This window comes from Lactuca sativa, chromosome 8 (genome assembly GCF_002870075.4).
Source record: "Lactuca sativa cultivar Salinas chromosome 8, Lsat_Salinas_v11, whole genome shotgun sequence".
NCBI classification, from domain to species: domain Eukaryota; kingdom Viridiplantae; phylum Streptophyta; class Magnoliopsida; order Asterales; family Asteraceae; genus Lactuca; species Lactuca sativa.
The window spans coordinates 67,082,743-67,226,921 of NC_056630.2; the positions used below are offsets into that span (position 1 = coordinate 67,082,743).

At 36.0% G+C, this 144,179-nt stretch overlaps 6 protein-coding genes and 1 long non-coding RNA gene across 10 annotated transcripts; 5 read left to right on the forward strand and 2 right to left on the reverse strand.

The window, feature by feature from the left end:
• Positions 1-38,434: 38,434 nt before the first annotated feature.
• Positions 38,435-40,321, forward strand: LOC111886711 (protein PLANT CADMIUM RESISTANCE 3). 2 transcript variants are annotated; one of them, XM_042897131.2, is made up of 5 exons: positions 38,435-38,676; positions 38,757-38,828; positions 38,954-39,166; positions 39,265-39,382; positions 39,580-40,321. In XM_042897131.2, the coding sequence occupies exons 1-4, from the start codon at positions 38,469-38,471 to the stop codon at positions 39,336-39,338; spliced, it is 567 nt and encodes a 188-aa protein (XP_042753065.1). In that variant the 5' UTR covers positions 38,435-38,468; the 3' UTR covers positions 39,339-39,382; positions 39,580-40,321. The 2 variants fall into 2 exon arrangements, with proteins under 2 accessions (XP_042753065.1, XP_023738721.1); XM_023882953.3 differs by lacking the exon at positions 39,580-40,321 and having other exon boundaries at positions 39,265-39,523.
• An 11,071-nt stretch (positions 40,322-51,392) lies between these two features.
• Positions 51,393-52,405, forward strand: LOC111886712 (protein PLANT CADMIUM RESISTANCE 7). Its single transcript, XM_023882954.3, has 4 exons — positions 51,393-51,564; positions 51,688-51,759; positions 51,829-52,041; positions 52,139-52,405. The coding sequence occupies exons 1-4, from the start codon at positions 51,426-51,428 to the stop codon at positions 52,213-52,215; spliced, it is 501 nt and encodes a 166-aa protein (XP_023738722.1). The 5' UTR covers positions 51,393-51,425; the 3' UTR covers positions 52,216-52,405.
• A 1,469-nt stretch (positions 52,406-53,874) lies between these two features.
• On the forward strand, positions 53,875-56,810 carry LOC111886716 (protein PLANT CADMIUM RESISTANCE 3). Its single transcript, XM_023882958.3, has 4 exons — positions 53,875-54,172; positions 54,269-54,340; positions 54,685-54,897; positions 55,011-56,810. The coding sequence occupies exons 1-4, from the start codon at positions 53,965-53,967 to the stop codon at positions 55,085-55,087; spliced, it is 570 nt and encodes a 189-aa protein (XP_023738726.1). The 5' UTR covers positions 53,875-53,964; the 3' UTR covers positions 55,088-56,810.
• Positions 56,811-74,754: 17,944 nt separating this feature from the next.
• On the reverse strand, positions 74,755-75,942 carry LOC128127627 (uncharacterized). Of its 2 annotated transcripts, none has more exons than XR_008225527.1 (2): positions 75,489-75,942; positions 74,755-75,141 (listed from the first exon to the last, which is right to left on the reverse strand). It is a non-coding gene; the product is annotated as an uncharacterized LOC128127627 (long non-coding RNA). The 2 variants fall into 2 exon arrangements; XR_008225528.1 differs by having other exon boundaries at positions 74,755-75,268.
• A 1,106-nt stretch (positions 75,943-77,048) lies between these two features.
• LOC111886705 (protein PLANT CADMIUM RESISTANCE 3) lies at positions 77,049-78,346 on the reverse strand. The gene is made up of 4 exons (XM_023882947.3): positions 78,113-78,346; positions 77,942-78,013; positions 77,457-77,669; positions 77,049-77,340 (listed from the first exon to the last, which is right to left on the reverse strand). The coding sequence occupies exons 1-4, from the start codon at positions 78,294-78,296 to the stop codon at positions 77,264-77,266; spliced, it is 546 nt and encodes a 181-aa protein (XP_023738715.1). The 5' UTR covers positions 78,297-78,346; the 3' UTR covers positions 77,049-77,263.
• A 1,787-nt stretch (positions 78,347-80,133) lies between these two features.
• LOC111886707 (protein PLANT CADMIUM RESISTANCE 2) lies at positions 80,134-88,260 on the forward strand. Of its 2 annotated transcripts, none has more exons than XM_023882950.3 (4): positions 80,134-80,357; positions 80,506-80,577; positions 80,650-80,862; positions 88,120-88,260. In XM_023882950.3, exons 1-4 carry the CDS (start codon positions 80,198-80,200, stop codon positions 88,128-88,130), a joined length of 456 nt encoding a protein of 151 aa, XP_023738718.1. In that variant the 5' UTR covers positions 80,134-80,197; the 3' UTR covers positions 88,131-88,260. The 2 variants fall into 2 exon arrangements, with proteins under 2 accessions (XP_023738718.1, XP_023738717.1); XM_023882949.3 differs by lacking the exon at positions 88,120-88,260 and adding an exon at positions 81,034-81,301 and having other exon boundaries at positions 80,139-80,357.
• A 54,296-nt stretch (positions 88,261-142,556) lies between these two features.
• LOC111886713 (protein PLANT CADMIUM RESISTANCE 2) lies at positions 142,557-143,737 on the forward strand. Its single transcript, XM_023882956.3, has 4 exons — positions 142,557-142,853; positions 142,942-143,013; positions 143,120-143,332; positions 143,440-143,737. The coding sequence occupies exons 1-4, from the start codon at positions 142,637-142,639 to the stop codon at positions 143,526-143,528; spliced, it is 591 nt and encodes a 196-aa protein (XP_023738724.1). The 5' UTR covers positions 142,557-142,636; the 3' UTR covers positions 143,529-143,737.
• The last annotated feature ends 442 nt before the right edge of the window (positions 143,738-144,179 follow it).

Below are 144,179 nucleotides of genomic sequence, written 5' to 3' on the forward strand. Positions count from 1 at the left end.
CGAATATCATTACATATCACTAAGACCAGATAATTCTTCGAATGAGAGCTCCTACCCTACAACAGTTGGACTTAGACAAGAGCTACGAAATAGAGCTGAACCTAACCTTCTGAAATTATTTAGTCCTCATAATATGTAACTTAACATATTAATTTACTAGTTAGTGAAAGATATCTAGAACTCCTAAAAGCACAAAGCAAACATCATTCGAGCATTAAGTAAACATAATAAAGCATATTCTACTCAGGCTATCATATCACTGACTAATCAGTACTAGCATGCAATTCATAAAACTAATACACATATAACAGGCACATAAGGCATCCTTCTTAGATCCTTAGCCCTAATTTAGCATGCATTTCTCATAAGCATATCCTAACATTTTTGGGAGTACTTACTTGAGCTTGGATGATTGCATACACCACATCCTTTTTCACTTTTCGAAATCCTTTTTGTAAAAATGAATTTTATTTTAAAAATTTTATACCAAGTCCTCAGTTTGAGTTTAGATACACCCGAGAGTGTACCCGAATCCCTCAAACCAACGCTCTGATACCAACTTGAAACATCCCAAAAACATGGTCCAAAAATTTCATTTTTAAATCATTAATGAAACTAGAATTACTAAAAATCATTTATCAAAACATGAACCATAATATCTCCAGTATCAAAATAGTATTATCCATATCAATCACATGTCAAATAAATCCAAGTAAAACATCCCAGGCTAAACATAAATGGTGAATTTCATGCAATCATCCCGAGCTCCTCTCCTTGCTACTAGAAGTACCTGAAGCCAAAACTGAAAACCATAAGAAGGGAGCTTAGTGAGCTCCCCAAACTACCACATACCATACATATATCACATAATTACATAACAATATATTGTGGGCCCCACCCTGCTACATCGGGCAGCGCCCGACATCGGCCTTGCCCGGAATCGGTGCCCAGCCCGACATCAGACCGCATCCGACATCGGGCCCCGCCCGGCATCGAGCAAATCTCGGCATATGTATGAGCATATCTACTAATACACATAAACATAAGCATAATCACCTAATCATAGACAAACAAACGTTCCTCAGGCCCCGACCGGCATCAGACCGAGATCCGGAAAGCATACAAACATTCCTCAGGAATCGCGCCGGCATCGGAACGTACTCCGGAAACATACAGATACAAACACATGCAAGAATCATAAAGACATCAAGCATACAAACATTCATTGGGTACCGCCCTAGCATCGGATCAAAACCCAGAAAAACATATAAACCTACATCGGGCCCCTCCCGGCATCGGACCTTAGTCTAGAAGATACTAACATACATAAACGGGTTGGCATTGGTCCCTTTGACCCATTCCTACAGAAGAAACATCACCTCAAATGTCGGGTGCAATAGTTGTACATCTCTGCTCCTGCAACCGGCTCTATGGATGCCCTATACAGAAACATCCCCTTATATACCGTTCCTTTCTCAAGACCCCTTCACGGGTCAACCTTGGTCAAAGTCATGGTCAAAGTCAAATTCAACGCTCGGTCAAAGTCAAAGTAACACTCCAAGCTGACTCAACTCGTCGAGTCATCCCCCTGACTCGCCGAGTTCCATTGCTACTCATAGTCGTGATAAACCGAATCAACTCATCAAGTCCTTCCTCAGACTCGTCGAGTTCTACCCTTTATAGGATCAGAATAAATCGACTCAACTCGTCGAGTTCCTCTATGAACTCGCCGAGTTCTTCAGTCTGTTGCTTCATATCAATGTATTAAGCTCCTAATCTTCAGATCCGAGCTTCATACTTCACATACATACTGGAAATGTCCTTTTAAGGGTAAAGTTTCCAACTTTACCCATTAATACCCTCACTTAATGCGTTTAGCTCAAACCCTAACTCTATAAGACCTAAATCTTGGTCCACATGCCATCAATACTCCAAACTAGAGCATACAAACTAAGATTTGGACCCTAGACACTACATGAACAGGTAAAACTTCCAACTTTCTCTCTATGCATGGCCTTTTGGATCTTAAAATGCCAAAATGACATCCTATATCATGCATGGGGCTTCAATGGCCATGAAGTTTGCACATTTATGCCATGAAATCCCTCCATGGTTCCAGATCTGATGGTATACTCACTTGGGACGTCCATTTCCCAAAGGTCATGATTCGTGGACCAAAAACCCAATAAAATGATAATAAGAAGATCTAAGAAGTTACTAAGCAAGTTTGACAACGGCTTACCATGAAATGATGAGAATGAAATGGAGTCTCTAGATTTGCTAGGTTCTTCTTGAAGCCCCATGCTTCTCCTTCGTTCACAAGCTTCAACACACACAAAACTTCTCTCAAAATGGCTCACAAGCTAACAAATGCATTAGGGTTTCTGGATATAGGGTTTGGGACTTAGAGGCTGGAAATGAGGCCAGCATGTGGGGATTAAGATGCTTAAATAGGGTGCAAAACCCCGAAATTAGGGTTTCACCCTTGCCAGGCTACATGGTGAGTCGAGGGCTCCTAACTTTTCGAGTAGGTTACTTAAAACCCGTGTCTGTTCTGATCTCTACTCGACGAGTTTGGAGCTCCCAACTCGTCGATTTGCTCTGACAAAACGAATAACTTATAATTTAAATGCGTACCTGGAACTACGCTTTACAATTCTCCCCCACTTATTTTAGACTTCATCCTTGAAGTCTGCCGTCTCGAATAACTCTAGGTAATGCTCCCTCGTCTCTTCCTCTGGCTCTTAAGTCCATTCCAAGCCCTTGCGGTGCTGCCACTACACCTTCACCAGCACTACCCTCTTGTTCCTCAGCTCCTTCGTCTTCCTGTCGAGAATGGCTACTAGTCTCTCGATGTAGTTTAGGCTGTCATCAACCTGAATATCCTCTAAAGACACAATCGTGGAGTCATCCACTAAGCACTTTTGCAGCTGGGAAACATGAAATGTGTTGTGGATCTGGCTGAGCTCTGCTAGAAGATCCAATCGATACGCCACCTTGGTCAAATCTTTACGAAGATGAAGAAGATGAACAAAATGGGAGGTTGTGATGTTGGATTTATGAAACGGATACGAAGGAGACTGAGAAAGAGGACTGAGGTTATTGATACATTAATGGCGACTGCTGGTGGAAGACCGGCAGTGCATAGGGTACCTGACATTTTCTTGGTCGGATTGAATGGGGACACTTGCCGACGGCTTATAGAGAATGTGGGGGAGTAATTTAGCTCAATGTTTTGGTTGTTGGGTAGGGTTTTAAATACACAAATTAATTTTCCTAAAAGTAAAAGGATTAATGATATAGTTATTAGTTACCAAAATTAATTATTAGATATAATTACCATTTACCCCTTATTTAGGTTTTTAAAATGATTCACTCACAATCGATCCTACATCCATACAATAATTTGTTAGAATACTTGAACCTAACTATATATATATATATATATATATATATGTATGTATGTATATATATGTATGTATGTATGTATGTATGTATATATATATATATATATATATATATATATATATATATATATATGAATTACGATCATATATAATCTATAATTATTGTGTGAATATATGACTAAATGTGGTCCAATCATTTGAACAAGGGTAGTATAGTAAATTGGTTATTTAAATTAATTATTATATATGTTAAATCCCTATAATCTTGAAAACGAATTTAATATATTTAATTTAAAACAACAATTTAGGGATTAATTCTCAAAGCTGTCTCCATTCAGAAACGGTCGTACTTTTCTTCATCACCATTGTCCCTATCACCACTGTAATCAACATCGAATGTTCTTCATCAAGCGATGATCTCCTAGATTCCAAACCTTGGTGTTGATTGTTCAGAGCAGATGATATATATTCTTCTTCATGATCCCGCTTAGTCATCAACATATTCTCCTTAGGGAAGACACGTTTGAGGTTGATACAATCCGGTCTCAGCTTGCTTTTTCTCAATTTCCTGTACATTAATTTTGGTTCTCTATCCCTCTAAAAAATGATTCAATAAGTTTTATGTCGAACTGTTGGTATGCTCAATCTGCCATATCTTTATATCTTGTATCAGGTAAATCATTAATGCCTATCGAATTTCTTTCTCTTTTGTTGTATAGAATTGGGGTTTCCCTCAAATTCTCAAATCGTAGGCTCGTTACTTTATAAATCATATAGTTTATTTTGTTATGTGATTTGTATAGGTTTAATCATATCCACTACAATATGGATGTTTCTATCTTTAAATACTTTTTACTATGATTGATTTTAATTTTCATATGCCCTGTATGTGTTGATGAAATGTCAGAGAAATATGGTTACATACTTACATACTCAACTATTACAAGTTATCATACTGTAATTTAGTAGTATTGGGTATTTCTAGCAACCCACCCTTTTCTTCATACGAGATTTATTTTATTATTATAGAAAAACAAAATTGAAAATATGTGTAGTGAAGCTTATTGGTATCCAGACTTTAATTAGTTCATACACATATAAATATTGGAGTTTTACATTGAATGTTTAGTGTTTCATTATATTTGTCCTTTTGTTTCATTCTTTGTAATCTGAATGATACTTTATCTAGTTGTTAGTAACCTCTTGTTTACTGATTTTTGCATGTCTTGGTTTTATGGATGTTTGTATATACAGATGCCATAATGTCAAAGTATGATGGAATGATGTGAAATTGAAACAAGTAAAAACACAGAAATCAATGAAGTCATAGAATTCTGGGAAGAAGAAGATATAGAATGAAATGATGAACAATACCTAATTCGACGAATCTCCCTCTCTCACTAGTACATAACAGGAGTCAATTACAAAGCAAACAAAAATAATGTAACATGCACAATAACGAGATCTTCCTTCCCTTTTATTCTTCTCTTTCATCGGGTCGCCTTTTAGCCATTTTCTTTGTTTTCCCTTTTTACCCTCTAGGAGTAAACATGCTAAACTCATCGCTTAACCACATTTGGTCCCGATATTTATGTACCTGTATTAGTAATACTAAATCAATGGAGAAAGATACCTCCCCTACTTGAGTCCTATGATTAACCAATACCTCTAGTTTAAGAAGGTCGTGGAGAGAAACATCATTGACTAAATAAACAAAAAAAAATCCATCATATAATTCTCGTACATCTGAATGCATTGAGAGCTTGGCATCACCTAGACCTTTTTCAATCGAGAAGAAACCAGATAAAATTGAGGAACAAATATGGTCAAGTCCTTTGAGCAAGTCTCATACTAGTAAGAAGTAACTACAAGGGGATTGAATTCTTAAAAAATTGTACTATTCAACTATTCTTCAAGAATTCTTCGGTTTGTATAAAAAATTTATGGTGTTACGGACCTGGAAATCATTTTTTATTCTTCAGTTATTCAGTAATACTTGACTTTTTCAAGAGCATTCTTTAAGACTTCTTGATTTTTTCAAGAATTGTAAATTGTCTTCGGTTGAATTTTCTTATACCCGTTATATATTTTATTCACAAAGAATGTAGTATTTGTAATTGATGTAAAATTTTGAGTAGCGTGTAATTTTTTTTTTGTATATTCTTAAAATATTTCATAATATATTCATATATTCTTAAAGATTTATATGCTAAATAAATTATTTGTGTAATTGAAATCAATTAAACTCAAATTAAAATTGAATGTTGCAGATTCTTTAAAAGCACTACATTTTCTTTAAAAAAACTGCATTTTATAAGAATGTTTTGTGTAATTGAAATTCATTAAAATCATAATAGAATTGAAATTGAAAAAGATTAAAACGTGATAGGCAAAATCAGTCAAACATATGTCCTTAAAATCCTCCATTTCTAATTTGTTTATCATCAAAATGTCTAATTTCCCCTTCTAATAGTTTCAATATAGAAAATAATTAATTTTTTTTTTCATTTAATTTCAATCATGCAATTGTTGATCCTGACCTTCCATTCTTTCAATCTGATGGATATAATTTGGTCATACATTCACACTAAGTTACAATTCATATTTAGTCCTAAACCATACACACACACACACACACGTATATATATATATATACATATATATATATATATATATATATATATATATATATATATATATATATATATATATATATATATATATATATATATATATATATATAATAGAGAACCATTATTAATTGATGAACCAATTTCAAACGTCAAAATTTAAAGCGATCAACACCAATAAGAAGGGTTGTACACTTTTACAATGTACGTACATGCATCAGATTATAAAAAACTCCACTTCCTTTTTTCGTTTAATGTTTTTTAGGCCATGTTTTTTTTTCAAAAAAATAACCGAATATACCTTTGTTCATCATTTTTCGTCCTTTTTCCATAGAGATCTATATTGATATAGAAAAAAATGAATTTTTTTAAAAAAAACCCACTTCATTTCTTTGTTTTTTGAAAAATTTAGACCTATTTTTTATCGAAAAATCTTAATAAATATATCAAAATTCATATTTTTTGGTACTCTTTAACCATAGATTCATATTAATGTAAAAAAATAAAAAAAAACAAAAAAAAATAGTATTTCAGTATAGATTCACATTGTGACTCTGCCTAGTCACAATGTGAATAATAGTAAGTCGAATTCACATTGTGAATATTAAAATTGAAATATTTACAGTTCAGATTTACACTGTGAATCTGAACTGATCGATGTTTTTTTAATCAATGTTGATGTAAATTGATAGATTACAAGAAGTTGGAATTTTTGGTATAATTAGTTTTTTTGGATAAAAATAAACTTAAATATTGAAAAAAAAACAAAAGGAAGCGTTTTTTTTTTTAAAAAAAATTGTTTTTTATATATCAACATGGAACTCTATGGAAAGATGATGAAAAATCGTGAACAACGGTATATTCAAAATTTTCTTCCGATAAAAAACTTGGCTTAAAAAATTTTAACGAAAAAAGAGGTGTTTTTTGGTAAATAGGTGGGTTATATGATATAATCTGGTGTATGTGCATCTAATATACAACTATACATCCATTCCATTGGCCGTTGATCGTTTTAAATTAGGACGCTCACTGTTGGTTCCTTAGTTCCTTTTTAATAATGTTTCTCTATAGATTTTGTAAGAATATGTATAAGTATACTATTAAGGTGAAAATTAAAGTCCATTTCTTATATTGATTTATGATAAACCATAAATAATGTATAAAAACACTTCCAAAGATGTTATGTCAAACACAAAAAGTAACATTTCCATATTGTAATTTTCTTCCTACAAGCATTAAAAACTAGTTCATATGTATTTATGGGAAAAGTATATTGATATTATGGTTAATGAAATGAAACTATATTGCTATTTGGACAATAGGATTTGCAACTTATAAATGAACAATTTTTTTTTCTCTAAAAAAAACTACAAAACATGGGTCAAAACTAAGAGGTAATTTACATGAATTTGGGTAATATCAATGGTCTTGGTTACATTAAACTCTCTCTTCGCTTCATTCCAAAGTTTTGGGTTTGCTATAAATAACGCAAGTTTTCCTATATGAGACTTTGTTGTTTGATGTATGAATCCACAAGAATTAAAGATTATAAGGGTTTTTTAGCTATACAATCAAGGGTTACTTAGAAGTAATAAGACCAAAACAAGAAAGGAGTGGTTTTATCTAGATAAGAATAGCCATAAAACTCAGGATTTTGACCTCACCATCATATGGACCCTTGACCCTTCTAGTATAATCTTACAATTTGAATATGATTTAATGCAAGATCTTTTATATATATATATATATATATATATATATAAATATAATAACTAGTCTTTATTTGGAAAATCCCCACAATGGTAAATTATAGTCCTCAATTTCATGGATCTCCTTATATAGGCATCTCACCTTTCATGTTCAAAATTTGTCACTTTTAAAGAACAGTTGGCATTTGCTTTGAAATTCACGAAATAGGTAAATGCCATATACCTTATCTTCTGACAAGTTATATTACTGAGTGTGACTCTATATATGAATTTCACTTAGAGTTTGTCATCCTCTGAGAAGCTCTAGACACATAATACCACATTAGCAAACACACTAAGTTAATAACGATAGGCACTCAAAATGTTCATTCCAACAATTAAAAATATGTGCAAGTCAAATTGGATGTTAATGGAATGACTCGACAACAACAGCCATGATTTGCAAAAAATAACCTCCAGTTTTAATTGTTGCAAGAACTTTTATTTTCAGATTACCCCATATTTTATGAGAACCTTCCACTGAGGGAGGGTAAAAATAAGAAGAAAGAGGGATAAAAATGGAATAATCATTAGGTCAAATATTTCAAAGCCAGTCTTGAAAACTAATCCAAGTTATTACCGAGAATCCAAGATCGCCTTATTTTGTTCGATCCCTTAGAAAACCCACTATTAACAAACTAAATAAAATGTAGAAACATTTCAAACCATCATATCTATTTTTACAGAACAAACACTTGTACATATAAACCATAAGCTATATACATTTTCTCTAGTTTGGATCCATAGCTTCCGAATTCTACGTTATAAAATGTTTCATCAGTAAGAAGCTGCTTTCGAATTCCAACTTCACAACTAAAATTAAAGAATAAAAAACATGTCAACCAATGGTGAGGGCTAGAGAAAGTGTATCCAATACAAAATATTGAACTGTAAGAAAGTAAAGTCAGGTACAATAACAAATACCTAGCATTGTAATCTAGATTAACTATTTTAATCACAAATTATTTAGCAAATTATAACATACTAAGAAAACATGGAAAAATTGAAAATAATTTTCACTTCATAATCAAGTCTTTTACATAATATCAAAGAAGAGACAGATAATGACAGTGTTAATTATAAATTACTTTCATCATTCTATATGAGTCGAACCTAACGTAGTGAAAGGAAATGGTAGTTCTTTGTCAATGAAGGGTAGTGAACATTGATTTGGCAAAAACATAGTAGTATGTTTCGGCAACAACCCCAACTTCAACTAAAATGTATTCGTAAAGAAAATGAAATAAGGGTAAAGCTGTAAGTTATAAAAGATTCAACTTTAGCAAAAATCTCCCTATTTTAATAAAAGAATAGGTTTATTCTTCTTTTGTCATCTGCTATCCGATTACGCCTCCTAATTAATATCATGTCAGTTGTCAATCTATTATTCTTCACTTCAAATATTGAATTTTAAAATTTTCATTTTAATTATATTAAATTAATAACATTAGAATAAATATTAAAATAATTGATTAATAACTTTGAGTTTTTACTATGAAAGTTTAATTAATTTTTGTAACCATGTTTCCTACAGGTTATAAACTAGTAAATAATAAATAAAGAGTAAGATAAACTGAGAATTCCTTACACAGAGTTACTTTCAATGGGGAAATGTAAGACACATTCCTTCAAGACAAAGTAGGAGAAGGGTGACCTAGCCGCAATCAAGCATAGGTGGAGGTAAAGTGGTATAAATAGGTCTCAAAATCACGTGTTCTGAGAGAAATCAAGAGAAATGGAAATTAGTTCACCTGAGCTGAAATATTGAAATATTTATTTAATTCGCTGTCAACTTCGTCTCCAGGAATGGTAGGTATGATCCGATTTATTTTTGATTTTCTCATCATCGTTTTCAATTTCACGATAAAAAGCTTCCTATTCCATTTGGTACATTTGGTGAGATAGATAGATAGATAGATAGATAGATAGATAGATAGATAGATAGATAGAGAGAGAGAGAGAGAGAAAGAAAGAAAGAGAGAGAATAAGAAAATTGGTCAGTGGTGAAGGTGTAAAATAGAGGTGTCGATGAGGGTAAAGGGAAAGAAGTGTGTTAGAAAAGCCAGAAGAATGAAAAGGGTTGTCAAATACATGTGACCCAAAGGTAGATGGAAGCAGTGGCAAGCCTATGAAACTCGCTCCTTCTTTCCCTCTATCGACGACGATAAAGCTCTCTCAAGACATGAAGGATTGTAAATCGATCATCGCAAAGTCTTCATTTTGTTAGTGATTTGTAATTCAAATCTAAGTGGAAGCAAGCTTCTTAATGATCATCGATGACCTAGAATCAATCATCACAACTGCTTGATTGCTTCTACAATCTGAAATTCTGACTCTGACTCGGCGATGGACATCTTCCTCTCCAAGGAGGCTAGGGTTTCTTCATCCATGATTTATTTTCTGGTGATTAAAATCGTATTATCAATAGCGGTCGTAATATATCTATATAATTCCTAAATATGATTCATCCATCTACTGGAATCGGTTTCTCCTAGTTCGCGTTAGAAGTAATCACATAAATCCCTTCGACTCGCAACAACTACAAATATTTCCCATCGAGGGTTTGCATCTCTGTCTTCATTGGATCGATCTTCGCAGGTAATTTCAATTAGATTCCCAAAATTTATAACACGAATGCATGTAAATTTTGGAATATGTTTATGTTATGCCAAAATCTATATCAAATCAGAGTATTCGGTGATTTATAGAGTCCTGCACAAACACTTTGCGATTATGTTAAGCCATGGTTTCTACTAAACTGTTATTTTAGGGCTTTATTTGGCTAAATTCCGAGAATAACTACTGCCGATGTATTCATAAGACTTAAAGATTATGTTTCATCGTTGCTTATAGTGAAATTATGGAAGCAACCATTTTCTAAGTTGCATATGATACCGGTAATTTATTGGATTTTTTTGTACTTCATTATCTTATCCAAGTAAACATGGATTGTTTCTAAAAGTTGAGTGAATCTCATAGCCTCCTTAGGATATGAGTTCTTTGGTTCCTTTTTGTTTAAGAGACTTAGAGTAAGTGAGTATTTAAGTTTCTTGGTTATAACATCTGTTCCCAAGTCTTATGCACTGCAGAGTGTTATGTAATGTCTACTTATTGATTTGAATGTTCTTATATTTGGTATAATTGCATAGATATGGCTTTATGATCTAATAAGAGAACAAAATATGAACTTTGTTGTAAAGAAACTTCAAACAATGTCTCTATTCTTTCTTCCATATCTAAAAATACATTTTTTTTGAAGTTTTATGTTCTTTTTCAACATCTGCGCTAACACATAAGACAAAAATATGACTGGGGAAAGAGCATATTGCAGAAATTCTTCAAACCAATACCATTAATGTAGTGTATTTTGCTACAAAGTTATCATTGAAGCCAAGAAAGTTTCTAATATAAGTCAACTAGGTTAGCAATTTTCTCTAACTATATTTTCTTTTTACTGTTTAAAGGCTCAATTGTTCTCAACAATTCTTAACTAATTGTTATGAATGAAATCAACTAGCTTGCAAGTTTCTCAACCAGCATTTACTGACTAATTGGTTTTACCATGTTTATATGCATACATTATGTATAAAGAGCAAGAGAGGGCAAACCGATTTTTACAAGTGTTATACATACAAGGAACATGATACTCACCAAAATTGGCTACACTAAGAACAAGAGAGGGCAAACCGATTTTTACAAGTGTTATACATACTCTAAAGTTATTCCAAAGCATTTGGTGTTGTGTGAAACATTTGAGGCATCACACTTGGGGTGCTAGGCTCTCAAGGTTTTCAAGGAATCAAATCAACTACAAGGTATGTAATTCTAGCCATCTTTTAGATTAAAAGTTCCCCATGTGTGCTAGATAGGATTATGAACCTTGGAAATCATATTTTGCATGTATTTTAGACAAACATAGATCCAAGGTTTTCTAGGGTTGCATGTACACTTAGGGGTGTTAGAATGCTCAAAACCCTTTAGCAACATCATCCTCTTGTACATAGAATGATTTAGTAATGAATGAAACATATCTAAAACCGAACTCCTTTAACTTGGGCCGCAGACCCGTTCACTTTCCCATTGGCTCCACTGTTTCCAAAACCATTGTTGCCTAAATTCACACGACAATCACGCTTGCAATGCCCAACCTGATTGTACCTCCAACAAACCAATTCCTTTCTCTTTTTGTTGGAGTTGCTTGGGACATGTTCCTGCTTACGTTTTCCATGTCTTTGTGGTTCACGTTCCTTGGTTTGTTTTCAACCATATGAATTGAGGGTTGTCCAGATTCAACTTTTCCTTTGGGTTTTTCAGATTTGTCACTTTCCTTCACATGAAGAGATTCTTCAATACGAATGTGACTAGCAAGTTGAACCAAAGACAAATCTTCGTTTTGATGTTTCAAGTTGTGTTTGAAGTCTTTCCAGGATGGAGACAGTTTATCAATGATGGTTGACACACCAATGGATTCATCCATATTCATACGGTGCAGTTTAAACTGACCATATATGACAAGGAGTTCATTGTATTGTTCAGTGATAGACCTTGAATCGTCCATTTTATAATTGTTAAAGTCACCGACCAAAAACTTCTTACTAGAAGCATCCTCAGTAATATATTTCAATTCACGGGTGTCCCACAACTCTGTGGCACACAAGGCTTCACTATGAATATCAAAAAAGCATCAAACATACCGTTCAAAATGTGACCTTTGCAGATGTAGTCATCGTTGTCCCACTTTTGTCTCCTTTTTATCTCTTTAATTGTCTCAACAACACATTCCCCAGGCTCCATTGGTCTTGGAGTAGTCAGCACGTGTGCTGCTTTTCGAGTAGTCAGCATGAAGTGCATCTTCTTCTTCCGACACCTGAAGTCGACGCCTTCGAACTTCTCCATCTTTGCAAAGTTAATGGTCATCTCGCGGATTGAGTCTCCCATCTCCAGGAACAGAAGATATCAGTTCGATTGTTAGAAATTACAGGATTTAAAGTGGAGATTTGAATACCACTTGGATCGTGCGAACACTTCCCAAACTGATATTTCTACCCTATGCCTAGGTTGCAAGAAATTTAGCCTAGGATAATCCAGGTGGACACTTACGATTCTAGGCACATAAATCGTAAGCCAAATTGATAAAAGAATTATGTGAGTGTTTGAAGAAAAGCAAGAGTTAATTTTTGTATATCTCTTCTAAAAAGGAAGAGTCGTTTATATATAATAAAGGAGATTAGAGTTTCAATAGGGTTGGGCCGTCATGAGTTGCTTTGGAGACAAATCAAGGTAATCCGGATTTTAAAGAGGATTTAGGGTTTCCAAAACTGATGAATTTCATCAGTTTACCATAATAACCCCACCCCAGCTAGAGGCTCTGCCCTTTGGACCCCGCTAGGGGCGCTACCCCTAAACCTTGCTAAAGGGGCGCTGCCCCTTTGGAAACCCCGAACCCAGGGGCGCTGCACCTGGACCGCCGACTTTGCGTCGAACCGGCTTCTAATTCGATCTTATACATGTCTGCACTCCGCACAAACCCGTACATTTATTAAAGTACAAATTATGGAGCTCCTTAGCTCACATGTTAGCTCCAGTTACATAAAATTGCATGGTGACACTAAAATCACCAACAATAATTATTTTTTCCATCTCCAACACCAACCAGAATTATGCTTAAGTTCTAGATAGGGATGAGCATGTGAAGGAAACCATTCCCTATTTCCTGAAAATTGTATTTGGTTGAATGTTAATCCCGAGTACTAGATCGATTTAGAGAGAGTATGATATCGGTACCGATACCGGTATTCGGTACTAGTATCGAACCAAGGGGCAAAATGGTCAAGTTGATTGTTAAGGGGCAAATATGTTATATGTATAATAAATGGAAAATTAGTTGAAAATGTTAAAATAAATGAAAATAGGAAATAAGCATATTTGATAGCTTGTGTGATTTTGCTTACGTTATTTTGGTTTGCGAACTATAGAGTATTTGTATTGTATTAAAATGAGACTATTACTTATTGGAGCTCAATTTATTGATGAATTTTTTAAATGGTTAATTTATGTTAAAAAACAAGAGACTTATTGAAGATCTAATGAGATACCCTTTTGGGTTTTATATCAAACTTAAAACTGTTTTCTCAATACAAATTTCTTTTCAATTTTATTCTTATTTTTATCTTTTTGGTTTTAGAAATAAGACTATGGCATGGAAAATAGTGGAAAATATGATGCATGGGGAACATCGGTTCATAAAACTTATTTTGACTTTGACCAAGCAGAGTCAACTAATTAAACGAAAGGAATATCTTATGATTGATACGTATACGAATTTAAGAAATATATCTCTGTTTATAAGTTGTAGGAATTTGTGATAGCTAAGCTGGATCCAAAGTAAACTCATTAGGCATGTATGTTTGGAATATCATATTTAGATTAGAATTAGAAAATAATTCATTTAATTGAGGGATAATAACTAGATAACAAAGCGTAACTTCATTCCCATGTGTTTGTGTGTAGTCGGTATCCATCCCAGTTTCCCCCCCGTAGCGCATGAATCTGGTTTTTTCCTGTATTGTATAAATTCCTTCGTTTCAGTACTGGTATGAGATCGGGAATTAGTACTCATCCCTAGTATTGTGTCCTAGAAACATATTACCTTAATTACATTTAACTCTACATATTTAACCCCAAAAGACGCTTTTTTGGTTTACCAACTTTAATGCAAGATGATTTTTGTCGTTCATTTATTTTTCGTGTTGTGGATATTTGATGAGCCCTCCTAACATATAGAAAAGATCTATTTTACCAGTATTATACTTTTTAAAAATCTATCAACTAATGATGCCAATGATCAGATTTTCATGTGCATGTTTCAACGACCTTCGGTCAATTGGTTTGGAGCAATTTTTGTAGAGCGAGACAATGAAAATGTAAGTTGATGGTGATTTTTCTGATCTTCAAGAAAAAAAGGTTATTCTTGGAATACACAATAATTACTATATTTAAAAGTAATGTACGTACTTACACTTCTCTTTTCACATGGTTGACGACTTTGTTGATATTACTAATGATGATAAGAAAATGATGCATTTCAGGAACTCCTTTATGTGAAAGCATTGGTAATTTTCCATGCATAAGTGTATATACATTTCAGGAACTACTTTATGTGAAAGCATTGGTAATTTTCCATGCATAAGTGTATATACAAATAAAGATGACTACATTGTACTCAGGTTATTGTTCAAAATTGATCAGTCCTGTACAATATACATTTTTTCCTTTAAGTTTTCATTTAATGTTGTATTGGTAATTTTTGTTTTGTTATTGTTTATGGTGCCAGGATGCTGACAGTGGTGGTGGGCATGTAAGGCATTTTCACTAGTGCGTGGTTAAGACTTTATCCAGATTCTATTATTAGTTTGGTGCTCGGGTTCAAAACTGTTAATATTTGCGTACAATGTTAATATCTTCATACATCAAAATGTGGTAGAAAAAGTTGGATCTAGCTAGATATCTTGCTTTGGGATTGCTTTATGTTTTTTCCGTATGTAAATGATATTTTTGTATTTAATGTTAAGATATTGTACGTCTTTGTAATCGATACGATATATAAAATAATTTCATATATATTGTATAAACCTCTTATTAGTATTTAAAATTTATTGTTTTTAAGTAAAATCCATTTTGTATATATAATTTTATAAATGAGATTTTATTGCGAAGGGTTTTCCGTCGTTAAAAGTTCATTTCTAATGTCACAAAGTGTTGTGGTAGACAATGAAAGTGTTTAGGGATGAGCAAAAGAACCGATCTAGTTGGAACCGGCCGGTGAACCGAACTTGGTGGAAAATAGGAACCGAACCGGACCGTCGGTTCTACCGGTTCTTGCCGTGTCTTCAATGTTGGAACCGACCCTCGAGAAATAGCAAAATAAGGTTCCGGTTTTTGCCAGTTTTACCGGTTCTCGGTTCTAAAAATCCACAAGAATATCATCCCGGTCCCGGTCCGACCGGTTCCATCGGGTACCAGTTCCGATACCAGTTCCGGCCGGATCCCCGGTCCATATGCTCATCCCTAAAAGTGTTGCACTTAAAAAGAAAGGTGATGCATTTGATAGTTGAAAGTGATGCCATTACTTGAGAATAATATTTACAAGTGCTGCATTTGATGTCAAAGGTGTTGCAATTTTAAAGTGTTGCAATTGTTGATATAAATGTTGCATTAGGTCTAAGGCGACATTGCCTAAGGCAGCACCGCGTACAGTGTTGCATTATGCATAATGCAACACTTTTAGGCCCTAATGCAACACTTTACACATGCTGAATTAGCTTCATTTTGTTGTAGTGAATATACGTATTCATATATGAATACACTTATACTTATATATTCGTATATGAATAGACATATTGATATATGAATACACACACACACACACACACACACATATATATATATATATATATATATATATATATATACATATATATATATATATATATATATATATATATATATATATAAAGTTATATTGTTCAATTATATTTAGTATATTTTTTATTGGTCCGGTTGAGATTTATGTCCGTGACTTCGTGTATCAATCTCTATATTAGGTTAGAATGACTCTGGTCTATTGGATCTCAATATGGGTGGGAGGAAGTTTACCTATCTCTATGACAACGGGTGCAAGCTAAGTAAGCTTGATCATTTTTTGGTGAGTCCTAATTAGTGGCACTTTTCCCCTCCCTTTTCGTTTTTGGTTTTACCTCGGGAATTTTCCGATAATTTGCCCATCGTTCTGATGTCCGACTTCCTGTATTTTGGTCCTCCATCGTTCAAAAATTTCAATTCTTGGTTATGTCGTGATGATTGTGACAAGGTGGTTATAGAGGCTTGGGATAGTTTCTCGGGGGTGGCACCCTGGACCGATACCTCTCCAACAATTTAGAACATGTCAAGGAGGCACTTAAGGTGTGACGTCGGGTGGAATTCAGAAAGGAAGGCAAGGCCATTCATGATTTGAAGGCCAAGGTGGAGAATCTTGAGTTAACGGTTGAATCGAGGTCGCTTTCTTGTTCTGATCTAGCTATTTGAAAGGTGTGGAAGCCTTAGATTATGCACCTGGAAAACATGTCTAAATTCGATTTGGCCCAGAAGGCCCGTGTTAAGTGGTTGAAAGACAGTGATTATAACACTCGATTTTTTTCAGCATTCACTTAAGGTGAAAAACAATAGAAAAAAATATAAACGACCTCTTGGTGAACGACACATATTAAGCTCGAAGCGTGGAGGCTCTTTGGCTCTAAATTTCAGGAAAGTTGTATGAATCGTCCCCCTCTCATCAATAACAGTTTCAAGACATTTTCCGACCACGACATGAACTTTCTTCAGGCCCCGTTTGACATCAATGAAATTAAGGAGGCTATTTGGAATTACAAGGGATGCAGAGCCTCGGGCCCGGATGGTATAACTTTTAAATTTCTAAACACTTTGAAGAATATGTTAGTTTCTCATGGGGCAACAATTTTTCATTCATCTCTCTTCTGCCTAAGGTTAAAGATCCCTACCTTGTCGAATTATCGCCCTATTAGCCTCATTGGATGTCTTTACAAGATTATTGCCAAGACTCTTGCCTTTAGAATCAAGCTAGTTCTTGGATCAGTTAACGATGATTCACAAACAGATTTTATTCATGGGCGGAATATTCTAGATGGTCCGATGATCATTAATGAGATTTGCAGTTGGGCTAAGAAGTTAATGAAGGGTTTTGAGCATTCTAACACTCATAAGGTGTACATGCAACCCTAGAAACCTTGGATCTATGTTTTACTAAGATACATGCAAAATTGTTTTCTAAGGTTCTTAACCTATCTAGCATAGCATGGGGAACTTTTAAACATAAATTCTAGAAGAAGAACATACCTTTTTGTTGTTTGGATTCCTTGAGAACCTTGTGAGCCTAGCACCTCAAGTTTGATGCCTCAAATATCTCACACGACACCACAACACTTGGAAAAACCTTGAGAGAAGTTCACTAACACCTCAAAATCAGCTAGCCCTCTTTCTTGTTTATACAACTCCGATTTTTGCTAGTCTAGGGGTCTTTATATAGTTGTGGCACAAGTAGGGTTACACCATGTAAACTCTCATTGCCATGGCTTTCCATATTCCATGATCATGGGTTTGTAACCTCCATGGACCATCCATGGAGCACCTTATGGGTTTTAACCCAATCCATACAAACCATGGATCATTAGCCCACTATACAAAAATAGATGATTTATACAATCAACCCTATATATTTAATTAGTCTCTTTTTGATCACCTAATTAATTCCAAATTAATTCTTTGATCAATACTAACTAAATAATATTATTAATATATTAGAACTTATAATATATTAATAATCCATAAGTGTCCTTTCTCTCATTTAGTCTATCCAAATGTTGCAATGCCATGCAACCCAAATGGACCATGCTAACTGTGTCAAGTACATTCCAGGAATAGTTATGAACTTAGACACCTAATCCAACAGTCTCCCACTTAGATAAGTCTAATAACTATAACTGTAAGAAATGACTTCAGGAAACGATCAGCAATCGTAGCTCTTTCAAGGTCTCGCGGAATTGAGATGATGATGATACACCATTTAAGATAAGTGATCATATAATCCTCTGTTCTAGATATTCAGCCGGACAAATACATGGAACAATGCCTTAATTATTGTCCAACAGTTTGTTTCCCGATTTCCGATTTGTTTGACATAGAACTTAATTGAACACATCAACTTAGTTTTGACCGGGTCCGGTACATGGGTCAACACAAAATCATTAAGGGGCCTAAATATCACTTCTAATCCAAGAAGGAACAGATAAACTTCAAATCATATGTTTGTTCTACTACTTGTTGAATCATACACAAAGGCACGTTTTATAACATCGAGTTACCAATGAGTTTTCGTACAATCAATGTATAACGAACTCATAGGTAGCAAGTCATATGTCTAGGTTCGAAGACTTATATGATATTATAGTCTCACGATCACTCGAGATAAATTCCATGAAGTGATACCGGTGAGCGTGGGTTGAATCCAATACTTAGAACTTATGAGCACTCATGAGTGTTGTAGCAACACTTTGCAATGTCCAACATCTTAGACATCTACAAGACAACCAATGACAGTCTTGATTCATATCTACTTCTAACATATGACCGAATGTGGAGAGTTTGAATAATATGAAATACAATAACATAATTATTATGCAAGTCAAAACATGCAAAAATGAAACGATAGTAAATGATTGACAAAAGATAGCAACACTTTACTCGTAAATAAACACAACTTTTATTCATCATCAAATGTCAATTACACTTTACACATTTCAAAGTTATCTAACTACTAAAACTAATATCATCCTTCAGCCCTATGTGCCTCGCATGCTGGAGATGCTTAACCATACCCAGTCCCTTCGTGAGGGGATCTACTGGGTTCTCATCCGATGATACCCCCTTTGCCACGAGGAGTCCTTATTCTATTCGATTTCTGATGAAATGGTATTTTCTATCGATGTGTATGGATATCCCGTGATCCCTTGGTTCCTTGGCTAAGGCAACTGCACTTTCACTATCACAGAAAATCTATATAGGCTTCTTTATAGCTGGTACAACTCCAAGGTCTCCAATGAAGTTCTTTAGCCATATAGTCCCCTTTGCTGCCTCGCTTGCCGCTATATACTCTGATTTGCAAGTTGAATCAGCTACTGTCTCCTGCTTGGAACTTTTCCAAGTGATTGCTCCTCCGTTTAAGGTAATGACCCAGCCTGACTGAGAGCAGAAATTATCCCTATCAGTCTGAAAGCTAGCATCACTGTACCCTAATACTCTCAAGTCGTCACTCCCACCGAGGGTAAGGACCCAGTCCTTAGTCCTCCGCAGGTACTTGAGAATGTTCTTTACCGCAGTCCAGTGAGCCTTGCTAGGTTTCCCCTGATATCTGCTAACCATGCTCAATGCAAAGGCCACATCAGGACGAGTACAACTCGTAGCATACATGATTGAGACTACAATGGAAGCATACGATACTCGACTCATCTTTGCTATCTCATCCTCTGTACTCGGGCTCTAAGTTTTACACAGTCTGGCATAACTCTGGATCAGTAACTCTCCTTTCTTAGAATTTTGCATGATAAATCTATTTAATGACTTCTCCAAGTAGGCAATCTGACTATGTCCAATTAGTCTTTTACTCCTGTATTTCAAAATCCTTATCCCTAGGATATAGGCAGCTTCTCTAAGGTCCTTCATAGCAAAGCACTTCCCAAGCCAATACTTCACTTCCTGCAGAGTTGGGATGCCATTTCCGATAAGTAGTATGTCATCCACATATAGTACCAAAAAGCTAACTATACTCCCACTAGCCTTGACATATACACAAGATTCATCTTCGCTCCTCGAAAAGCCAAACTATTTGACTTTCTCATCGAAACAGAGATTCCATCTACGAGGTGCTTGTTTCAATCCATAGATCAATTTCTCAAGCTTAAACACTTTATTAGGGTACTCTATACTGACAAAACCCTATGGTTGAATCATGTAAACATCCTCATCCAACCTTCCATTAAGGAAAGCGGTTTTGACATCCATTTGCCATATTTGATACTCATGAAATCCGACAATGGCTAACATAACCTTAATAGACTTAATCTTCGCTACTGGTGAAAAGGTCTTATCATAATCAACTCCCAGAGTTTGAGAAAAGCCCTTTGCAACTAGTCGTGCCTTATAAGTGTGTACATTACCATCCATGTCGGTCTTCTTCTTGAAGATCCATTTGCACCCGACGGTCTTACGACCTGGTACATTGTCAACCAAGTTTCACACTTTATTGTCATACATGGATTGTATCTCGTTGTCCATAGCCTCTTTCCATTTAGCAGCCTCAGGGCCTACCATGGCATCCATGTAGCTGTTAGGTTCATCCAGACTTACTAGTGTGCTATCACTGATAAGTGTATCACTTTCCACAGCAGTATGGAAACCATAGTAATGATCAGGTGCATTCGTAACTCTTGTGGAACACCTCAGATGTATAGACTCTTCTTTTGGATCAACAGGAGTTTCCTCCTCAAGTTGATTGCTAGGGTTTGAGGTTCCTTCACCACTTGACTCTTGAATTTCTTCAAGGTCAATTTGCCTCCCACTGTTTCCTTGGCTTATGAATTCTCTCTCGTGAAAGACTCCTCTCCTGTCTACAAAGTCCACATTATCACTAGGTCTGTTGAAGAGGTAACCGAAGGATCTCTGTGGGTAGCCGATGAAAATACACCTCTCACTTCGAGGTTCGAGCTTACCGCGAGTCTCGTGCCTCACGAAAGCCTCGCAACCCCAAATCTTGATGTGGTCCAGATTGGGAACTTTTCCGGTCCACATCTCATGAGGTGTTTTGGGAACCTTTTTGGTAGGGGCTAGATTAAGGATATGGGCGGCAGTCTCTAAGGCATACCCCCAAAATGAGATTAGTAGCGAAGCTCGACTCATCATGGAACGAACCACATCCAACAAGGTTCGATTGCGCCTCTCAGCGACACCATTAAGTTGTGGTGTCTTGGGAGATGTCAATTATGAGACAATCCCACATTCCTTAAGATAGTCAAGGAACAAGGTACTAAGATACTCACCACCTCGTTCGGATCAAAGTATCTTAATGTTCCTGCCCAACTGATTCTCCACTTACTGCTTAAACACTTTGAATCTATCAAAGGTCTCTGACTTATGCTTCATTAATTAGACATATCCATATCTACTAAAATCATCAGTAAAGTCATATAGAAGCGGTTATCATCTCTTGTGGTGGTTCTGAAGGGTCCACACACATCAGTATGTATGAGATCCAACAAACCCTCACCCCTTGCACAAGAACCAGTGAAGGGTGACTTTTTCATTTTCCCAAGCAAACAAGATTCACAACTATCATCTGATTTTAGGTCAAATGAGTCTAAGACTCCATCCTTTTGGAGTTGGCCTATGCGTTTCTTGCTTACATGTCCAAGACGACAATGCCATAATGATGCTTTATCCAAACTAGTGGAAGAATTGATACACAACACATTATTTCCTAGGTTATCTACAACCAACACAGTTTCATACACACCATCACAAGGTAATGCTTTAAAATAAAGAACATTATTAAAGAAAGCATTAATACCACCACTTTCATTATTAAATGAAAAGGTAAAACCTTGTTTGTACAACCCATGAAAGGAAATAATATTTCTCACCATTTCAGACGAGTAATAACACTTATTCAAATCTAACACTAATCCACTACATAGTAACAAAGAATAAACTCCAATCTTGGTGACATGCGAAGCTTTCCTATTCCCCATGATCAAGTTTTATCTTCCCATGCTCCACATTCTCAGTTCTTCTTAGTCCCTACAAATCAGTACATATGTGAATACCACAACCTGTATCAAGGACCGAAGAATTAGAATGGGGTGATTATTAGACAATATAATGTATATACCTGCATGGTTGGGTTTCACTTTCCCATCCTTCACATCTTGCTGGTATTTTGGGTTGTTTCGCTTCGAGTGTGACTTTTCATGGAAATAGAGGCATTCAGCCTCTTTAGGGTTGGCAGAAGGAGCGATGAAACGTTTCTTGGTTCCACTTGAAGAGGAGCCATCAAGGGACTTTCCCTTGGTACCCTTCGAAGGCCTCTTCCTCTTCTTTCCTTTGCCTTGCCCGATTGCCAAGGCAGGGGTCGCGGTAGGAGTAGGAGTGGTAACAGCCGACTCACCTTTAAGACCACTTTCCGCAGTCTTCAAAAGTCCTTGAAGTTTGCTGAGTGTAACTTCCTCCTTGTTCATGTGGTATGTCATACAGAATTGACAATAACACGAAGGTAAGGAGTGCAAAATGATTTCAATTGCCAACTTCTCAGGGAAGTTCACATTTAGCTTCAGCAAACGGTCCACATACCTTTGCATTTTCTGCATGTGGCCCGTGATGGGTTCACCATCCTTCATTCGGGTTGTTATCATTGAGGAGATTATTTCATACTGCTCTTGACGAGCACTCTGATGGTAGCGGTCCATCAAGTCCCGGTGCATCTCAAAAGGGTAATAGTCCTCATAGGACTTTTGGAGGTCTGCTGTCATGGTGACCAACATGATACATGCCACTTTGGTAGCATCTCTCTCATGTGCCTGATATTCAACGATCTCCTCAGGTTTAGCAGATGACTCTAGTTTCTTAAGCTCCTTGTCTAGGACATATTCCTTGTCTTCATACCGAGTGACCATCCTGATGTTTCTGATCCAATCCATAAAGTTGGATCCACCAAATATGACTCTCCCACAAAGGTTCATGAGAGAGAAGGAGCCGGTAGGGTTCGAGCCAGAAGTAGCATTGTTTGAAGACATCTGAAAAGAAAGAAGGACAATTTTAGATTAGATAAAGATATTCCTTAATAAAACACCCAGATGTAATATTAAGGCTAAGACCCAACGTAATATTTTATAACTTAGAAGAAGTATGCCGTAATCCAAGCTATAAAATATTTGAAGGTAGGTGAATGACAATTCACCAATTTCCACCATGAAAAATGAAATAAATTATTAGGTTGTAATTGGTTATGAAACTCCTAGATTCTTTGAGATTCATTGAACTTTTCAATGGCATGTTTCAATCTCGAGTGTGCCCTTCATGTTTTGTGATTGGGATGTCGAGGATCACAAAACAAGGTGTAAAGTAACCATGCAAATTACTTGGTACCCTTAATGTTTATCACTCAATCGATGTGCCGGTTAACCACACCCGCTCCACTAGGGGTGCAAACGAGCTGAGCCGAGCCCGAGCCTGGTCAGGCTCGGCTCGGGCTCGTTTAAGTTATACGAGGCTCGAGCTCGAGCTCGGCTCGATTCGAGCTTCTTGTACTGAGCTCGGCTCGAGCTCGTAAATAATTATACAAGCTCGACTCGGGCTCAGGCTCGGCTCGTTTTTTGTCTGACGTGTCTAAATAAGCTTAAGCTCGGCTTGAGCTCGTTAAGAAGCTCGTTTACTAATACCCTAAATCCCTAATCCCGAAATATGTTTTTATTTTAATATATAAAAAATAATAATAAATTATATTATATTAAGGCTCGTTTAGGCTCGTGAGCCTAATCGAGCTTAGTGACATGGGCTCGAGCTCAAGCTCGTTTAATAAACGAGCTTAATATTAAGCTCGAGCTCGGCTCGGGCTCGGTTAAAATCGATTTCGAGTCGAGCTTTTAACAATCCGATCTCGAGTAGCTCACGAGTAGCTTGGCTCGTTTGCACCCCTACGCTCCACCGACATATATGATAAACCTTAAGCCACCCTTTTTCTACCTTGTTAAGTCTAGGTTAGTGTGCCGGTTAACCACACACGCTCCACTAACGACTTAATTAAAGTGCAAAGTGTAATTTCATTGATTAGCACCTTATTCACATTTTCCTAAAGTAACTAAGATTGAGAATTTATAAAAAAAACATTTAGTTACTTTACATTCATCAGACTTTAATGAAGATTTAAATTCCTTTGTCCTACCCATTCGGCAAACGACCCTCCACCGGTCAAGGAAGCGGTGGTGAGAGTGGACACCCATTAAGCTGCCATTTTATAGGTAGCAACCTTATACCCCCTTATAGACCGGCTTTGTGAATGAGGCCTACTAACGGTAAGACGACTTGTTCAAATACATATATAATTATTATTAACTTATAATATTATAAAGTATAAGGGTTTAATTTTAACATTTAAAATTCTAGGGGTTGGAACTAAAGTTTTTAAGTTGACTTTACATGTTCGAAAACTTGAGGGCAAGTTTTGTAACTTTCAAAACTTTTCATCTTTCATAACTTATGAGTTAAATGGTTTATTAAAATGAGAGACTTTTCATTTTATGTAACCTACATGTTTCATAATGGACTTTAAAAGAGTGACTTTTGGTAATCCATAACTTGAGGACAAATTATGGATTCCACTAAAACACATAATGATCAAGAATTAAACTAACAAGCAAGTTACAAATAATTCCTATGATCTTCTAAACTCATAAGTTCATAAACATGTATATCAATAATTTCAAGAATCATAAATAAACCATATGAAACTTGAAATGTTGATAATAGCCATTGAAAATGGATAAGCATAACCATTAAACCCTCTAAAATAAGTTTTATAAGGCCAAAACAGTTTAGGGTAATGATTCTAGTCCATTTCCAGCAGCAAAACTCCAAAATCTGCATTCTGGGGCTCCTACTCGTCGAGTGCACCAACCTACTCGACGAGTAGGATGAATTAAGTCATGGAATCGTCGAGTCCCCCCATAGACTCGGCGAGTTAATGTTGTAGAATGCAGAAAACTTGAGTTTTTTCAACAATTTGCATCAAGTATCAAATAAACAAGCCTAGTGTAATGCCCCGATTCTCAGGTATTGTTTAAATAAGACTTATTGGGTTAAGCTCTACACGACGAATTGGTTGACCTACTCGTCGAGTAGCAGCGGGGTGGGATCGTGTGTTAAGTGACCTACTCGACGAGTCCATATTGGGACTCGGCGAGTAGGAGCTGGCAGATGAAACCCTAAATCTCGGGGTTTGCACCTCTATTTAAAGGAGCCTCAGCCTCCTTTGGCCTCTTTTCAGTCTTTGAGAGCTCCTTAAAACCCTAATTCGTGTGGTATTCCATTTTGGTGTGTCTTAAGCTTGGAAAGAAGGTTGGCTAGAAGAGAAAAGCTAGAAGTGCAAAGGAATTGAAGCAAGGAAGGTGTCGGAAGCAGAAATTACCTCAGTTGGCATCCCTTGGAGGTATCAAGTTGCCATCCTTACTTCCCTTTTTCCTTTTTGTTAAGTTTTGGGGTTTTCATTGATTTTGAGGTTGATAAGGTGGGCTATGGGCTAGATCTGAAGTTGTAACTTCAGATCTGGACCCTCCTTAAGTTTTAGAATCATAAAGTTGTTGTATTGGTCGTGAGTGAGGTCCTTCTTGGGCATGAAGCCCCATTAAGAGCTTAGATTTGGCATTTAGAACCTTTCTAGGTATGCATGCACGTAAAGTTTTCAACTTTACATGAAAAGCATGCCCTAGAAGCTTGGATCTGTGATTTGGAGCCGCTGCATGGCTCAAAATAGGCCTGTATGGAAAAAGGACTGAATGGACTCGGCGAGTCGCAAGGTTGACTCGGCGAGTCCCATGAAGACGACCGTGAACTCAACGAGTTGGATGAACAACTCGGCGAGTCCGATGAAGATTACCATAAGACTCGACGAGTTGAAGAACAACTAGGTGAGTCGGATGAGTTTTCCTTAGGATATGTATGCGTGTGTATCCGTCAAGTTGCAAGGAGGGAACTCGAAGGGTGGCCTTAAAGTTTGAACGAGAATCGAAGGAACTCGACGAGTCACCCCGATGACTCGGCGAGTTGGAATGTGCTTCAAGGAACTCGGCGAGTAGCCGAGGGTACGCGGCGAGTTGGGGTCAACATGGACTGTTGACCTTGACTGAGGATTTTGACTCTGATTAGGGTTTCACTAGTGGGTTATGGAGTACCTTATAAGGTTAAGGACTTATGAGTATAGTGTACTTTGATCATATGTGGTGGAGCCTGTGTCAAGTGATCCGAGAGTTGGAGTTTATATTCCGAGTCGACATCTGCAAGGTGAGTTATCCTCACTATATCAGGGTCTACGACACCAAGGCCGGCCCTTTAGTTATTATTGTTATGGTATGCTACATGTGGTTATGATCTGTTAGATTGGAATCAGGGTAGACAGTATGTTATGCTCTTATGATCCGTAAGGATTGGTATGTTGGTGACCTGCTTGGTCGGTACTCTAGTTACGAGAGAATTATGTGATTGTTACTGATATGGCATTGTCAGTGTGGTATTGGTATTTTGGGGGTAGCTCATTAAGCCCTCGGGCTTACAGTTTCCTTTTTATTGTTTCAGGTACTTCAGGAGATCATGGCAAGGCGAAGGCATGAGCGTACCGCTCCTCATCCTTATGTTATGATTCTGGGACACTCTGATGGATATTGATTTGAAAACATTTTTGTAAATGATGCTATTTGATTTTTATTTATGATTGAAAAAGTTTAAATTTGGCGTAAAATTTATGGATGTTAAAAGTTGGTATCAGAGCGTTGGTTTTAGTGAATTGGAGGAACACTCATGTGAATCCAGTCTCAAATCTAGGAGATTTTCGGAAAGTAAGTTTTAAAAAGGGTTTTCAAAATAAAGGATGGAGGATGTAGAGGGTACGATCAGCCAGAGCCTGTAAGTAAACCTCAAAATACCATACAGTTGTTTGATATTCTGATATGTTAGAATAGCATGCTAGTGCTAGGCTAGGGATCTTTAGGAATCGCATGATAGATTTTCCTGATTATATGATACCTATTAGCCTAGGGTTTCTTGTATATGGAATTGACATCATAAATGTAGATGTTTAGTATATGTATCACGGTTGTGTATAGTCAAGATCTTATAGCCTGAGAATGTCTGATTCGACCTTAAGTCAGGATTGGATATTCGAAAGTCTATCGGGTCCAGCGTTATGTGCGGCTACCATACACTACCGCTGCAGGGGCTGATGCAAGTTCCATGGAGGTGTGAGTTGTGCAGAGCTGTGGGATCAGTTGTGAGATAGGCGATGTCCACTAGTAGTGAGGTTTAAGCGCACATTATGTTGAGTATAGTATTAGGGCGTTGTGGTGATACTTGAGACAAATATGGGTGGGTGTGTAAGGTAGTATGGGTCCGTACTACTGGAAGCACAGGACCCATACACATAGCAAGGAAGTCACAACTCCTAGGATTTGTGGGTTTTGGTCTCCCGATAGTATGTTGTTTATCTGATTTCTTGAGTGTACCTTTCAGTATGGTGGTGACGAGACATTTTGCTGTTGGGTCCGGATCAGGATCCGGATCCGGATCAGGGTCAGGGTCGGGAGACGGAGGGTCAGAGGTGCCGGTAGCACCTGAGCCCGTGGTTCAGATAGAGACTGAGGAGCTGGATGCCAGGATCCGGGAGATTCTGCACGATGAGGTCGTTGCGGCTTTCCGGGCGAAACTACCAAAGATGTTTGGGTCGATCAAGACCACGATAGTTGAGTATTTTGATGAGCGATATGCAACTCTGGCAGAGACAGCAGCCGCTGCAGCCACTTCGGCTGTAACTGCGGCAGGGGATGGAGGACAAGCCGGCAGGGCTTTCCAGTACCGGGACTTCGATAATACGAAGCCCCCGAAATTTGATGGTACACAGGATGCGATCAGAGCTATGCGATGGTTGTCTGACGTGGAGGGCTGTTTCTTCACGTACTCATGTCCTGCTGACCAGAAGGTCAGGTGTGTTCTGAACCTACTTAGGCTCAGGGCAAAGGACTGGTGGAGATTGATGACAGGTTCATATTCTGATGATCAGCGAGCTGCTACTACTTGGGAGCAGTTCTGGGATATGTTTCGCACCCGCTACGTTCCGCGCGTAGAACGGGAGCAGCTTGCTCAGGAGTTTTTGACATTGAGACAGGATGGAGAGTCTGTGATGGAGATTACCTAGATGTTCACTGAGAGGGCTATATTTTGCCCGGAGTTTGTGTCAGAGCAGTCTCAGATGACTCGTTATCTGAGTATGCTCAAGAAGGATATACGACAGTTTGTGGCTACACATCATTGTGATACCCTCCTGGATCTACAGGAAGCCACGAGGCGGCGTGAGTTGGAGATAGAGGTGCAGCTAAAGGAGCAGCGTTAGGCACCGGCACAGTCTCAACTGGCGCCTAAGCGGTCTAAGACCGTTGATACACGGTTTGGGGGTCAGCAGAGCCGCACTCGTGGAAAGTGTGGCAGGGTTCATTCGGGAGTTTGTAGAGTAGATGGTGGGTGCCACCAATGTGGCAAGGAGGGGCACTATCCAAGGGACTGCCATCAGTCCGCCCCTCCTACAGATATGAGGATTTGTTACCATTGTCATCAGGTTGGTCATGTGAAGACCAATTGTCCGCAGCTCGCCGCCAAGTCGGCGCAGGGTTCCGTGTCAGCTACTGTGAGGATTGGAGATGGGAGGCCAGTCAAGGTGGAGCCTCCGAAGGCTCAGGGTTGCACCTTCCAGCTCATGGCCGAGGAGGCCAAGGCATCACCGGATGTGGTTGCTGGTACGTTTCTATTCTCTGTATCAATTATTGTATTTATGTTATTCTTACGGATTGTACCTGTGATTAGGTACATTTCTAGTAAATTCTTTTCCTGCTTTGGTTTTATTTGACTCGGGGGCGAGTCGGTCGTTCGTATCTTAGACTTTCAGTAGAGGGTTTAGTGTGCCGATAGATGATCATGAGTGTCCATTGCGAGTTTCGGTCGCCAACGAGCACAACGTTTCTGCTTCTTCGGTCTCTCGGGGATGCGAGTTGGAGATTTTCGGGGTGCTCTTCCCGATAGATTTGATTCCTATCTCCATGGGGGATGTATGCCTGATTGTAGGGATGGATTGGCATAGCCGTTTTGGCGCCATGATCGACTGTGAGGGACAGCGAGTGATGGTTCGAACTCCAAGTGGGGGAGAACTGGTAGTATATGGTGAGGGCACCAGGTTGGGATCAGGGTTTTGTTCGGCAGCCATGGCTCGACAGTATATTCAGCACGGGTGTGCCGGTTATTTGGCGCATATGGTAGATACGCAGGTTAGAGAGCATCTCTCAGTTTCAGAGGTCCCGATGGTTAGGGAGTTTGCTGATGTGTTTTCGAAGGAGTTACCCGGAGTGCCTCCGATGAGGCAGGTTGAGTTCAGGACTGATCTAGTGCTAGATGCGACCCCTATCGCCAAGGCACTATACCGTTTGGCACCGCCTGAGATGCAGGAGCTATCATCTCAGTTGCAGGAGCTGCTGGGTAAGCAGTTTATTCGTTCTAGTAGTTCACCCTGGGGAGAACCGATCCTTTTCGTCAGGAAGAAGGACGATTCGCACAGGGTGTGCATTGACTATAGGAAGCTTAACAAGTTAACGGTGAAGAACCGTTATCCGCTCTCGATGATAGATAATCTTTTCGATCAGCTGCAGGGTGCATCTTCGTTTTCCAAGATTGATTTGAGATCAAGATACCACCAGGTCAGGGTGAGGGAGGACGACGTGGAGAAGACCGTGTTTCAGACTCGTTATGGTCATTACGAGTTCGTGGTGATGTCGTTTGGGCTCACCAACGCGCCGATAGTGGTCATGGATCTGATGAACTGAGTCTGTAGACCGATGCTCGATCGCTCATTCATTGTGTTCATAGATGGTATCTTGGTATATTCCAAGACCTGAGAGCAGCATGAGGAGCATCTCAGGGAGCTGTTGAAGGTTCTGCGGCGAGAACGGCTGTACGCCAAGTTCTCGAAGTGTGAGTTTTTGTTGCGAGAGATCCAGTCCTCGGACATCTCGTTAACCAGGAGGGGATTTTGGTCGATCCGGCCAAGGTAGAGGCAGTTGTGCAGTGGGAGATTCCGAAATCCCCCACAGACATCAGGAGTTTCTTGGGTTTAGCAGGGTATTATCGGAGATTTATTCGTGATTTCTCCAAGATTTCCGTATCTCTCACTCGTCTAACGAGGAAGGGGTGGATTTCTGGTGGGGCCCTGAGCAGCAGAGGGCATTTGAGACCCTTCGTCGATGTTTATGCGAGGCGCCGGTGTTGACACTCCCCTAGGGAGTTGAGGATTTTGTGGTATTTTGTGAAGCGTCCATCACAGGCTTAGGGGAAGTCCTCATGTAGATGGGACAAGTGATAGCCTATGCGTCGAGGCAGTTGAAGCCGCATGAGACGAGATACCCCATGCACAATCTTGAGTTGGGAGCGGTGGTCTTTGCTCTCAAGATTTGGAGGCACTATCTGTACGGGGTCCGTTGCACTATATACACGGATCACAAGAGTTTGAGACACATCATGGATCAGCCGGACCTGAACATGAGGCAGCGCAGGTGGCTGGATGTGGCCAAGGACTATGATTGCGAGATCCTTTACCATCCTGGTAAAGCAAACATTGTTGCGGATGCTCTGAGCCGCAAGTCAGCTGGGTCCTCGACCACAGCCAGGTATATGAGGATAGCGGTGGATTCCCCGCTAGTGGGTTTGGTCAGGGATGCTCAGATTGAGGGTATGAGACCAGAGAACTAGAAGTTGGAGAGGATTAAGGGCGAAAGTGCCCGGTTTGTTTAGGATAGCTGCGGATTGTTGACCCGTTACGGATGGGTTTGGGTTCTGATGTCCGGAGGGGTCCGCCAGACAGTGATGGAGGAGGCTCATAAGTCTCGTTTTTCTATTTACCTGGGAGCCACCAAGATGTACCGTGATTTGAGTTCGAGTTATTGGTAGCCTGGCATGAAGCGAGATATCACTTGGTTTGTTGAGAGGTGCTTGACCTGTATGATGGTCAAGGCCGAGCATCAGAGGCCACATGGTAAGATGCAACCTCTGGAGATTCCCATATGGAAATGGGAACAGATCGCGAGGGATTTCATTACAAAGTTGCCAAAGACGACAAAGGGGTTCGATGCTATATGGGTCATCTTGGATCGATTGACCAAGAGTGCCAATTTCCTAGCCATACGGGAGAGTTCGTCGACAGAGAAGTTGGCCGACCTGTACGTCCGCAAGATTGTCTCTCGCCATGGGGTTCCAGTTTCCATTGTTTCCGATTGTGATGTCCGATTTACTTCTCGTTTTTGGCAGAATTTCCACAAGGAAATGGGTACGAGACCGCATTTTAGTACGGCATTCCATCCGCAGACTGATGGGCAGAGTGATAGGACCATCCAGACCCTCGAGGATATGTTGAGGGCGTGCGTCATTGCTTACGGTGGGAGTTGGGATTCCCACCTACCATTTGTAGAGTTCACGTACAACAACAACTATCATTCCAGTATTGGCGCCCCTCCTTTCGAGCTGTTGTATGGGCGGAAGTGTAGGACCCCATTCTGCTGGGGAGAGGTTGGGCACAGGGTGATGGGTCTGATAGAGGTAGTTCTGCAAACTACCGAGATGATACAACAGCTTAGACAGCGACTGCAAACCGCTCAGAGTCGGTAGAAAAGTTATGCCGACCGACGCCGATCTAAGCTGGAATTTCAGGTGGGTGACATGGTTCTCCTACAGGTCTCACCCTGGAAGGGAGTGATCCGCTTCAGGAAGAGGGGAAAATTGGGTCCCTGTTACATTGGGTCGTTCAGGATTGTTGCCAGGGTTGGCAGGGTGGCTTATAGGCTAGAGCTTCCGGAGGAGCTTAGCCAGATCCACAGCACATTTCATGTTTCGCAATTCCGAAAATGCATTATGGACCCGGAGGCAGTGGTATCGTTGGATGACATTCAGGTTGATGAGCGCCTAAACTATGTGGAGAGGCCTGTGGCTATTTCGGAAAGGAAGAAGAAGATTCTACGGAACAAGGAAATACCTTTAGTAAAGGTACAGTGGGAACATCGGAGGGGATCCGAGTGGACATGGGAGCCGGAGGCGGAGATGCGCGAGCATTACCCGAAATTGTTTATTCCATCGGACTTCGAAGGCGAAGTCTAGTTCAAGTGGGGGAGAGTTGTAACACCCCGATTCTCAGGTATTGTTTAAATAAGATTTATTGAGTTAAGCTCTACTCGACGAGTTGGTTGACCTACTCGTCGAGTAGCAGCGGGGTGGGATCGCGTGTTAAGTAACATACTCGACTAGTACATATTGGGACTCGACGAGTAGGAGTTGGCAGATGAAACCCTAAATCTCGGGGTTTGCACCTCTATTTAAAGGAGCCTCAGCCTCCTTTAGCCTCTTTGCAGTCTTTGAGAGCTCCTTAAAAACCTAATTCGTGTGGTATTCCAATTTGGTGTGTCTTAAGCTTGGAAAGAAGGTTGGCTAGAAGAGAAAAGCTAGAAGTGCAAAGGAATTGAAGCAAGGAAGGTGTCGGAAGCAGAAATTACCTCAGTTGGCATCCCTTGGAGGTATCAAGTTGCCATCCTTACTTCCCTTTTTCCTTTTTGTTGAGTTTTGGGGTTTTCATTGATTTTGAGGTTGATAAGGTGGGCTATGGGCTAGATCTGAAGTTGTAACTTCAGATCTGGACCCTCCTTAAGTTTTAGAATCATAAAGTTGTTGTATTGGTCGTGATTGAGGTCCCTCTTAGGCATGAAGCCCCATTAAGAGCTTAGATTTGGCATTTAGAACCTTTGTAGCTATGCATGCACGTAAAGTTTGCAACATTACGCGAAAAGCATGCCCTAGAAGCTTGGATCTGTGATTTGGAGCCGCTGCATGGCTCAAAATAGGCATGTATGGAAAAAGGACTGAATGGCATCGGCGAGTCACATGACGATGACCGTGAACTCGACGAGTTGGATGAACAAATCGGCGAGTCCGATCAAGATTACCATAAGACTCGACGATTTGAAGAATATCTCGGCGAGTCGGATGTGTTTTCCCTAGGATATGTATGCGTGTGTATCCGTCGAGTTGCAAGAAGGGAACTCGACGGGTGGCCTTAAAGTTTGAACGAGAATCGAAGGAACTCGACGAGTCACCCCGATGACTCGGCGAGTTGGGGTTATCATGGACTGTTGACCTTGACTGAGGACTTTGACTCTGATCAAGGGTTGACTAGTGGGTTATGGAGTACCTTATAAGGTTAAGGACTTATGAGTATATTGTACTATGATCATAGGTGGTGGATCCTGTGTCAAGTGATCCGAGAGTTGGAGTTTATCTTCCGAGTCGACATCTGCAAGGTGAGTTATCCTCACTATATCGATAGGGTCTACGGCACCAAGGCCGGCCCTTTAGTTATTATTTTTATGGTATGTTACATGTGGTTATGATCTCTTAGATCGAAATCAGGGTAGACAGTATGCTATGCTCTTATGATCCGTAAGGATTGGTATGTTAGTGACCTGCTAGGTCGGTACTCTAGTTACGAGAGAATTCTATGATTGATGATCAGTGAGATAGATATGTTTGATGTTTGTATATGCCAGTATATGATAGTTATGTGCACATGGTTATTTGCTTGTTGATTGGGTTGAGGCGGTCCTGCTTTGTGCTGAAGGCCAACATACCCTATGAGCGTTCCGGGGAGACTGCAGGCCCACGTGGCGGACCAGTCATGCCGAAGGCTCGAGATAGATTCAGATAGACTGTAGGCCCAATAGGGCAGTCCATTCAGGCACATGGCCTAGTATGCATGTTGATTGGTTGATTGTTACTGATATGGCATTGTCAGTGTGGTATTGGTATTTTGGGGGTAGCTCACTAAGCCCTCGGGCTTACAGTTTCCAGTTTATTGTTTCAGGTACTTCAGGAGATCATGGCAAGGCGAAGGCGTGTCCGTACTGCTCCTCATCCTTATGTTATGATTTTGGGACACTCTGATGGATATTGATTTGAAAACATTTTTGTAAACGATGCTATTTGATTTTTATTTATGATTGAAAAAGTTTAAATTTGGCGTAAAATTTATGGATGTTACACCTAGGCTCTGATACTATTGAAGGGTTTTGAGCATTCTAACACTCCTAAGAGGTACATGGAACCCTAGAAACCTTGGATCTATGTTTTACTAAGATACATGCAAAATTGTTTTCCATGGTTCTTAACCTATCTAGCATAGCATGGGGAACTTTTAAACATAAATGCTAGAAGAAGAACATACCTTTTTGTTGTTTGGATTCCTTGAGAACCTTGTGAGCGTAGCACCTCAAGTTTGATGCCTCAAATATCTCACACGACACCACAACACTTGGAATAACCTTGAGAGAAGTTCACTAACACCTCAAAATCATCTAGCCCTTTTTCTTGTTTATACAAGTCCGATTTTTTCTAGTCTAGGGGTCTTTATATAGTTGTGGCACAAGTATGGTTACACCATGTAAACCCTAATTTCCATGGCTTTCCATATTCCATGATCCATGGGTTTGTAACCTCCACGGACCATCCATGGAGCACCTTATGGGTTTTAACTTAATCCATACAAACCATGGATCATTAGCCCACTATACAAGGACATATTATTTACACAATCAACCCTATATATTTAATTAGTCTCTTTTTGATCACTTAATTAATTCCAAATTCATTCTTTGATCAATACTAATTAAATAATATTAGAACTTATAATATATTAATAATCCTTAAGTGTCCTTTCTCTCATTTAGTTTATCCAAATGTTGAAATGCCATGCAAGCCAAATAGACCATGCTAATCGGGTCAAGTACATTCTAGGAATAGTTATGAACTTAGACACCTAATCCAACAGTTAAAATGCAAGACCTTTCTCTTCATAGTTCATTTCGATAAGGCTTAATTTCGATTCGACCAACATGAATTATTTGGATTCTATCATGGGATAGATGGGGTTTGGTGATAAATGGTAGTTTTGGATTCAGGGATGTCTCAGCTCTTCTAGGGCATCGATGATCATTAACAGTTCCACCACCAACGAGTTCCTACTTTAACCTTTTCTCTTCATTATCGCCATGGAGGGATTGAATGTGGCTATGAGGAATGCTTGTCAGTTATCGTTATTTTCGGGTTTTGTCACCCCTAATAGCGGACCCTCAATTTCTCATATTTTTTATGTGGACGACACGATGTTAATTGGGGATTAAATCAACTCCAAATTCGTTAATCTTGCTTGTATTCTACGGTGTTTCCAAGCGACATCGAGATCTAAGGTGAATTTCCATAAATCCTAGGTTTATGGAATTTTGGGTGCTTGATTCTGTGATTGCTCACTATGCTCGTATTCTTGGGTGTAAGGCCGATTCTTTTCCTTTCACCTATCTTGGCATCCTCGTCAGCCCTAAGATGGCTCTTAAAAGAAATTGGCAGCCCATTGTTGACCATGTTTAACGTAAACTTTCGGATTGGAAGGAAAAGACTCTATCTTTTGGGGGCCGTTTGACTTTGATTAAATCTGTTTTGGGAAGCCTTCCCTTGTTCTACATCTCTATTTTTAAAGTGCCTTGCTCAATCATTTAACTTATCGAAAAGTTAAGACGTAAATTCCTTTGGGAGGGGAGCAGGGTAGCAAGGAGAAGAACAAAATAAATTGGGTTGCGTGGAAGGTGCCGCTCGGGTCTAAGGATAAAGGACACCTTGGTGTTTGGTCCCTTTTATCCCTTAGCTCAACTCACTTGATCAAATGGCTTTGGATATTCAATCGTAAGCCTTTTTCCCTCTGGAGATGCGTTATCGGAGGCTTACATAAGTGTGATAGAACTTTCATGACTTTGTTGGCCAAGAAATCTTTTCTTGGTGTTTGGTTCTGTATTTTGCAGGTTATTGGCAAGCTTAGCAATTTAGGCATTAATCTTTCTGACATCTTTAGCATATATGTTGGAGACAGTTTTGATACCTTGTTTAAGGGCGAGGATTGGCTTATTGGGGTACTCTTAAGCATCAATTCCTTCTTCTTTTTGATCTTGATAAACGGAGCTTGGGTTCTGGTTTCGGAAAGGTTTGATCAGGGTTCAGTTTCCTGGGCTTTGAATCGGTTGCCTAGGAGTCCGTCTGAAATCTTAAAGCTGGTTCGTGTTACTGATTTGCTCAGGCAGGTCTCGATCTTAGGGGCTGGGGACGTCTGGAACCATGTTTTGAAAACTGGACCGGACCGGCCGGTTCGATCGGTTCAACCGGGAACCGGTCCCGGATCCGGTTCTTAAAGGCCAAAAAATCGGTAATCGTTTGAACCGATGAAAACCGGTAAAAACCGGTAAAACCGGTCAAAACCGGAAATTTTAAAAAATATTTATTTTTTTCATTTTTTGTATTTTTTATATAATTAAATATAATTATGACATCATCCAGTTTTTGAGACCGGTCCGACCGGTTGGACCACCTGAACCATCGAACCAGTAAGACGAACGGTTCGGTCTCCGGTCCGGTTTTCAAAACCTTGGTCTGGAAGTCGAGCCTCTCTAAGAATGGGAGCTATTATGTCAATAACCTCAGACAGCTTATCAACAGAAAAATCGCTACTCAGGTGCTAAATCCCACTGTTTGGGTCTCAATTGTTCCTCTTAAAATCAATTGTTTCGTGTGGCGGGCGTGCATGGATAGGATCCCTTCAGCTGATGCGCTGGCTCGTAGTGGCATTAACACAAGCAATAGCTTTTGTATGTTGTGTAAGGAGGAGATGGAGGTGACATATCATTTAGTCAACCGAGGGTTTTCTAAGAAAATTTTATTGTGGATTTTGAATTGGTGTCACATTCCCCCAAGACAGTTTGAAAAGGTTTCTGATTTCGTTGAGTTTGCAACGAACTGGGGCGTTGTCCTAAGGAGAAAAAAGTTTCTATTGCCATTTGTTATAGGTTCTTGTGATGTGTTTGGAAGGCGAGAAACAACATGGTTTTTAAAAAGATCAGGATTACCCTGCTTTTATTGGCCGATATCATTGTCACTTTCATGTTGCATAGAGGTAATTTTGATAATTATAATTAGACGAATTGGATTTATTAACCGTTTAACATTTTATATTATGTTTTGGTTTTTGTCCCTGCCATTTATCTTTTTAGGTAGTGGTTATTTACGTCAGTTAAAAAAAAAAAAAAAAAAAAAAAAAGAATAGGTTAGAATTGATGCGTGAGTATAGTGTATATCCATAGTAATGCCAAATATGCTTTCAAAAATGGTCCAAATACCAAATAAAGATAAAGTAGGGATTGGGCTTTGATTTTAATGACTCATTTATTTAGGATTTGTCCACACTCCACATTTGTAAATTTCATGCCGACATTAGTTTTAAATTTTCGAGTTTTCGTTCTAATGTAACATTTTAAGCTACACAATGACATCGATGTTTTGATCGGAAAGGATTTTTTTTTTTTTTTATTTTTTTTTTTATATTACGTTTCATGTTCATGTACACGTTTCATATTACAAAATATTTTATTTTATATATGTAATCCATGTTTTATATGTTATCATTATTCGAATTTAATATATATATATATATATATATATATATATATATATATATATATATATATATATATATATATATATATATATATATATATATATAATCAGATTATATTAATATAATATAATGATTAATACAAAAATTAATGAGTTAATTTGAAGAAAATTATGAGGTTTAATGTCAAAAACCGTCACCTAGACGAGAGAGTAAATTCGAGCAAATGAGAGGACTTCATCCGTTTTTGACCTAGGCATTATATATAGCCTGAGAAATCGAGTGAGAACCCCACTGGAGTTGCGAAAAAAGGCGAAGAAACGAGGAAGAAATCAGAGGTAGAAGGTTGTGAAGATTTTCAAAGTTTTTCTATAAACTAAGAAATTAATGCATGCTCATTCGGTTTAAGCTTGAAATAGTCCTATAGATAGATTTATATGCTAATGAAACGTATTTTGGTTCAACCTCTTGTCTCCATTCAATTCAATGTATGTAGTGTTGTGTTATATTTCGTTTATAAATTGGATTATAGAAAAGCTCATACATTGTAGAAAGTTGAAAGTTTTTTATCGATAAGAACAAGGTCTTCGTCAACCTTATTTAAACCTCCAAGTTGGCGCTTAAGTAATAGTTAGGTGTGTTTAAACATTAAATATTCCTCAAAATACTTAATTTCAATCAAATACTGACAATATTCGTCCACCATAAAAAAAAAACTCATTTGTGCATCATGTACCCTTCTCTCCCACTAGAGTATTCATTAACATCACCACCACCATCAGCTCCTCCACCATTATATCACCAACAAGCACCACCACCACAACAACCACCTCCTCAGCCGCATGCCACTGGTGTTCCAGCTCAATACGTAACTCCTCCTCCCCTTAACGTCAACTGGTCCAGCAGCCTTTGTGCCTGCTGCTCCGATGTCCCCAACTGTAAGTCCATGGCTAATCACCTTCTTTTTCTTCTCTTTTACAAGATAGAACGAAATATAAATCTAGTTTCTGAACCACAGGTTGCTTAACATGTTTGTGTCCTTGCATTACCTTCGGACAAATAGCTGAGATCATTGACAAAGGGAACACCTGTAAGTAACTTATTATACTAAATGTATTGGTACCATGTTGTCAAAAATGGGTTTTTGCCGATGGTGTATAAGTGTTCATTGTTTTAGATATTTGAGATAAACATATTAGCCAATGTGTTATACAGCTTGCGGAGAACATGGGGCCCTCTATGCCCTAATCCACGCTCTCACATGCTGTGGATGCATGTATTCTTGTACTTATCGGACTAAGATGAGGAGTCAACACGGGTTGCGTGAAAATCCATGTCCTGATTGCCTTGTTCATTTTTTCTGTGAACCATGTGCCTTGTGTCAAGAGTATCGTGAACTTAAGCATCGTGGATTTGACATATCTATTGGTAAACCGATCTCACTTAAGTAACATGTGATATGTTTACAATATACTATTGTATTATTATATATTATAGTTTGGTTTTGAGGTTTATTTGAAATCCAGGATGGGAAGGTAACATGGAGAGACAGAATGATGTACATATGCCACCGGTGGCTCCTGGAGGAATGTATCGTTAAAACCATACACATAGCTCATTGCGAGAAATTGAATTTTTAAAGATGTACGTATAAATTATCTCATAAAGTACCTTTGTATTATTTGTGTATTGGTATATTGAATTTGTGCTAAGCTGTAGTATATTTGTGCTTGAGTGGGCGTTGTAAGCAAATTTTATTATACCATTATTTTGTGCTTGCCACCATTTCTGATGTCACTAGCCAAGTCCATAATTTAGAACTTCTACTCTTGTTATTGAAGGCAATCTCATTGCGATAATGCCACACGATACAAGCTAGAGCAAAGAGCACAACCTCGACACACCTTTAGGGACGGTTTTAATGCGTTTCGGTGTGGCACTGGCAACCCCTAACTTTTCTGATCGTAGTGGAAAACTTTTTGATTTTTCGATTTTTTTACTTATTTTTCATGTATCGGCAACACATGCTATGTATTCCTGCGTCCGTTCCTACACACCTTTGAAGTTTGTGATTAGCTCTCGAACCTTCATATCAATAGATCCTATGGTGACTGGGATATGCCTCCACCAAAGAGAAACGTCAACTTTAATCTCTTTTACAAAAATACAATCCAAAATAAGATGAAACTCAGTTTCACTGCAACTGTGACATGACAGAATGGGCAAAGAGAAGTAATCAAATTGAAACCAATTCTACTAAGATTATACCGTGTCAGAAGTTTACCAAGTCTGGCTTTACAAACAAGAATGGTAGCTTTACCCGGAACTATTGAATTCCAAGTCGCTTCAATAGGATTACGGTCCAAAATAACCCAATAATTAGTTTATCGCATAGATGACACCGTGTAATTAACAAACATCATCAGTCCTGCCCAAATCCGTTTGGTGTTGTGTAGTGGTGTTCAAAACCGGATATCCGAAATTTCGTATCCAAATCTATATCCGAAATTCCGAATATCCAAATTTTCAAACACGGAGTCGGATATCAAAACAGATATCCGAAAATTCTAAAATTTTGTAATTACTAAATATTAAGTTTTATATCAATATTAATCTCTTACATTTAAGTGTCCACACCACACGTAAAGTTTTAAAGTGTTGGTTTTCGGTTAACAAAAGTCATTAACTTTTATTTTGTACTCGAAAAAAAAGGTGTTGCTTTGTGTCTTCAATCATATATATTATCAACGTATAGTCATATTTGTATGTAATATTATATGATAATATTAACTTGTGAATATTACTCCAAATTAAAGTAAAACAAATATATGAATGCTTTGGTTCTTCATATTCCCGTGACTAGCTATGCATCACTACAAAGACAAATGTATTGATGAAGGGGCTTTTATGGATATTTTTAGTTATTAATAGTGATATTATAAGATATGAGTCTTTTAAAATAAAAAGTAAAGATAAAATCAAAATCATATTTTTAGGATTTCGGATATCCGAAATATCTGAATTTTACAAAACTGATATCCGTATCTTTATCTGAAACCCGAATAGCCAAATTTCGGATATCCGAAAATCCGGATATCCGAAATTTCGGATAATTTATGAAACACCCATAAAATTCATGAACAATTTAAACTTTCTAAACCAATTAGAAACCATATTTATTTACAACATAGTTTTCAAAATATGTTTAATATCAAATTTTTCTCAAAATCATAACACAAAACACGAGGAGGTGCATCCTCGTCCATCGTTTCCTCCATTTGATTGGTTTCTTCTAACTACTCTTGGCTCGAAGTGGTTAACAGTTCGGCTGTAGTTTCCCTCCTCAGACTATTCTTCATTCAACTTTAAGTTTCATAATAAGTGCAGTGGATTCATCCTTAGTATCATGTAATATTCGTCCCATCTCCTTCCTTTTTCGGTCATCATCGCCATAATCATTTCTTAGGCTCCTTCTATCGTGATTGGTTCAACTACTGACACGACCTTAGGTGCATGCTCAATCACACGAAGCTCAGGTTGTTGGTTTCCATTACCATTTCTAAGTCTGTTGCGTGTTCTTACCATGACATTCTATACACCAAAGTAGACGTTCACTGTATAGTGGTGAGAATTAAGATAGGGAAAGATTTATTTACGATAGACGTATAAATCTCCTTATCACTCTGAAAAGTTATATGTCAGTGCTAATACCGTAATTAAATGTTTAGAAACCTGGATACATATAATTTCTAGATCCGATCGGCAATAGACCATAAATCCAACCAAACAATAACATCCTAAAGCATATAAGGCATCTTATAACTATAGCATAAATCATTTAGCACATAAAACCAATTTACGCATCATTCCTAAAATAAGCTAGTGCTCGTGTCTATTTAGGCATATTTCCTAAATATAACACACTAATTCTATTTCGCTTAAACTAATGATTAAATACCAATTGTAACATCCCCAATTTCACGGTCAGAAAAGTCTAATTTGTATATGCTTATTCAAAACCAAAGTATCCTTTTTGAGGAATAATATTACAGAACTTGTTCCCAAAAACGTGATAATGATACTATCAAAGCATTTTCGAAGAAATGTATTTTATTTAAATTAAAACGTTGTGATGTCATCGTCAATACAGAAACATAAGCATAACGGAATATTACAAGCCTTATAGTAATTAAACTGGTAGCCTAATACTCATCAAATCTCTCAGCTGAATGTACTTTTAAATCGCTATTTGTGATACGATAAACTGAGTGAGTTAGGTTGGGAAACCCGGTGAGTACGTAGGGTTTTCAACTCACAATATTATAATCAGTTTGTTGTAATCCGATTATCCATTCCCATTATTCTCACTCTGTAATCCTAGATTGATGATCTTAGGGGAGTTTCCCCCAAAATACCACCACACAAAAAAAAAGCATAAACACAAACACTCATGTCTGGCCCAATCAGCCTCGGGCTGGAATACCAGGCATGTCCACGATGGGTCCAGTCATCCTCGGTATGGAATATCCTCGTATCATAAGCATATTGGCCCAATCAACCTCAGGCTGGAATACCAACACGTCGGGTCCAATCAACCATCGGGTTGGAATACCCAAGGTTTGTTGGCCTACAGCCTCAACCCTACCGCTCCTCCCGAACCTCCGTGCCTATGGCTTACAGTCGACCTGCACCAAGAATCTTGGCGTACCTCACAAAGCAGGAACGCCTCAACCCATCCACACACAAAATGTCGACATATAAATAATTAGGATCAAGTAGTCACATAATACAGACAAACAACAATCATACAGCTCACTACTACCTACTAATACTCTCATAACATACAGTCCCAATACCAGCTAACCCCCATAGAATGCATAACCATAAGTCACCAAAGGTGAGTTAACCACCCGAATAAATGGTCCTACTCTAGAGCAACAACCAAATAGGGAACATGCAAGAGATCCTAGACCAAGAGTTCTCAGGCTATCCTACATGACCGCCGACAGTCCCTAAGGGCACTCCATAGATGTTAAACAACAAGCATAGATAACATACAGTTCTATAGGTTATTACCACAAAGCAACACACTCAATATTAGGAGACAGATCTAACTGATCATTACAGCATAACAGCATACTCGATACCAGAACATAGATCTAACATATCACTATAACATAACAGCATACTCAATACCATAACACAGATCTATTAGATTACTACAACATAGCAGCATACTCAATACCAGAACACATATCTAATAGATCACTACAGCATATCCGTATGCTAAATATCAACAATCCAACGAATACATGGCCGTATATACTCAGAGGTGAGATAATCAGCCGGACAGGTGATCCTACTCTAGAACCACAACCAAACAAGGAACATGTAAGAGAGCTCAGATCAAGAGTCCTCAGTCTATCCTACATGACTATATACAGTCCCTAGGGCATCTAACTACTAATAGATAACCAAAAATAGTGGGCCGACATTGGTGCCTTCGACCCACGGGTGCAGTGAGGCGAAACCCACCTCAATATGGGCGTAGATAATCACCATAGCAACGAAGAACTCTACCAACTTCAACTCACTTCCAATCACCTATAGAAAGATGCTTGAGTCAATACCCGATCGCAGGTCATAGTCACTTGTACAATGACCTCCTCACATGAAATGGCGATTAGGGTTTCACATAAAATGATAACTAGGGTTAGTGTTCCACACTAACCCCCCCCCCCCCCCCCTTTTAAGGACTTAGTCCATTAATTCCAATATTATTGCATTAAGTTAGTTGCAAAGGTTTATTAATTATTATTTTAAGTTTAATTAATAGTTTTACTCTGGGTCCCGACCAACTCCAAAATTAGGGTTTCTTGATGTTAGGGTTTCCTACTCCTAAAATTAGATTATTAGTTAATATTATATATATATATATATATATATATATATATATATATATATATATATATATATATATATATATAAATCAGACACCACCCACTGCCACCTCGGGCAATGGTGGTCAGCGGTGGTCCACGGCGGCTGGAGGCGGCAACCACCACTTCATGGTGGCGATGGTAGGGTTTCCTTGATTTTTTAGGCCGAGAAACGCTTATACAACATCACACCATCAAAACACACGCATTCACACCATAATACATACACACAACCACCTCTCACGGTGGTTGTTGGCGGCAGAAGATAGTAGCATGGTAGCAGCCACCATGGTTGGCTAGCATAGTGGTTCTTCGGTGGCGACAAAGAGGTGACGTCTAGAGATGAGGGGGTATAAGGATGGCGGCTGATATATTGATAGGGTTAGGGCTTATATGAATAAGCAGGAGTAGGGTGACGGGTTTTAACCCGTCTAAATTCAAACTTCATATCGTTTTCACACTTCCAGCCCCTCCCTCCTCAATTCTTTTCAATCCAAGTCCATATTTTACACTTTAGCTCTTTCTTCAAAAAATCTATTCATTTTCAATCCAATAACTACCAAATAGCCCTTGCTTCACTAAATTCTTTACATTTCAAGTCCTATTGTTACAATATAGACTCCAAATTCCTGAAATTATAACATTTAATTCCCCGGGATAACACTGATCAGTTATTACGACTTTAGGGCTAAAATAAAATAAAATACAAAATACATCTCGGGGTTTTAGGGCTATTATTTAATATTTAATTTATTTAATTGTATTTATTATTGTTATTATTATTATTATTATTATTATCATCATCATCATCATCATCATCATCATCATTATTATTATTATTATTATTATTATTATTATTATTATTATTATTATTATTATTATCCTTATTTATTTATTTACTTATTTTATTTTATTTATTTCTTTTTATTAAACAGAATACTACAATTTAAGATCGGATTTTCAGGTTTTTCGCATTGGATTTTCGGATGCGGATATTTTTGAACACCTCTAGTGTTGTGTTGGGTGTAAAGGTTGTTAAAGTCTATAATAAAATGACTAATAAAGATGTGAAAAATGCCCAAGTACCCCATGATACACAAGTGCTCTAGTTCTTATGAGAGCTCCGTACGGGCTGTGTAAAGATTAAATCACCATTTTCCATATCGAACCATTTTAATTTCTAAAATTCCACAGCCATTTCCCTAACTTAGCAAGGTTGAAGGATCGTAGGCTTCGAATGTACGAACCCCCTTTTTCTATGCAATTTACAGTTTTATTCCAGGCAATTGACGTATCTTTTTTATTGTTATTATAGCCACACCAAAAAAAATTCATGCGTATGCATTCTAGATGATTTATAACAGCTTATAGTGCTTTGATGATGAAGAACAAGTATAATACAAGACTTTCAAGAACAACTTTCGAAAGGATAAGTCTACCACCATATTATAACTTTCTCGCCTTCCAAGTGGATAATCTAGCTTGGAATTTGTCAATGAGAGGTTACCACATGCTAATTTTATACATCTTTCCACCTACCAGAACTCTAAGATAAGTGAAGGGAAATGAACTGACACCCCACCCAAGCCTCCTCGACATACTACTAACTTTCAAATCATTCACCCCCAACCCAATTACGTTGCTTTTGTGAAGGTTAATCTTAATACCATACGCATGGTAGAAGCATCTAGGAAAACGAATAAGCTTTAGTGTGTTCTCTTTAGACCATTCTCCTAAAAATGGCATTTTCCGCGTATTGCATGATACATGCAAGGTTTGTTATTTGGGAGACACATACCTTTATAAATCCCTTTATTAATGGCTTCTATAACGACCTCTTGAAGATCTTCCATGAAAATTATGAAGAGGAAAATAGAAAGCGGATCACCTTATTGGACACCTCTTTCTGCCTAAACGCCTTAGTAGGATTGGCATTAACAAGGATAGAAATTTTTATAAATGTGATACAAGAAACCTTTTCTGGAGTACCATTGTTGCCATTATCAATGTCCATGGAAATTTTGGAGACAGATCCTTTAAACACTTTTGCTAGACTTGTGCTCTTAAGCATTTATGCTTTAGCAACAATCAACATATGTGTCAGGTCAATTAGGGTCACGTCATGGTCCCTCATATATTAGTCTTTAGTAAACTAACTATATAACTCAGGAAGCGAAAGTAGAACCAAGTTAATGGCCAGCTCCCTTGGGAAAATGACACCCAACATACCAATCATGTCAATATGTGATTTCATTTTCAGAACATGCGCACACACAGAGTTTCCATCTTGATGTTGACATGCCAACAGGGCTTGAGTAACTTCGTACTTTTCAATTTGAGGAAAGCATGACTTAGGGAGAGTCACTTGAGGAGGAGGAGGAGGAGGAAGAGTTGAAGAAGCATGATCTCGAGTTCCACCATTGCTCGAAGAATGGGAACATTCTGTCACCTTAATCAACATGTGGAAGATCATCTTCAGATAGAGGAAAAACATTTCCAGGAGAACGAGGAAGACCATTGTTGTCTGAACTTTACATCTATAATAGGAGAAAAGAGAATTCAAGTTAGTTGATTTTAATCCTTAATTATTAACCCATAATTTAAATTAAGGCTAGGATCCAATTAAGGATAAAATCCATATTTTGGATTCGAACTTTGAAGAGGGATGCCATAATCAAATTCGAATTTATTTTTGGTAGGTAATAATTTACAAATTCCAATCTCATGAAACTTCTAGATCATTTGAGATTCAATGGCATGTTTAATCTCGATAATTCTCTCACTTTTGTGACTGGGATGCCGATGATCACAAACGAGATGTGAATAACCATGCAAATTAGCTTGACACTCTCGATGTCATTTATCATATCGTTTTAATGTGTCGGTTAGCCACATGTGCTCTACTAACAACAATAATTTTCGAGACGCCAATTACCACCCTTTATTAGTCCCTCATTAGTGTGTCGGTTAACCACACAAGCTCCACTAACGACTTACAAAGTGTAATGTGCAATTTCATGGATTAGAATACAAACTCACATTTTCCTAAAGTACTAAGAGTGGGATATTAAAATACTTTAGTTACTTTATATCATTATAATTTTAATCAGATTATGTCCTATCAAACCCGTTCGGCTAATGACTCCCCACCAATCAAGGGAGCTGTAAAAGTGGATACCCAATGACGATCATTTTATAGGTCGCTTCCTTAAACTCCCCTCATAAGTATAAGTTGAATTTTAAAACATTGTAAAATTGCAAGGGTTTAATCTTTTAATAAATTAAACTTTTAATTTAATTAAATTTAAACCATTTTATGGATTTATTAATTGTCCTTTAATTAATTACTTAATTAAATTAATAATAAGATCCATAAGAGGATGTATTTTAAACTTTTTGAAATACCAATTATTATTTGACATTAATTATTTAATTCAATTAATATTTAGATTTATTTATACACTTAAAATAATCATATTAATCAACAAAAACAATTAGTTAAGTCAAATACTTATCTCCTAACTTCTAGACTTTTAAGTTATCATCATAGATATACAAAAAGCGTATTTGGAGGATAAGTATAGCAAGTAATTATCATATAAAAGTAGAGTCGACAAATAAGGCACAAAATCTCGGATCTGACAGCTCAACAGGTCGTGTTTGAAGATCACCACTCCATGTTGCAGGCCAACATGCCATGTTGGAAGAACACCACGACATGTTTGAAGAACAGAATGAATATTATGTTTTCTCTTCCTTGTTCAAGTTCACCATTGTATCAATTCAATAGAAAACTAAACTTACGCTCTGATACCACTAATGAGTGTTGAGCATAACAAACAATCATATGTGTGCATGCAACCCTAAATAAATTGATCTATGTATTCTCTAATTGAACATACAAATTGAACAACAAAGTGGCAACCCTAGTACGCTAGTATATAATGAAAATACATAATTAAGGTTAAGAAAATCGTACCTCAATTGTTATGTAGTAATAACAATGAAAACCTTGTGTTGTTGAAGCCTTAAGAACAAGCACCACAAATGTCGTGCCTCTAATGGTTCACACCCAACACTAGCAAAGGAAGTTAAATAAGGAGGTGAGAGGATGAAATTTTCGGCCTAACACTCTAGGGAATCGGTTGGAAAAAAATCATAGGCTTATACCTTATTTATAGTACAGTCAGGAAACCCTAGATAAACCCAAATCCAAGATTATCTTAAATCTGGTAATTATCCAATTTCCTGATTATCCATTTAGGTATTATTATAGAACCCTTAAGCCCTAAGAAACCGCCCATAGCTCTATGGAGGGTTCTACATTGCCTCTTGTTTAACTATTAAACAATTACAATTCAGTCATTATATTATTAAATAATTCATTTAATCCTAAAATTAATTACAATTCATTTCTGATTAAATATTAATTAAATATTACTATTTCAAATTAATATATTATTCTCATAATATATTAACAAATATTTTATTTCAATTTATTAATCAAATAATAAATTCAACCTCTCTCACCAAAAAATCATCATGTTTAGTTGCTAGTTTTGAGGGCAACCCGAAAGGATTGTGCTATTATCAATTTAATTATATACCAATTATAGTTATGGGCTTGGACACCTAATCTAACAAGAGTGGTGCTACTCGTGTGTGTAACTGGAATACTAGATCCATTAGCGACTAAAACTGAATAATTAATTCACTTCTCACTAAAAGAGTTGAGTATATCTGAGTCAACATGAAGATGTGTGTAGTTCATGTGTCCATGTACCAATCGACATTTACTGAGTCATGGAGAGTCATTGATCTAAAACCTTGTGGGAGATTGGTTGCTTGATTGGTTGAATTTAGAAAATTATACCATTTCTAGGAATTAGGTTTTCCAGAAATAAAAGCCTACTATTGTTGGGATGGATGACTAGCATAGGGTTGTTGGGCCGCTGAAGCAGGAAATTGCTAAGCCTCTTAAGGTTGTCGTTGTTGCTGAGTGGAGAAATTGGGCCACTGGGCTGTCTCATTTGGGAATGGAAGAAGTCCTTTATGTAGTGAGCCACCGGGACGTCCTTGAAGACATTGTTGCTGCTATCGCATGGAAAAAAACAAGAGCTAAATTAGGAGCAGCCAAGTGGTAGTACCAGCCCCCTCCAATGTTGACAATATTTGATGGGTGATGATCATCATTATGCTGCTCTTGGCTACCACGCTAGCCATTAGATTGACCACTTATGACGCCACCCCTACCACCAACATGCCCACTGTTTTGATGATAATTTTCACGAGCGTAGTTCTATCCCTGGTTGTTGTAGTTAACATTGAGAATAATGGGGGAAGAAGAGTTGTTGGAATGAGTCATATTAACTAACGATTTTGATTTTGGAGCATGTGTTGTTCCTCAAGAGTAAGGATAGATTTCATCTCGATAAACATCTAGAATGAACTTTGGCGGTGGATGGTGGTTGCGATAACGTCATAATTTTGTGACAACCCATTGATGACAATAATGACAAGATTTATTATGATGACGTGGGTGCCAATGTTTGTAAGAAGATTGAAAATAGCCTTGATACGTGAACAATATGCCATTATATTGGAGCCACCGATCACAAGGTTTCAAATTTTGTTATGAAGTTCCTATCCTTTTGCTTCATTGTTTTATCGAAAGAGGTCCTTGATGGTTTGCCAAACATCATGAGCGGTAGAATCATACTTCAAAATAGTTTGAAGAAAGATTTGAGAGAGTGTATCATATATCAATTGCTTGACAATGGAGTGAACCCAACACCATTCTTTATATGTTGGTTTTGAGATTCGAGCCATCAAGATGTTTATAAACAAGTATCTGTGCAGTTGTTTTTTAAAAACTCCTCCACAAATCATAGTTCAATCTATCCAAATAAAAAATAAGCGAGACATATGATTTAATGTTCATGATGCCACAGATCTTGTCATTGGGTGTAGTAGAAGGATACATGGAAGAAAAAGAGGTAGAAGACAAGAATTAAAGTATGTACAAAGGAAGAAAATGTCGACAAGAAGAAAGAGAGGTTGTCAACAAGGAGGAAAACAGAAGGATAGGCTAATATGGTTTAGAAAAGTCTGATACCATGTTATTAATGTATTTTCCTATAATGAGAAATTTTTATTGCACTACATTTCTAGAACAATACATGGAAAACAGGCCAAACAATAAGTATGCTACACAAGCAATGGGTCACACAACCAAAATACAAAATATAAAACATACACAACTAGCACACATATATACAACTAACACTTTCTAGATTTTTACTCTTCAAAGCTACATAACTTCAATGAAATCTTCTCAATGTTCATATTTTTTATTAAACGGTTGAACTTTTATACATCAAAAGTTACCAGAGAACTAACAAAACAATACAATGGAATAGACAATATTTGGTTTAGAAACAACACACCCCTACTAACATTTATGTTTCTTATTCTGATTCACAAACCCATTATAAGAATAGAAAGACCAATCTGTCAATTATTTTTGAAACATTTGAATTCGATTAAACTAGCAAAAAGCTAGAAACGAAAGATTACAAAAAGTGCATGCTAAAACTGTGTTTTGCAGCCAAATAAGGTAGTTAAGCTTAGCTTTTTCTACACCTATTAGAAATCCAAAAATACCCTATCAACAACATCATAAAAAATATCATACTTTCTAAGAATAACCGAACCAAAACTAATAGAATTCTGAAACCTCCAAAGAGTCCAAAAGGAAGTCAACACCACTACATCAAAAGCCTTTTGTTGGCCACCTATGAACCAAGCTGTGTCCGCATAAATTTATCGATTAATGAATTCCTTCCAATAATGTGAACAATAAACAAAACATCGTTATAAAAGTTCCAAATAAGTCACTGCATCATCATTACTATCGTCTCCAAAATCCACCGCTTACCAAAAGCAGAGGAACTAAATCGATCCAAAGCATCATATCTTCCACCACAAAGAAACCACCAGGAATTCTAATATTATTACCATCATTTCAATTTATTGAAATATTGATATAAAATAATTGTTTTTATCTGTAATTAATCTGACCCTTTTTTGGTGGTTGACACGACATCTATTACCAAATAATGAACAATAACATAATTTATATCATGTTTTAAAGGACAAATCAAATCTACTACTGCAAATCACCCCTAATACAACTTATGTTTCAAGTGAGACTTGAATTTTCGACCTCGTATTAACACACTACATACTAAAAGGTAAAACTTTTATTAACCCTAAACCCACCCCGAAGCTTGAATCTTTAAAGGATAGGATACTTAGATTTTTGGAATTGAATTTCAACATTATTTGATGGTAAATCCATCTTCAAGATAATTTCAACCTCTTAAATATATGTAAATCGCACTTTAACGCACTCTATACGGTCCTAGAACATTTGGATAAGAATGTCCTATGCTAAGCACATTAAACTCAAAGTCAAAACTGATCCAAGCTTATATTAAAGAAAACGTCATCATATCATGAGTACATGATATATCTATATGTACGTCGTCTTTTATTTTAGTACCTTACACATCAATTAACGGACTTGTTCATAGATTAGAGTGAAATATTATAAGAAATTTCCAAGTTGATGCATAAAATTATTATTATTTCCCCTGTTGATTCAAGTAAAATATCCATGGGATCCATAAATATGTGCTTTATAGTAGCTGTCTCAAAGCAACTCTTGACTATTGGTTTGAATAATCATGTATTCTCCTAAGCCTCCACATCTCTTAGCCCCTCCACAAGGATATGGTCAACCACCATATACCACCGGCGTTTCAGCATCAGCTCAGACGTCCTGGTCAAGTGGACTGTGTGACTGTTGTGTTGATATCCCAAATTGTAAGTCACGAGAAGTATGCAATCTTTTTTATACACAATAACCATCATTCGTCAATGGTGATTACCCTCTTTTTATTTTTCTTTTATTCAGCTAATTTCTTTACTTAACTTCTTAAATGATAGGTTGCTTAACATGTTGGTGCCCTTGTATTATTTTCGGACAAATAGCTGAGATTATAGACAAAGGAACAACTTGTAAGTAGTTACATGATTATCAAACAAAAACTGGTTTTCATCCACTAATAAATTTTGAACATAACACAGCTTGTGGAGTACATGGTGTTCGGTATGCACTGATCAATGTCTTAACGGGTTGTGGATGCCTTTATTCTTGTATGTATCGAACTAAGTTGAGGCGTCAACAAGGATTGCCTGAAGCTCCAACCAATGATTGTTGTGTTCACTTCTGTTGTGGGCCATGCGCTTTGTGTCAAGAGTATCGTGAGCTCCAATGCCGTGGATATGACATGTCTATTGGTAATCAATCATTGTCATTAAATCGATATCATATTTACTGTATATCTTTTTGATCATGGGATGCTAATTGGCTTTTGTTGATTATGTAACTATTCAGGATGGAAAGAAGGTATGAATAGGCAGATGCATGGAGTTCAAATTCCACCTGCGGCTATTGGGGGAATGAATCGTTAAGTTTGGGACCAAAACTTCAAGTGTACTTAAAGTTTTCAATACTCATAGAGCAAAATATACGTTTGTGGGCACATTCGGTAATGTTTAAACTAGTCAAGAAAAAGTGTAAATCAATTGGAGGTGCTAAAGATCCCAAATTTCATGATCTCTATCTTTCGGATTAATAAAAAAAGTGTGTTTTTTATTTTTATTTTTATATGGGTATTGTACGGTGGTTTGTTGTAAACCGTAGGGTTTTCTTTCTTTTTTTTTTTTTTTCTTTTTTTCTTTTTTAATTTTTAATCTTCAATGAATATATTGCAAACTATTGATATTTGTAAAATAATATAACACATAAAAGTACATATCTTCGAATGGCAAATTTAAGTAATTTTTGGATTGCTAGTCTTTTTTTTTAAAGTAAAAAACTTAGAAACAAGTATTCTTCTAAAAAAAAGTAAACAACTAAAAGTTTCCAAATACTTATTGAGCAACATTTTCTTTTGCTGTAAGAGGGGGGCTACAATTAATGTTCCAAAAATCAGTTTTTTAGTTGAATCAGTACTGTGACATGTTTGACTTTCGGATTAATAGGTTTTTATAATTTTCATTATTTTTTTTATATTTCTACACACATAGAAATATTAAGAATTTATATGCTTTTTCATGTATATGGACTTTTATATATATATATATATATATATATATATATATATATATATATATATATATATATATATATATATATATATATATATAGTTTTAGATAAATATAACGTATTAAAAATCCTCATAACATTATCATTTGTTTTTATTTAAAGAAATCTAAATAGATTAATGTTTATTATGAAAAATCCTTCATTTTCATATGTTTTTATTCAATTTATTGGTTCAATACGTATAATTTAACTGGTTCAATCAGATTTGGGTAAAAACCGATAATCTTATTAGATCCGATTAAAAAATAAATATAAAACCATTGCTAATATCGACAAAATAAATAGTTGACTAAATTTTGTTTTTGTAACGGGCATAGCTATTTTCTGGGTGTTTTCAATTGTAATTAATATGGTCATTGTTAATTTACCTTACGATTTTGGTCTTGATCAGTCATCTCAAGTTAATACATTTTTTTTTAATTTTTTTGCAAAAGATCACTTTGTCGTTGGAGTAGAACTCGAAAAAAGATACACCACAAAGGCCAACTTTTTAATTTTCACTATCTTTTTCTTTTCTTTTTTTCATAAAATTACAAAATAGATATAAGCACTTAAAAAATATGATAAAATTACAAATTTGATCCCTCGGTATATGATATTTCAATTACATATATTCCAAGATCAAAAACGGTCATTTTAATTTTTATTACCGCTTAGACTATTAACTTAGATGAAACAAGAACCAAAACCCTTATGAAATAAGAACCAAATTTGATAGAGAAAACTTTCTTTAACCAATTAAGGTTACAAACCCACCTATACTCATGGATCAAAATTGTTATTTACTCAAAATATTTTGTCATGGAATCTTCTGAAATAAACCGTACCCAAGAAGCAACGTAAACTATGCATTGAAATGGTAAGAGTTAGGTAAGAGTGTTTAAAAAACGTTATCGTTAGAAACAAGAAGGTCTTGGTCAACATTCAGCCATTGTTGAAACTTCCAAGTTGATGCATATAGATATTTCAATCTTTTGTTTGAACATTAAATATTCTTTCATCTGTCCTCAATAAAATATCGCCATTTCCAAGTTGGCCACCAGTAAACATCATGTATTCTTCTCATTCCCAAGACTATCCCCCAAAACAACCATCGCCACCACCATCAGCTCCTCCACAATCATATTACCAACCACCGGCACCACCACAATCCAATTACCAACCACCGGAGTATGCCACAGGTATTCCGGTGGCTCATAAACCCATCAACGAGAAATGGTCCAGCAGCCTTTGTGCCTGTTGCTCCGATGTCCCCAACTGTAAGTCCATGGCTAATCATCTTCTTTTTCTTCTCTATACAACTATCAATTCACAAAGTATATATAATCAAGTTTCTTTGTTTTTATAACACACAGGTTGCTTAACATGTTGGTGTCCATGCATTACTTTCGGACAAATAGCTGAGATCATTGACAAAGGGAACACTTGTAAGTGCATAAAGTCAGGGTTTTCTGATTTGAATGTTTAAATAATCAGATCATTTCTATTTATTGCTTCCGGATTAACTTCAGTTGTTTAATTACATCATTTTTTTTGTAAACATAAATCACATAATTCTTGATTTTCTTATAGCCGTGTTTGATATATTCAAATCTTAAACTTCTTTTTACCAAATTATTGCAACACAACATGAATCATGTTGATTACCACACACACCAATCCATATGTAAAAAGTATACGCGATAAACAAAAGAAAACCATAGATTTTAGTTTTAATGTATTTTATTAAGTGTATGAGATAAAAATAATAATTGGTATGTAATTCATACAGCCTGTGGAGTACAAGGGGCTCTCTATGCAATAATCTCAACATTCACATGTTGTGGATGTTTGTATTCTTGTGTATTTCGGAGCAAGATGAGGAGCCAATATGGACTACGTGAGACTCCTTGCAACGATTGTCTTGTTCATTGGTGTTGTGAACCCTGTGCCTTGTGTCAAGAGTATCGTGAGCTTAAACATCGTGGATTTGACATATCTATTGGTAAATGATCATCTCACTTAATTGCCAACATGTGTCCAAACATGTTATACATTAGAAATATATTGCATTATTATTTATCAAAGTCTGATTTGGATGATTATGACTGAATACAGGATGGCAAGGTAACATGGAGAGGCAAAATCATGGAGTACAAATGCCACCTATGGCTCTAGGTGGAATGTACCGTTAAGATACCTATTCATTACTTCATTATGGAGAAACCGAATATTAATTTAAAGATAAACAACATAATTGTTTTTTTTTATAGAAGATCACCAAATCGTTGGTAAATATTTTTTGCTTTGCGTATTGAATTTTATCATGTTGTAGTAATGTGTAACTTAATCGTTAGTTGTATTCAAATTTATTTGTTATATAAGTATTGGTTTCATATTTACACATGGGACTTGTGGTCAGTTTGGTATCTATCACTTGTTGGTATTACAAAGGAGCCTTAAGGAGGTACCTAGGTTTTATGAATTAAAACAAAACAGGGGATAGGATAACAAAATGGGCAGCTTTAGCTGCATGTTTATTCACTTTCACAATTAAACAAGATGGGACAATACCACCAAAGTACACTTTCTCACATCTCTTTATGTTTCACTTTTCCCATCACTTTTGTAAGAATATTTGTCCTTTGTTCCTTGCTGCAAACGAGTCACCTTCACTTCTCCATTTTCCACACATTCTCTAATGAAATGGAATCTTGGGTCGATATGCTTACTCCTCCTGTGAAATATCGGGCTTTTTCATAAGATCTAAGGCTGACTTATTATCAATATGTTGGACTGCAGTCGGTGAGTAGGCGTCATATCCAAATAACATGACATGTTGCCATGGTGGCTGCCATAAACTCTGCTTCACATGAGGATAAAGCAACACTCCGCTGTTTATAAGACGCCCATGTAACTAGGTTCTCATTAATGTAGAATGTCATACCACTAGCAGGGGCGGAACACGGACATTATAATTAGGGGGGCCAAAATTAAAATTTCAAACGCTAACCTTATAAACAAAAACAAAAAAAAAATTGGTGTAAAATTTCGACATACAAAAAATATTTGGGAAAAAACTAATATGAAATATTGTTACATTGTATATCCAAATAGAAATCGTTGTTATTGTGTGTTTTGAAAATCCTAATTTTTTTTCTACAACTAATATTTTTTATCAAATTCCTTTTCAATATACAAAATAAAGAAAAAATAAAAACAAAGAGTCCATCATAAAATCATTTCCGCTTTTATTGCGTAAAATACCTTCATTTTCTAATTCATGCTAATTAAATATTATATTTTTCCAGTGATTCTAATTTACAGTATATAAAGAATAACTAATTTATTCATAAATAAGTATAGACTATTAAAATTCATAGATGTTACTTGTCACCTTTCATAGACTTACTTTTTCATATTTACAATTCATACCTCACACATTACAATGTCTGATTATTTGATATAACGAAGTCTTAATGGGAGAAAATAAAGCAGAAAATAAAAAGCCAAAGAAGATAGAGACATATATATTACCATTTTATCTTTTAGTACTCCTATGGAGAGGAGACCGAAGAGCCGGAGAAGGTAAGGCGGAGAGTGACAGCAGACAGTGCGTCCGGCGAGGCAGAGCGGCCTGTGGAAAGTGAGAATGACAACAGTGCAAAGTCCGACGACCGGTGGAGAGGAGAGAGATGGTGCACGGAGAACGCGACAGTCCGGCGTCGGATACCGCCATACCGGTGGTTGAGATGCTGTCGAACGGAATCTTTGTTTTCCAGCGGAAGGAATAAGTTTTTAGGGTTTTTTTCTCAAACTCTAAGCTCGAGTTAAGATTTTTGCAAATATGAATAAATTTTCATTATTTTTGTAATGTTTAAGATCTATTTAACAAATCTGTTGTGATTTGTTGAGTGATGTTCGGATGCTTCTTTGCTTATTTGGTTTTAGATTCTTTAGCAAATAACAAAATCTTATAAAAACAAAGGGCCCAATTAATCAGTTTGATGAATGTTGGGTAAAATTAGATAAGTAATCTTATTAGAATGCTCAAAACCGGGGAGGCCATGGCCCCCCCGGCCTCTATTACCGTCCGCCACTGACCACTAGTACTTCTCCTATCATCTACATCCATTGCCAAATCATTGTCTAAATAACCATCAATCTTGATTTCTTTCTCCCCTTTTGAATAGACCAATCCATAATCCAAGGTTCCCTTTACATACCTAAGGATACTTTTCACCAACCGGAGGTGTTTTTCAGTTGGTTTCTCCATGAACCGAATAGAAACACCCACTTCAAAGGATAGATCAGGACGAGTATGTGTTAAATAGCGTAAGCTTCCCACGATGCTTCTTTACTTAGTCGGGTTAATCAACTCCGCCTCGACCTAGTGAGCTACTACATCCTCCACGGTTTCCTTTATGCAAGTTCTTGGAGTCCTCTTCGTTTTTCTTCTTATTTCAGTCGGTCCACTCTTGATGAGTGAGAATGAGTTTTCTTTCTTCATTTTCAAAGTGACCCTTCATGCGTTCTTCATGTGCTTTTAACATCCCTACTACTTCCTCAACTTCCATCACATTCAAGTCTCCAAAATGCTCAAGAGTTGAAGCAATATGTAGAAACTTGGATGGAACGACTCTTAGTAGCTTCTTCACTACATATGATTCTTATACTATATCTCCCAAGGCACGCATAGTGCTGACAATGTTGCTCACTTTCAAAACGAACTCGTCGACAACCTCCAACTTTTTCATGTTCAAAGCCACAAATTCCACTTTCATGGTTTGAATTCTTTCTATCTTCACTCTATCCGCCCGCGTGAACATGACTTTTAAGGCTTCACATGTTTCCTTGGCTGATTTCTTCTCTGCTAAAGCTAAAAACAGATCTTCTGCTATACCTTGATAGATCGCCGCCAATGCCATTTTGTCTTTCTTGACTTCTATAACAATATTTTCTCTTCTGGGTTCAATTGCATCCCGAACCCCTTGAGCTTGCATGAACACTCTCATTTTTAAAGTCCAAGCAACATAATTCTTTCTTGATAACATGGGGTAATAAAGTGTAACTTGCCAATATTTCTCATTGTTGTTGTTCCCTGTTGTTTCTTTCACTCGTGGCTGATACTGTGGCATGCACTAGGTTATACTCTGAAACCAAATGTTGGTATTACAGAGGAGGCTTAAGGAGGTATGAAGGTTTTACGAATTAAAAAAAGGGGATAGGAGAAAAAAATGGGCAAAAGATGCACCTTTATTCACTTTCAAAGTTAAACAAAATGGGAAATTACCACCAACGTACACTTTGCTATTTTAAACTAAAAGAAATGCAGGAACTTAAGGAAATTGACTCCACACTATCCTTTAGACTCGGTACTATAGCCAACATGGCATATGACTTATTCAAAGCTCTAAAAAAACTTTATGCATTAATAATTAAATAACAAATCAAATATTTGGATTAAGTCAACATCATCAAGTTAAGAACTTCCCAATCAATGGAAGAATATTAGACAATTTAGTAACATGCAGTCTCATGATATTAATATTTACTCATATTGGGCTCAAAAGATGGGAAATATAGAAAATAGGTCCTCTATGGTGGATGAATGTTTTGGTTATATTGATGGTCATGAAGCTGTCTAAGTGGTGATTACTTAAGAATTGCAATTTAAACCTCCAAAACGCAGTGGTCTTAGTTTTGTAACTCATACGCTCGCCCCATACAATTTTAAATCAATTCATCTTATACAGGATACATAATCATTATTCCCAAACGACAAGTAACTAACAATGTATTTCTCAACTACCTTGGTGATCAAGGGCTTTAGGTCTTACTTCTTCCTTTAGTTCTTCAATGACAATATGTCAAGAGAAGTTCATGAATGCTAATTTTGGTCACCATATATTTATTTTGACCTTTTCTTATGTCCATTTATTACCCTATTTTTTACATCGGTTTATCCTTATTATTTCCCATATATAATATCATTTTCTTTATTATATGTTTTGCGGATAGAATTTTGGGTACTAGTTTTGTAGATCGTGTTGATCACAACTCTACAACATAATGATCAAAACATCACACAACAATCCCAAGAAATAATCACATAAAGTAAAACACAACATATTTGGTTTGAATCCGTTTTTTGAAGGATTGGACCATGATGATGATGACATAATGATATGTTGTCCGATTCTTTAAGGATAAACCCACTTATGATGGAGAAACAGTCGATGGAATCAATTGTTAATCTTTGGTGTTGTAGTGAAAAAAAGAGAAGTAAGACAACAAAGAGAGCAAGAACATTTGTGCTAGGATTCGTAATGAAAAATTGTATGAGTTTAGATGATAATTTGTGTTTGGTTTTAGGATGTAACTGTTTCACTTGTATTGGAAACTGTTGTTATGTTCGTATTTTCTATAGTTAGGTTTCACAACTTTTGTTGGTTTATTTTGACAGTTGTGTTATGCCTAGTTGTCCGGACCTTATTGGTTGAAAGTAGAACCTACTACCTTATGTGTCATAAATAAGGTTTTTAGCAGCGGAGAGTAGCTTTGAGAGGATTCTTATGTATCTATAATAGCATTCCTTTTAATCTTTAATGAAAAACCGGATTCTATTTACATTCGTGTGATTAATTCTTCGTTACGTCTTTATATGATTACATCCTAAAGGAATATTATGGTCTAACAAGTGGTATCAAAGCAGGAATTTTTCTGAGTTCATTTTCAAATCTCAAGATTTGATTCTTGTTCTTAAAGTGTTCTTTATATTTTCTGATTTTAGTAGATATATTCTGCATTTTAAAATTGTTTGCAATTTGATCTAAAATTCTCTGTTAAAATTACAAGATTTGATTTGAATTTTGTTTGTACTCATTGAATTGATTCTTTCTTAAATTTTTCTTCAAATCCTGTTGAAATTCTATTCGTTGAACATCAGTTTACCTAACAGTAGACATGCTAATGCTGTCATTCCAATTATTTTTCCGAAGTCTTATGAAGTCCAGGCTATACATTTTGAGGACTATATCACTGGAATTGAAGATATAAGACTTTAATTGTGGGAGCCAATCACAGTCGAACCATATAAATATACTATAACATGGAATTATGTTACTCATCATAGTGATTTTGAAAAAGTTATTAAAAAGAATGAACTCCTACAGGATGAAAAAGATATGCTTCTTAATGATCTCAAAGCAAAGAGGGATTTAATATATTCACTCACACTAGATACTTTCAGACTGCTCAATTCACTTCAAACTTCAAATCAAATTTGGAAATGATTGAAGGAGTTATACTTAGGCGATGAAGATCCACTCCATTTAATTCAGACAATTTTGCTTTTGAATTTGGCTCATTTATGAAAAAAGATGATGAAACTTTGGATCAAGATGTTGATCGATTCAATTATCTTCTAAGTAAAACGTTGAAACATTAGTTAGAGAGGACATAAATTAAACATAAGGTTACATTTCTAAATGGATTAAGTTCAAATTGGAGATCAATTGCATCTACAGTGAAAGCATACGAGCAATTCAAGATTTATAATGTAATTGAAGTGATTGGATTCCTAACGATCCATGAAATAGAAGTCATGGAAAATATGAAGTCAAATCCAAAAGCTAGTCCTCTTTATTTGGTTGTGAAAGGTGAAAATGTCAATGAAAAGATGTCAAAAGTTATTACTAAGTCAGATTCTAATGAAACCGATGAAGAATTCATAAGTGAAATAAAGTACTAATGGTCAGTAACCCTAAAAAGTTCTTCAAAAAGATCTATTCAAAATTCAAGGGAAATACTTCACCATGCTCGGAAAATGGATGAAGTTGATTCAAAGGAAATAGTTCTAATTCAGCTCAAAATAAAAGTGAAGATGCGAAGGGATGTCAAAAAGATAATGAGAAGAAGGAGAAAAAGTTGATTGATGACTCTGGATTTGATTGAAATTATTGTAATGGTCAAAATCATTATGCCAAGAAGATTGAAGTGTTTAAATTGTCAAAATCACAAGGAAAAGCCTTAATTGACAAGGAAGAGAACAATGATGCCAGAAATATTGAGTTTGGTCCTTTGATTCTAAAGATGAAGAATTATGATGCCCTTAAGAAAGAAATTAGGTCAAGGCAAGATTCCCGATTCATTACGAGATCCACTAAAGAAATTATCTCTAACAGTTAGGCCAACCACTAGGAACCACAATACCTTTGCGCTTGTTAAGATCCTCAAAAGGCCATCCAATCCTCCTAGTTTGGTCACTCAAAACAAGGTTGTCAGTCCAAATTCGAAAAAGGTTTTTGTTGAAACTCATTCTATAAAAAACTAAATCTCCTCCGATATTTTCTTCTTTATTTATTGCTAAATTTTATGGTACTATTTTCAAACCACAACAATTTCCAAAACCAAATGTGCCATCAAAAGTAGCAAGCAAACGAAAAAGTTAGTAAGAACACTGTTGTTAAAAAATTCTCAAAAGATTCAAAATAAAATTTTGAGTGGAAAGTAAAAAGAATGTTGAAATAGATATGTAACTTCTGTCAACACAATGTTTCCCACATCTTTGAAAATTGCTGGTCAGAGAAATACAATATCCAAACAACCTATGGTTGAATACAATTTATGGATTAAAAAAAGACTATGACATTCTGCTTCTTTCCAAAAGTTTCTCGAAACAAACCCTTCCAGACACCACTTGTTCTAAGGTTACAGTCTAAGTCCAAAGCCCATGCCCAAATCCCTAAACCTAACTTGGAGCCTAAAAAATCCAAAACTCACTGCTTTTGTAGGCACTTTATGCTTCAGAATAAGATAGAATATTGATAGTGCTTGTTTCATGCACGTGACGGGGCAGAAAGGTGACGTACGACAACAACTCAAATTCACAGATACGAGGTTATGACATCCTCACCAACGACAAATTCTCTGTCTCCAAAAGCATAGCTGCGTCATGAAAGATGATCAAAAAGAATGTATAATCAAATCCAATCACAAGAAAAACATGTATCCATTAGACATCAACATGATCATTGGCAAGCTACAACTATGCCTTCTCTCAAATGCCGTTCCTGACGTTAGTTGGTTATGACATCGGCGGCTTGCTCATCTGGACGAATCGGACGGTGACGCGTGTCAGACACGAGGCATGATCTCGCGAGGGTGATGTGGTCGGCTCCAATCTATGCGAATTTCTCGGAAATTGCACCCAAACCTTCTAAAATCCGTAACTTTCTCATACGGGCTCCGTTTTTGACGTTCTTTATATACACGCATAGGCGGGAATATATTCTACAACTTTCATTTAGACTTCGTCGGCTAATTTTGAATTTATTTTTAATATTATTATTTTTAAGAGACCGAGACAAGAAAATCCGTTAAAAATTCATAACTTCTTCATCCGACGTCCGTTTTTATCAGTCTTTTTACCGTTGTACTACTATTGACGAGACCTTCGATTCTCGTTTAGGTTGTGTCGGCTAAAAATCACTCGATCTAAATTTCAAGTTTTTAGCTGTCTACTGTTAAGTTGAAACTTAGAAAAATCATAACTTTCTGATATGAAGTCAGATTTGAGCATTCTTTTTATACACGCTCTCGGTTTAACGAACACTACGAATTTCGTTTAGATTGCTAAGGCTAAAAAACATTTTATCATAAATTCACTTTTTACGCTTCCTGATGTCGTGCCGGTTCCGTCGTGAAACTTCGACAGGTCATAACTTCTTCGTTATAACTCGGATTTCGGTATTCTTTATATCTCCGAAATCCTTTTTTCGGCTACTACAACTTTCTTAAAGTATATCGGCTTTATTTAATATTTATTTTGAACGCTTATTTATTATTATTAATTAATTAAATCATAATAATTAAGCAAATAAGCACATAATTTAGATAATATTCACATAATTCCTTTTTATTACTCCAAAATGAGTTACAAAGGTTGACCTAGACTATTACACCATTATTAATGATTTAGCCCAGAAACACGGGCGTTGCATATATCCCCCCTATTCCGAGAATAAATCATTCACGATCTCAACATTATCCATTTCATGTATTTCGATCTTCCCACTCAAGACTTCGACCAAATCGATCTTCCAATCTCTCCACAAGGAAAATTCTACATCAAATTCGCTCCTCTTCATCCAATGATGATCCTCAAACTATTATCACGACTGAGCGATCGAGATTGAGAATGTCTAATCCGTTAACACACGTCCACAAAAAGAAGTGTTGTATCGGAAGTGGATCACAATGATTGTTGGTTTTAGAAACAAGGTTTAGAGCAAATTTGACCTTAACTGAATGTTGTACAAATAGTACATCTCTTAGAACAAGGAAGCTACAATCACTATCATAGATGTTGACTTTCCATCTATCAATCCTAATGAAATTCTCATAATTGATGCTCACCTCCGAGATCTCCAATACAATCATTCTAGCATTGGATCTTATAATGTTGTCGTGAAGTTCCTGAAGGACTATGTAGCTAAATTTTCAGGTGCGATGCCGAGTTCACATACTTTTTCAAAACACAAAATATATCGGCGAAGATAACTTATGAACTGCGTAAAGTTCAAATCTTGGCAAATCCTACTAAATAACCTAAGCTCGGATATGTCTATCTGAAGAAAAAGACCAACCGAAAAGAACTCTTCCGAGTTCTTGATAAACATTTCGTTCCTTCAACAATCCTTCAAAATTTTAGCACCAATGCATCTAAAAGTGATGCTCCTGAGCTTGTGAAGAAGTTCATTGATAACCTTAAATGGTATTTGAAAGTCTGAACTTGGCTCCATTTTCATATCTGAAGATGTCAACTGAGTTTACTGATTGCTAAGTATACTTAGGGGGAGATTATTAATACAAAAGAAGTGAACCTCTAGCAATCCAAAATCAAAGCTAATCAGAAGCCACTCGATTTCTAGATGTGAAGATGTTCTGAAGTTCCTTTTCTATCTGAGATGAAGAGATTCCGAAGTTAGAGTTTGTACAAGAATTTATTGCTTTTTGTCTTTAGTTAATGTAACAGTTCTAAGTACTAATTCAGCAAATTTTTGAAGTGTCAAATTTGTCAAACTCTTTGTATTAGCTATTCCTTAGAATGCATCTCGGTTTTGTTGTAACAACCTAAAAATACGACCCAAATTTTTTTTTGTTTTAATATTACTAAAAATCTCATCATCAAATGTCATACATACTAAGAACCATAAAATGGGTAACTCAAAAGTCAAGTAACTGTATCAAAACAAATATGTATCAATTATATCAAAATGTCTGAATAAAATCCCCAGGATAAAACTGAAGTTGTGTTGTGTGCAATGGCATCATCCCGAGACTTCCCCTTGCTAGCGGAAGTACCTGAAACCAAAACTGAAACTGTAAACACGAAGCTTAGTGAGCTCCCCCAAACTACCACATACCATACCATAACATACAAACAACTATTGGGCCTTGCCCTCTACATCAGACCGAAGTCCGAAAACTGCATCAAACCGAAGTCCGGAACTAACCAAGGCATTGCCCTCTATATCGGACTGAAGTCCGGAAACTGCATCGGACCGAAGTACGGAACTGACTGGGACCTTGTCCCCTGCATCGGACCGAAGTCCGGAACTAACTGCATCAGACCGAAATTCGGAACTGACTAGGACCTTGTCCCCTGCATCGGACCGAAGTCCGGAAACTGACTGGACATAGCATAGCATAAACATATCAACTGGCATGAACACATAACCAAAACTTGCTTGAATCACAAAGACATCAAGCACTCTAACAACTGCATCGGACCAAGGTCCAGAACTACTGCTAACTAAACGAGCCAGCATATTGGCCGTAGACCCGTTCCTACTGCAGCTACGTAGACGACTCCTGCATCTCTGGAGGAGCCAACTGATACGGTGCCTAGGCTATCGTAGCCACACCAGGAACCAGATCAATCCTGAACTCAACCTATCTCTCCGTAGGTATCCCAGGCAAATCCTCCGGGAATACATCCGGGTATTCTCGCACTACCGGTACATTGTCGCCTGTCGCCTTACCCTTCTCCCGGGCTTCCAAAACATAGGCAACGAACCCTGCGCAACCCTGATGAAAGGAGCGCCTCGCTCTCGCTGTTGAGCAAAGAGTCAGTCTGCGTTGTGGCGTCTCGCCCTGAATCACTAACTCTCCTCCACTAGGTTTACGGACCCTTACTAGCTATAGCTCACAATCAATCACCGCCCCATTGGGGCTCAGCCAATCCATACCCACTATAACCTTATTCCCTCACAGGGGAATAGGAACCAGATCTACCGAAAACTGCTCATCAAATAACCGAAGAGAACACCCCTTATGCAATCTCGCGACCCTGACGGTCCTGTCATCAGCTATCTCAACCTCAAGTGGACAATCCAGCTCACTCGGAGCTCTGCTAAACCTCTTGCTAAGCGCAAGTGAAACTAATGATCGGGTTGCCCCCGAATCAAATAACCCAGTAGTTGATATGCCGTTCACTAAGAACGAGCCTATCTAAAAACATATAAGTATAAGAAACAATCAACAATAATAAAGAGATGAAGGGAAGATACATACCCGTCACCACATCAGGAGTAGCTCGCACCTCCTCTGCTGTCATCTGAAAAGCTCTACTCTTCATCACTGGCACCTCACTCCGGCCCTGACGGTCATCTGTAATCCTCAAAGTTGCAGGAGCAGGTGCTACAACCTTCCCTGCGGCTGACAAACTCTGGCACTGGGAATTTTTATGTCCCCTCTGATTGCAATGGAAGCAAATCAGATCAGATGTTGTGGTAACGGTGGGAGTAGCTATACAATCTCTGCTCATATGCCTGGTCCGGCTGCACTTGTAGCAACCGGGAACTCCCTGCCTTGCACGCCCCATCGTGCAATCTCCCACACTTGCCACATCGACTGTGGCTCTGCTGTCCTCTAGATCTTTGATTTGATACCTTGGGCTTTTTGCCCGAACCCCCTGTGCTAGATGCCGCCTCTGGCTTCCTCTTCTTCTCCATCTCTATATCAATCTCTCTCTCTCTCTCACGAGCCCTAGCAATCATGCCATCCAGCGTTTTACAGCTGGACCGGCTCATAAACTGGCAAATATCACTCTGCAACATCTCGTGATAACGGGCCTTCTTCATTTCCTCACCAGCTGCGTACTGAGGAAAGAGAAGAGCCCTCTCCCTGAACTTGGCGATAATCTCTGCCACTGTCTTTGTAGTTTGGGTGAGATCCTGAAACTCCCTGGCTAACTGTTGCAGCTCGATAACCGGTGCAAACTTGGCTCTGAACCTGGTAGTAAAATCAGCCCAAGTCATAGTATCAAGTGTTATGTCATCCCCGATCTCCTCCCACCAATCTCGTTCCCTATCCTTTAGAAGACAGGATGGTAGTCTGACCTTATCCCCCTCGGGACATCTGCTAGTGCGGAAAGCATTGGCGACATCCGCCAACCACCTGGTGCTCGCTATGGGGTCCCGAGCCCCATGATAGTTAGGAGCTCCACAGGCCCTAAAATCCCTGAAGGTGAGCGTGTGCAACCCCATCATGGTCGCCACCTCAATACGAAAGGTGCTCAACCTCTCATCCATCAGCTCCAAAATACCCTCCTTGATCGAACCAAAGATCACAGGAGTCTGCTCGAGTATGATGCGAGTAATCTCTGAAGAAAGAAACTCCCTAGTCTGATCATCCAAATGCTCTACTCCCAAGCCTGGTCCTGATCCCTCACCGGCACCTGAACTGCCGACTGCTGGCCTTGGGCGTAAAACCACCATTCTGAAAACACCTCATGATAAACGTCAGAAACACTGATACGTCTTGAGGGGTCACTATTAATACGAGTTTCTTGGTCTCATCTCAGCCTTTCTTGTTTCAAGTACGGATCCTCTGATTTCAGTAGTACGGGCCCATACTACCTTCCACATATATCAGTACTTTCCTCAAGAACTGCATCGACTCCATCAAGTCACTACTACTGCTACTGATCTTAGCTACTCTCATCCTAGGCTTGCCCTAGGGAATCTCTGACTCAACCAAAACCAGTCCTCAACTGCTGAAAGCCTCCTTGTAATGCCAATTAGTCATCACCTGAATACCATCACATGTGACGAGGCTCAGATAATCCTTCGAGTAAAAGACTCGTTACTACAACGGTTGGACTCAAACAAGAGCTGCACAGTAGGGCCAAATCCAGCACTCTGAGATTATTCAACCTTGATCACATGTGATGTGACGTATTCACCTAATGCTAACTCCCACCACTCGGAGTCCCGCAAAGCACAAAGCAAGCAGCATTCAGACATAGGAAACTACTCAAGCAATTCTATCCTCATAACAAGAAACTGTACTAGCATACAATGCTAAGCTCATAATATCAGGCATAACATAAACAAGCTATCGTATTGCTGTCTACTCAATAGTAGCATGCAATTCTCATAAAGTTGAAACACATATAGCAGGCACATAAGGCGTCCTCCTAGATCCTTAGTCCTATTCTAGCATGTTGTTCTACTGAAACTGAAACAGATAATCATAATATAAACTTGTATGGGTAATTTGGGAGTACTTACTTGAGCTCGACTGATCGCATGCACCACACCCCTTTTTAAGAAAACTCTTTTCTTTCTAAGTTCTTTTCAAAATTTCTCTTCAAAAACGTTTCTCTTTAAAAAAAATCTTTCACCAATTCCTTAGTTTGAGTTCAGACACACTCAAAAATATGCCTGAATCCCTCAAACCAAAGCTCTGATACCAACTTGTAACGACCCAAATTTTTTTTGTTTTAATGTTACTAAAAATCTCATCATCAAATTCCATACATACTAAGAACCATAAAATACGTAACTCCAAAGTCAAGTAACTGTATCAAAACAAATATGTATCAATCATATCAAAATTTCTGAATAAAATCCCCAGGATAAAACTGGAGTTTTGGTGTGTGCGATGCCATCATCTCGAGCCCTTCCCCTTGCTAGCGGAAGTACTTGAAACCAAAACTGAAACCGTAAGCACGAAGCTTAGTGAGCTCCACCAAACTACCACATACCATAAAATAACATACAAACAACTATTGGGCCTTGCCCACTACATCAGACCGAATTCCAGAAACTACATCGGACCGAAGTCCGGAACTAACCAGGGCCTTGCCCTCTGCATCGGACCGAAGTCTGGAACTGACTGGGACCTTGTCCCATGCGTCGGACCGAAGTCCATAACTAACTGCATCGGACCGAAATCCGGAACTAACTGGGACCTTTTCCCCTGTATCGGACCGAAGTCCGGAAACTGACTGGACATAGCATAGCATAAACATATCAACTAGCATGAACACATATAGTGCATACTGCATCGGACCAGGGTCCGGAACACATAACACAAAACATGCTTGAATCATAAAGACATCAAGAACTCTAACTACTGCATCGGACCAAGGTCCGAAACTACTGCTAACTAAACGGGCCGACATTGTGGTCGTAGACTCGTTCCTACTGGAAGGAAACTCACCTCGTAATGTTGACTGCTGAGATGCTAGATCTGGAATTGTCTAACTGCTGCTCCAGAACTCTTCGACTGAATGAGAAACAGATGGAAGCTAAGTCTTGGATCTCCTTTCTCTTCTATGCACCTTCTTTCCTTCCTTCTCTTCCAAAACATCCAAACTAGCACAAACACACTCAAGCTCAACAATGGGGGCTAGGGTTTATAGGGGAAACGCTCTAAAGGTGTTGGAGGCTGGGGTGGGAGGCTATAATGACTTTTAAATATGGTACAAACCCTTGAAATTAGGGCTTCATCCAGACAGGCAGACTCGCCAAGTCCCAACATATGGACTTGCTGAGTAGCCAACTTAAATCGCAAACTCATCCCGCTTCTACTCGACGAGTCGGGCAACAGAGTCGTCGAGTACCCTTTAAGAAATTAAGATACTTTAATTACATTTACGTACCATAAATGGGGTGTTACATTTGTACTATGTCTCTCCCTTACTATTTAAGGAGTAGCTATTTTCATGAATATACACCAAAAATAGAAGTAATCTATATTCTATTCACATGATTTCAAAATCTCTTGCAAGTCAATTTCTTTCACTTACATTCTAAGTGTTCTAAATTATATTTACTTTGATTATTCTCAATCATTTGAATACTTTGTTGTATATTATCTTCAAGTCATGAATGATTTACCAGACTTGAGTGGAAAAACTAATTAGAAGCAGAGATTATCTTTAAGGTTAATTCTAGAATTGAGTTTTCAAACCATATCCGTACATTGAATCTTGTTCTTAAAGAATTTTTAGGCAATTTTTTCCGAGTGTGAGTTTTGGTTGCACGAGGTGCAATTTATGGGACACTTTGTCAACTAGAAGGGTATATTGATCTATTAGACCAAGATCGAGGTGGTGATGTAGTGGGAGGTTCTGAGGTCTCCATATGAGATTTGGAGTTTCCTCAATTTGGTGGTTTATTATTGGAGGTTCATTTAGGATTTCAACTAGATAGCAGTTCCTTTGACCTAATTAATAAAGATTATTGTCGCATTTCGTTAGGGTCCTGAGCAGTAGGCGACTTTTAAGACTTTGAAGCAGAATTTGTGAGATGGGACTATTCTGACCCTGCGAGAGGGTGTTGATGATTTCATAGTTTGTTATGATGTGTCAATAATGGGTTTGGGTAGGTATTAATGTAGCAGGGCCTTGTTACAGCATACGCTGTGGGGCAGTTGAAGCCTCATGAGGCGAACTACCCTATGCACAATTTGGACTTGGAGGTTGTGGTTTCCGCACTCAATATTTGGTGACATTAATTGTATGGGGTCCGTTGTAATATCTATATGGATCACAAGAGTCTAAGGCATTTGATGGAACAGCCGTATATGAATATGAGGTAGCATAGGTGGCTTAATGTGGTGAAGGATTATGTTTGTGATATCCATTATTACCCAGGAAAGGCCAATATGGTGTATGATGCTCTTTGCCGCAAGATGGCTAACACTACGATCAGATACTTGTGTTTGAGGATGACTGTGATTACCCTACTTTTAGAGAATATTCTTGTGGCTCAAGTCAAGGCGATGAAACAAGAGCACCATAAGAGTGAGCATATAGATGGTTAGGTGTCTTTTTTCGATTATGACAGTCGAGGTTTGTTGACCTTGCATCGGAGAGTTTGTGTTCCATATTTGGGAGGTACCCATCAGATTTTGATGGAGGAGATGCTCAAGTCGAGGTTCCCTATTCATCCTGGTAAGAAAAAAATGCATATCGACCTCCGACTTGATTATTGGTGGGCCTGCATGAAGCGGGATATGGCTTGGTATGTGGAGAGGTGTTTTACTTGCAAGAAAGTCAAGGTCAAGCATCAGCGAGCTCATGGCAAGATGGAGAGGTGGGTGTTCCCATTTGGAAATAGGAAGTGATTACAATCGATTTTATCACAAATTTACTATGAACCGCACAAAGGGTAGATTTGATTTAGGTCATTGTCGATCGATTGACCAAGAGTGTGCATTTCAATTCATATCCAGGAGTGCATCTCTATAGAGCATCTGGGGGATATCTACATCAAGGAGATCGTGGCACACCATGAGGTTTTAGTATCGATGGTTTTAGATCGGGATGTACGGTTCACTTCCAGGTTCTGGAAGAAATTTCACTAGCAGTTGGGTACTCGTGTGCACTTCAGCATAGTTTTTCATCCATATACTGATGGTAAGAGTGAGTGGACTATCCAGACCTTGGAGGATATGCTTCGAGTATATGTAATAGAAACTGGCGGGAGCTGGGATACATATCTCCTAATGGTTGGGTTTTCTTACAACAACAACTACCACACCAGTATTGATCAAACTCTGTTTGAGATACTCTACGAGAGGAAGTTTTGGATGTTGATTTGTTAGGTTGAGGTCAACCAGCAAGTCATGGGTAGCACAGAGGTGGTGTTCTAGACTACCGAGTTGATCCAACAGGTACATGGGAGATTGCACACCATAGAGAGCCAACAGAAGAGTTATGCTAATAGACGTCAGTTAGACTTGGAGTTCCATGTTGGGGATATGGTACTCTTGAAGGTGTGAATTTAGAAAGGTGTCATCCAGTTCAGGAAGCGGGGCAAGTTGGTCCCGCAATATATTGGTCCTTTCAGGGTTGTTTGCTAGGTAGGCAACATTGCTTATCATTTGGATTTACCCTAGGAGCTCAGTCAGAATCACAGTACTTTTTCCATCTCTCAACTGTTGTAGTGTTTGCTTGATGATTCTACAGTGGTTCTTTTGGAGGACATTCAGGTGGATGAGTACTTGAATTATATAGAGATACTGATTTCTATTCTAGATAGGAAGACGAAGACTTTGTGTAACAAGGTGGTGAGATTGGTGAAGGTGTAATGGGAGCATCAGAAAGGGTTAGACTGGACATGGGAGCCTAAGGTGGAGATGAAGGAGCGTTATCATGAGTTATTTTTATCAACGAACTTCGAGGAAAAAGTCTGATTTAAGTGGGGGAGAATTATAAGAGTCGTTTCTACGTACTTTGCATTTTATGGCTTAAATTCAAAATATTTTCATTTCAGTCCTTACGCATGGCGTAAGTTGGAGCTACACCTTGCGTAGCTCATTTAAAATGGACGCGGGCCTTGGTGAGTATGTTGAGTGTACATGAGGGTATGTATGGCATAATTTTGTAAAATTGAAACCCTAACTTTTAGGGTTCAACCCTAGTTAAAGGATATTATGTCCTTGAGGCCTCCCTCATCACTAGCCCATACTATCCTAAAGCTTCAATTCGAAACTCTAATCCCTTGTGAGATAGCTTGACCCCATTTTTATGTGTTTGGTGCATAATGAAGAAGAAAGAGTCCTTTAAAGAGGTGTCTACATATCATCTGGAGATATAAAGCTTCAACCTTTATGACTCCTTAGCTTAGATCTAGGTTTAGGTCATGTTTTGTATGATTTTGGTCCTTTAGTTGGGTTCTTGTGAGTAAAAGCTACTCTAGAGCTTGTTAAGGTCATTTCTTGACATTTATAAGGTTTTAGGATCATAAAAACAGGAACTCGGTTGTGGTATATCATCAATGCCATATTTGTAGTCCATTATAGTTTTATTTAAAGTTAGAGTTTGGTTGTGGGCTTCATTAAGCCATGTATAGGCATAAAGTTAAGAACTTTATGATTTTAAATATTACTTAGAGTTAGATCTGAATATTGGACATTTTTTCTTAAAGGACTAAGTTCTTAAAATTGAGTTTTGAAGCCCTTGTGAGTACGCCCAACATAAGTTGAAGTACGCAACACATAGGGCACTATGGTCTCGTTTTCTGGTTAGCTGCTATATGCATGGAGTAGAGGAAGGGTATGCATGGTGTAGCCCCAAAAGTCAACTTTGGGCAACTTTTATATTTTAGGGTGTGTTGGATAGGTTAAGCTACGGAAGTGTAAAATGGTCATTTTACCCTAGAGAGTGAAAGTATGTATTGGAGCGTTAAACTTGGATTATTATCTCCTTAATTGTTAATGGAAGTTTTTTTGGATATATATATATTGTGAGGAGCTTTTGTTAGCAGCAGTTCAGGTGTGGGATTTATTATCTTGAGTTTGAGGTGAGTCTCTTCACTGTACCCGTGGGTCAAAGGTACCAATGTCAGGCCACCAGAGTATGTTTGTATGATGCTAGTTGCATGTAGGATACTTACATGTTCTTTATGTTAGGGTAGTGCTCGTTATTCGAGTTAGGATAAGGCACATTATACTCATTGGGTGGGGCCCGATATCCGAGTTAGCACGATGTCCGTTATACTCATCAGGCGAGGCCCGTTGCTTGTATGATATGTGGTATTTTGGGAACTCACTAAGCTTGTGCTTATGTTTATGTTTAAATGTTTTCATGTACTCCCAGTTCGAAATGGAAGGGCTCTACATTTATGATTTTGGGATTGTACTATGATAATTATTTTCTGTTGTGACATAGTTGGCGGTTTTTAAAATATATGAGCGATGCTTTGGTTGATTTAAAACAAAATTTTTGCTTAGTATTTTTGTGATATTACAAAAATGAAGAGCTTAAGGAAATAATGAAGGACCAAGAAAACCAACACAACAAAAGAGTCTAGTAGCTTGATAAACAACTAAAATCAGCAAAGACTCTTATTAATGCTCTTAGAGAACAAAAAAACTAGCAGCTCATAATTTTTTGATATGTCTATTGCAATGTATTGATTTTAGAATAGCCACTTTCCATTTTCAATGTAATAATTAATTATTGTTTTACTTTATGCTACTAATATTATCTGAATTTTTTCTTATTTTTGTTTTTATTTATTATAACAAAATACTTTGGATTTAATTTATAAATTAATTATCCATCTGTGCCTATGGAATCGTTGTTACTGAAGCATGCCTATGTAGTTTGCTATGGAATCCACTAGAATATATACACCACATAATTTGCTAAAGATTCATCACCATGAAATTCGCTAGGGATTCATCAACCACAAAATTTGCTAGGGATTCACCACCATAGAATTTGCTAGGGATTCCCCACCATGGAATTTGATAGGGATTCATCACCACAAAATTTCCTATGGTTTCACCACCATAGAATTTGCTAGGGATTCATCACCATGTATTTTACTAGGGATTTATCACCACGGATGTTGCTAGGGATTCATCACCTCAGAATTCGCAACAGAATCCTTCAACGGAATACACGACGGAATAACATCTACAACTGATTTCATTTCGTTGTCACGTTTGCAACGAAATTATTGCTTCCCATGCAAACCCTCGCTTACGGTTTTTTGGGACGAAAATTGATCGTCACAAATTCCATTGCTATACGTCTTTTGCAACTAAATTTCAGCTTTTCGCAATAAATTTCTTCCCTAGCAAAATCACGTTTTTTTTGTACCGAAAGAGTGACGAAGATTACAAAGTGCTACATTGGATGACAACAATTTGGTTAATCAACATCCAAGTAGGAGCTTGTTGAGATGTGGAGCGTAATTCACCATTTGTGGGCTAGTTCATTTATTAGATTTGACATCAAAATGAGACATGTGTCATAATTGTTAGATTTTTTAGGTTTGCTCTAGTTGCCAGAAGGCACGGAGGCAGAGGTCATCAAGGAGGAGGCATAAGCAAGCGAGGCAATACAAAAAGCCAATGGAAAAGCTCCGGTTTGGTGCCGGTGTTTGTTTTATTATTTAGGAGAGAAATAAGAAAAGGAAAATACGAAGCATAATGAATGCACCTTGGACGACTATGAGAGAATGTCGTCAGAGGTGGATGGTCGCGCATGCGGATTAATTGGTAATAAAATACGGTTTTAATAGATGATAGGATACTGTAGGACAGTACTCTAAGGGGGGAGTTTCCTATTTGAAGAATAAATAAAGTGCGGTTATACAGCAGTATTTATAGAGTATAGTCCCTTCTAAGCAACCGTACTCCATAACTAATAAAAAATTTAAAAAGAAAAAATAGATTGCAAATCAATGGCTAAAATACTGTTATTGAATACAGTTGTTTTAGCCACCACCTGTTGCTTCTGAGCCACCACAATTGAATCCAATTTATGTTTCTTTCTTTGTTTTACTCTTCAACTTAGTCGAATAGTTTCATTAAATATACCAAATTACATTTTCATATAGCATAGAAAGCCAAATATCTTATACTAAGAAATTTATAGACTGCAACATCAAAACAGTGTCATCATGAAGTTTCTTTTTGGTACAATTGTGTAACATATTCAGCATTCCAACCCCGCAAAATCTGAAACAATGTTAATATGGGGTATGTCGAAATCTAAATTTGTGCATTAAGGATTGCAATGGAAGATAACAAATGAAAGGGTGCTGCATATTGAAGAATCAAGATCTTGATATTTGTAATTACATTCAACATTACATGTTACATATTTCGGTAGTGTCTAGTAATCATGACAAATAACTCTATCAAAGGACATGGATTATGGAAAAGGAGCACATCATGTTAGTTATGTTAATACTGACCTTTCCAAGATAAACTGAGATTAGACCTTGTGATAGGAGTGCGCAATACTTTCTTTGAAAGCATGGTCATCCAGTTTACAAGTACTGGGAAAAAATAATAGTATTATGTAAGCAAACATACACTATTATGATATTGATAGGAACCATTTATCCACCATGTTTTTTGTTTTCCAAGTAAAACACTTTACAAATGTTTATAAAATACGATAAACGTCAAATCATCCCGGTGGGCAAACCTGTTCAGGAAGCATATTCCCTGAAGTATTGAACTATAGTTATAAAATTACCCCGATGAAGTATGTAGTCACATAAATATCCAATGTGTGAAACTCTTCACCAAGCAAACATGTTTTCTTTGTCGGTCTATACGAAAACAAGTGTTCATAAAGTACTAAAAATGATTAAATCAAATAATTTGTCGCATTTAATTGATCACCCACACCCACTTGTTTCTGAAAAATCTCTATTACTTTACGTTCCTTTATGTATTTAAGAAGATACTTATAAAAATCGTGAAGCATATAAGTAATAAGGAATCATGTAGAGAAGAGATCATGTAAAGTGGGAAGAGAGCAAAACTTACCAACTTATGTGGTTTAGAAAAGTTGTGTGTTAGATAAATTCCAGCTAACCCATCCAGACTTTTTATTGCAATAACATCCTGTAATATAAAGATGTAAAAAACATTTTATTGTAATATATACTTACCAGCTTCAAATACAATCGCATTCAATCAGTGTAGTTTTAATTTGTATGCAAAAACAACCCATTGAAATAAAATATATAAACTTATCAGCTCTTGGTCTCTTGGATGGAAGCGATGCTAGAGAGGGAGTGATGATCCGTTGGTGGTGGGGTTCTGATCGATATCGCCATACATGGTCTCAGATACCAGAGGGGTTTCACGAAAAAAAGTGGACTACGTGGTGCGCATCTGAGATCGTCGAGGGTTTTTCTCCAAAAAAATCGAGATTTGCAGCAAATTTGCCGCCTGTTTTTTATAATAAATATAAATACACCTTTTTAATAGGAACTGTAGTCTATATGACATGTGACTAAGCATATACGGTTGATTATATAAAAGATGTATTATATATATTTTTTAAAAGGCGCATCTGATAATGAAATGCCGAATTCATTAAAACCGTATTATATATAGAATATTCTATTTGCCACTTTGTATGATATGTTGTTGAATAAATTACTTTGATATTATTGTTTTATGCTCAAATGAAAATACAAATATATATAGATAAACTCTAAATCCTAACCCTTTGGGGTTTTACTAATAAGAGATCGCCACTATGACCACTACTAGAATATTTGGTTTTAGCTACAAAATATTTCCTATCAAAGTGTTTCGTAGAAAATATCCATTGAATTTCCTATAAACTTACGACAAAAGCAAAATCTAACAAAATTCCTACATATTTCCACGGAAGTAGATATCCAAAACATTTTGTAGGAAAAGCGTTGGAAGTTTCCTACAAAATATTAATTGATATATAAAATTACAATTCTATTGGAATTTCGTTGGAAATATAATGGCAGGAACTGAAAATTGTTTCCCACTTTTTTTTTTTTTTTGCTTTTTCCCTCCTTTTGTTTTGCATTTCCCCCTTTCTTTAAATATTATTATTATTTTTATTTTATATTATTATTATAATAATTATAATTTCATATTATTATTAATATAAATATAATTATATGATAATATTATTAATGTAAATATAATAGTAATTATTAATATTATTTTGATTATTATTGTTATCTTATTTGATTTATTTTAATTAGTTTTTTAGTATATAAATATATGTTTTCATTAATATTAGGTTTATTATAATTATTATGTTATATTATTAGACATTTTCATTAATATTAGTATTAGGTTTACTATAATTATATTATATTATTAGACAAAACTGCAAGATTGATCTTTGTTTAATAACCCGAAACCTAATCGATCAATGAGGGCCTATTAGCTCCATTTCACACGTTTATAAGAATAAGTTAATATCAATGTCATGAGCCTCCATGCTATAACTAGTCCGCACAATATTTTTCCAATGAGTGGAAAACTTCTTAACGTGACAATAGGTTCCAAACCGACCACAATTCCCATATATCAATATGAAACCAATACTTATAAAATAAAAATTAAATACAACTCACGATTAAGCTACACGCACGTTATTACAATATGATAACATTCAAAATACCAAGGAAAATATATTTACCAATAATTTGGCGAGCGTTTTTTACGAAACAATTATGCTGTCGAATCATTTTTACCAACATAAAATTCAATGCACCATGGAAAATATCTTTAATTCGTGAATGAAGTGATGAATGTGTAGTTTAACGGTACATTCCTCCCGGAGTCATAGGTGGCATTTGTACTCCATAATTCTGTCTCTCCATGTTACCTTGCCATCCTGCAATCAGTCATAAATCTCTAAATCGGGCTTTGGTAAATAATAATATGTAATACACTTTTAAAATTTAAAATGTTTTATTGGACATATATATGTTCGCAAGTGAGAATGCATACCTATAGATATGTCAAATCCATTATGTTTAAGCTCACGATACTCTTGACACAACGCACAGGGTTCGCAACAGACATGAACAAGGCAATCGTTGCAAGGAGTCTCATGCAGTCCATATTGGCTCCTCATCTTGCTCCGAAATATACAAGAATACAAACATCCACAACATGTGAATGCTGCAATTATTGCATAAAGAGCTCCATGTACTCCACAGGCTGTAGTACATACCAATTATTATGTTTAACACTCAAATATATTTTGTTCTGTTGATCCAATCATGACAATGTAATCATATACTTTCATCCTAGGTTTCGTATGTGGGGTAGTTATCACAAGATTCTTGTATATCAAATACAGCTATAAGAATATCGAGAATTATGTTGCTAATATATACCAAAAAAAAAAAGTAAACAGTTGAAGTTAAAATGGAATCAATAGAATTTAAATTCAACATTTAAATCAGAAAACCCTGCCTTAATCCACTTACAAGTATTCCCCTTATCAACAATCTCAGCAATTTGTCCAAAAGTAATGCATGGACACCAACATGTTAAGCAACCTGTGTTTACAAAAACAAAGAAACATAATTGTTTGTACATTGTGATATACGTACACTTGTACTAGAGCAGAAAAGAAAGGTGACCAACCACGGACTTACAGTTGGGTACATCCGAGCAGCAGGCACAAAGGCTGCTGGACCATTTCCCGTTAATGGGCTGAGGAACCACGTATTGACCTGGAATACCTGTGGCATACTGCGGTGGTTGGTAATTCGATTCTGGTGGTGCCGGTGGTTGGTAATATGATTGTGGAGGATAGTCTTGTGGATGAGAAGGGTACATGATATTTGCTGGTGGCGAATCTTGGAAATGGTGATATTTGGTTTTATGGCTAGATGAAAGAATATTTATTAATGTTCAAACATGATTGGAATTTCGAAGCATCAACTTGGAAGTTTCAACATTGACCAAGACGTAACGATAACGTTTTTCTAAGGCTCTTATTAAGTTTTATTTAGAAGATTCAATGTCAAAATAATTTTGAGAAAATTAATTTTTGGGTCTGCAGAATCTTATAAGCTTTGAAGCGTATTAGCTTCGAAAAACAGACGTGGGAGTGGTAAAATCGTAAAAACACATAAATAAAATATCAAAGAAATTTATGAAGCCTACTAAAGGTCTAATATAAAAAACGCACTCGAAATACATAGATATAGGGGAAGAATTATGAAATTAGAAATAATATGAGCTCAAAATAAATAGGAAGAAGCTAAAAATGAAAAAAAAAATTATGTTTTATTAATCAAAATAAAGTCAATTTGATGGTGTTATACTTAATATAACATACATGACAACCACATATTCACTTTTCTCTCTCTCTCTCTCTCTCTCTCTATATATATATATATATATATATATATATATATATATATATATATATATATATATATATATATATATATATATATATATAACATTGTGGGATTGAAATTCATATGTATTCATCAACCTGACCCACTCAGTTTCTTTATATCACATGTTGCGATACAAAGTTACATACATGATGAGAGATTCAATGAAATATAAACCATTAGTATGTTGAGACATTATAAGTGTCCGTTTATATTTATATTTCTTCTATTAGTTATGACATCCGCAGCCTTAATAAATCAATAGAAACATTTTTTCGGAAATACTATTAGGTTACCAAATTTCATATTAATGAATAACCATAAAAAAAAAGTTATAATGTGACGGTAAAAATAGAGATGTCACTCTAGTTGTCTGGATATTTTAAGTGGACCTGTTATTAATTTCCTCTTAATGGGAAATCGACCAAAAAACAACCTACTAGTGAGTTCTTTGTTCCTTTTCAATGCAAATAGGATCGTTGAATTATGCTTTTTCCGGGCAACTTACTTACAGACCGGTCTTCCATGTGTTGATTCGATTCTTGTTATTGTTATCGGGTGTGGTCATGTAGTGTATTATGTTTTCTTTAGGCTACAGGCATCCCCACTTTTAAATTTCAAACTTATATGTCACATTCATTCAATTAACATCCCTAGTGTAGTTTGTGGTTGATATATTTTCTTTGCTATACCAAAAAAAAAAATCATACAACTAATATTTCTCATTTTCGATCAGTTTTTTAAAATTAATTTATCCTCAACCTTCGACAGATTGAGATTGGTGGGAATCCACTTTGAATATTCTACAAGAAGACAAGCCACGGAACGCCTAGTTAGATAAGCAGACTACCTTCATATTTTCGAAAGAAAAAAATATGCAAATTCTATGAAATTATGCGCTTATTTTCATATAATTAGCCTTTAAGTACTTTTGCTCTTGTGGACCTAACTAATTAAAAAGACATCCATGGCTCCATGCGCAATTTCTGCCCAGCTTCTACGTTTGTATATAAAGTTTTGTATCATAACAAGGGTTATGAAAAAAAAAAACACAAGGGTTATAATATCATTTACGCGTCATGTATCTGCATGTACGCGGTTTGGTATCGTAAATAACATAAGTGATGAGAATGATATTTTCTTACTGAAATAGACTTGGTCAAAATTTTATTAATATTTAGTTCCAATTTGACTGATAAAATATATTTATTTGCTATGTCAATTCACACTTTAAATGTTCCTGTACTCCATAAGTATATAATATGTAAATAGACTCATTCTCATAATCAAATCCCAAACAAACTGTACCATTAACTATTGGACTGAATAGTCATGTATTCCCAAAAGTCTACACCGTCGTCAGTCCCATCACCAGTATATGGTCAACCACCACCAGGACCATCATATGTCGCCGGCGTTTCAGCTTCATCTCTGGTGTCCCAAACCTCCTGGTCAAGTGGACTTTGTGACTGTTGCCTTGATATCCCTAACTGTAAATCACTGATTCGAATCTACGCAATATTCATAAACATATAAACACTATGTTTCAGTAATTAAGGGTCATTCTCCTCTTTGATCCAATTTTAGTAAGTATATTTTTTTCATCGAATAATTACTTTACTTTAGTTCTCAAACCACAGGTTGTATAACATGTTGGTGCCCTTGTGTTACTTTCGGACAAATAGCTGAGATTGTAGACAACGGCAAAACGTGTAAGTTGTCTAACAAGAATTATTGTGGATGATTCTTGATGGAGTTTGATAGTTTATTTTTTTCATACACAGCTTGTGGATTTCATGGAACCCTCTATGCACTGATCAATGTTCTAAGCGGTTGTGGATGCATGTATGCTTGCTTTAATCGTACCAAGATGAGGCGCCAATATGGATTGCCTGAAGTTCCTAGTAATGATTGTTGCGTTCATTTCTGCTGTGGACCATGTGCCTTGTGTCAAGAGTATCGCGAGCTTCAACATCAAGGATTCGACTTGTCTATTGGTAATCATCTTTTATAATACTTAAATACTGATATATGTGGCTGTTATTCCAACCACTTTGTTTTATACTTGATTTACATTTTATATGGGATTGTGTGAGCGAGCTTAGTGTTGCTATAAAAACAACTCTTTAGCAAAAATGAATGATCCCATTGATTTTGTAAAATATTAGGTTGGGAAGGAAATATCCATAGGTCGACGATGACTAACATTGGAGTCCAAATTCCACCCACTGCTCTTGGAGGAATGAGTCGTTAGTTACATGGAGATTAGTTACTAATTTGTTATTTTACACACATTAATTCCTTATTTTACACAGATTATGTAAATCATCTATTTCTACTTATATTTATATCTATATTTATCTGTTCTATATCTTTATATACTTATAAAAGATATTATTTTACTTGTTTCACATATATTTGAAACTCCCGTTATTTTTCAATTTCTTTCCAATTATTATTATAAAATGGTTAGTAATGTTAAATTAATATAAGGGAAAATGAAATAAATGCCCTACAAACTTTCTAAGGTTTATCGATTTAGTCTTTAAAGTTTTTGACAGGCTTTATGGACCCCTAAACTAGGAGACGACATGCTCTTTTAGTCTTTATCAACCTATAATAGCCGGTTCAGTAATATTTTAGAACAAAAATGGTTAGTAATGTTAAATTAATATAAGGGAAAATGAAATAAATGCCCTACAAACTTTCTAAGGTTTATCGATTTAGTCTTTAAAGTTTTTGTCGGACTTTATGGACCCCTAAACTAGGAGACATGCTCTTTTAGTCTCTATCAACCTATAATAGCTGGTTCAGTGATATTTTAGAACAAAAAACTCACATTGTGTCTGTATAAAGCCAAAAAAATAAGTTTGGGGATCAATTCGTAACAAATAATGATTTAGCGACGACATGTACATGCGATCTTCATAAATCTTCCCATTGCTAATTTGTTCTCTTAATCCTTCGAGCAAATATTAAAAAGGTTTTCGATTTATTTTGTGGTACCAAATTTTGATATGGAGGATATGAGGAAGGAAGAAATGCTTCAAAATAACTTATAGCAAATGAGTTCGAGTTAATTGAAGCGAATCAACAAATAATTGGGAGTGCATTTATTGCAAAAATTTTATCGTTATCTTCAAACTTTGATAAATAAAGCTAAACACAAGTGAAAGAGATTTGAATTAGAAATTCAAATGATGTGTCAATTATTTAATATTTAGAATTAAAAATCGCAATGATAGTCCAAAACCATTTGAGGCATCACACTTAACGTGCTAAGTTCTTAAAGACCAAATACAACAAGCTACAACAAAAGGTAATATTTTAACTAGTTTTTTATGATTCATATATCAAGTTGTATGCTAATTAGGCTTCATGCTTTGGAAAATGAAATTTACATGTATAACTAGAGAAAACTTAGATTCAAAGCATTAGGGTTGTATGTGAACCATACGGATGTTATAGTGCTCAAAACCCTTCAATAGTCTTAATGGCTATGGCTCCCAATGAATCACTGACTGCCTCCTACCAGTCTCTAGCTCTGTCCCTCAAACACCCTGAGGCATACCGGACCTTCGACCCCTCAGGGCAGAAGCTCGTCAACTAGGCAGACTCCATGTCTACAATCCACCTCCTGGCCATAATGGAGTCCTTCACCCCATGAAAGTTTGGCGCACCACATCCCTTGAAATCCTTGAAGGAGTGTGTGTGTGTGTGTGTGTGTGTGTGTGTTCTGGTCTGGCCAGATGCCATGTCACTCTTAAACGCCCTGAGGTGATCCTCCATCAGCTCAATGATCCTTTTCTTGATCGACCCGAAAATCATTGGTGTAACGACGTAAATTTCAAAACAATTTTTCACATTTTAAAAACACACTTTCATTCTTAATTGTTATAAAAATGTCATTGTATCACATAACAACTCATAACATCACATCCCAAGATCATAATATATAAACTCCTCATGTGTGTGTACTGATCAAGCCGCCGCCTTCTCGCGATCCTCACTGGTACCTGAAACACATAACACAACACTGTAAGCATAAATGCTTAGTTAGTTCCTCAATATCCCACATACAACACATACACCTTTCCAGGCCATAACTCTGTGGAACCTTCCGGTCCAAGTGTCTCAGGGGACTTCCATCCTGAATCCCGGTAGACCTTCCGGTCCTACCCGCATCGACCTTCCGGTCCATAACCTCCTGACCTTCCAGTTCATGTCATCTTGACCTTCCGGTCCTTATCATACATAGCATACATAACACATACATATCACATATCAGCAGGTAGCACATCTATCTCATAGCATATCAGACCTTTCAGTCACACATAGGTACCCTTCCAGGTACAATATAGTGAGAAGAGTCACATCGGTATCTCGGATAGTCTCGCACTCGAACGCACTGGTCTAGCCCCCGCCTAAACACATAACAATACACTCAAATAAATAATGGCTCTCAAAGGCTAGATTAAATCCATTCTACAATTTCCACGGAAGGGTAAAAGACCATTTTACCCCTCCCTGACCCAAAAGTCCAAAGGTTGACCAAAACCCTAAAAGTCAATGAAAGTCAACAGGAGGCAGTACGCGGCGCGTACCTTCTCTGTACGCGGGGCGTACATCGGCGAACCACAATCGGGGTCTCAACCACTTACGCTACGCATACTGAGAGTTACGCCCAGCGTAAGTCTCAGTTTCAGCCATTCCATGGATTTTGGTCTTAAACGGTTAAGACACTCCTTCAACTTTCAGATCTGACTCTACTTCAGCCTCTTATCCCCTAAAGTCGGAACCTTTAAGCCTTTGCATGGTTGTAAAGGTCCCTACACCCTCTAATACCTTTCCTTTTTCCTCCAAAGGTCTAGATCTCATGCATGGCTCAATATTTACGTCCAAGATTGCATTTTTATAAACATACAACTCATATAGTCCTGAAATATGATAGATCTACGCCAATGGAGACCATTTGCTCATAAAGTCTCCATCTTGGGACCAAAAACCCTAGAAATTGGTCCAAAAAGCACACAACACAAAAGAAAAGGCAAGCTTTGAGCTTTTTACCTCAGGAAGAAGCTCCAACCTCTGAAAAGCTCAGATCTACTCTTTCCCACAAACTTCTAGCTTCCAAAATGGCCTCTTCTTCTCTTCCACCACCTTGAAATGACACTTAGAAGCTTAGAACACCAACACACTAGATAGAAACGAAGGAGGACTCTCTATTAGGGTTTCACTCTCTGGAATGCAGGCTGAGGTCAAGGCCATAGCATTCCTTTTATAGTGCACAAGCCCCAAATCAGGGTTTACACCTGGGCTCGCTACGCCCAGCGTAACCCTGGGTACGCCCAGCTTACCCAGGAGAGTCTTCGTCCAAATTAAGCGCGCGAGTACGCGCAGCGTACTCCTCAGTACGCCCAGCGTACTCACAAGCCTAACATTTACTTAAGGGACTTAACTTGACAACTTGGGAAAAGGAGAAGGTTAAATAGCTTTACCTGAATTTTGAGATGTTACAATTGGGGTCGCCTCAAGGATGCCTCTCGTAATCTCTGATGTGATAAACTCGTGTAACCCATCATCAACCAACTTGGAACCCGCACCAGAACCTGAACCTGATCTGGACCCTGAACCTCCTGCTCTGTGACGTATCACGACCATTCTGAAACAAAACACATAATATTCAGGGTTATACATAATCTCGAGAGTTCTTACACACTCTACAAGTTCCCTAGTTCTATCTCATCCCTCCTTGACTTGAGTACGGATCCTCTGCTTTCTATAATACGGGTCAATACTACCTTCCACATCTATCCGTACTTTCCTTAGGGATTTCCTAGACTTCACCAAGTCCCTTTCACTACTACCGCTCTCTGTGCTAATCTCATCCTAGGTTTACCCTAGGGTAATCTACGACCCACTTTCCGCCATCAGCTTGTGACAACCCAAATATTTCATATATATAATTTCTACAGTCAAACGCTTCATTTGGAAGTCAAATTCATTTCCACCATCCTTTAGCAAATTTAAAATCCATTTTAGTATTTCGAGCTTTTCACACTTAACGATCAAGTCTTAGAAAATAACCACTAAAGCCCTAACACCAAAAATCATCCCATAAACCTCATAAGACGGTAAACTCGGGCGGTAAACTCGGGCGGTAAACTCCGGGCGGTAAACTCGGGGCGGTAAACTCCGGGCGGTAAACTTGGGAGGTAAAATCCAGGCGGTAAACTCGAGCGGTAAAATCAGGCGGTAAACTCCGGGGCAGTAAACTCACCCTATATAAGGGTGAGTAAACCTCATTTACACCTTTCCCTCTCTCTCTCTCTCTCTACTCTCTCTCTCTCTCTACTCTCTCTCTCTCTCTCTACAAGTCAATTTTGATCCAAAAATATCCCTTTCGAGCTCCAAAATCGTAAGTAATCCTCCCTAGCTTATTGTTTAACTTGGTATGCATGTAAATTCGTGTTTAAATCATCCAAAAGCCTCAAAATCATGTGTTTATGGCCCAAGAACACTCTTGGACCGCAAACACCCACAAATGGGGTTTTGAAGCCCCAAAACCCTCCCAAATCACTCCTAGTGCTTAGCTATGACTTAGGGACTTGCATGTACGAGTTTGGAACACGAAAAACTTGTCATTTGGGGAGTAAACATGAGTTTACAGCCCAAGAACATTCTTGGACCGTAAACCTTCCTTCATAGGCCGTAAACTCCCTTAAGGAGGTCAAATGGTGCCCTAACTTCCCCCTTATGGCTTGGATTAATTCCTAGAACTTTGTATTCTTTCATTTGAGGCCTTAAATCATGCAAGTTTGGAACAAGCATGAGTTTACGGCTGTAAACCCATGTGTTTACGGCAATAAACTCCCCAAGTGTCCTTCAAGAGCAGCAAACTCCATTTCCAAGGTCATTTCAAATCCCGATCACTTCCTAAGCCATTGAATCAACCCTAGAACCTTCCCTTGGGCAATGTAAGACCTTTAAACATCCAAAAACACACCACCCATGAGTTTACGGACGTAAACTCATGGGTATATGGTCATTTGGCCGAAATCAATTCTAAGAGTTTACTCTTGAAGAGTAAACTCCCTAACTAGGCCATACACTCCCTTATTGTAACCCAATAGCCTCCTAGCACTTGACCAAAGTGTTTTCCACACACTAGGATGTTTATACATGTTTAATTAGTGTTAAAATCACTAATTATATGTAAACATATGTCTTCATATGTTACTAGGTCATTAAGTGTGTTTAAGTCTTCACTTGACACCAAGCACTCAACCGACACTTCCATCCGGTCTACTCGCTACAAGTGAGTTCATACCCCTGAAATAACCTTTTAAATGATTTTAACTGCTTTTATAGGGGGGAATACAAGTTGAACTGTACAATTATTAGATAAATCACATGTGATAAATAACTGTATAGCAAAATAGATTTTTGCATGTGAAATTGTTTTATCCAGCTTAAGCTTTCCAAATCCTGTTTTCGAATCTTGTTAAAGTATGAATATCCTTTTTTTTAGATTATTAAAGATTATCCAAAGTTTTTCAAAGTTTGTTTACTAAAGAGACATCCAGTCGTAATTTCTTATTAAAGGTTTTCTTCACTTAAACTATATATATATATATATATATATATATATATATATATATATATATATATAGGGAAGGGTTATATGGAAAATAAACAATTAGGGCAACACATGTTGAAACCAATGAAAGCATGACAACACATCATTTTGGAATAACTACATAAATAACTTCCATAGTAGATTGCTTATGAATAAAGAAATGGACACGTGTCACTTGATCATTGGTTCCAGCATATGTTGTCCTAATTGTTCATTTTCCATTGAACCTAACCCTATATATATACATATATATATATATACATATATATATATATATATATATATATATATAAGTCATTTTCAAAGCTATTTATGAAAGGTTTTCAAAGCTTGGTTTACAAAATTACATCAAGTCGTAAATTTCTTAAGTGTAAAGATTTTCCAAAGGTTTTACCAAAGTTTTCTTCTATGCTTTTATTTCGTTAAATGCATGCCTATATTTGTATAGTTATATAAATAATGTTTAAAGGACTTAGGAAGGTTAGTTCGCCCAATTTCCTTTTCCTCATTGGGATGTGGTCTGGTGGGTATCGGGTATCCGTCCGAAGGTCGTTTAAACATTAATTATATATCATGTATACATATATGAACATAAAAGTTCTCTTTCTCTCAGCCAATTCATCGCCTTGAGTAGTACAGGCATCCTTCTATTATTCATGTTTCTGGAACCGTAGTAACTATTATAGGAATAGTTAGGAGACTCTATATCTCTCTCTCTATCTCTCTTTCTATATCTCTCTCTATCTCTCTCTCTTTTACTTTAGAATGTGACACACTATATCCCTCTACGACGCCTCATAGCGCCATCGCCGTGTAACCAGAGTCTCTGGGAAGGAGAGCGAACATCATGTGTATAGATCTATACGGCACTGACACTCCCACACCCAGACTACTAGCTACAGTCCGCGCTGGTAAGGCCCATGGGTGACATAAGTCCACTACCTCTACGCGTGACCTGGAGGGTCATCGGATACTCTATTTTCGATCAGCATGGTTACATACGAGTCCACATTCACCCTTTGTTTTAGACTTTGCTAGCTGTATCGTTCACTCGATACTGTCTGGAGTCTATATTTTCTTGTTTTAGACTTTGCTAGCTGTATCGTTCACTCGATACTGTCTGGAGTCTATATTTTCTTGTTTTAGACTTTGCTAGCTATATCGTTCATCTGATACTGTCTGGAGTCTATGCTTCCTTTTGTTAGACGGAGCCAGGCGTATCATTCATTCGATACTCTCCTGGAGTCTATGATTTCTTTTGCTTTAGTCAGCAGTATTACTGTTGAGGTATATGTTATTTTCCCCTAGTATTTTCACTTGTGATTTTCTCATTATTCTTTTAAAGTCAATTCTGTATTTTTGGTAATGATATTATTTTGAGGAAAATTACTCCTTAAAACATAAATTTGTCGGGTCTTGGTAGAAGACTTCTTTTATTTAGAAAATATAGGATTTTCTGGAAAGAACGCTAATACACCGTAGATTCTAGATTACTATCTTTCATAAAGTTATTTTGAATAAAAATGCGTATTTATACAAATGACACTAAATACTTATGGACTCACCAGCATTATAAAATGTTGATACTCACTTTCAAAATAACTTGTATTCTCAGGTCTTCGATAGACAGGTACATCCCGGGAGCTTTGCAAAGTCAGCCTAGAACCGAGTTGCATCTGTATTATTCTTTGTATTACTTTGATGTTGCTATGATATGTAACCTATGTACAATTATTACTATTAATGCAATGGTTGTTGTACTCTGATTACTATACTGCGTATGTTGTGATACTTTACATGACGTCACCCACCCCAGAAAGTTTCCGTCGTTCTGGTTTTGGGGTGTGACACAGCTGCATAAGAACTCCCTACTATCTCCCTTAACTAGCTCGTGAATACCATTATATATCACTAAGACCAGATATTCTTCGAATGAGAGACCCTGCCCTACAACGTTTGGACTCAGACAAGAGTTGCGCAATACGGATAGACCTAACCTTCTAAAATTATTTAGTCCTCATAATATGTAACTTAACATATTCGTTTACTAGTTAGTTAAAGATAACTAGGATTCCTAAAAGCATAAAGCAAGCATCATTCGGTCCTTCAACAACCCAAACCAAACATATCCTATCCAGGCTATTATATCACCGACTAGTCAGTACTATCATGCAACTTAGTAAGCACATACAGTAGGCATATAAGGCATCTTCCTAGATTCTTAGCCTTAGTCTAGCATGCATTTCTCATATAATAGGCAAATAAAGCATCCTTCCAAGATCCTTAGCCCTAATCTAGCATGTAATTCTCGTAACCATACCATATGTCATAGCAAATGTAACACCCCCAAACCGGAACGGCGAAAACGTTCGGGGGGCGGAGGACGTCATGTATAGTATATCAACAATTGAATAACAATAATCAAAGTAAAAATAACCATTGTATTGATAATATAGTGTTTACACTATATTCAAATCACATATGATTGACTCCAAAAGTAATTAGCAAAATAAATACTTGAAGCTACTATGCTCCCTATTCTCGAAACATGTGTATACCTGTCTACTAGTTCTCTGAGAATACAAGTGGTTTTGAAAGTTTCAACATTAACGTTGGTGAGTTCATAAGCATTTTGTTTTAGAAAGTATTTTCTTTGTTTCTTGTAAACCTTGATGTGTTCCTCCAGAAAATCCTATATTTTTTGATGTAATGAATGATGAATAAAATGACCCATACTAGTTCCTTCTACGAGTACTTAGTGTATACAAGTTATATACAATCCATATCGAACAGAAAATTGATTGTGTGGTTTTACCCTAAGCCCACAACAAAACAAGGAATAGGAAATGAGGCGAAAACCACACATTCCACTACCTGTCAGATCCTCATTGCATATAACCCTAACGTATTCACTAGGTACTTACAGAGTTAATTGTAATGGTCCTTTTAGAATGGTGAGTGTGTTCTTTCAGAAAATCCAATATTTTCTAAGTATAATTGAGATGTTGCCTTAGACCTTAAGACCAAAATGCTTGCATGTTAACACACGCTAAGTTTGGTGTACTTTTATTTTGTTACTTGATAAAACTGCATTAATATGTGTTTTCCCCAGAACTATAAGATTTGTAGCTTGAAAATGGTGTGCTATATTGGTACGTATTGGTATGACCCATATTTGTTCCTCCCATGATTACTTAGTGTATATGAATTATATATAATCAAGATCGAATGTACAGTTGATTGAGTGATTCTACCATAAGTCCACAACCAAACAAGGAACAGGAAATAAGGCGGAAAGCACCAATCCCACTTCCTATCGGATATTATTTATATATAACCATGATTTATAAACCAAGGAATCCTAGAATTAGCAATAATGGTCCTTTAGATCCTACTTGTTTGTAAAGTCATGTATTGTAGTTTTATAATTAAATAAAACTATGTGAAGTTTGTTTATGTATTCATACACTAATTGTACTGCCGATACCAAATTATGAGTTCTTATAACAATGTTAATATGATGGACAGCCGGACACGATGTTCTTCAGGTGTCGGAATCGTTTATGACGTTTGTCACCCCAGAAATTTCGTTCCAACTGTAGCAAACAGTCAGGGTGCGGGATTGTCAGTACCATATAGATCTATACACAAATTCACGCTCTCCCTCCAGGAGACTGTGGTTATTAAGGTCAATACTTTCGTTAGCACTTAGATAAGTACTTGAAGACGTGTCTCACAAAGCTATATTGACAGTTACGTGTAGAAGATAGAAAAACCTTTTTATAATGATAAATGGTTTGTATTATCCTTTTCATAGTTAGAACCTTAGTATATATATTCCCTAAACTATACCTATTATAGTTTATGTGCATGTACTGAATGAAGTGGAAATCTTAGTAATTTAACAGTTTGTTTAACAACAATCAAATGTTTGAGAAAGATACTCTTTTGCTCGAAATGTTACAAAAGGGTTTAAAACTTTATTTAAATAAGTTTTATATTCATATATATATAAGGCATATATGATTTAGATTAAAAAGGCAGTCGAACAAGTGATTCATCCTTAAATACACAACCAGACAAGGAACAGGTGATAAAGCGAAAACACTAGTCCTAAGACTGTTGAATCTTAATTATATATATATATATATATATATATATATATATATATATATATATATATATAAACACATATTTTGGAAAAACAAAAGTATATAAATATTTAAGTAGTTTGAAGCTGTTTAAAATAGTTTGATTCGGTTAAAACAGTTTGAACTTATTTGGATGTTAAAATAGTTTGATTCGGTTAAAAACAGTTTGTATTATCCTTTTCATAGTTTAAACGTAGGGGTATGAGCTCACCTCGAATGTGTGTGCTCGGTTGAGTCGTGAAGTGCTCACGATGATTCATCGGATTAGAGTACGTGACAGTAGTCTTATCCTAAAAATAATTATACCCAACTTCGTATTTAAATTAATAAGATATTAATTTAAATAATAAGTTAAATAATGTATTGAATAATAATTAAAGTGTTAGACAACAGTTAATTATGCAAGAAAATACTTACAAAAACTATTAGGAATTATTTAAAATAATTCTAGACGTTTTCGGTGGGTTGGGTGTTTCCAGTAGGAGTTTTCCATTGGAGGTTGAAGATTTGAAGATATTGATGAATGTTGTTGGTGTTCTTAGTGAAAATAAGGAGATCTGGATAGAAATATCTTGAATATATGTTGTTTACGGATGATACTTGAGAGCAAAATGAGAAGTCTTTGGGGTGTGAAAAGTGGGAAATGAATTGGGTTCACGGTTGAACACATATATAAATAGGAAAGTGTTCATGATTCACAATGGGCCATGGAATTGGGTTTCCGGTCCCTTAATGGACTTTGCTTGTTTTTACGGCCCATTAAAGGGTGATTTCGGTCGTATGTGACCGAAAACCCTTTGTTCTTTGACTTTTGAACCCTAAACTCCATTTTACTTTAACTCCTAGGACCGAAATCTATTTGTTTCTAGGATCTTGGACCGAAAACCATTACTTTCTTGATTTTCTTGGCCGAAAATGCTATTTTGGTGATTTATTTTATGATTTAAACCTTAGTCCTTTAACTTATGTTAAGTTATACTAACATGCATCAACTTAGGTTTCAAACTACGCTTAGTTTTTAGCTTATAAACATGCCCTTAAGGTAATATAGGTTACAATGCAACAAGGATTGCAATGTGGTTTCACTTGCACTCAGTTAGGGTTTAGACCATGTTGGGTCTAAAATTTACGGGTTGTTACATTATCCCCTCGTTAGAGGGAATTTCGCCCCGAAATTCATTCTAGTGTGGTTGCTTAGGAACTAGGAAAAGAGGTGGGTACTCCTTTTCCATTTTATCTTCTCTTTCTCTAGTGAATTCAGATCCTTACTTGGCGTTCCTGCGGATCTTCACTGTTGTGTCTCATGTTCTGATCGGTAGAGACTGTGTGGGTTTGGCTTACTTGTCTATGTTCATCTGAATGGTAGGATGTCCACTCATAGTCCTAGGTAGCTTTTGTCCTAAATTTCATGGTAGGACTCATACCTAGTCCATCTATTATCGCCTCGTGTATATAAATCGTATGTAATTAAGATTGACAAGACAATTGGATGGGTAGCTCTGCCACAAGTCCACAACTAGACAAGGAATAGGAGATAGCGCGGAAACACACATCCTAGGTCCATAAAATCTTAATTATATACCACCCTCACATATATACTTAGCAGTGATCGGTTAACCGTATTTGTCCTTAGCCTATATGCTTGAACTTGACTTGTTGCTCGAGTGGTATTTCCAAAAGGTCTGCTGAGGATACATCGAGAAGGTTTCGGAAGATATGGTACTCCTCGCATGAGTACTTTGGAGGTTTGAAACGAGAGATGATATGGACGTTAGTGTTGGGTTTGCTGCTATGAGTGACGATGGCTTCGTTAGTCGGTTGGTTAAGACGGAAGGTCTCTTTGATAGTACATGTGATTAGTATGGTGAGGACCAAGCCAATCCATGTCAGATGACGTCGTCGAAACTTCATATCATAACAGGTGTTAGGTCGATTCGGAAAAAGTTTTTGTTAGAGCGATAATGCATCCTATGTGTACTTTCTAGTGCTTTCAGTTTTATCCTTGTTATTAGTACTGCGAAAATTTTGTATCGATTAAGCGAGTACTAGTAGTAAGAGTGTTCTGATAGATAGTAATGATACTTCTTATTATGATCTCCACCAGGCCCGTCTATAATTGCTTGGTGTCTATAAGTCATATATAATTAAGGGTGAGAAGACAGTCAACTAAGTGGCTCTGCCCTAAATCCATAACCAGACAAGGAACAGGAAATAAGGCGGAATCATGCACTCTAAGTCTGTAGATTCTTAATTATATATAACCATAGCGTATACACTAAGCCATCAAAGCTCACCTGCAAGGATCCTTAGTTTTTATATGGACGATGTGCTTTGTTTGGACGAGAAAGCAATTCATGGTGAAGATTTAGTTGGTAACAGTTTTCGTAAAAAAAAAATTAAGTTTTAAACATTTTTATTTAAAAATGTAGCGTTATTCACAGGTGGTTACGTGACAGTCTCTCATGCGGTGATCATTAGCACTCTTCTATCTCCGCCTGAGTTCCTTGTTATTGGACAATCCCTCTTGAAGTGACCGGTTTTTCCATACCTGTAAGAGGCCTGGCTTACTCCAATGTCGGGGACCTAGGAGATTGGTTGTGCCGGTGCCCTGCAGAAACGAATAGTGTACCCCTTCTTGTTACAATTCTTTCAATGCATCTCCTGGCAAGCTCCAGTGTGATGAAAGTTACACTTGTTACACTTCGGGAGGGTTCCAGCATATCGACTAACAGGTGCTGGTGTAGCAGGTGTTGTGGCAGCATGGACCGTAATAATTTGTTGTTTCTTCAAGGGCTCTTATGTTGGTCGTGCTTTTTCTTGCTCCAAGCATTTCCCTTGTAGTCACTCCATTTTTTTGTCTCCAAAATGGGGGTCATCATGCCTTGGCGGACTCCATGGTCCACCAGTGTTTGTGCCACACGCTTAGCACTGTCGATCGTGAGGGGATTTGTAGCTATCACGTTTCCTTGGATCTGAGGAGATAGTCCCCAGATATATCTCAATCTCTTCTTGCTCTTAGGGGTAACCATCCCAGGTCATAGTGTGGCTAGGTCGTTGAATCTATTGATGTAGGCTACTATATCAGAGCCTACCATGGTAAGGTTCCACATCTCTTGCCCTGGATTTTGTATTTCGCCCCTCGGGCATTACTTTTCCATCATCATCTCCTTTAGATTCTCCCAGCCCATTGCGTTTTCCACTGGTAGGTTCAATGACTTGATATGGATATTTCACAATGTAAGGGCCCTGTCAAAGAGGGTGCAAGCAGCAAACTTCACATTGCTCCCTTCTAGGCACGCACATATCTCAAAAATCAACTCCATTTTCTCGAACCATCGCATTAGAGCAATGACTCCCCCACTTCCATTAAAGGATTTGTGTTTGCAATTCATGAAGTCTTTATACAAACACTCCCTTGGGAGTCCATGACTTTCTCCGTGGTTAGCACCACTACCCGCCCCACTGGTGACACTTGTATGGATTTGAGTCATGGCGGCTGCCACAGCGGCTGTTGCTGCTACTTGGAAAACAGCAGGATCGTACTGTGGAGGTGGTGCCGGTGGTGCGTTGTTTTTGTTTTTGTTTCACTTCTTCGATGGCATCCTTCTGCCATAAGGTCTAAAAGATGGAATTGTAGTAAGTCCTTTAATAGTGGCTATAGGTCATGTGTTATTTGAATCTAAGTTATCTTAGTTCTGAGTGTATCATGTTCCGACTTTTGTAGTTTTTTAAAACAATTCATAAAAGAGGTCTATGTATAATAGACTTGTGAATTTTTAATAGTAACCACCTTTAAGTGCAATTTTGTGACCTGGTTTACTGTTACTAGTTGTCACTAAAGTGGCGTTAAGCCTAACACATAGGGTGAGTAATGTAATCACTAACTCACTAGGATATATATTAGTTGGTTAATTATTAGTGTGAGGCAATAAGGTGCTCTGCCACCTCCCATGCCTCGAGAGTAGTCTCCTCTTCTCTCTGTCCTTGCTATGATTGCCCTAGTTTTAGCTGTGGGGATTAGTTGTCTCTAGGCCTTCCTATGGTGTTCATGTTCTCCATAGGTGTGTTGAATCCTTTCTCATTCATGCTTCGGGTTCTATCGTTGATCTCCATCACTTCCTAAGGGAGAGTCTGACTCCAGATGTTCGATCGAGCCTCATATGTCTGCTCTTAATAGGGTAACGGTCCTTAATGTTTTCTTCAGTTCCTTACTCCTCGTCCGATCCCTTCTCTGAATCCTCCCCAGGAAACTCTTCTTGTTCTTCCTTGACTCCTCCGTTGGCTGATGCAGTGGAGTGGCTATACCTAGCTATGTTGTTGGTGCAAGAATGGGGATGCCTAAAGAATCTTTGAGATTAATAAAAACAATTTTATCGAAATTTTTATGGTGATACTTACCGGGTCCTCCTATAATCACGCAGTATATGCAAGTTATATATAACCAAGATCAAATAGACCTTCGAATAAGTGATTATACTCTAAGACCACAACCAAACAAAGAACAGGAAGTAAAGCGAAGATCATAAATTCTAAATCTATAAAATCTCAGTTATATATAACCCTGTGAGCATACACTCCGCAATTATAGACCTGCTAGTAAGGGTCTTTTAGTTTTCACATAAATTAGTTATAGTGCCTAAAATACTCTTATAGTATTTTAATTGTATGATTGATTCTAAAGTTTCTTGGTATATGGACTTGGTAAGTTTTTTGACTTGTGGTTATCTTATAGTATCCTAAAATAATCCTATAGTATTTTATGTTTGGTTCTAGTATTCCTTTGTATATAGCATTGGTAAGTTATAGACTTGTTGCGACACCACTATCACTCTCAAACACATGTTGGTCGTATTTCAAATAAATATAGTTGATTGGCTATATTTATCCCAGATATGATTACATAACTGTCTAGGTTTGACTGTAGTGCCCAACATCTAATTACTTCTATTTTCTTCTTCTTGTGATACTGCTTCTAGTAAATGCATGTACGTATACTTTTATAAAAATATTGTCATATTTTAAAAGTATAACTGCTTGTCAGAGTGATTTATCCCCTTTGTATTTATAGCTGTATATCTTTTATGGGTTGATATACTTAGTTCACTGTAAACAATGCAATGATATCAATCTGTCACACCCCCAAACCGGAACAGCGGAAACGTTCGGGGGCGGATGAGGTCATGTACAATATCAAAGCAATTGCATAATAGTAATCAAAGTAACAACAACCATTATATTGACAATATAGTGTTTACATTGTATTCAAATCATATATGATTGACACCAAAAGTAATTAGCAAAATAAAGACTTGAAGCTACAATGCTCTGTCTTCTCGAAACCTGTGCGTGTACATGTCTACTAGTTTCCTGAGAATACAAGTGGTTTTGAAAGTGTCAACATTAAAGTTGGTGAGTTCATAAGCATTTTGTTTTAGAAAGTATGTTCTTTGTTTCTTGTAAACCTTGATGTGTTCCTCCAGAAAATCCTATATTTTCTGATGTAATGAATGATGAGTAAAATGACCCATACAAGTTCCTTCTACGAGTACTTAGTGCACAAAAGTTATATACAATCTAGATCGAATAGACAATCGACTGTGTGGTTCTGCCCTAAGCGCACAACCAAACAACGAACAAGAAATGAGGCGGAAACCACACATTCCACTTCATGTCGAATCCTTATTGTATATAACCCTAACGTATTCACTATGTACTTACAGTGTTAACTGTAATGGTCTTTTTAGAATGGTGAGTGTGTTCTTTCAGAAAATCCAATATTGTCTTAGTATAATTGAGATGTAGTCTTACACCTCAAGACCAAAACGCTTGAATGTTAATGTACGCTAAGTTTGGTATACTTGTAGTTTTGTTACTAGATAAAACTGCATTAATATGTGTTATCCCCAGAACTGTAAGTTCTATACTGGAAAATGGTGTGCTATATTGGTACGTATTGGTATGACCCATATCTGGTCCTCCCGTGATTACTTAGTGCATACGAGTTATATATAGTCAAGATCGAACAGGCAGTTGATTGAGTGATTATGCCCTAAGTCGACAACCAAACAAGGAACTGGAAATAAGGCGGAAATCACCCATCCACTGCCTATTGGATATTATTTATATATCACCCTGATTTATAAACCAAGGAATCCTAGAATTCGCATTAAGGGTCCTTTAGATCCTACTTGTTTGTAAAGTCATGTATTGTAGTTTTATAATTAAATAAAACTATGTAAAGTTTGTTTATGTATTCATACAGTAATCGTACTGTTGATACCAAATTGTGAGTTATTATAACCATGATAATATGATGGATGGCCTGACACGACGTTCTTCAGACGTTGGAATCATTTATGACATTTTTCACCCTAGAACTTTGGTTCCAACTGTAGCTAACAGTCAGGGTGCGGGATTGTCAGTCTCACATAGATCATTACACAAATTCATGCTCTCCCCATAGGAGACTATGGTTATTAAGGTCAGGACTTCATTTGCCACTTAGATAAGTAGTTAAAGACATGTCTCACAAAGCTATATCGACGATTACGTGTAGAATAGATAAAAACCTTTTTATAATGATAAACGGTTTGTATTATCCTTTTCATAGTTAGAACCTTAGTATATATGTTCCCTAAACTATACCTATTATAGTTTATGTGCATGTTCTGAATGAAGTGAAAATCTTAGTAATTTAACAGTTTGTTTAACAACAATCAAATGTTTAAGAAAGATGTCCTTGTGCTCGACATGTTACAAAAGCGTTTTAAACATTATTTAAATAAGTTATATATATATATATATATATATATATATATATATATATATATATATGTATATATATATATATATATATATATATATATATATATATATTTATATATTTATATATAAGGCATATATGATTTAGATTAAAAAGGAAGTCGGACAAGTGATTCTTCCTTAAATACACAACAAGACAAGGAGCTGGAGATAAAGTCAAAACCCTAGTCCTAAGCTTGTTGAATCTTTTATATATATATATATATATATATATATATATATATATATATATATATATATATATATATATATATATATATACACACACACATATTAACATATATTTCGGAAAAACAAAAGTATAAAAATAATTTTAAGTAGTTTCAAGCAGTTTAAAATAGTTTGATTCGGTTAAACTAGTTTGAATTTATTTGAATGTTAACATAAGATTTCCTTTTGTTTTACTTGTATTCCCCCCCCCCCCTAAAAACACTGAAAAACGGTAAAAATGTAGGTGTATGAACTTACCTCGAACGTGTGTGCTTGGTTGGGTCGCGAAGTGCTAACAATGATTCCTCGGATTAGAATAAGTGACACTAGTCGTATCCTAAAAATAATTATACCCAACGTTTTATTTAAATAAATAAGATATTAATTTAAATAATGATTTAAATTTTGAATTGAATTATAATTAGAGTGTTAGACAATACTTAATTATGTAAGAAAATACTTACAAAAAGTTTTAGGAATTATTTAAAATAATTCTAGACGTTTTCGGTGGGTTAGGCCTTTTTGGTTGGAGCTTGAAGATTTGAAGATATTCATGAATGTTCTTGGTGTTCTTGGTGAAAATAAGGAGATCCGGGTAGAAATCTCTTGAATATATGCTATTTATAGATGATACTTGAGAGCAAAATAAGGAAATGAACTGGGTTCACGGTTGAACACACACACACACACACACACACACACACACACATATATATATATATATATATATATATATATATATATATATATATATATATAGGAAAGTGTTCACAGTTCATAATGGGCCATGGAATTGGGTTTTCGGTCCCTTAATGGACTTTGCTTGTGTTTTCAGCCCATTAAAGGGTGACTTCGGTCATATGTGACCGAAAACCCTTTGTTCTTTGACTTTTCAACCATAAACTCCATTTTACTTTAATTCTTAGGACCGAAATCTATTTGTTTCTAGGATCTTGGACCGAAAACCATTACTTTCTTGATTTTATTGGCCAAAAACTCTGTTATGGTGATTTATTTTATGATTTAAACCTTTGTCCTTTAACTTATGTTAAGTTATACTAACATACATCAACTTAGGTTTCAAACTACGCTTAGTTTTTAGCTTATAAACATGCCCTTAAGTTAACATAGGATACAATGTAACAAGGATTGCAATGTGGTTTCACTTGCACTCGGTTAGAGTTTAGACCATGTTGGATCTTAAATTTTCGGGTTGTTACAGCAAACATGTATGGGTATCTTGGGGAAAACTTACTTGAGCTTGGCCGATTGTATGCATCACGCACCTTGTTCTCGCTAAAAACTCCTCAATTTTAAATTTTTTAAAAATTATTTTCTTTGTGAAAACTTTCAAACCCTCGATTTGAGTCCAGACACCCCGAAGGTGTGTCGAAATTCCTCAAACCAAAGCTCTGATACCATTTTGTAACATCCCAAAAATACGAACCAAAAACTTCATTTTAAATTAAAAAATTATAAAACCATTTGTCTGAAAACCTCATAGTAATAATACATATCAAAACCAATGTATCCATAGTCAAAACATGTAATAACAAAATCATATCAGAGTATAAATCCCATAGATCTCTGGTGCCGAAATGTTGTGTGATGCGCTGCGATCAAGTTGGTTCCTTTCCATTCGAAGAGGAAGTACGTGAAACCAAAACTGAAAACCGTAAGCACAAAGCTTAGTGAGTTCCCCGATCATACCACCTACCATACAATAAACATACTGTCAGGCATATCCGCATGTCCGACCTACCCTGCTGAGCATATTTGGGTGCTCAACCTACCCTTGTCAGGCATACCAAGGTGCCCGAGCTACCCCTATCAAGCAAATATGGGTGCTCGACCTACCCTGCCAGGCATATATGGGTGCCCGACCTACCTTTCAGTTTATTTCAATCTGTTATGGGGAATATTTCACCCCTACCACTACCATATAATAACATAGCATAACATACTGTCTGACATATCTGGGTGCCCGACCTACCCTGTCGGTCCTTACAACCGATATTAGGGGTCTATCATACCCCTCCTACAACTATCACATAATAACACAACATACTAGCACATAACTCATAACAGATAGTGGCATACCAGAAAATTATCTTAACTATAATCAACTACTAGTGGGTCGGCATTGGTGCCTTCGACCTACTTCTACTGGAAGGTAACTTGCCTCGATAACTAGATATAATTTCAAAGGCTCTGGCTCTGAAATCAATCTATCTCAAACTTCTACACATAAACATCTCTGTTAATTACCCTTTGATGCTCATACCCCTTTAAGGGTCAACTTAGGTCAAAGTATAAATCAAGTTCAACACCCTAGTGAAAGTCAACATCTGGTTAAAGTCAACATCTATTTGACTCAACTCACCGAGTTGGTCCATCAACTTGTCGAGTTCCTTAAATCAGAGAATCTCAAATTCGCGATCAACCTCGTCGAGTTACCCTCTAACTCGTCGAGTTCTTCCTTATGACAGAATCGGGACTTTTCATTTCAACTGGTTGAGTCCTTCCTTGGACTCGTCGAGTCCTCCAATCTTCAAAACCCTAAAAACTTGGCCAACTCACTAAGTAATCTTCTAGACTCACTGAATTTGCTCAGTAACAGAAAAGGTTTTGGGACCACGACACAACTCGTTGAGTTGCATGAACAACTTGTCGAGTCCCCCATAGTTTAAATCCATTAAGTCATTTTCTGTTGAGCTCAATGCATCAAATCCATAGATCTGGTCCCCTAGAGTCGATATATAATGTAAAGTTACTAACTTTATGTCCATGCATGAGGTATTTAGCTCAAAAGCCCCTAAAAAGTAGTTCACAAGTTGCATGGGACTCCTATTGCCATAAAGTTTGCACCTTTATGTCATGGAGTCCCTCAAACGCTCTAGATCTGAAGTCACAACTACATGATACACTAAAATCGTGAGAATGACTTCAATATGGCCCAAAAATGGTAAATGTACAACCCTAAATACAGATCTAAGCAATAGAAAGCCAAGGTATCAACTTTATACCTCAAATTAGTCAGAAATGCAGCTCAACTTCCAGATCTATTGGCTTCCTATTAAGTTCTCAAGCTTCTCCTTCCTTCTTAATCTTCAAAATCACCAAGAACACAAAAAATGGCTCAAAAACACTTCAAAGTGGATTAGGGTTTCGTGGCTAGGGTTTGGGGTAATGGAGGCTGCAAATGAAGCCACCCTTTGAAGGTTGAGGTGCGTAAATAGGGTGCAAACCCTAAAAATTAGGGTTTCACTCTGACAGCTTTACTCGTCAAGTTGAGGCTTTCAACTCGTCGAGTAGACTTCGGGTCCCGCATCCAAAAATTTCATTCCTACTCGACGAGTTGGGGGCCTCCAACTCATCAAGTCCCTTTGCAAAAACGAATAATTCATATTTAAAATACATACCAGGAACTGGGCGTTACAATATGAGTTGATATTATGGTTGTTCTTAGACAAATGGTTTTTTAATTGTTATATTAAATATGAAATTTTTGGTCGTAAATTTTAGGATGTTACATTCATTTTGCGAGTGTATTCTGGAGTAATTAATTTACTCAAAACGCCACAGTCGGTCATAATTTTGGGAAGAGAGTAATGATTTAAGACTGTCATTGAGTATTAGTAGATCGTTCATAGTGATTTGACATAGCATGTATATTGCTGCTACACTCATTAGTGTTTAAATGGTGATTTTAAGTATTGGTTAAAGTCATGCTTAGATAATATTAGTGCTTAAATGGTGATTTTAAAAGAAGCATGATGTTACCAAATAATTAGAAACTTTTAAAGCTAGAGACACAAAATTTATCTCCGGACAAAGTACCAAAATAGACCATCACGGCGTTGAACTCATTTCAAGTTTATTACACTATTGCTTATGTCACTTGTTTTTAAAGTGATTCATATTTTTAACTCGTGATCAGTTCATATGATGTCCTTATGAACATATCTGTTTGCGTCAAAACAGTGTTCATCGCCTCCGAAACATATATGCTTGTACTGATATCACATGATAGGTCAATAAAAATAAATCGTTGAAACATTAAGTTGAACGTACAAAAAAACAACCGTTATTTATAGGCAATAATAGTAAATGTTTCATGCCAAAACTCACCAAAATGTAGTTTGTCCTTGTTGACCCTTGTAGTGAATCTATGGAATCTGGTATCATTCATTGAATGTGTTATCATGTTAAAAAGTCTATAAATAGGATCACAAATTCGAGATCAATAGGCAAAAAAGGGACAAAGCATAGTTACACAGAAACATGATTGTTCTGGTACATGGAACGGAAATGGGACCGAGGATCGGTAATCTATAAAATTCGGTATGAGAGGGCTAGTCTTCTCCGGAACGCTATTTCGGTACGCGGAACATTGTACTGTAATGTGGTACGATGTACCATATATTATAATAATATAAATATAAAAGTATACTAAACACCAAAGGATCAATACTTCAATTCATATAAAAGTATACCAGAAGAAATGAAGAACTTTACAAAACGGAGGACTGGAATTTTGAAGAAGATGTAGAACAGCAGAATCAGATCGTGATGTTGTGAAGTAGGATGATAAAAATGATTGGGTAATTGATTTTGGGTTCCTCTTCCTCATACGTAATGATCATTCTTTTATTTAGCCATATGGGTTCAGAAGTCGGAACGAACATTTCACTTGCCGATACTTTTTTTTTAATCTGCAATTTCCATAATCATGTTCTAGAAATCGATGGGACGTCGGACTCAATCGATGGAAATCGCATTCCGCAGATACAATATCGAATTTTAAGCGATTTGGGATCGACCTATTTTACGATTGGATCGCAATCTGTTGGGCGATTGGATCGCTAGTGTTCTCGATTCCGGAAGGCTCCAACTATTTGTACCTCATTCACAATCTAACATTACCCCTAATTATTATCCCTAATGATTATAATAATTATGTTTTTTCTTTCCTTATTTAATTATAAACATCACATAATATTTTCATTCTTTATCTATAAATATACAATAATTTATGTCTTTTCATTCTCATTAACTTTATGATAATTATGTTTTCTTTTTTAATATAGATTATATAATATTTTTAAATCTTATTATTTATTATTATTTTATTTAAATTAGTTATCTGTTTTTTTGTCAAATTTAGAAAAAAAAAAGTATTTTTTTTGAATGACGGATTTATTATTATTATTTTTAATTTTTTAAAGATTTATTTATTTTTTAATGTTTAACGATTTGTTTGAATATAGGTTTTAATGCTTTTTAACGATTTGTTTGATTTTTTTTTAATGTTCAACGATTTGTTTGATTTTTTTTAATTTTATTTATTTGTTTTACTATGTTTAAATTTATTATTGATATTTTTTAATTTCTTTTTTAAATTATATTTTTTTTATTTGATATTTATTTTTAAATTTTATTATATTTGTTTTATTAGTTTTAGCATTTATATTTTATATTTGATATTGTTTGCTTCCGGATTCTAGATTCCAATTTGCATACGTGAAACCTGTTCCGAATTAGCATATAATTGTTTAAGGTTAGTTTATGTATAATTCGAATATAATTTTTTAATGTTGTTCGAATATATTTCAACAAAATGTAAAAAAATAAAAATATTGTTTTATTATAACTTATTGAGAAAGTAATAAAATTCATTTTATACAAAAACAAACGAAAATTAAATCACAAAAACCATGCGCACATGTGCAAATGAATTTTATTAAAGCCTTTATGTATTCAAAGGTCTCACAAACAATTGATTACAATGGAAAGAACTGATTACAACGGAACGACGTTCAAAAAGAATATATATATATATATATATATATATATATATATATATATATATATATATATATATATATATATATATATATATATATATATATATATATATATATATATATATATATATATATATATATAGGTGGGTTCAATTGAGAAAATAAAAAAAGGTTAAGAATGGGGGAACCATTCTCAGCCAATCATTTAATGAGCTTAAAAAATGCACTCTGGCAAACTTGTAAATAATCCAAATACAATAATGAGCGGTGGCAAATTTGTCTTGGACTCCATCAATATCTTCGTCTGTAATCTACACATAAGCAACGTGAATCTGGGTCACGAAATCCACTTGATGGCGACGATCTGGCACCGCCGTCAGAGGAGACGATTTAGCACCACCATTGCAGATCCAATTCCGATTAGGGTTATCGTCACCATCTTAGTCAACGGCGACCTCAAAATTCATCTTTGTCCTTCTCCGACGACCGCGAAGCGAAAGTAAGCGACGTCTCAGGGATCAATTTCCATGGCAACCGCTAGTGTAATGGGAACAAAATGTGAAGTTGGAGTAGGAGCAGATGACGGTGCTGATGATGAAAAACCACCACATTGTAGCTTCCTACAATCAACATGACCAACATTTCTAGAGGAACACTCCCCCACCTGCCAAAGTATCATGTTTTTAACATTTTTAAAAAAGTTAACTTGTATGCATTATAACTGTTTGATTAAATGCATAAACTAATTACCACGTTATATTCACATATGAATATGTTTTTTCACTTGAATCAGTATATGATTATTAAAACAACAAAACAAATATGCAAGTCTGTATGTTATTCATATGTGAATTACATATAAAAATTATATATATTTGTGAAAACACCTTGTAATATTCATATATGAATATATTGTGTAATAATCATAAGTGAATATATCATCTAATATTCACAAGTGAATAATATACTATGTAATTCTCACATTTAATATATCATGTAATACTATGTAATATTCACATATGAAAATATCATATAATATTCATAAGTGAATATACCATCTAATATTCACAAGTAAATGCACCGTCTAATATTTAAATATAAATATACTATGTTTAGTATATATGCTATATTCATATATGAATGATACTTTAATTGTAAAAAAAAATAAATCATATTTTTTAATGATAAGTGAATAACGAATGTACTATAGTAAAAATCTGATTCATTTTTATTCAATTATGAATAACGATAGCTAAAAATACTCCCTCCGTCCCAAATTGATAGTCCACTTTTGACTTTTTAAGTCTTTTTTCTTTAACTTTGACCTTAAATATTTTTATTTGTGTTATATATTACTTGATAAAACTTATAACAATGAAAAAACATTTAAAATACAATTCATTCATATATTTTGCATCAAGTATTATCTATCAAAAATAAAAATATTTAAGGTCAAAGTTGAAGAAAAAAGACTTCAAAATTCAAAAGTGGTCTATCAATTTGGGACGGAGGTAGTATAAAAAAAATAAATTTTTTATTTTATCTTAGAACTATATCAATATGGATGTCTATTTGTAGAGAATAAAAAATCATGAATTTTAGTATATTTAAAATCATTTTTCGATAAAAATAGCTTCTTAAAAATTAAAAAAAACGAAAAAAACTATGTTTTTGTATATATTACGATAATGCTTAGCATAGCTTAAGGAAACATGTTTTGTTGGAAAACACATGTGCATTTCTTTCCCATTTCGGTCGATACATTGGAGCCTTTTGCGGCAAAAATAAATGATTGGTTGAGAATGATTCCTCCATTCTCAACCTTTTTTTTTCTCAATTGAACCCTCCTCTATATATATATATATATATATATATATATATATATATATATATATATATATATATATATATATATATATATATATATATATATATATATATATATATATATATATATAAGGTTAGGTTCATATGAGACCATTAGATTTTATGAGACGAGGAGACCAAATCTTGACCACTCATCTTGAATGATCAAAGGCTGATATTAATTTATATTAAACCATAAAATAGGCGGTGACATTTTTGTAAATTAATGGAACTCTGGGATTAGATCAAGACACGGAGGGGCAGAAATGGAATTTTGCATTCTTTTTCGTTCAGCACACAAAAACACCCGGTATTCTTCCTAAAAGCCCTAGATACGAACACTAAAACCCATTTGATCCAAATCTCAATCATCATTCTGCTTTCTGAAATTCATCTTCCGATTGTTACACGAAAACCCTCGATAATCAACTAGAACACTAACTTCTTGTGATTTTGAACTCGTCATCTTCGATTTCTCTTTGGATCGATTTCATTTGTGGAGTTCTGCACTTTAATCCCTCGATAAAACCCTAAACTTACTTACTTTGATTCTTATCGAATATTTCTATCAAAGAAAATGGATACATCAACACGTGCTTCAGAATCTACACCATCAGATCATCTAAATGACATTATTACCAAAACTTCTCAAGAAATTCCAGTTATTTTCAATAGTTCTGTTAATTATCATTATATATCATTGTTCTCGTTTGATAACAAGGATGTTGCTTCAAGAATTGATCTTCTATTGTTGCTTCATTCTCCAAATCTACATACTGTTAGTGATTAGGGTTAGGCAAATACCCATTATTAGGATCATAAAGTGAAATAGGTGAAATGAAATGAAATAAGATGCAAGATATACCATACCTTTAAGAAGCAAGAGAAAATGTAGAAAATAACATTAAATTAATCTACAAAATCGGTAGTAATCAAACTAGCAAGAGTAAGGACCTTGTGCAAATGTATTTCAAAGTATTGAAGATTTTACCACTGTTTCAAATATGGATGGTTTGAGAGATTTTTAGAATCGTTTGGCTGGTACCTTGTTGAAAGATGAAATTAAGTGACAATTCTCTAGCATAAGTATTATGATTAGATTTTTTATTTTTCTAAACAGAACATATAACATATGAAGGAAAAATGATGATCAATTAAAGGATGAAGAAAATACTTTTAAACTGCTACACTTTTAAGCTCAATCTTTGACTTTATAGTTTATAATTCTAATATTATGCAACTGTTTGTACTAACATTAATTATTTTCATGCAGCTAATATTATAACAAGAATGACAAAATCAAAAATAAAAATGATGACAGCGGGTAGAAGTAATGAAGTGGAAACTTCAACAGGCAAATGGTTGGTTCAAAAAAGAAAATTTGTTTCAGATTAATCATAAATCTAAGTTGATCTTCTGATTCTAGCTCCTTATTCTCATTCTACTTGAAATTCATCTTCCTCCCCAAGAACTCTTCACGACAAAATGGTAAAAACATCCCTCTCGGTTCCGTTTTGTTCGACAAATCTTCCATAATACATCGTGGTTTCGTCGATCTGAAGCGATTTCCAATCCAAATGTTGTTCAAGAATACATTTTGTTTCCCAAATCTCTCGATAAAAACCCAATCTCTAGAGAAAACCCTAAGCTCGTATATACCTAAGCTCGATCGAGAATACATTTGTTTTCGATAAAAATCACCTTCCCAAGTCTCTCGAGAAAAGCCCTATCAAACTGAATTAAAAATCTTCATCTAATTCAAAAAAATCAAATTTATCCCTTTCGGGTTAGATTTTGGATTTTGATTCTGATTATGAAGCTACTGATTCTGATTAGGATCATCAAAAACGGATCATTCAACACCATCTGGTAAGATAAAACTAATATGTCTTTTAGTTTGTTTTTTATACAATTCTGTTTTCTATGAATCCATGGATTAAGTTTGAATCACTTGTAAAAACATAGTATATGTATTAAAGTTTGATTTTTGTTTTTGAAATAATACTAGTGTTATTATATTTGTTCTAATTCATGAAATTTTTTAGTGTAGCAATTGAATTGATTACTGCAAAAAGGGTTGGTGGAATATTCACTTAGGAACATAGGTTTTATGGATGACAAAAATCTTGAAATATTGTGTTGCATGTATTTTGCAAAGGTTTATACACATACCATACGTAATCTCAAGATGGAAATATTTGAAGAAACAAGGGAATGGAGAAATTCCATTATAACGACTTTGATCATCATCATTTTGTGCATTCCTAATGTCATTCTCATACTGAATGTGAGTACCTAGTTAACCTTGGATAAATCACATGTGGAGAATTCAACTAATATTTGTACTGATAATAACAATATGTAATTGAACACATGTGATCATTTTACAAAGATTCAAGTTACATATTGGTTATATTGGTTAATAAATGAAAGTTTGTTGCCATAATGGATAAAATGTAAAGTACAATGTCTATATCAGTAGCAAGAGTAAAGTATGTTACTATTTTACGTAATTTTAAGTATTATGATATAACAATCTTATGGTTTCATAATTGATATGCTAGGTATTCTGATAAGATAAACCATATGTACTTCATAACTTGATTTTTTTTTATTTTATTTAGATGATATAGGATTTTTTACACATTGAAGTCTAATTGTTTATCATTTTTTTTATAGTATATAATACAAGTTTATAGTTTATAACGTCAATCTTATGGAATGTTTGTGTTAACATTAATGTAACACATGTGATCATTTTATAGAGGTTCTATATATTTATTATATTGGTTAATCAATAAAATTAGGTTGTTATAATGGGTAAAAAGTAAAGTACCATGTTTATATTAATAGCAAGAGTAAATCGTGTTGTTGTTTTCTGTAATTCTAGGCATTATGATATGACATGCTTATTGTTCATAGATTATATTCCAGGAAATTCTAGGTATTATGATTTTACATGTTTTGGAATGTTGCAACAATTTGAACTTTATTTTAAATTTTGTATAATATATAATAAAATTTATTCGTTAAAAAACCAAATATAGTTATAAAACATTGTCTATATTAGTATCAAAGTTAAAGTATGTTGCTATTTTACATAACTCTAGGTATTCTAATATTACATGTGTATAGTTTATTCTTGATAATCTATGTATTCTAATAAGATAAATTGTATTTTGATATGACATGCTTATGGTTCATAGATGATATTCTAGAAAATAATAGGTATTCTAGTTTTACATGTTTTAGAATGTTGCAATAGTTTGAACTTTATCATAAATTTCATATACTATATAATAAAATTAATTAGTTAGAAAAACAGAATATATTTATACTATATTGTCTATATTCATATCAAAGTTAAAGTATGTTGCTATTTTTCGTAAATTATAATGTGACATGCTTATGGTTCATTCTTGATATTCTATGTATTTTGATATGATAAATTATACGTTACTTCATAAATGATTACTTTTTTGCGTATTCTAATTTCATTTGATATTCTAAGTTATATTTACTTTTCAGGAATATGAAAAACGTTTGAGAATGTGTTCAAAGTAGTTTTAGTTAGAATATAGAATATGGAAGAAATTATTTCTAATTATGTATCTATGTTTCCAAATGACAATAGAACAAAAGTATGACAAAGAAGTTCAATGACTTATTTTCAGGCATTATGTTTTCAAGTACCAATAAGCCAGAAAATGAAAAATAGCAGGTTGTATGGAAATGGTTGAAAGCTGAAGATGGCGACCGAGTGAATAATTTTTATTTTGTTGATGTAGGTTGATGAAATAAAGAATTGAAGCAAGAGATGCACTGGAAACGAGTGAAAAATAGAATTGTTGTAAATTTGAAAGTTTGAAAAAGTGGTTATGTAACATGAAAGCATTTTCTTTTGTTATTTTTTTTTGAAAAAATTAGATATTAATGATTACTTAATGTTTTGTAAATCAGTTGGTATGGTTGATTATATGATTACTGTTTAATTTTATGTTTGGTAATATGATAACTACTTAATGAAATGGTTGGAAATATGATTAGTCCTAATGTACATGTATATTTTTCTAAAATAAATAATATATATGTTGTCTATACATATAGATTGTTCCTACATAATAATATTATAGAATAACCCCTAACATGTATAAAATTAGAATATTCTGAAAGAATAAAATATGTTGTATGTACATATAGAATATTTTTACAAAATAATGTTATAGTTTGAGTGGTAACATGTATAGAACTATAATATTAAAATTAGAATATTCTAATTTGTAATAGTTGATTTGTTTTAAGTTGATTATTATGAATATTCTCGTTTCATTTAATTACTTGATATTATACTTATTATGATTTATTTTTAATCTAATTATTCTAATTATTATGATATCGTTTAATAAGTTATATTCATAAAGAATAATGTTATATGTTGGATACTAACATGTATAGAAGTAGAATATTCTAAAAGAACAATATACATGTTCAATGTACATATAGAATATTCTTGTAGAATAATGTTATAGGTTTTGTACTAACATGAATAGAAGTATAATATTATAATTAGAATACTTTGATTTGCAAAAGGTGATTTGTTTTAAGTTGATTATTCTGAGTATTATGATTTCGTTTAAATTTGTATGTACTGTTAATAAGACGTAATTAATGCATATATATATATATATATATATATATATATATATATATATATATATATATATATATATAGAATATTCTAATAGAATAATTTTGTACTTTGTCTGTTCATGTAGAATAATATGCATAATGTTCTAGGATAATCTAAGTTATATGTAAATTTTCTAATATTATGAAATTTTATGGAATATTCTGATATTAAAGTGTAATATTCTAAATTGTGTTATAACATTTAAAATGAACTTATATTATAAAAGATTCTAACATTATATTCAATATTCTGAATATACATAACATTCTAACAGAATAATTTAATTAGGTTGTCTATATTTATGTTAAAACTTAATATTCTTATAGAATAATGCTATAGGTTGTTTGTATATGTAGAACATTCTAAATAGAATGTAGCACTAAATGATTATATGAACATCAAATATCGAACCATAAGATAACAATATATATATATATATATATATATATATATATATATATATATATATATATATGTAAGAAACTTAAAATAATGCACAGTTTATTTGTAAATACCAATGTAAAAGTAAAAACATAGAATATAGTGTTATCGTTTTATTCAATTACCTCAAATACATCATTTGAAACCAAACCAAAAAAATATAAGCAAATTTACAACATCCCACTACATAGAATGAGACTCAACAGGAAATTATTATCGAGCCACATTCTCTACAGTTCCATTCAAGACTTACCTAAAAGTTGTAATGATAGAAAACATGAAAGTTTTAGCTAATTTCATAATTGTATGTACCACTTTACACTGTGAAAGGGGTTTAATGGGTATTAGGATATATATATATATATATATATATATATATATATATACTGCAATAACAATGTTTAAAGTTGCACAAATGTAAAGAACAAATTCATTAAGAGAGAAATAAAGAGAGTGCAAGGAGTAAATTAAACCAACATCCTCATTACAGATTTCGATTCTAAAGATGAACCAAGTCCTCATCATCCATCAACCTCTAAGACACTTTAACTCTTTATGGACCAAGCACCATTGAAACCAACATGTCAATATGCTTCTTGAAGTTCTCATCATTAATTAATGGTGGTAAGATATGGATGATATGCTTCTTCTAACATTTGCACTGAACATTTGCATCGATGACAGTTGTATATCCTTCAATCAATGACAAAAAGAATAAGTACACCAATCATACTAAGCTAAGAAAAATCATCTTGGAATTTGGGGTCAATATCATTAAATAGTAACAAAGTTTAAGGGTGGGAAGGAAGGAGTGATCTATTAGACTCTACATCAAACTCTTTATTCATTCAGGACTTTCATTAAACAGGTAGAGTGCATGTATGATGTAAGAGAATTGGCTCAAAAACAATAATAGATTTGTACATACCTCATTGATTTTATAAAATGAGCACAAAATAACTCGAAGATACATTGTTTTTGCTTGCTTATCTTCATTTAATATGTGCTCGAATGCACAGAAAAAACCAAAAGCTTGAAATTGATAATCAATGACTGAAATCAAATACTTGAAATGATAATAGATTTAAGATGAAGTTAAATTGATAAAACACCTGATTTGAGAGTAAAACTTGAAACATCAATCAGATGGAAATCGATATCAGTTGATGATTGATTACCAATGTTGATGAATGGCTAAAAATCGTTGATCTAAAATTAAATTGAAGCTTGAAGTTGTTGAATATCATACTTTTAGTTACGATTCCATTAAATGAAGGGGGAAACTTTCTATGAAGGATTGGTAAAACTTGGTTGCGATTGAGAAATCATCAGCCAACAAAATGGGCGACTTCTCTGTTACGATCAATGTCTTGGTAGATGAATCGAAGCAGATGAACTCGTAAATCACAAAAATTGTAGATGTAGAAGAATGTAGAACATGATTGAACAAAGTCACTAAGATTATCAACTGCAGATGTAGAAGAATGAAGAACATGAACTCGAAAAACAAAAAAAATTACGTCTTTAAAAGCTATGATTTAGGATTGTTCGATCAATGTCAAACTCAAATCGATTACCGGTTGAAAGAATATAAGATTAGAGATAGAAGATCGACCTGATTGAAATGAAGAACACATAATGTTGATCCAGCAAATATCTTGGTAGAAGAATCGAAGCAGATGATTTCTTGATGACGTGAAGATGACGCTAACAATATATCAGATCTGAATTTATCATAGTGAGTAATCTACCCCTAATTAACTAATCAGTTAGATTAATTAGTGTTAATCTGTTTTTCTTATGAGCTAGAAGATCAATTTTGATCAAAGGCTAAGATTTGGTCCCCATGTCTCACAAAATATAGGTGGTCTCAAATGAACCTCTACCTATATATATATATATATATATATATATATATATATATATATATATATAATTGGGAAAATCTTAGAAAAACCCCATGTATTTTACCTCAATGCTTAAAACAACCCTTATATTAATTTTGTGCTCAATTTAACCATTATTAAATTTTAAACCGTCTAACTTAAGTACATTATCTGGTATATGTTATATGATGTGCATCTAATTCTGCTGCTTCAAATACTGCGATCTCCTTCCTCATTTTTAAGTGATATGACATATATTCAAGCTGCTGATCAAAGCCTCCACCTGGAAAACCAAAATCACTAAACTATTAAACACACCTCATTTACTGATTAAACCAACCACCTGAATACCTCTCGATTCTGGCACAAGAAAAAAAATTAGAAACCCATTTACCTGTTGATGAGTTGAAAAACTCTTTGATCGTTTAGATCTTATACAGGTTAACCAGAATAATGCAAACAGAAATATCAAACACGAGAATGAATCAAAATAAGTTGAATGATTCAATAAATTAACGCCTCAGCAGAGCTCGATAAAGAACTTCCACTGTAGAGGCTTTTTAGGGTTACAATCGATAAAAGGTATTCGCTATGAATGATCGACTCCAAAATCTTACGTACAAAGATGCATGCAAGCATCTATAAATACTAAACCCTAATAATTAAATCACGGATGGACAGGCCCAATCCGGATACAAAAATGGACTAAGGACCGAGCCCAAGACGCAACACATAATGGACCCTACAATCTCTCTCTTTGCGTCATTTAGAGCAAGACCCTACTTTGGCTTGCTGGATCCTGCTGTAGGAACTTTCTTCGTGGTATCGAACAGACAAGGAATGATGGCAAGAATGGTTTGTCTGAAACAAATGTACCACTGGATCATATCATTGAAATACTTTTTGTCATCTTTAGAATTCTGCTTGCACCGATTAATGATCCCTAGAACATGTTCCAAACACGAAGTGGTATATAGATGCTTATTAGACAAGGTGAACAGACATTTTTGGCCTTCATTCCTGGTGAGCATGACTGAGTTTCGCTTTGGATCGATCCTCCCCATCTGCATTTTATTCAAATCACTTGCAGAACCAACTGGGGAGATGGTGGGCTTCTTCTTGAATACACTAGCAATTTCCTGATCCATCTTAGCAACCTCCATGACGTAGCAAACCAACATCCTCTTGAAGTGATCTATGATCGGCCCATACTCAGCTTCATTGGTAAGGAGGATGTTATGCAGGATGATCCAATCGTGTGGATTCAGGTTAGGAAGATCAACGAGAGAAATGGCATGTTCGGCTTTAGCTGACCCCCTCAATACTTTGAACCTGGCATTTGTGAAGTTACCCTTCCGAAAGGGTTTGAGGACCCGAACATTGACGATCTTCTGTGCACTCCACGTCTGATACTGAGGCTGGGCAGACCTCAGATAGAAGTCAATAAGCTCCCTATCGACCTTTGGGTGAGGATGAGGGACTTCAGCAATGTGAGAAAATGCATGAAATATAAAGGCCTTTCGGGTCAAGGGCATGTCGAACTGAGAGTCAACAGAATTAACCCTATCCAAGGAGATCACAGGTTCAAGCCAGAGGATGCTGGGGGTCTCGATAGCTTCTTTGATAAGCTTCTCGAGAGTCCATGGAGGGAATAAGGTTTTTCGACTTTCAAGGAGATCATGAGCCTCCTTCATCTTCCTTTCGTTTGCTTCTGCCTCTCTAGCGATCCGAGCACTCATGTCTGGATCCTTATCCCTGGCCTGTTTCTTCAAGAGATCAGCAATGGTTTCTTTGTCATCATCGCCATCACTGTCATCCAGAGCCTTTTTCCCTTTATCTTGAGCACCTGAACCTGAAGCATAACCAGTTGTTGGAGGTTCGGTTGCTTTAGTTGAAGCTGATGTAGAAGTAGGAGGCGGTTAAGATTGATTTTCGCCCGGTTGAGATTGATTTTTGCCCTTTAAAGCTCCTTCTCCCCCTTGTTTTGGATGGGCCACGTACTCAGGAAGCCCCTCAATTCTGCTCAGCATGGCAATAGTAGGAGCAAGTTTCTCAGCAAGAGTTCGCCTCACTGAGTAATTGAGAATTGGTTCATGCGCTTCAATGATGTTCGAGAGGGCTCCGTGGACATCCGAAACACAACTCTTAATCACGTACGCTCGGACCGAAGAGAATCAATCTCCTTCTCAGCTTGGGAAAGTTGAAGACTCTTGGTTTTAAGTGAAGTTGTTTTGCGTGCAAGTGCATCCATCACAAAATTTTCCGTGGAAAGGTCTTCTTGGAGCTTGGATAGGCGATCCTCAACAACTGCCTCGAAAGATTTATTGTCAGCTTCAAGAGTCCGACGAAGACCGGCAAAGAGTTGCTTTTCTGATGCAAATGATGTAGCCAGCTTCTCAACAACTGAATCAATCTTCACTTCATTAGATTCAGCTGCCCCCTGTAAAGACTGTAACGGAATGTTAGCTTCGTGAAATAGTTTTTCGACTTTTTCGGTCGTTGCAGCACAGGCCTTTGTGGATGCATCTATAGCAGCAGTGGCAGAGTTGATAGAGGCTTCATGTGCCTTGGTGAAAGTATCAACCATCCCCTGAATGGCAGCCTCTGAGATATTGGACCGAGAGGAGGAGGAGGAAGCGACGAGACTATCAATTTTCTCATGAACTTCCTTGATGTGCTTTTTGGTGATAGGAGCATCATCGTCGTCATCGCTTTGAACCTGGTAGGAACTATAGTAGAAAGAATCAAAGGTCATGTCTTCCCCTCCAAGAAAAGTCTCGGTATCGGCTGAGTGATTGGGAGATGAAGGCAAAGGTGGAGGTTCGGTTGTGGGAGTAGGTTCAGGTGTGGAAGTATGTTCGGTTGCAGGTGTGTGTTTGGGTGCTGAAGTACGAGCCCTCGTATCAGATACGTTGGTTTGAACTCCAGTGGTTGTTGTTGTTGTAGCGTCTGAGAAAATGGGAGGTGGTGCAGGAATAGAAGTAGAAGGAATGTAAGTGGTGGAGGTTATGAGGGGAATGGAAATAGAGATAGTGATTGGGGGAGGAGAGACAGGTTTGGTTGTAACTGGTACCTCATGTGAAGGCGAACGGAGAGGAGAGTTGCCTCGAAATGACTCCTCTGAGTCTGAACTCTCATCCTCTGATTCACGGGAGGAAGAGGCAAGAATGAGTTTTCGCCTGGGCTGGGTTTTTCTCTTCTTTGGTGGAGGTGATTGGGCTGCCTTCGTTGGTTTTCTCTTTTTAGGAGAAGGACCTTTCGCCCCTTTGACCACTTTCTTGTCTTTCCCTTTTTTTGGTTTCTTGCCCCTGGGAGCAGGTTTGTCGGCGTCATTGATAGACTGAAGCATCTCTGGAGTGAGCACTCTGGGACCCGAAGGAAGAAACTCCTTGTAGGTCTTAATGATGCGACTCTCCTTGATACATAAGCATACATTGACTCAGGAATTGAGCCAACAAATAGAAACTTGGAAGGATCAGTAACGATGATCTTTGTGGTGTGGAAGACGCCAATCGAGGAGAGTGGAGAAGTGGCCACAATGGGGACATGATACTTGTCCATTGCCCATTTGGTGAAGAGCGTCCAGAACCTGGCATAGGAAATTTCAGAATGGAGAGAAGTAGAGGCAAGGCTTTGGATTAACTGCTGCCATAAGATTGAGCCATAGTCGAGGTTGACACCATTGTACAACCCATAGAGAATCGTCATGAACAGACGACTAGCCCCATCAAAACCTGCACTCCTCTCTGATAGACCCTTAAACAGTATCGTGAAAAAGCCATTCCACTGAGGAGGAACACACGACTTCTTGAATTTCGTGACGGTGGTAAGGATTTCAGTGTAACCCATGTTGTAGAACATGGAGAACAATTGTCCCATAGAAATCAAATCAGTGTTAACCCTCGACTCATCAGGTTCAAACCCTAGAAGCGAGCAAAATCGTTGTTTTGAGATGGAGGTTTTGGTATCAAGCATGTCGAAGTAGATGCGATCAACAGACTTATCGTAGTGAGCAGTGGAGAAAATATGGGATAGACATTCCATAGGAACAATTTCGACCTTGGTCAGTGTGAGAACCAGTGGAGAGTATTTGAGACACTCCACTATGGGGTACATAAAGGCATCATAGGAAACTGGTGTGAGATCAATGACCAAGCTTTGTTGGGGTCTGATTGGGAGAATGTGGGAAGTTTCATGAACAGAGGAGGAATCCGCCATTGTTGAGTGCTTCGAAGAAGAAGATGAATAGTGGGAGAAAAGTGTCTTTGCTTGCTCTCAAAAATTTGGGTGCAGTAAAGAGGTAAAACAACTTAAGGTTTATCCTTTATACCGTGTGTAGAAGTGAGAGAAAAATTCGCCCCCAAATCCTCTTGAAAAACGAATCGGTTCCTGAGTTGATTGATGCGTGACAGTTAGCAACCCCTATGATTATGCATGAGAGAGAAAAATGTTTCCATTTTGCACGTCTTCCCATCAAATGCCTTTTTGAATTCCTGAAACCTTTAGTCTCCCGGCTGAGTCATCATCTTATCTTTAAAATGAGCTTTCTTCACTAAATAAAAACAAACACGTAGATAAATCACAGCATCCCTTTGAGAATATAACATTAAAAACCGGAGCTATAAAAATAGCTTGTAATGAACCAAACCAGACTTTTGGAAAATCAAAAAGATTTTCGTGCATAGAGTGTCAAAGATGAAGAAATAAAGCAACATATATGTGGGAAATTGTGATGTCAATATAGACACGAAACAGTGGATCCCGGGCACGAATCTCTTCCTTCAAAGTCAAGAGATACTTTAAAGTGTTTGTGTGGTTTCCCGTTGAATTACGATCAAGCACTTGCTAAGAAGTGTTGAAAGGCATCTTTTAATGAGGCTTAGAGGGGTGGCTTTCACTTCAGTTCAGAATTCCAGATCTTGACATAAGATAGAAACCGAATGAAGTACTTGTGAGACCAATTTGGTCTGTTAAACAAGTAGGTTTGGATCGTATCTTAGTGACTTGATGGAAATGCTTGGTGTGAAATCTCAAGAAAATTTGAAACTGGATTCTATGGGAAGAAATGTTATGGTATGTAACAATTTCATAAGAAACACACAAAAAGAAAAATAGAGATTTTGTGGTACAACCACTTGGGTGGATTCGTTAATTCATGAGTGAAAGCTAGAGCAAATTTAATTGTTCACCGTCAATGCATAGTGGGTATTGAATTGTGGGCTTCACTTAGCACGTAGTGACATGAAGCTAAGATCACAAACACAGAGATTGTGTAACCATAAACCTCAGTGGTAATTTCTGAGAGTCTCAAGGGTTACATGTATGAAGCGAATATGATGGAGAAAAATGTTTGAGGTGGTGTAAGGAAACCAAAGTACCTCTGCTATAAAAATAGTGACCAACCAGAAAACTCTTAACTCATATGAGAAAAGAGTAAGGTAGCTCATGATTAGAATAAATGAGGCAGCCTAATTGGGAAGACAAGGTTTATATATACCCAGTCAATAAGGCTTTATTCAAAATCAGTTGAGGCTCTGGACAACATGCAACAACATGCTTCTAGGGACACTTACCTAGTAAAAAGTGTGAGAATGATACTTGCCCCATCGATATTCCATAAACTGTTAACATAAACAGAAGTAGAGACAAAAAGAAAGAAAATATTTTTGATATTTTTGTAAAGAGAAAAATAAAGCAAACCAAACAAAACAAATTTCGAACCGAACTAGAAATGGACCGAACGCTCGGTTCATTTCGATTCCTTGAAAAAAATATTTTTGGATTTTTGGAAAACAATTGTACAAAAGTATACAACCAAAGATATCACCTTTTTGAGATAAGAGAAAACAAGTGTAGTGGGACCGAACCCGAAATAGACCGAGAGTTCGGTTCATTTCGGTTCCCGTGTGAACCGAGCCCGAAATAGACCGAGCGTTCGGTTCATTTCGCTTCCAACTTTTACTTTTGAGAATGCGTTTTTGGAACAGTATCTGATTCCATCATACTTAGGCCTTGTAGGATTTTATTGAAACTTGATTCAGGAAGGGCTTTGGTGAAGATGTCGGCCAGTTGATCATTGGTTCGAACAAAGTGAATTTCTACGTTTCCATCTTCCTCATGATCCTTAATAAAGTGATACCTCAGTGCTATATGCTTTGTCTTGGAATGTTGCACTGGGTTATGACAGATCCTAATTGCACTTTCTGATTCGCAATATAGTGGGATCTTTTTCATATTGAGTCCATAATCCCGGAGTTGGCTTTGGATCCAAATCACTTGAGATGTGCAGGAGGCAGCTGCAATGTATTCTACTTCGGTTGTAGACTGAGAAACACATGTTTGTTTCTTAGATTGCCAGCTCACCAACTTCCCGTCGAGGAATTGACAACCTCCTGTAGTGCTTTTTCGGTCTAGACCACATCCTCCTAGGTCTGCATCTGAGTAGGCTTGAACGAAGAAACCTGAGTTTGAGGGATACCAGAACCGAGAGAGGTGGTTCGCTTCAAATACCAGAATATATTCTTTACTGCCATCATGTGTGGTTCACGAGGATTTGCTTGAAACCTGGCACAATAGCACACTGAAAACATTATATCGGGCCTGCTAGCTGTGATGTACATCAGGGAACCAATCATTTGGTGATATAGCGTTATGTCGACTGCCGGTTTTTCCAAAGATGGTGTGAGCTTGGTGCCGAACGCCATAGGGACTTTAACCTTGGAGTCTCCCATCATGCCGAATTCAGCAAGGAGAGTCTTTGTATATGCTTCCTGGTTGATAAAGATGCCATCGGGTCCCTGTCTAATATTTAAACCAAGGAAAAAGTTAATCGGACCCATTGAGCTCATTTCAAATTTAGTCTCCATCAACTTTCTGAATTCAGCTATTAGGTTAGATATTGTTGAGCCAAAGATGATATCATCGACATAGATTTGAATGATCATAAGGTGGTTACCTTCCTTTTTACGAAAGAAGGTTGGGTCAACCGAACCTTGTTTGAATTTAGACATCTTTAAAAACTTAGTTAATCTTTCATACCATGCCCTAGGTGCTTGTTTCAGACCATAAACCGCCTTATCTATGATGTAGCAGTGATCTGGATGCTTTTCATTTATAAAACCAGGAGGTTGCTTCACGTACACGGTTTCTTCAAGTTCCCCATTCAGAAACGCACACTTCACATCCATCTAGTAGACCTCGAAATTTTTATGTGCAGCATAAGCAAGAAATATTCGAACGGATTCCAGCCTTGGTACCGGAGCAAATGTCTCTTCGTAATCGATTCCTTCTTCCTGGAAATATCCTTTCAACACTAGCCGAGCCTTATTCCGGATTACATTTCCCTCCTTGTCCATTTTGTTTCTGAACACCCATTTGAGACCGACAACTGAGGCATCTTTTGGTGTTGGAATGAGTCTCCAGACCTTATTTCTTTCGAACTCATTGAGTTCGTCTTGCATTGCCTGAACCCAATCAGAATGATCAAGAGCAATATTGACGGTCTTCGGCTCTATTTTGGAGATGAAAGAATTAAACATGCAGAATTCTACTTTAGAGAATAAAGCAGTTTGCTTCGCCTTCAGTTGTGATCGAGTTAGAACCTTTTCTGATGCATCACCCACTATTTGAGATACAGGATGATCTCTAGTCCATTTGGTGAGAGGAGGATAATTGGATCATAGGATGGATCCAATTCACAATTTACCATTTCTTCCAACTTTGATTGAACATCATCGTCATAGTGCATATCGAAATTCTCCCCCTCGACAGATGATGAACCATATGGATGTGAACCAAGAAGTCTTTCTTCGACTGGGCTTCCGGGCTAATCCGGACTTTCGGTTGTCACTGGACTTTCGGGCGCTACAGAATTTTCAGGTGCAACTAGGCTTTCGGGTGCTACAGGACTTTCGGGTCCATCAAAGATTGGATTCTCCCCCTGGATATGTGAGTCCTGTTGATTTGAAGAAAATTGATTCTCCCCCCTCGACCGAAGTACCGCTGTGGGGAGGTTCGTTTCGAACTGGTTCTTCTTCTCCCATTTGGTTGGCTATATCTTCAACAATCTTCTTAAGGGGATCAATCTTGTTGTCTGTTGTCGTGGCTTCAGAATGAGTGGCTTTCTCAGGTTCATCAAATAAATTCATGAACCGGTCAAAGAAATTGGCGATTGAGGCTGTGACTTGACCTGTTTGAGAGAAAATCTCTCCAATTGCTTCTTCGGTAGACTTCAACTTCTTGACGTAATTGTCATCGAATGTCACATAAAAGGTTTCTTCAATTCTTTTAGAACGTTTATTCAAAACCTTGTATGCCTTTGAAGTGAGAGAATATCCCAGAAAGATACCTTCATCAGCTTTGACATCAAACTTGTTGTGATGTTCTTTGGAGTTGAAGATGAAGCACCTTGAACCGAACACGTGAAAGAACTTGACATTCGGCTTCCTGTTGTTAATAATCTCATAAGGGGTGAGAGAGAAACACTTGTTGAGATAAGATCTGTTTTGAGTAAAACAAGCTGCAGCAATGGCGTCAGCCCAGAAATATAGGGAAGGGAAGCAAAACTCAGCATGGTTCTGGCCGCCTCACACAGGGATCGGTTTCGCCTTTCGACAATTCCGTTCTGTTGAGGTGTACAGGGGGCTGAGAAATTGTGACTGGTGCCTTTTTCTGCTAAGAAATCTTCGAATTCTTTGTTCTTGAATTCCAGTCCATTTTCGCTCCTGATGTTTCGAACGACTTTTCTCAGTTGCACTTCGACTTGCTTGATAAAGATCTTCAGTTTGGGAGTCGCCTCAGATTTGTGCTTTAGAAAGAATACCTAAGTAAATCGTGAGAAGTCATCAACAATAACAAGGATGTACTTGTTATCGCCAATGCTCTCGATTGATGATGGACCACATAAGTCGATGTGAAGCAACACAAGTGGTTCAACAACTTTGGTGTTTATGATTGTTGGGTGACTTTGGCGACTTTGTTTCCCCATTTCACATGCAACACATAAGTGTTCTCGATAGAACTTAAGCAGTGGAAGTCCCCAAACATGACCACCGATGACTAGCTTGTTGATGTCTTTGAAGTTGAGATGTGAGAACCTTCGGTGCCACAACCAACTTTCGTCTGAATGGGCTTTGGACAAAAGACATATGGCTGGATTCCCTTTGATTGGTCTGAGATTCAGAGGAAACATTTCACCTTTTCGTTCAGACTTGAGAATAACTTTGTTGGATTTCTTCTCTATTATCTCTGAACCATCGTCATCGAACGAGACTTTGAGACATGTACCTCCCACCAGTTGAGACACACTGATGAGGTTATGCTACAATCCCTCTACATACGCCACCTTCCTAATTGTAAAGTCTCAATTGGTTATCATCCCATAACCCTTTATCGTTCCACAAGAGTTGTTACCAAACTTGACATTGCCACCATTTTGAAGTGACCGAAACTCCCTTAGCTCTTCCTTCCTTCCTGTCATGTGACATGAGCATCCACTGTCTATGTACCATTCTTCGTCGAACTGCTCGTCACTTATAACCTGCAAAAATTAAGTTGATTTAGGAACCCAAAGTTTCTTAGGTCCTCGTGAGCCTTTTACAGAAACAGGAATAGTAAGAGAAACATCAACAAGATATGTTCGTTTTATTAAGGTTGTTTCATCTTTCTTCTTAATAGTAAACACTTTGATTTTATTGGAGTTAGATGCAGGTATTTTGGATTCAGGTTCTGGAGTTTGGACTTTAGCTTGTTTTCGGTCTTCATTTTCTGAGGAAATCTTACTTTTTCCTTTCAAATCCTTCTTCGAGTGTGAGCTTGGTGTAGGACGAGATTTAGGCTTAGAAGGAGAATGAGAACGAGAAGGATTAGAGGAATAGAAGTTAGAATGAGAATCTTTCCTAACTTGAGGTTCGAAATGAAGCTTTCGATAGTGACCATTTGAGGGACCGAACCTGGACCTTCGGTTGCTGTTTGTTGATGGACTGAAACTGGCTCTACGGTTGTTGTGGGTTGCTGGACCGAAACTGGGTCTTCTGCTGTAAAAGCTTGATGGACTAAACTCCGGTCATTGTCTGTTGTTGTTTGGTGGACTAAAACTAGCCTTTTGGTTATTGTTACTTTCGGGACTGAACCTGTCCTTTCGGTTTTGTTCTTCCTGTGGCCTGAAAGTCTTCTTCTGGTTCTTTTGATCTAATGGACCGAAGCCTCTTTTACTCTTATTTTCTTCTCCTTTTGACTTGGAGTTTCTATCAAAGTGAGTATAGTGAGGATTTTGGGAGCGCCAAAATTGTTTTCGCTCTGAGAGATTTTTCTTGTATCTCAGATTTCTCTGTTGCTTTTGATTTTTCACATGTTTCGGTTTTCTGTGAATATTTGCCTTTTGTTTCGGCTTCTGAACAACTGGTTCACTTTCCATGGAAGAGGTTTCGCTTGTAGAAGAGACGCATTCTACTGGAACCTCTTTTGTGCCACTGGAACTGGGCACGTCAAAGTTGGTAGGTTTATTTAGTGGTTCTGCCACATATCTACCTTTGGCCTTCCATGATGTTCGCTCCGACAAACCAACTGTTTCATCTGCGTTGTCTATCGATGCAGACCAGAAAAACTCATCACAACCATCTGCATTATCTTCATTCACCAATGCAGTGAGTTCAGCTGTCTGATGTTCGGTGACTCCTGTGACCTTATAAACCTGATTGGGAGTGGTTCTTACCTTTTGGTAAACAACCGCCTTCTCTTTAAGTATTGGGGATTTATTTTTGGATAGACGAGCGAATTCCACAAAATTTTCAAAAATCAAGTTTTTGTGGTTTTCAGGTTCGCTCCTAATAAACTCTGAACAGTCAACCTCATCATCTACAGAGATTTCACTCATGTCATCATCCTCATTAAGTTCAGATGCATTTTCAACATCAATTTTATTTTCTGAACTTAATTTGGTCAATGAGTTAAATTTTTGTATAGTTTCGGCTCTGAGTTTCAACTTATCATTTTCATCCAAAAGATTCTTAAGCATGTCCTTATGGTCTTTGGACTTTATAAATGATTTAATTTTGTCCAGACCATACATATAAGTGGGATTTACATCATCTGAAGATACAACACTTTCACAGTTGTATGCTTCAGCATCGATTTCATCCTCCTTTAGCTCAAGGAAGGGCAAAATCATGCGATGTATCTTCTGGCCTATTTCACAGTCTAAATGCAGTTGAGTAATGTTAGAATAAAGTCTTTTTGCAATTAAACAAAAAACATTCCTCTGTTTTAACAATTTAAGATTGTCTCTTTGCAAATAGATATTTTCATCCCTAGACTTAACCAGCTGCAACTCCTTCTGCTCAATCCACATTCTTCGCTCCTCACTCTTGGATGATACCCTGATTATTTGGTCAGTTAGATTAGAATTCGTGACACATGCTTAGGTTAAACAACTATCTAGATTTGAAATTCTTGAATTCAAGTTATTTAATTCTTTTTCATATGATGTTTGTGGAATTTTAAACGAAACAAAAATGGATTGTACCTTCTTGATTAGTTCATGTAGTTCACTGATCTGCACACTGAGAGGCTTCGCTGTAAAGCACATGCCCTCTCGCTCCTTAGCCACTTCGTTTCCACGATCAGTGTTGTATCCTCTCATCTGGGATATATATGTCACCATCAGACATCTTCCACCAGCATCACCACTCTTCGCCAAATAAGCCTTTCCATGAGAAGGCTTTCTCACTTCATCATCTTCTGAGTCGGTTGACCACACCTGTACACCACCGAACTCATCATCATCTACCGAATCCTGCACAACAAGAGCATTCATAGAGGGATTAGTAGTAGCTTTCTTCCTTTTAATCTCCTCCAGTCTTTTCAGGAGACTTGCTTCTTCATCCTTTTCCTCATCTTTCTCTGCCATTTTCTTCAACACGCAATCTTTTGCGTAGTGATTTTTCCCACCACAGTAAAAACAACTGACACCAGAATCAGCTTCACCCTTCGCTTCTTTCTTTGATTCTTCAACCTTCGGCTCCTCTTTCACCTTTTCAGAGCTGTAGCTTCCCTGCCAGTTTCGGTTCTTGTTGGTAGGGAACTTCTTCTTGATGAACCTTCTGGGATTTGACACCATCATTGCATAGTCTTCAGATGTTAAATCATAGTCTCCCAGATTCAAATCTTCTTCTTCTGCTGCTGCATTCTTACCTTTAGACAGAAGTGCCAAAGACCCGAAGTTTGAAACCACGCTCTTCTCTTGTAGCACAATCTTTTCCTGGGATTTCAGAATCCCCACCAGTTTTGCCAAAGAATATGATTTGAACTGCTCATGCGCTTTAACCGTCGACACAACCGCCCTCCATTCGGGTCTTAGGCCATTTAAGAAAGTGACCTTCTGTTCGATGAGCTTTCTTTCTATGTCATGTTTGATCATCTTGTTGAGAAGATGATTGAACCGATCAAATGTTTGTGTAACAACCTCCTCCGGCTTCTGCTTGAACTCTCCAAATTCAGAGAGAAGTAGGGTCTGAATTGAGTGCTCCAGATCTTCATCTGTGGAGTACAGCTCTCACAGTCGATCCCAGATTTCCTTTGCTGTACCACAAGAACTTACTAATCAAAATGTGTCGGATTGAAGAGCGAATCGAATTAGTCTCAATGCCTTAATGTTGCATTGGAACTTCTCCTTTTCGTCCTGAGCGACGTCCTTCACATCTTTTAATAGATCATTATACTCCTTTTGAGTTTTAATGATTCTTGAAGTACTTGAGTGAGCGAAGGGGCCAGCTGTGATAGCTTCCCATATCAGATACCCATTATCTTCCGATCCAATAACGTAATCTTCAAAGTGGCGCGTCCACACTTCATAGTCTTGAGTGTAGAGGATTGAAATCTTGGTTGTTGATCTGATGCTGTTAGAGATGTTGATGGGATTGGATTGAGAATCGTCCATGCTTGATCGTTTAACCTGTTATAAGATCAGACTTTGTAATACGTAATATTAGGGCAAGATGAATAATTAATGAGATACGTCAATTATGGAGTGACGGCTCAATAAATATCAATGAATGCGGAATGTACCCTAATCACTTCTTTCACAAAAGAGATGTGTATGAATTACACAGTCTCCTGCTCTGATACCAATTGATGAGTTGAAAAACTCTTTGATTGTTTAGATCTTATACAGGTTAATGCAAACAGAAAGATCAAACATGAGAATGAATCAAAATAAGTTGAATGATTCAATAAATTCACGCCTCAGCAGAGCTCGATAAAGAACTTCCGTTGTAGAGGCTTTTTAGGGTTACAATCGATAAAAGGTATTCGCTATGAATGATCGACTCCAAAATCTTAGCATCTATAAATACTAAACCCTAATAATTAAATCACGGATGGACATGCCCAATCCGGATACAAAAATGGACTAAGGACCGAGCCCAAGACGCAACACATAATGGACCCTACATTTGTTCTATCCTTTGCCACCAGCCCACCACTCTCACTATTTGTTTCAGCCTTCAAAACTTCACAACCAAACTCACCTGAAACACCATACACCTCTCAGTCCTATTGCAACTGAAAACCAAATCTTACCTGCTCCGTTACACCCTCCATGAATCCATCACAACCGAATATTTAGAGCCTCCATTAAATCACTCTTTCCTGCTCACTGCTGAAACCAACATCATCATTAATCGAGCCAGAAAACAGAAAGGAAGGAGAAAATGAAATAAGAGAGACCCGAGACCCTCCTGTTGCCGATCAAAACAAGAATAAGGTGAAAAAGAAATAAGAGTTTTTTTTTTGTTGTTCCTGTGATTTTCTTTTGAAGCAAAATACCAAAAAAAAAAATTGTGTGTTTTTCGTGTGAATCAAAAGAACAAGAAAAGCATCACAGAACTGGAGATCACCACCCTCTCAGAGCCCACTGTTTATCTTCTTCTTCGTCTAGAACATCTCAAACCTACAACACAAACCGGAAGCAACCACTGAGACAGTTGGATAAAGCCCTCTGATCAAGCTTCAATTTTTCATCCCCTGGCCTTTTCCACGATCGAACACTCCACGTACATTGAGAAGAACGACTAATCTAAGGTTACTGGATAAATTCAATTGCTTATACGGTTTTAGAAAGAATAATAGCTTATACAGTTTCCTGCAACAGCTACGTAAAGGAAGAAGACAAAGAGGAATGAGATGATAGATTTTGAAACGGCCACACCTTTTAACCTAATTTTTCTTGTGTGAATGATATCAGGGTTATGTTACCGGTTGTTAAATTGCAACCGGTTATAAAGCTAAAAATGGGATAGATCAGCTTTAATAATGGTTAAATTGAGCACAAAATTAATATAAGGGTTCTTTTAAGCATTGAGGTAAAATACATGGGGTTTTACTAGGATTTCCCCTATGTAATTTTGCTGGAAGATACTTTTGTAGGTGTTGCACGCGCTGAACACATAAAGTCAAATACTCCATCAATGCATGGTTATTACGGAAAACAATGTCATTTAATTATTTATACCTAACAAATAATAATTAAAGGGGTATCGTAAGAAAATCGAGGGTATAAATGGTCGTACCCTTCCGGAACGTGCGATCTGGAACGGAAAACGTGAGGGGAGGAGCGAGTATCTATGGGACAGAGTATAAAGTGATTACTCAGTTCTCGACTCCATACCCTTCTTCACCATTTAACAGCAAAGCACTACAACAAAAACCATTTTTATACTTTTAACTTGCATCATCCAATTTACAGCAACCAATTTTGAATGCATGAGCAGACGATGAAGAAGTTAGGGTCAATATGGTCATTTGAGATCATATAGCGTCTTTCTTAACAGCTTACTTACCCATATAATTACCTATAATCAATGCTTTTTGTTTTAATCTTCAAATGTCATAATAAAACCACAAAAATGAATCCAATTACCTCTTTACCCATGGTCAATCTGCTCTACAACATTGGGAAGCAAATCAAGATCACTTTAGAATGATACTTGAACATATGATCTAAAAACCTAAATTCCACCTCAAGTAATCATTGAGAATATCATTGAATCTTCGTAGAATGCATCTTCTGCCCCACCCCAAACTTAAGAGAATAGTTTAACCTATAAAAACTACCACATGTTATTAAAATAGAGCTTATTATGAAATACTACTAATCCCCCATTAAGAAGAATAGAATGCATCAAATATTAATATATACTTAAAGATCTTGTAACGAGAAACAATGATAACTATTGAGACTTGCATAATTCAAAGATGCATAGTTAACTATCGATATTATTAAAATAGAGCTTACTAGGAAATAAAATAATAAATCCACAGAAAGAAGAATAGTATACGCAATAACACTCATAATTGATTTTTTAACGAACACCCCCTCCCCCAAACATCTACTTTTCTAGCCCACACTCACAATATATGCTTGAGCAATATTTTGTGAAATAAAGACCGCATCACACCTTTTTTTGTTTGGGAAAAAAGCTGCAATTTTTACAGGAGATTCTATTCACTTCACCTTTCTGCATGCAATACGTGAATAAGGTATTTAGCTATCTGTTTTGTAGAAGCACTTCTACTCCTTGCATGATTTCCCATCTAAGATGAAACTATATATTTACCCTTCTTCAAAATGAAGTGATTACTCAAATTAATCTTTGAACTTAAAATGTACAAAATTACGTAAAAAATATCTTGATAACTTTTGAGTACATGTTGGTGATTTGTTATCATCAATGTTATTTAAGTGTAATAGGGATTACTTTGTTGACTAAAAATGATCTTGATAAATATTAAACAAGTAAGGAAGGTGTGGAGTACACACTTGTTTAAATTTGATCAAGTATTAAAGTATACTGTCATTTAGGGGCGAAGCCCCTGAACGAACGAGGGTCCGGGGGCAGCGCCCCTGGGAGCGGGGTCCAAGGGGCAGAGCCCCTGACTGGGGTCGATCAAAAAATCCAAATTTTGAATATTTGACCCGATTTTGACTTTGAATTAATCTTTATACAAAACCCGGATTTATGACAGTTTTTACTGTTGAGAAAATTGTTATATGACAGTTTTGACAGTTTTTCAGATAAGGAAGGTTTATAACCAATTTTAGTCATTTTTCTGGTACTTACGAAATTACATCATTTCATTCTCCTTTTCTTTTCTCTCTGATTTTATGTGAGTCTTATCCAGTTGAGGATTTGGGACTACCACCCAAATACTTCGATTTGAAAGTGATTATCACGATTCTCAGATTTCCAAGTGCCACTAAACCATATTTCTAACAGTACAGTCTGGTTTCCTTTCTAATCTCCCAAGTGATGTTGATCAGTATAATTATGGAAGACACCTTTGTAAGATATTTCATCAATCAACCGTTGATATAGCTTTATGGTGATTAATATAATATTAAAAAAATAAGAGTAAAAATCTTCTTTTTTCTGTCAAAACCATATATATTTTTTATATATACTAAAAATCATTAAGGATTCATCCGTTGAACTTTTTTTGCAAAAAAAAAAAAAAAAAGAAAAGGGAAAGTTCATGAAAGCAATAATAATTAGGTCAAATACAAAAATCAAAATGGAAATTACGCCTTACCAAATGAATATACGTGATAGAGGAACCAAGAAAGATAAAGATGAGTGTACAATGGATGAATAATTTTTTTTTACTGAACATAATAAAACCAAAAAAAAGATAATTATAACTCTAGAAAAAGAGTCAAAAAATCCCAGTCAGGAATCTGCGTACCACAATGCATCAAAATTTAAATAATAATAATAATAATAATAATAATAATAATAATAATAAGCCATATCGATTAAAAACATAATAAATCAAAAACCAAATATAAGAGGTGAAGAATGAATTACCATGAAAAGTGTTCCAGACTTGTATGGGAAAGTAGTAGACAAAAAAAATCGATCTTACTGAAGAACCTGACATTTAACCAAATAGAAACAAACATATAAAAATAAAAATCTACCTTGAAATCACTTATGTTGATGGAAAAAAGATGATTACATAACATGAGATCGAGGAACAAAATTACATAACAACGTAATAAAAAAACGACCATTCATCTAATGGCCTAACATGCGATGGAGGAACAGATGATATGATTGACACTTATTTTGGAAACACCTTCATTAATTCCAAGAATGTGCTAATCAACCTAAAATTCTTGATATTAAAGATTTCTTGTATACATGTAAGAAGCTGTTAGAATGAGGATTATACGAAATGGGAAATGATTCGTACACAACAATTTTTCTTCATACATAACAATTTAAGTTTTATGAAGTCGTACAATACAAAAGTTTAATGTATAAATTGTTGTTTATGGAAAAATTTTGTTATGCAAATTTTATGGTTGATACAAGATTAAAGTATGATGTTCCAATTGAAATTCAAAATAGAAGATAACGGTGTAAATGTACTTAGCTTTTAAAGTTAAAGTAATTAGGGCACTTTAGACATTTCATTTAGGAAAAAAAAAAAGGAAAAAAAAGTGGTTAAAGTACTCTCATAATGCTTATGGAGATGCCATGTGGTATTATTGTACACCTTTATTAGAGTACTAGGCGAAGAAGCACACGTTGTGTAGAATACAACAATATATTTGAATCTTTATAAATATACGTTTTTTTAAATATATAAATTTCGTTGTTGTTAAGTCTTATATAATACATCTTATAATAAATTGGTATAAACATTTTTTTAATTATATGATAATATAGATATATTTTAAAATTTTATAATCTCAATTGTCACAATAACCTCTAAATGCGGGTAACTGATAAATAAGATTAAATATAATATATGGTTTAACGATATTTATAGTTGTTGTTATGATTAATTAATTTTAAAAAGTTTATTTGCTTAAGATTTTAATTTTTATCATTGTAATTATTTAAACGTCAAACATTGTTTTTGTTTTTAAATATGACAATATAATTTTTGTATAAAATGTTACGTTTAACTATTGTTGTTTTAAGTTATTTGAAATAATGTATTTGAAAACTCTTAATTATTTTAATTTTAATTTTAGAAATTAACTTTTTGAATATTTATTTGATAAAAATTATTAGTTTCTTTGATTGTAATTATTTAAAACAACTAATATTGTTTTGGTTTTAAAGATAACATTATAAATTTTTATATAATATTACTTTTAACTATTCATATTGTAAGTTATATTTAAACTACTTATTAAAAAAAATTATGATTATAAAAAAATAGTTTCATGTTTTTTTTTTGTTGTTAATTTAGGATTACAATTTATGTTTAACGTTTTAATTCATAACTTTTAACTATTTATAAAATAGTCTCTCAATTTTTTTTTCAAGTTTAACTGAAATTTTAATTTAAGCTAACCGTTAAACATTATATTGATATTAATAATTTAACTATTTTCCATAAAATTATAAATTATATAAAAGTTGTGACTTTAAAATGACAACTAATCTCATACGGAAACATATGTAAACTAATACATTAATTATAATATGTTAAAAAGTTAATGACATAATTTTATAAATAGAAGTACCATATAATATTTTAATATTGTAGTTTAGTTTATTTATGAACATAATTTAGTGTTTGCATTAATTTAACATTATTAACCAATTTATAATAATTTTTAAAAATAAATTGAAAAGTCATAGGGGATTCAAATGCATGTGGTGCTAGTATAAATGTCTCGTTTATAAGTATATTAGACGAATCCTTATGCGATGCGCAAGAATATATACACACATCCACATAGTTATTTAATCCTTCTCCTAATTCTATAAATTGTGATTTAATATTTATAAATGTAAAAACAATGTTAATAAATGTATATAAAACATATATGATTTCTATATATAACAAATTACAAATAGTATACAAAATAAATATTTGACGATTTTATTGACCTTTTAAGGTTTGTAAATTGTATATAAATTGTATGTTAATTTATGTATTTAATGAATAACAAATATATAAAAAAACATAAATACTACAACTTTTAATAACATAAAAACATTACAATGTCTAATATAACATTTGTAACAAACAAAAACATTATTAAACACTGATAAATCATACAAAAAATATATAGAAGACACATATTTTATATGTGTGTGTATATATATATATATATATATATATATATTCACACACACACAAACACATATACACACAGTCACTTATATACATATATGCTATTAAAATAATCCTATCGCTATTATTAACTTTGAAATAATTATATTTATAAAAAGTTGATATAAACTTATTATAGCGTGTTTATTGCCTTTAAGGCATAGAACGAAAAAATTTAATATCATTAAACTAATTATGAAAGAATACTTATTGTTCCAAGAAAAATTTTCATAGTAATAACCATGATGCGACAAAATAGTCCTTATTTATATATTACTAAATAATACGAATACAATGTATATAAATGATAGGAAAAGAAAAAGTCACTAACAATTACTAAGCATAAGTTACAAAAACTTTTGAGTTGTAGTGATTAAGAACTTTATATTTGAAATCATAAGTATACACAAATTAGAAAACTCTTTTGTTGTTGTGAAATTTCAAATGAATTTGATTTAAGTAAATTTCCCGAGTTGCACATAATAGAATTATATATATATATATATATATATATATATATATATATATATATATATATATATGTGTGTGTGTGTGTGTGTGTGTGTGTGTGTGTGTCCGGTTCCTGTGAGGACTCATTTTAAAGTGAGGATTCATGAGAAAACCTTAATTTGAAGCTTTTAGATTCACATTTTTAGACCTACTCGACGAGTTGGAGAACCCCAATTCGGCGAGTTGAGGCTGTGTGAGTGCGTGTGAGGTTAAAAGTGTGTGTATGTGTGTCGCATTTCTTGAAGAGGCTTGAGGATTGAGAAGTTTAGAACGAGAAGGGGCTTGTAGATCTAACATCTACTTCTTTTTGGCATTCATTGGAAGGTAAAAAGTCATTACCTTGATCATTTTCTTGGTAGATCTTTCCACCCAAATGTTTAGGGTTGTTTCTAGCTTATTCTTGAAGCATTTATGGTTATAAGCACGTTTTGGGGTGAGGAGTTCACCTGGACTCCTCCAGGCCCTCATGGACAGAAAGTTCCTGACTTTAGCAAGCTTTGGCCTTCTCCATGCCCTAAACCTCTTTCTTTGACTAGTTTTAAGTGTCTTAGTCTCTTAAGGCCTTACATGCACATAAAGTTGGCAACTTTACCTGATAACTGCACTCTAGGAAGCTAGATCTATAGTTTGGAACCTTGGTTTTGCTTAAAAGCATCTGAATGAGAAAATTATTGAAGGAACTTGACGAGTTGTGTAGCATTTACCCGCCTTCTGGATTCTGAGTGAACTCGACAAGTGGGTGAGATGACTCGACGAATTTATGAGGGTTATCCTGATCTTCTGGACACTGAAGAACTCGACAAGTTACTCAGGTAACTCAATGAGTCAACTCGAGTTTTCGATTTCTGAGTTCTGAAGGAACTCGAAGAGTCAGTGGATGGACTCGACGAGTTAAGTAAACTTGGACTGTTGACCTTTTGACCGTTGACTTTGACATTAACCAAGGTTTGACCAAGCTTGACTTCTGAGGGTATTCTGGTGATTTGGGATTTTAATGTAATCAGTTATATGATGATTACAGGCATTTAAGTTTGAAGCCGAGAGTAGGGGGTTGATCTTCTTGATTCAGTGCTACTTGTGAGGTGCGTTGTCCTCACTATACTAATAGGGTTGAAGGCACCAATGTCAGCCCTTTTTGGATTGTAATCCTGGTTATTGCATGCTGATATGCTTAGTGACATGTTAGGTCCGTATCCTGGTATATAGAATAATGCTATGTTAGGGACATGTTAGGTCGGTATCATGGGATATACGATGATTGTAACACCCATAAAAATCAAGCCAATTTAAAACTTTTCCAAACATCCAAAAGTCATTAGTTATTACAAAATGTTTTCAAAATAGTTTAATATCAGAGTATCCCAGAAACCATAAGTCCAAAACATGAGGATGTGTACGATCACGCCTTCGCCTTGCCAAGTCATCTGAAGCACTTGAAACAATAAACCGAAACCATAAGCACAAAGCTTAGTGAGTTCCCCCAAAATACTCATACCCACAACAAGACAGATATAATCATAAACAACATACTATGGGCCCAATCAACCATCAGGTTGGAATACCCCATGCCTACAACCAACAGGTTGGAATGCCCACATACTATGAGTCCAATCATCCTCGGGATGGAGTACTCACAACCCACAACCAACAGGTTGGAATGCCTAGGTCTATTGGCTTTCGCACAAAGCAGATACGCCTCAACTACCAAACAAACATGTACACATAAATAACAGATAATCACATGACAGTCTATAAGCAAACAAATCGATTTAACAGATCATAACAGCATAACACATCCTATCTACCAGGATACTGATCTAACGGATCATAGCAACATATAATATCCTATTTACCAAGATACATATCTAACAGGTCATACCATATAGCACATAATACCATCCTATCTACCAGGATACCGATCTAAACGATCATACCACATATCACATAGTATTATCCTACCCTCTAGGATACCGATCTAACAGATCATACTAGCATACATAACCAAATAACAATCCAAAGGGCCAGCCTTGGTGCCTTAGACCCTTGAGTATAATGAGGATAACTCACCTGTCACTGCTGAAGTCCCACAGATACAACTCCAGCTGCTGGTTGATAGATTCCCAAACTGTCAACATCAAACAACACCCAAATAATAATTGGGTTCCAAGCCTAAGGTCCAACTCATACTACAATAACCCAAAATTCAAATAATGGACCAAAGCCCAAAATATGGCCCAATTTTCCAAATTGGGCCTAAACCTTTATAAGGTCTTACCAAGGCCCAACCATTTAGTCCAGTCCAATATTCGACATTCTGATGCCCCGATGTCACATAATCATAAAGGCCCATCTATGGCCCAATTTTCCAAATTGAGCCTAACCCCTTATATGGGCCTTACCCTAAAGCCCATCAACATATTCTAATCCATATGATTATTCTTGGATGGTCCATTAATAACCTAATTATCAAAGCCCAAAAGGAAAGCCCAATTCAAGCCGAGTAAGATTAGGGCTTTCACATGAAATGATGATTAGGGTTAAGTGTTTCTTACTTAACCCATTAAGGACTTAACCCACTAAGTCCATTATTGCCTTAAGTTAGTTTGCCAATGATTATTATTTAATATTTCAAGTTATTAAATAATCTCGTGTGTGCCCCGATTTATTCTCAAAATTAGGGTTTTATGCCATTAGGGTTTTCCAAACCCTAATTAAGGTTTTCCAATCCCAATACTAGCCCATTATTCAACCGGTTGGGCTTTTAGGTCACTTTGGGCCTCATTGGCCCCATTAGGATTCTATTAGGTCAATTAGGGCTTTATTGGGCCCCATTAAGCCCACTAGAGTTTCATTAAGCCCATTAGGGTTTCAACCATCCCAACAAATCAATACCATAATGCAAAGCACACCGCCACCTGACACGACGGCCGGTGGCAGCAGGGGGCAGCATCCACCACCCTATGGTGGTGGTATGGGTTCTTCTTTTCATTCTTCCTCTTTTGTTACAATTACAATGCTAAACCCCAATTAACCAACACACACAACACACTAATAATCACACACACACACACTCCCTAATAACACACACACACACCCAACTACCTCGTGGTGGCCGGTTGTGGTGTATGGCGGCAGAAGAGCAGCAACCGGCCGATAGCCACCATGGTGGGCTACGTGCATAAAAAGAACGTCCAAATCTGACTTCGTATGAGGAAGTTATGATTTTTCTACGTTTCAGCTTAGCAGTATGCAGCCCGAAACTCGAATTTGAGATCGAGTGATTTTTGGTCAAAGCAATCTAAACGAGAATTGAAGATCTCGTTATTAGTAGTGCAATGGTAAAAAGACAGAGGAAAACGGACGTCGGATGAAGAAGTTATGAATTTTTAACGGACATTTCCTATCCAGGCCTGTTAAAAATATAATAATAATAATAAGTCAAAATTAGCCGACGGGGTCTAAATAAAAGTTTTAGAGTTTAGTCTTACATACGCGTGGATATAAAGAACGTCGAAAACGGAGCTCGTATGTGAAAGTTACGTAATTTTGAAGTTTGGTTAATCGGGTTACGCCAAGCGTAATAGAGTACACCCAGCGTACCCATATGCATGAACTGAAATGGGCTACGTCGACCTGACCCAACACTCGAGTACCTGGGATCGTAAGCAATGACGTCTTTGGCCTGATCCGAAGCGTATGCCCATCATAGCACTTAGTACGCCCAGCGTACCGAGTACGCCCAGCGTATCGAGTACGCCCAGTGTACTTCGAAATTACGCCCGGCGTAATCCCAGTTTCAGCACCCTATAAATAGATGTTGAGGGCTGACGAGTTTTGGTGCTCCATTCTTCCCTTTCTTTCTTGTTTTGTGTGCAAGAAATATCCCGAAGCCCCGGTATCATTCCCGAGACCCGAAGATCCCGAGAAGTGAAATTCCCGAGCCAAAGCTCTGCCAGCGAGAAGCCGGTTTTTGTGAAGATCTTCCGGTTTCACCAAAGAATACTACTTCTACAAGTGGTAGTGTTGTCCGATCATCTTCTAATCAAGTGAGTGTATAGTCACTTTCATCTTACACATATATATGAAGTATTTTATAAAATACGTGCTATGTGTATATATATTGTTGTTTATATGTGTGAGTGTATAGTTACTTTCTTCTAACATATAAATATGAAGTATTAGCTGTGAAATACGTGCTATTTGTTGTATTTTATTTGTCTATTCGAGATGGGCTTGGAATTGATGTTTTTATACGAGTGTTAAATGATTTAAACGGTGTAAGTATTTATATCTACGAAAATGTTGGGTAGAACATGGGTAGATGGAATAGTTGGTGTGTGATGAACGATGGTATTGAGTAAGCCTTGGTGACAATGCGAATTCGTGCCTATTGAGTAAAGCTTGGTGACGATGTGACTTCGTGCCTATTGAGTAAACCTTGGTGACAATGTGACTTCGTGCCTATTTGATAAACCTTGGTGACGATGCGACTTCGTGCCTATTGAGTAAAGCCTTGGTGACGATGTGACTTCGTGCCTATTGAGTAAGCCTTGGTGACGATGCAACTTCGGACCTATTGAGTAAAGCCTTGGTGATGATGCGACTTCGTGCCTATTGAGTAAAGCCTTGGTGACGATGCGACTTCGTGCCTATTTGATAAACCTTGGTGACGATGCGACTCCGTGCCTATTTGATAAACATTGGTGACGATGCGACTTCGTGCCGATTCCTTAGGTCAATCCTTAGGAATGAATGAATGAAGGGTAGTTGATTCTTAAGGTAAAAACCTTAAGAGTAAAGAAGATAATGGGGATGGGTAATTGGGTTGATTGTTTGATAATTGAATATAATAATTATATTATTGTGGGTTGAAAACCCTATATGCTCACCAGGCTCCAAAGTCTGACCCACTCAGTTTTCTTTGTATCAAAGGTATCAATACGAAGACATATTTCACTGAGAGATTAAAGGAGATGTAAATCATTAGCGTCAATAAATGTAAGTTCTGTTTATGCTTATGTGTCTGTATCGGAACATGACATCCCGAGATGTTGTTATATAATGAAAATACATTTCTTTAAGAAATGCGTTGATAAATTCTTATCATATTTTGTTTTGGGAACAAATTCCGCAACCATTTTCTTTGAAAGATTACTCTGATTTTTAAAACAAAGCATAAACAAATCGGTCATTTCTGGCCGTGAAATTGGGGATGTCACAGAGGCGTTTCAGGAGGTAGCAATGGAGGTGATGTCGTCTAGAACGTAAATCGTAAATGCGTGGGAAGTAGTTTTGGCAAGGAGAAGAAGAAGAAGGGCAAATAAAGGAGAATAAAGTTTCGTTCTGGGTCAGTGATGTTTTTTTCATAACCGAGTCTGACGTATATTGATGCATATGGATCAAATAAGAGGAATTAAATATTGTTATCAAACAACTAGACTGGATCGAGTCAGACGTAAGGTCTGACGGGCCTAGTCAGATTCAAATCAAACAGGCCCTAAATTGTATACATTGTAAGAAAAGCATTGTTCCCTCAAACAAAACCCATAACTTTTGTATTTGAAAACATCAACATAACTTTTAGGCTAGAAAGTAGCAACAAGGATAAGCGAAAACCTTTCCCCCCACCTCGGAACATCATACAGAGGGTGTAAGAAGAAGCGTATGGGAACCAAGTGGGGGGAGACTATCCATCACTCTCTCTCCTCGTGTGGTTGGTTAGTTTTATTTTATTTAATTTTTTTAGTTTTTTATAGTATTTATTAAAATATATAATAATAATTAAATATAATAAATATATAAAAACTCATAATTTTTAATCTCCTACAAAACGAGTATAATATTTGAATAAAATATATATATATATATATATTTTAAAAAATTAAAAAAATTAAAGATAATTAAATGTGATAATTTCTAATCATTTAGTGAGGAAAGAAGAATGAAAGAAAACTAGGCTGACACTAAAAAGGTAAAAAGATTTTTAGAATATACCTATTATGTTAAAACATACATTTATATTGATCCAAACTAACTTTTAGACGAAATGTTAAAATAGACATTTATACTAATCCTATAAACTTATTCACAAATGAACAACTACATGCATTCAAGCAAAACTATGTCCCACATAGATAATAAAATGTCAAGCAACACTTATATCTTGCGGATGTATTACATGTTATTTAGAAAATATAATATTTTCGAAAGAAAACAAATCGATGAAATGAAACTATTAACCGAAAATATATTATTCAATGCCAACTGAAAGGAATATAATTATGCCAAAAGAAATCATTAACCACCCTGAATTTTCTTTCCACGGTATGGTGCGGGTTCCCCACTATATATATATATATATATATATATGTGTGTGTTCAATTAAGATCATGTTAATTTTGTTAAGCATGATGACGCGATCCTAACACTTATTTTTTGAGATAAAAAAATCTAAAATAGAAAATAAAAGGAAAAATCCGGAATCTCTTTTTTAATTTTATTCTTTTAATTTAAGTTTTATATATATATATATATATATATATATATATATATATATATATATATATATATATATATATATATATATATATATATGGTTCAATAGAGAACCATTATTAAAAATGAATCAGCCGTAAACGTCAAAATTTAACACGATCAATAGCCAAAGAAAAGAATGTATAATTGTACATTGGACACAAATACACCGGCTTATATAATAAACCAACTTGTGTACCAAAAAACTAACCTCTCGTTTTCATTTAACTTTTTTTAAGCCACGTCTTTTATCAGGAAAAAAACGAATATATCGTTATTTATAATTTTTCGTATTCTTTCCATAGAGCTCCATATTTATATATATTAAAAACATTTTTTTTTAAATCTCACTTCGTTTTATTCTTTTTTTTTTTCAATACGTGAGTTTATTATTATCCAAGAAAAAACTAATTATACCAAAATTTTCAATTTTATGTACTCTATTAATGAACATCAACATTGATTAAAAAAAACATTGATCAGTTCAGATTAACAATGTGAATCCGAATTATAAATATTTCAATTTTAACATTCATAATGTGGATCTGACTTACTATTATTCAGATTGTGAATTTGTTCAGATTTCAATATTCACAATTTTTTTTTACATCAATATGAATCTGTGTTTAAATAGTAAAAAAAATTTGAATTATGATATATTTATTAAAAAATTTCATTAATTAATAGACCTTAACTTTTCAAAAAAAAAAGAAATGAAGTGAGTTTTTTTGGAAAACAAAAATTCATTTTTTGTATATCAATATGAATCTCCATGGAAAGATGACTTATATCTTGCGGATGTATTACATGTTATTTAGAAAATATAATATTTTCGAAAGAAAACAAATCGATGAAATGAAACTATTAACCGAAAATATATTATTCAATGCCAACTGAAAGGAAAATAATCATGTCAAAAGAAATCATTAACCACCCTGAATTTTCTTTCCACAGTATGGTGCAGGTTCCCCATTATATATATATATATATATATATATATATATATATATATATATATATATATATATATATGTGTGTGTGTGTGTTCAATTAAGACCATGTTAATTTTGTTAAGCATGATGACGCGATCCTAACACTTATTTTTTGAGATAAAAAAAATCTAAAATAGAAAATAAAAGGAAAAATCCGGAATCTCTTTTTTAATTTAAGTTATATATATATATATATATATATATATATATATATATATATATATATATATATATATATATATATATATATATATATATATATAGAGAGAGAGAGAGAGAGAGAACCATTATTAAAAATGAATCAGCCGTAAACGTCAAAATTTAACACGATCAATAGCCAAAGAAAAGAATGTATAATTGTACATTGGACACAAATACACCGGCTTATATAATAAACCAACTTGTTTACCAAAAAACTAACCTCTTGTTTTTTTCAATACGTGAGTTTATTATTATCCAAGAAAAAACTAACTATACCAAAATTTTCAATTTTATGTACTCTATTAATTAACATCAACATTGATTAAAAAAAACATTGATCAGTTCAGATTAACAATGTGAATTATCCGAACTATAAATATTTCAATTTTAACATTCATAATGTGGATCTGACTTACTAGTATTCAGATTGTGAATTTGTTCAGATTTCAATATTCACAATTTTTTTTACATCAATATGAATCTGTGTTTAAATAGTAAAAAAAAAATTGAATTATGATATATTTATTAAAAATTTTCATTAATTAATAGGCCTTAACTTTTCAAAAAACAAAGAAATAAAGTGAGTTTTTTTGGAAAACAAAAATTCATTTTTTGTATATCAATATGAATCTCCATGGAAAGATGCGAAAAATAATGGATAATGGTATATTAGTTTTATTTTTTCAATAAAAAACATGGCTTAAAAAATTTTAATGAAAAAAAGTGAGTTTGTTATAATTTGATAAATATGCGTCCATTGTAAATGTCTACAACTCTTACTTTTGCCGTTGATTGTTTTTAATTCTGACGGTTTACATTGGTTTATTGGTTTTCTTATTAATAATGATTCTTTATTGAACTTTTATATATATATATATATATATATATATATATATATATATATATATATATATATATATATATATATATATATATATAGTTTAAAATAGAAAGTGTTCAACAATAAACAAAATTAAAAATAATGATATTTGATTTGGAAAAAGAATGATGTGTAAAAATTGGAAAATAAATAAATAAATTTAGTGTTAAATTGAAAAAATTAAAAACTTAGTGTTTTTTGTGTATTTTTTTTCATTTGACATATTGGCTGCATGTTACGTCATCAAAATTACCACATTATCATGTCATTTTAGCAGCTACTTAAGTGGACCAATCAAGTGGTCAAAATTATTAAAAAAAAATGTAAATATCCAGATAGAAAAATTAACACAATGTCAAAATATAATTCTTGTATAAGCTTAATGACTTTATTGTGTTTACCTTTAATTTTTTTAGCCATTATTATATTGATATAATTCACAATTTTTTTCTAACTTATTTTTTCCAATTGAAATATTTGTGGGAAAAATCCTACTTGAACTTTTCAAGTAGTTTATGAAAATCTTATGATATTTAGCTGTGTTTATTATTATTCTAATGTAATTTAAAATTTGAATATTTGTCCACACAAGCGAAAACTAGATTAACTACCCGTCCATGTAAACTTTGATGATCATGAAAGAATATTGCAAATGTTATCTCATAGTGTGTGTTTGTCAATATAAAAACAGATTAGATCGATTTACACTTGGGACCATCAAATAAATACAAGAGTTTAATTCCGATATCTGATTTTAATTATTTAAATGTATCATTTCCCCTAAAAAGAAGTGTAATAATTATGGGGGAAATGGACTTAACAAGGTAATTAACTTTTCAGTTTGTTTACATCTGGGTAACTATCTTTTTTTTGTACACATCTAGGTAACGAACTTTTTGGAAGTGTTCACATATGACCATTATGACCGGCTTGTAGCAGGTTATATCCGGTCATAACCAGTCATAATGGTCATATGTGAACATTTTCAAAAAGTTCGTTACCTAGATGTGTATAAAAAAAGATAGTTACCCAGATGTGAACAAACCGAAAAGGTAACAGTAAATACACGAATGATCTCTGTAGTTTGGGTAATTTGTGCGTTTGGTCCATAACTTATTTTTTTAACTTAGATGATCCCTACTATTTATTTTTGTTGTCCATTTGGTCTCTGTCCATACCTCAAAAGACTATTGTGCCGTTTTTATTTTTTTTTCTTATTTATGTATTTATTTTTTATATATTAAAAAAAAAATAATAGACCCCATATATCTGCATCTCCTCACCCTAAATCTGAAACCACATTTGAGAAATTTAAATTGGGTCCCACAATAATCTTTTGAGGTAGCACAGGGACCAAATACACAACAAAAATAAATAGTAAGGATCATCTAAGCTAAAAAATAAGTTATGGACCAAACGCACAAATTACCCAAACTACAGGGACCATTCGCGTATTTTACTGTTACCTTTTCGGTTTGTTCACATCTGGGTAACTATCTTTTTTTGTACACATCTAGGTAACGAACTTTTTAGAAGTGTTCACATATGACCATTATGACTGGTTATGACCGGATATAACCTGCTACAAGCCGGTCATAATGGTCATATGTGAACACTTACAAAAAGTTTGTTACCTAGATGTGTACAAAAAAAAGATAGTTACCCAGATGTGAACAAACCGAAAAGTTAATTACCTTATTAAGTCCATTTCCCTAATTATGGTCGATCTGACAATACCAGCTGATCTCGACCATTGAACACTTTAATTCCACATCAACCATTGAACACTTTCATTTCAACCCTACTAATATGCAACAGTTTTCGCTTCTATGCATGAATTCAGTCCTCCACAAAACATGGAGAAAAAAGCAATGGCTGCAATCATTCAAGGCAACCCTATAAATACATACGTTCAATGCACTAATATCAAATCAATTCTCGAGCTAGGCTCGATTATCCAATCTACCACTTGTCTTCGGATAATTGAGTTTATTGGATAATCGGGTTGAAAATGGCTTCCTCAGTCCCAAACGAGAAAGCTCCACCATCTGAAGCCCAACCAGCAACGAATCCCCAAGCCACATCTAACTCTGATCCTAGCAAAGCTCCAGCTACTGCATATCCACAGCAACAACCCAATCAGTATGTCGTTGGGGTCCCACCACAACAAGGCCAGATTCCTATGTGGTCTACAGGACTTTTTGATTGTTTTGATGATCTCCCAACTTGTAAGTCCATGCATATAACTATATAATCAGATTCTTTATCATATAATCACGATCAAATCACCTATACTGATGTATTTCTTTTGAACAGTAATCATAACGGCTTTTGCCCCCTGTGTTACTTTCGGCCAAGTCGCTGAAATGGTCGACAGAGGACAAAACAGTAAGTGTTCGTTTCTCCAATTACATGGCTACAATCGACGAGTTAAGCATTTATGGATGAAAATGCTTGACTAATATCGCAAACTTTTTGTTTATTTTTGTAACAGGTTGTTTGGTATTGGGTGGACTTCATGCGGGACTACTGTACTTTACAGGCTTGGGATGTTTGTTGTCCGCATACTTTAGGATTAGGATGGTCCAGATGTATAATCTGCCTAATGATCCAGTCATAAATATTCTTGTTCATCTAGTATGTGAACCATGCGCCTTGTGTCAAGAATATCGTGAACTTCAGGCTCATGGGTTCGACATGAAACTTGGTAATTAACATTATATATATATATAGTCTACGTCTTCTCTTTTGAAAAAAAAAGTTCTTAATCATGTGGATTGGTTTTTACTATATACAACGATTTCACTTTTTCAGGACTTGGGTGGAAAGGTCAGTCTCCCGAGATACAACAAACTGGTGGAGCCATGGTGCCACCTACGGTTCCAGGAGGGATGACTCGTTGAAGTGCATGCAAAATCTAGTCACTTTGGGATGTTGTGGAATTAGTCTTGCTTGGTTATTGAAGCTATTTAATAGTTAGATGATCATAATGCTAGTTTTCCATATACTTAACTAGCCATGATAGGGATTAATATGGATGTTTTTATTCGAAACATCAAAAACTATCTCCCTGTGGTAAATATATATACATATCCAACGGATGTTCTCATTACGTGCCTCTCATAATCTGCGAACTCGATCTAGTATTGTCTGCCACTAGAATCGGTAATTCGAACGAATAAATAAATATCGAGAACACAAAATCAAGTTAGGCGCATTTAATTGAGGGTTACGTATAAAGATTGTCTATTTTTTTGGACGGCAAACACAAACACCTTCTAATTTTACATTAATGTTCATGATGTGATCACTTGAACCTAAAGCTACATGTGGAGAACCATAATTCGTAGACACCTTGATACCGCTGTGCCTTTGGTGTATAAAGATTATGTAACATAAGAGTCACATGTAAGATGTCAAAAACCCCGCGTTTGAACCCATTCCCGTGGGACTCCGATACCGTACAAAACTAATTTTTAAAAAAATTCGGAAGCGGGAGAGCAGGAACGGGGTCAAGATTAAACCCCCCTTTATTTTCAAGATCGGGGACGGGA

Bases quoted from the DNA above. Each gene is read 5' to 3' on its own strand.
- LOC111886711 (XM_042897131.2), top strand. From the start codon at position 38,469: ATGTACCCTTCTCTCCCACTAGAGTATTCATTAACATCACCACCACCA. The intron at 38,829-38,953 runs GTAAGTAACTTA...TGTGTTATACAG, and splicing joins CATTGACAAAGGGAACACCT to CTTGCGGAGAACATGGGGCC. The intron at 39,167-39,264 runs GTAAACCGATCT...TTTGAAATCCAG, and splicing joins TGGATTTGACATATCTATTG to GATGGGAAGGTAACATGGAG.
- LOC111886712 (XM_023882954.3), top strand. From the start codon at position 51,426: ATGTATTCTCCTAAGCCTCCACATCTCTTAGCCCCTCCACAAGGATAT. The intron at 51,565-51,687 runs GTAAGTCACGAG...CTTAAATGATAG, and splicing joins TTGTGTTGATATCCCAAATT to GTTGCTTAACATGTTGGTGC. The intron at 52,042-52,138 runs GTAATCAATCAT...GTAACTATTCAG, and splicing joins TGGATATGACATGTCTATTG to GATGGAAAGAAGGTATGAAT.
- LOC111886716 (XM_023882958.3), top strand. From the start codon at position 53,965: ATGTATTCTTCTCATTCCCAAGACTATCCCCCAAAACAACCATCGCCA. The intron at 54,173-54,268 runs GTAAGTCCATGG...TATAACACACAG, and splicing joins TTGCTCCGATGTCCCCAACT to GTTGCTTAACATGTTGGTGT. The intron at 54,898-55,010 runs GTAAATGATCAT...GACTGAATACAG, and splicing joins TGGATTTGACATATCTATTG to GATGGCAAGGTAACATGGAG.
- LOC111886705 (XM_023882947.3), bottom strand. From the start codon at position 78,296: ATGTACCCTTCTCATCCACAAGACTATCCTCCACAATCATATTACCAA. The intron at 78,014-78,112 runs GTAAGTCCGTGG...TTGTAAACACAG, and splicing joins CTGCTCGGATGTACCCAACT to GTTGCTTAACATGTTGGTGT. The intron at 77,670-77,941 runs GTAAGTGGATTA...TATGTACTACAG, and splicing joins TGTTGATAAGGGGAATACTT to CCTGTGGAGTACATGGAGCT.
- LOC111886707 (XM_023882949.3), top strand. From the start codon at position 80,198: ATGTATTCCCAAAAGTCTACACCGTCGTCAGTCCCATCACCAGTATAT. The intron at 80,578-80,649 runs GTAAGTTGTCTA...TTTCATACACAG, and splicing joins TGTAGACAACGGCAAAACGT to CTTGTGGATTTCATGGAACC. The intron at 80,863-81,033 runs GTAATCATCTTT...GTAAAATATTAG, and splicing joins AGGATTCGACTTGTCTATTG to GTTGGGAAGGAAATATCCAT.
- LOC111886713 (XM_023882956.3), top strand. From the start codon at position 142,637: ATGGCTTCCTCAGTCCCAAACGAGAAAGCTCCACCATCTGAAGCCCAA. The intron at 142,854-142,941 runs GTAAGTCCATGC...TCTTTTGAACAG, and splicing joins TTTTGATGATCTCCCAACTT to TAATCATAACGGCTTTTGCC. The intron at 143,014-143,119 runs GTAAGTGTTCGT...TTTTTGTAACAG, and splicing joins GGTCGACAGAGGACAAAACA to GTTGTTTGGTATTGGGTGGA.